Genomic DNA, 129,364 nt, shown 5'->3' with positions numbered 1-129,364 from the left:
TTGCAAGTCTCAGCGACAGTGGGGACTCTGGGTAGAAAACGCCATATTGCGCAAAAACTAAAATGGATGCAGTATGGATAATTCGATGGCAAGCCTTGGCCAAAGGATAATTTCACAAAAAAGGCTGAAGGCACGTGCAGTGCCGAAAGCGACAATTGCAATGAACTTTGTCCAGGTCAATTTGCGTTGCAGTGCAACCCAAAAGCTGGGTTATTATAAGGCATTTAACAAAATCGCCAATACAATATAAATTGCGATTAAATATTGTCATAATCGCAGAAAACGAAACGGCGAATTAGTACAGTGGATTATTTTGAATGGCGTTCGCTGTGGGATGTTTATTTGGTTAAAATTAATACTGAGCGTGATTATTGAATAATATATTGGTTAAAGGAATTCCTCGAACATATTATGGAGTCTGATACAAAGATGATTGGATTGTGGAGATGTAAGAAAAATCGATTATGGCTACCACATAAATAAGTCTCGTTGAAATACTCGTTTTAGACAATTTGGAGCCGATTTACCAAAATGCCCGTCCATTCGTCTATCTGGCTGGTGTGAAGAGAGCACCGGATTTTATGAAAACTTTGCACATTGAATATTTTTTCCAAACTTTAAGCATATTCGAAGATTATACCCATCTTACAGAAGATAACAAATGGTATTATAATAAAAAAAATAGCACATTTAAATATTTACTTAATAATTATGCTAAAATGAACATGTGAAAATATTTGACAAAGTTCACAGCTAACTATTTAGAATGAGGGGGATTTAAGAGGGAAATACGTGACAGAAAATGTTCCAAATATTTTATGGCATCTATAAAACAAAGATATCTTCTAGCAAAGCATATTCAACATGTAAACAGTCTAAATCAACATCCCTTAGACAATTTTATATTGTGCGGATTAAAATTGTAAATTTTTTATATTTATAAAAGAAATAACTACTATACAAATCACACACGTAACGTGTGATTTGTCATTGCAAATCATACATCGTCATACATCCGACACGAGGTGCCCGTCAAAATACCTAAAATCAATTACTACACTTTTTTAATTCCTCTAGTATTTTTATAACGCACCATACTTAGAAAAAATTATGTATGGTTAATTGCAATTGAAATTTAAATATACATATATTTCATTTAATACTCACAGTTTGGAACATTCTGATCTCTCATTGCCGATAAATTTGAAATACATATATGCTTACATATGTATGTATGTGCATTATTGAAATTAGCAAAATAATCTCATTTTGTTTTCATAAATTATTAGGTGTGTCTGGTTACTTTCCCTGCAGGAATTGTCCAGTAACTTCTTTCTGAGAGAGTAAGGTAGTTTTATTCTCTTTTGCAAGAAAAATGCGAAAAGTAAACAGACGGCATCCCTGCAGAAGCTTGCAACTAATCAGCTGATTTGTCAAAACAAACCAAAACAAACCACTGGCTACAGAGACACACTGATCTTCTTCCGTCATTTTTCTAAAAATGCTGGAAATAGTCTTTTATTTTCCTATTACATATTAATACTTACGTTTTTCTCGTTTTGTAAAGTTTTTCTCCAAAAACAATTAGTCTTGCTAATTCCAAAAAAAATTATTTTCAAATTGAAAGCACAAAAATAAATAAACAAACAATAGAAAACATCTGATTGAATGTCGATGTATGAGAAGAAGAAGAGTTGCAAGAGATTGCAAGAAGAAATTTTTCCAGCAAGAATTTGCAAACTCTCACTGAAAGAACTGTCAAAATTTCTCTCTCCAACCGCTCTCTTTTGCAGAACTTTTGGGTTAACAGACGACTTCCAGTAACAATTTGTAACAATTGTTACAAACTTTAGGGTAACCAGACACACCTATTATTGCAATATTATTATCCAGCATAACATTTGCAATGAGGAGATGATTGTCCATCTCAGTTCCGGGATGTATGAACATTTCCTGTACGAATTATTCCAAATTATTCCAGCATTTTCCTTTCAACAATATCAGACAGTTTTTTTAATAAAATCGGCAATATTTTTTGGACAAGGACGAATTTTTAATTAGCAATATCTTTGTGTAGACTTCAGCTATAATGCTCCCCGAATTTATCCGTTAGGTTGCAATATTATGAATTTAATGAAAATATTTCTAATATTTCGGCAAGGAAACCTAATTATGAGAAAAAAAAATATATTTTCCTATGGGTTCTATGTTTTAAATTGTGTTTTTAATCAATATTCTCAAAGTGCTAGGCAATTATTATAATTTATGGGTCGATTACGGATGGTAACCATAGTCAGTGTTGCCAATTTAGCACTTTTAGTGCTAGATTTAGCACTTTTTAAACTCGTTTAGCACCAAAAAAAGTGATCTAGCACCTAGCACTTTTTTAGCATTCTTTTATTTTTCAGTAATTTTTATAATTTTTGTTTCATCCCAACAAATTTTCCCGTTTTTCCATTTCATATTGACGCATTAAAATTCCCCTATGTTTCACGCGATGAATTTGATTTTCCAATGTTAAAAAAGGGACAGTAGATTTGTAAACAGGTACTTCATATGGTAACTATGATATTGTCTGCTAGTAGATTGTTTATTTGAAAAAAAACAAACAAATAAAGCGGTCCATTGGATGAGAGCGATGTTAAAAACATAAACATGAATTATGTTGGAATTTTCTGAAAACAAGTTTTTTATTCACCGGCAATCCCGAATGCCAAGTTATAACCACTTAAGAGTACCGAACAGGACCAAAATAGAAAAATTCCGGCAAACATATATTTTTATACCCTTCAACACACTATGGTACAGGGTATTATGTCATTGTGCATATGGAAACAAGATAGACATACGGTTCCTTTTGAGAATATGCATCGAATAACTTTTTAAGCCGATTTATGCATGTCCGTCCGTCTGTCTATCCATGTTAAATTGTAAACAAAGTACAAGTCGCATTTTTGATTCGAATTGGATTAAATTTGGCACAGCTCATTTATTTGGGGAAATAGATGGTGCACCAAAGTCCCTATTATTCCTTCGATTTGCACGAAATTTGGCATAGCGTACTGAATTGAGTCTAGAATGATGAGTGGTGAGTTTCGAGAAAATCGGTCCAGATTTCGATATATGTAGCTCCCATATATATTTTCGTCCGATTTATGTAAATGGTGCACCAAAGTCCCAATATATCCTACGATTTGCTTGAAATTTGGCATATGGTACTGAATTAAGTCTAGAAAGATCTATGTTAAAGTTCATGAATATCGGTTCAGATTTAGATATAGCCGATTTTAGGTAAATAGGATACTGAATTGAGTCTAGAATGATGAGTGAAATGTTTCGGAAAAATCGGTTCAGATTTTGATATAGCTCCCAAATGTACATATATATTCACCCGATTTTGCATTAATGGTGCGCCGAATTTCTAATATTTATGCGATTAGCACGAAATTTTGTACAGCGTATCAAATTGAGACTAGAATGACGTTATTGCGTTTTGTTGAAATTGGTGCAGATGAAGCCATAGCTTCCATATGTATTTTGAAAGGGTATCTGATTGAAATTGCTTGATAATTGTCTTCGTATGCTAACCTCCAAAATCCAGCAATGTGAAATTACAGTTACTTTGGGGTGCTGCCGTTAACCAGCTACCCCTAAATATGTAATTTAATAATTTCTGATAATGAGATTTTTTACTCAATTTGAAATATGAAATTGAAGCCAATGCGATTGTAAAACGTGTTTATGAGGGCTACCCGTAAAAGTGGACCAATGTTGATAATTTTTAGTAATAAGACTTTCTACCCAGGAGGAATCCGAAATACAAAACCGCATATTAGGTTGAAAAATGTGCCCAAAACCTTAAAAAATCAAATATTAGTTATGGTGTACCCAAAAAAGACCGATATATTTAATTTCCAATACCAAATGTCCTAGGAATACTGCAATATATGGGCAAAATTCCAAAGCTCTGTTTTCAATATTGCGACCTCAATCGGACGAACATGGCTAAATCGGCAAGGAGTAGCCTTTAAGAATAAATGGGGTCTCTGATGAATATTACATTATTACATATAAATAATTTTGTTCATTTAATTTTTTAGCACTTTTTTCTGGCACTTTTTTAAAATTTCTAGCACTTTCTAGCATTTTTTTTTCTCAACAGAGTTTTGGCAACACTGACCACAGTTTAGTGGCGTTGCTAGTTGCCAAATTTGAATTATAGATGACAACTGTTGTCAACTTCAGTTGCTTCAAATAGTTTTTTTTTCGGCAACCATTTATTTCTGGTTGCTGTTTAGTCGTGTTTAGCAATAATAACTGAAATTTTTAGCCTTCTAATAATGGTTAAAATTACTACCAAAGAACAGTTTGAGGTCCTAATTGCGCGGATGGAAGCTCACCCAAATGTAGTACTCGGCGTGCGGGCTTTTGGTCAAACCAAAGCCCGTACCTATGATGTGTGGAAGGCCATGGCGCAAAATAAAAGAAACCATAACATCACCGGTGGTGGACCATCGCAAGAAGTATCGTTATCAGCATTGGAGCAGGCGGCAGCAGACCTGTTTCAAATGGATTTGACATTAAATCCAGAAGGTGACCTATTTGGGGTTATATCAGATACATTGGATGTGGAGGAACTGCTTGAAATCGAGTCAAATACTGACAAGAAAGAGGAAAATACAGTGAAACAAGTTAAGATGGGCAACGAATGCCAGAATTGACGAAAAAGAGTACGAACGGAAGATAAAAAGGTCGATATACTAAAAGAGCAAACGGCAACTCTAAGAGAACTTTCGTGTGTGCCATATATGCATCCGACAACACCCGGGAACTTTGTTTTTGAATAGAAAAATGTTTATGGGCCGATTACGGATGGTAACCATAGATTAGTGGCGTTGCCAAATTTGAATTATGGATGGCAACTGTTGCCAACTTCAGTTGCTTTAAATATAATTTTTCGGCAACCATTTATTTCTGGTTGCTGTTTAGTCGTGTTTAGCAAAAAGAACTGAAATTTGGTTGGAATAATGGTTAAAATTACTACAAAATGGCGAACATCTTCTTTTGGGACCATGATATGTACGTGTATGCCATCTATACATCCGACAATACCCGGAAACTTTGTTTTCGAATAAAAAAATTATTCTTCCCCTTTTGCTCCTCTGTTAATTTGGAAACAACCTTAGTCGGACAACTTCGGTCAAAACCACCGACATTGTGGATTGAGCCAAGGTTGAAGTCATTGCCTCCGCAAAAAACCTCAGAGCTGCACACACTTTTAAGAGTGGAGGAATTGCTTTTGATCGTCGGGCTTTTCGGAAACCAGAGTTTAATGCTTCAACTAAGTACACGACGTCGTCTTTTGGTAGCCGAAAATACGCCTTAAAGCTAAAATGAACATTTGATTGAACATTTCTCTAAACATAAACGTCTACTCACAGTACGGATGGTAGTTCTAATGGATTTGATTTATCTATTAAATTTCTTCTAATAGATGATACGCTGCACATAATTTTCATCATCAAAAAATAGTTTCAATGAATTATCACTTAAAATTATTTTTTTTCTGAAATATTCTATTCAATTTTTTTTGTTGACAATACTTCTAGTTGCAAAAGTGTGAAAACTGTATTATCGACAGTAACTGAGAAAAGTTGATATTCATAATGTTAAGTTTTATTTCAGTGGCGTCGACAGTTGAAATCGCAACTGGAGTTTGGTTGCTATCCATAATCGACCCATTATTCTTCCCTTTTTCCTCCTCTGTTAATTTGGAAGTCATCCAAATTTTGCACAGTCTTTCCTCTATTAGCCGGACAACTTCAGTCAAAACCACCGACATTGTGGTTTGATCCATGCCAAGGTTGGAGGTATTGCAATGGGACTTTTGAAAATTTCCCTCAGCAAAAAACCTCAGAACTGCACACACTTTTAAGAGAGGAGAAATTGCTGTTGACCGTCGTACTTTTCGGTAACCAGGATATAATGCGTCAACTAAGTACACAACGGCATCTTTTGGTAGCCGGAAATACTCCTTAAAGCTAAAATGAGCAGTGGATTGAACATTTCTCTAAACATAAACACCTACTCACAGTAGTGTCAAAACAGTATTATCGACGGCAACTGAGAAAAGTTGATATTCATAATGTTAAGTTTTATTTCAGTGGCGTTGTCAGTTGAAATCGCAACTGGATTTTGGTTGCTTTCCAAAATCGACCCATTAATATTATTTATTTACTCTAAAAATAAAACTAATATGCTATGAGAATCCAAAATATTACATTTAATTTGGTTGAAAATTCCTAAAATACCGAATATTACCACCATATGGTGGAAAGGCATAGGCATAGCTCCCATATAAGGGTATTTTGGGGTTCTGGAACGTGTCATTGACATCTAAATTGTAGTATTTTTGGGATGTTCCACCATACCATGCGTCATCAATATCGGTTCACTTTTTGGGGTTTTTGGAAAAAATTAGCAATCAAAATTGCTGAAATTTGTATTTTGTGAACATTATGGTATACAACAATCGATTGGTACAATTGTCGGTATAGGCATACTCTTTGGTATGTTCCCTATATTTTCATTTCAAGTACCTGTCAGTATACCTGTGGTGGAGATTATCCAAAGTTCGGCCCGCCCGAAAATTCGGTGGAAAAATATTTTGGAGGATTGCCAAATTACAGCCACTACAATGGGCTAAAACCTGGAAAATATGAACAATGTGGTGCTACCCTTATATGAAGGCTATGTCAAAACTTAGACGTATTTAAAAACTTTCTGTATGTATATATTTCAGACTGAAATAGCCCTTTATACAATACAGAAAATTACAGCTAATTTGATTAAAACACAAGCCCAAACTCCCCAAATTACCGAAAATTTGAATTTAGCGTTATATGGAGTGACCCTAAAAATGGATTAATGTAGATGATTTTTAGCAGGAACATTTTCTACCAAGTGCGAACCCAAAATATGAAATAACAGCTTATTTGATTGAAATACGTGCTCAAAAGACCCAACAGATATTGGAGTATTCTGTAGTGTCAGTAGGTGTTGCCGACAAATATATACCCTCATCCTAAGGTTTGCGGAGGAGGTCTTCGGAGTTATACACAGGTTTTATTATTCGTTTTATATAAGGTACATATATCGTCAGCTAAAATGCAAAAAGGCGTAACTAACAAAAAATTGAAAATCGACTTTTTGAATGAATATTGTGAATGTCAATAAGCTACATGTTTTGACAAAGTTTTACACGTCTGCGGCCAAAAAAGGAGATTCTATTAACAAAAAACAAAAAGACGTAACTACAAGTGGGTTTATTTGATAAATGCAAAAAGGCGTAACTAACAACAAATTCAGGTTTTTACTTAATTATTATGACAGCCAATAAACTAAATAACTAAATTTGTTAAAAAAATTATAGTCTATTATTCGTCATATGCAATATCACCTTGCTGGGCATACTTTTTCATTTCACATGACATGTTTATAGTTTTCATTCAAAACAGTTTTTTGCTTCTCCTACACAATTATGCTTTAGTTAGTTACTCCTTTTTGCATTTTAGCTAACGATATGTTTAATTGAGAATGTTTCGGACTTTATGTTGAACAAATATATAATATTGACCCTTTTTGTAGGATGTAGCAGAGGAGAGGGCAGACGGGTCCCACTTTCGGACTTATTTGGTAAAGGTAATATGTTGTGCAAATCGGACATTCACATCGCCTGTACGGGAGGTACCAGAACAAGTAGTCTTCGAACTTGATCTGGGCTTGGTAACGATAATAGGTTGTGTATAATTTGGTTCAAATCGGACATTCCATTCGCCTAATATTGGATTCATAAATATTGTAAATGTTTACCCTTTGTGGGAGAGATACCAGAAGGAGTGGACCAATGGACCCCATCTTCGAACTTGATCCAGACTTGGTAATTGTAATAGGTTGTGCAAAATTTGTTTAAAATCGGACATTTCATCAGCCGGATATTCGATTTATAAATATTGAAAATGTTGGAGATACAAGAAGGAATAGACCAATGGGTTCCTTCTTCATACTTGATCTAGGCTTGGTAAAGAGAATAGGTTGTACAAAGTTTCGTTAAAATCGGATAGTCCGTTTGCATGTTATTATAAAAAAAGTTTAGAAGAAATATAATTATGTGCAAAGTTTGGATGTAATCGATTATTCCCTTCGAAAGTTATCGTGCGCCCCAACCAGACAGACAGACGGACATGTGGAAATCGACTCCAAATTTTCTGAAACGGATTTGGTCCAAAGAAACATGGTGTCTAAAACCAATATTTCGATGAGGCACATTTTCACCGTATCAAAGTGAGGGTATATAATTTTCGAAATTTTTTAATCGGATATTCAGATAAAAAACCCGGTTTCAATTTCTTATATGTATATCAAGCTATTATATTTGTGGTTTTATTATAGGAATATCCGAATCAAATTTAGAAAACGGGTTCTTTTTCTCGAAGTTTGTTTTTTGGACGTATTTGGCATTAAAATTGCAGACGAATCCGATAGGTCTACATAATAGGTCAACCTAAAATCTTATGAGCAACATTTTTGTAGAATATTGCGAGGATGAAAAATTTCATCTTGTGATAATTGGAGTCCGGTTCAATAAATTAATGTCGAAAAGGACACGCAAGGAATCAAGTTAGAAGGTTAAAATATTCTACAAACAAATTCCTCATTGGAATGCAGAAATGTTATCTTCAAAAGTAGATTCAATGGCTACAAATTAAGGTATTGAGTAATCTCTTTATGTATAATAGGGTCGCCAGCAAAAAAAAAGTGATCGCAGCATATCTCCGAGCGTTGGCCTATTTTTCCTTCTGAGGTTTTCAAGGTCACCAATAAAAAATTTCCGCCCCTCGGACCATGACTTTGACTTTGTCTCACGGTGTTTTTAGATTATCATTGGCTAGAAAATATTACTAGAAAAAACTATCCATATTGAATTATGTTTCGGGGTAGGCGCCATCTAAAATTACCCCATTATAAGGTATTCTGAGGATTATGGACATTTTTAGATAGACAATTACTTGTTATTTTAAATTGAAGATTTCACTCACACATCCGTCAGACCCTAATCTGGCTCACACTGGGAAATTATCGAAATAGAATTTCATACGTATTTCTTCATGTTAAATTTCTAAATGGGAAAATCTCGAATAACTCCAACTTCTAAAGTGTATTTCGAACAAAATAAACAATAATCAAAAACATAACAAGCGAAATTATTAGAAATTTTTGGATTATCATCCATTTTATGGCGAACAATAACACATCTAATACTACGCCATTTGAATTTAATCTTATATATTTTTCTTATTTTTTATTTACAATTAGAATTTTTTAATACAATTACAATTATACGCTTAATCTTATCAAATATAAACGTTTTTCTTTTTACAGCCATTAATTTAAGTGCAAAACGACCGAGATTTATTTTTTCTACGTTTTTAATCAAATGACCGACCGTCCGACAGCAGCATTTTAAATTTAAAACGTTAACAGTTTTATTGTTGCCGCAGTCATAAGACTGGATTTTTGTGCTTTTTTCAAATCAAATATTATTTTTATTTAATTTGATTTGTGTGGTTAATTTATATCGGGTACTTGTAGTTTGAAGATTATTTTTTTTGCTGAAAAACGAGGTGGCTGGTCGTGCGTAAAAATTCTAATTTATTTTTATCCAAAGGGGGGCGTTATTGTCTAAGTGAACTTTGTGACTTAGTCATATATAAATAAATAATAGTTAAACTCAACGGTTGCCACATACACAGAAGGTTATTGATTTATACCGTCGACAGTCCATAGACCAGAAAAAATAACGGGAGATTAGATAATGAAATAATTTATTTTGGATTGAAATAAAACTTGCATGCAAAATCACGTTTTTCCATAAGAATATCTCACATGACCGAAAAGCTTGACAAAAGATAAAAATGGCGAATGAGAATGACTGCAGGGAATTATTTTGGGAAATGACAGCGAATATATAAAGTGGCAAAACAAAACGATGGTTTCATATATAAAGACATTTTCACCACCGCACTATTTTGGTAGAGGCTTAATTAATTCGGAAATAAAACGAGAGATGACGATTAGTTTCGGATCAATTGGTTTTTATAAAGGCATGTGGTATTTTTAAGACCTGCGGTCTTAACCAATTATTAAAATCGGAATTGTCAACGAAATGGAACTTAGCTATTGCTACCTCTATTATTAGATTATGCTACTAAACTCTCTAATTTCAATTTCACATAAATCATTTCAGCATATCTTTCCTCATCCAAATCACCTACTCAAATCCTTGATCCAAGTGTTTATTTTTATTCTATCTATTTGTATCGATCATTTCCTTATGTCTTTATTAAATGTGGCGAGTCATTATCTTAATTTTACATTTTTATTCTCTATATTTAACAGCAACTTAAAAAAATTGTTTCGATCGCCGACTTCCGTTCCCTCTTAAATGAAAAAACAAAATAAAGTGGCGCCACTTAATATTGTTCCGACAATACCAATACTCAGGGTTAGAGTAGCAAAACCACTGAAGCAATAGAATATTGATTGTGACAAAAATAATATTTTGTTTCGCTCAATAGATTGCAAAATTACAATTGGTAATAAGTGACATTATGAATGGAAATGAATCTCGAATTGTGAAAAATAATTTAGAATATTTTGATTCGATACTGTGTGAAATATTGTAATTATTAATAAGTGTTTAAATAATTTTATTATTTTGTTATAGTCCAATTTATTGTAGAATGAAAATTGTCCAAATTATTGCAGAAAAAATATTACCTAACTGGCTCTAGGCAGAACGTTTGTTCCATAAACCGAGCTTAAAAAAGTTTTACAGACGCATCGGTCTTGTGCGCAGGGGCAGGCGTAAGTAAATCAGATGATTACGCGGTGTCATGAAACGAGACATGAATTTGGCTCCGTATTTATGGTTAGCAGGAGAATAAAAAACCTCGTCTCAGACTCATTTGCTCCCATGCTGCTCCGACCAAAGATATAATTTACGAGCGCCTAAAGACAGCATATGACTGCTTTCTAGGCCATGACATTAAAATTCTGCTAGGAGATTTTATGCAAAAATCGGAATTTTGAATATTTAGATTCGGTGGTGTGAGATATTGTACTTATTAATAAGTGTATAATAAATTTTCGAATAATTTTAATTTAGTTGTCGAAATTATTGCAGAAAAATTCAGCCTCCATGAAGGTATATCCGACAACGGCGTGCGGCTGATTGACTTCGAGGCAGCAAAAAAGTGGTAGTTAGTAGCAGCAGATTCAAGCATCTCGATATACACAAGGTCACCTAGCTATCTCCCGATCAAACAAGAATAAATCAAATTGATCATGTTCTGACAGACGGAAGACATTCATCCAGTGTTTTGGAAGTTCGATCGATGCGAGGAGCGAATATCGATTCGGACCATTACCTTGTAGCAGCCAAGGTTCGCACTCGTCTAAATGTAGCAACACAAGTTGCGATCTAACACAACACGGAAACTCGACGCTCAAAAGCTCAACATGTCGCAGAAGCCTACTCTGCTCAACTTACCCACCTGATTGACGAAAGCACTCCTTGCCCCAATAATAAAATAGAAGCACAATGGCAAAGAATTACCCACTCCCTACAAACTGCAGCAAAAGCAACTCTTGGGTACCAAAGACCACCATCAAGAAACCCGTAGTACGATCAGGAGTGTCGTAATGCTACTTAGGTGAAAAACGCAGCGTAAAAAGGTAACCTTGCAAACAGCAGCAACACGCAATGTAGAAGAGAAAAGGAGAAAAAAGAACAAGAAAACCGTGAGCAAATCGAGATGTACAGAAGTCAGAATGAAGTCCGAACATTTTACCAACGAGTAAAACACCAAACCGAAGGCTGTGGTGCAGGCACATCCTCCTGTAGAGATGAAGAAGGAAACCTGGTGACAAATACAGACAGCGTGTTGAGGATCTAGAAGGGACATTTTGCAAAGCTCCTTGTATCAAATAGTAGCGGTGAAGAAGAGGCCCCATAACCAGTAAGAAATGATGGTGTATATTGTATACCACTTAGCCAAGAGGAGGTCAGAATAGCAATTAATCCGCTGAAGAATAATAAAGCAGTAGGTGTCAATGCATTACCAGTCGAACTATTTAAGGCCGGTTGTCAGACACTGATCAAGAGCATGCACCAACTGATTGGTACAATTTGGCTAGAGGAGTGCATGCTCAATGATTGGAATCTCAGCGTCCTGTGTCCCATGCACAAAAAAATAAAAGAGACAAGACGATATGTGTCAAAAATAGAGTAATAAGTCTCCTTCCTTCCTATCGCATATAAAGTGCTATCCAACGTACTGAGTGAACGACTGAAGCCAATGGTCATTGACATTATTGGACCATGCCAATGCGGCTTCAGACCTGACAAATCCACCATTGACAAGATTTTCACTCTGTACCAAATCCTGGAAAAGACCCTCGAAAAATATATCGAAACATTCCATCTATTCGTCTAATATAAAGCCGCATTTGACAGTTTAGAGATATATAAGGTCTTGTCTGCGTTCGGCATTCCTGCCAAAGTAAAACGGCTATGCAGGATAACTTTAACTGGCCTCTCGGAGCCATTCTATGCCGAAGTAGAGTTCCGACAAGGTGACAGCCTTTCGTGTGACCTTTTTCACATTCAGCTCATACGAGAGGCATAGTGAACGGCAATGGAACGCTGTACACCAAACAACACTTGTTACTCGCCTACACCGATGACATCGATATAATGGGTCAAACATTGCGAGCTTTAAGAAAACCCTTTGAACAAATTGAGAAGGAGTCTGCCAAAGTGGGACTGACAGTAAATGGCAAAAAGACCAAGCTGATGGTGTCAAAGCGCATTAGACTCGGACCAACTGTGGATCTTGAAAACTACAGCTTCGAGTAAGTCAAAGATTTAAACTAATCAAAAGATTTTATTTTCGAAAGATCTACGGCACAATCAGCGCCGACGATGAATATCGACGTCGAATGAACCATGAGTTACCATCTGTTCTCGGAAATCAAAATAGTCAGACGTATCGAGCTGCAGCTATTACGGTAGCTAGGTCATGTTGTGAGAATGTATGTGGATACCCCAGCTCAAAAGGCATATATAAACGAGCCAGGTGAGGGTTCACACAGAAGGGGAAGTCATTTCAACATTTCGAAACATGGTCTTTTAAATTGGAAAAAATAACAAAATTCTATGTCGAATTAATCCGCCTGTCTGCTGAATTCACTGTAGAGGTCACAACATTTAAGATAGAGCTTTGTCATTTTTAGAAAACTTGGCTATTTCTTCTAGGATGTTTAGTATTGCAAATGGAGTATATCGGTCCACGTATTAGCATAGATTCCATATAAAGGTTCCGTCAAATTTTAGGTTTTTTGAAGGGTTTCGGTCGCATTTTTATAGGAGAATATATTAGTTTTGTTTTTTTTTTCGTTTGTAACACATCGAAATAATCATTTCCGATCCCTTAAAATATATATATTTCTTGATCAGCGTAAAATTCTATGACGATGCAATCACTCTAGCGTCTCAACGAATTGAGATATATAGCCAAAATGTTGCATAGAGTCGTGTTTTGTCTGCAGGCAGGTCAAGTTCGAAGATGATCGATCCATCAATTTTCGATATTTTTCTTGAACGCGCTTTGCAACCAAATTCGCTGAAATTTGGTACAATACGCTCTTATTGGGTACCAAATTTCTCCACTAAAAATTATAAATATATGTCCATTTTTAATGGTAGCCTCCATATAAGGGTACCCCCAATTTTCGGTATTTTGGGGTTTATGAGGGCGTTTTCAACCAAATTCACTGTAATTTAGTATTTTATATATTAAAATAGTTAGCTGATTAGTTTCATGTGTTGGGGTTGTCCCCATAGTATAGGGGATAGTCGTTACTCGAAATAGTCACTTTTACCCTACAAATTATGTAATTCTAAGACGATTTAGCCATCGGGTGTAATCATTCCGCTTTCTAAGGATATTGTAATAAAAAACTCGAATCTGACGATAATGAAATATATCGGCCAGCATTTAGGCATCACCCCATATTGATATCTCCTGAAGGAAAAAATTTAGATACCAAGCTAAAACATTAGGTTCGATATTGACAAATATTCGCTAATTCCTACACATGTAATCAGGCATTTTGGGCAATGTGGCTTACAAATGTCTTTACTTGATAAGTTGTATTTATGTCGACTATTGTTGCGAAATTGCATCTACGAATTAAATTCACCCGTGTCAAGGTTCGGACATTTGGCATCACACCGGAACATTCCTTTTCAGAGCAGATTTTTCTTGTAGTGACGGACTTTTCCATACAGACTACAATATTTTTCTTCAATGCTATGTAACTGCATATTGTGCAACCTTAGGAAGATAAGGAGGTGGCTTTGAACGCTAAGGCGCCGGACACCAACAGATGCCATGGGAACCAAGGTTCAAATCCCAGACGGGATTTGAACAATTTGCTCTAATTATGACCAAAAAATGGGATCACTGACCATAGTGAGTCAGTACTTATATAGAAGGGCCAACTAAATATAGAACCCCGTTTAAGGGTACGATTTTCTTAAGTAGTATCGATTTTCGTCAAATTTCATTTGTTACCAAAAATTAAAGATACAATAAATTTTAAAAAGCAGATGATTTCAAAATTCCAAACTATAATAACCGAAACTGTACAATTTTAGTTGCCACATTGATTTCTAATTCATTTTATATTATTCTTACACTCGTGTGTATTTATATACTACTTACTAGGAAATTCAATTTGGACTAGAGTAAATGTATAGTTATTGCAAAAATATTCCTTAGGTCTTCAATTTTCTATGACATCCTTTATCCTAATTGTCCATTCTTCTTACACACGAACGGAACTAAAATACATTATCGAACAAGGAAATTTTGCTCACGTTTCGGCTTGCCACTTACGAGTATATCAGAACACACGTAAACGACAACGAAATTGTCCACGCAAAAAAAGAGAAAAAAACGGAAATATTTATGTCAATGTTATTGACAAACGATGACTCAGACGTCTTGACATATCGATAATGCACAAAAAAGCACAGAGATACCGAATCACACTCACTCAACAGGAGCAGACGACCCAAATGCGTTCAAAATAAACAAAAGAAAAATTATTTTATTTTTCAGTTTTCATTTTTTTTAACAAAATTCCATTAGTCCGATCAAATGAACGTTGGTGTCAACACTTGTCCATATACAATTTGTCTGCATGATTTTATTTGTTATTTTCAATTATGTCTGAACATGTGTTTGTATATTTTTTTTTGTCTATGTTTTTAATGTCTGCTATACATTGCACTTTTCTTAAATAAATATGTATGTCATATCTTTTGTTTGCACTTCCTACTTTAGAACTGGAAGACAGTCCTGTGGAAATATTCTTTTATTGGGGGTTGAAAGTTCTGTTTAGTATATTTTAAGGGAGGATGTACACAATGATCAAAGGTCGAACATTTATGTCGTAGTTTATAGTTTTTTGTAACATTTTCATTATGACAATAAATTTTTCCATGAATAAAGGAAAATTGATGGAATTTAATGAAATCAACATGAAGATATCCCAAAAAGACAATAGTATAAATAACTGGTTTTCTGAAAAGTATAACAATGTCTTTAAACAACTGGATGTCGCGAAATACCAATCAGAAAATGATAAAAACTCAAAAGATATTTCACAAAAAAGTTATTATAATAAATGTTGGTATGAACCAAACTCAAAACGCGGAACAAATCAGATAACTACTTTAATATAAAAAAGGGGGTTATATGGGGACTACCCAAAAAAGGTGGCGAATATTAAAAAATGTTGGTAGGGAGATTTGTTACCATATACGACTACAAAATACCAAATTTCAGCGAATTTGGTTGAAAAACGCGCTCAAGAACCCGAAAATACTGGTGGTACCCTTATATGGGAGGTATGCCTAAACGTGGACCGATATAGCCCATCTTCGAACTTGACCTGCATGCAGATAAAAGACGACTCTATGTAAAATTTTGGCGTTCTATCTCAATTCGTTTAGACGCAGACGGACATGCTTAGATCGACATAGAATTTTACGCTGATCAAGAATATACATACTTTATAGGGTCGGAAATGATTATTTCGATGCGTTACAAACGGAAAAACAAAACTAATATACCCTCCATACTATGGTGGAGGGTATAAATATGCCTTAAATTCGGCCGGGCCGAACTTTGGATACCGATAGTTACTTGAAATGAAAATAAAATATACCAACAATTGTACCAAACGATTGTTTTTAATCAATATTTTGCTGACACATGGTAAGGTGGAACATGTGTATAAAATCCCACAAGAGTACTGCAATTTATAGGACATAGTTATATGAGGCCATCACCAACGTACACAGGATTTTATTTCGGATGTGGGGTGGAAGCTGCTGGTTCAATATTAAAATTGTCATTGTAAAACAAGAAAAATTCAAATCCAAAACTCGCATTAACATGGTATAAATAACATAGGCCATAAATAACATAGGCCTATGCGTCCACATCCCTCTAACATGAAAGAGCTTAAGTGGTTTTCTAAATCTTGATTACTGATCCTTTCTCATCCCAAACGTCAATTCTTCCCTGTCTTTTACATCCATGGGGATCACAATTTTTGTCTACATTAGTTTCTTTTGAAATTTCTCCATCTATGGGGTAAACATCATAATTCTCATCCACATTCGGGAGATCAATTTCTTGTTCCTGTTTTCCAAGATCCGTTCCGTCATCTTGTTCAGTTTTTGTTTATGTTTTCTCCAATGGTCTTCCTACCACTGAACTGTTACTAACCAGCACCAGTGGACTGTCTCCATCTTTGCTGTTTGTAAAAAAATTCCCCCACAGTGAGGGCTTGCCGGAGGCACCAAATATATAGAACGTTTTCAAAGGCTCCATTTCAATTAGCGCTGAGTTTTTAAGTATGTCAGGCAAATCATGTTTCGCGTCATCACATCGGCTAATCACATAATCGGCTTCATTATAAATGTCCTCCAATGCAAAATCATATATATTGGGGTTCTTGGCGAAGATCGGAAAATATAATTTCAGATAATCCCGCTTGATGCCGTCCACTTTCTTTATAATGGTTTCACACATTCGAGTAACCTGCTTCAGTTCCGAATTTATTTTTCATTCTTAATCTCGGATGCAAATTGTTTCAGCTCTTCCAGAATATTTACCCATTCTTTCAGAAGTCCTACTGATTGGAAGGGCATTTTTTTTGTGCCATATGTACATATGGCGTTTAACTCCTGGGTGTCTCGATTAAATCGCCTGTACTTCATCTTCCTCTTCTTCTCGTCAAGTCTTCTTTTCATAAGACTCTATGAAAAAATCTAACTCTTTCTTCATCTTATTTTGTTAAAAAATAAAAAAAAAGTCGGGTAACAGAAAATCTCTAACAATTCATGAGCTCCTCACTCAAAACTGCTATTGTATTTCTTTCATTCTAAGCCAATTGCTTAAAAATGATTTATCCGCGTATACTACTGAGAAATAAATGAGACACTGTGCTCCCGACAGTGGTTGTAAGGCACTGTTTTCATTGTAAAATATTTATTCATTATCATTTGAACGTAATTCCGAATATTATCTGTTGAAGTATCAGGGTGTGGTCGAGACATGAATATAGTTTTTCGAAGTGCAATTAATTGGTCGGGAGGCAATGATTTCGGTTTTGAACATGAAGGTTCACGCCTTACAATAAAAGGGATAGAGTAGTACCGATGGACCAAAGGAGGAGCTGGTAAAATACTCCACGGTCGGTGTAGGCAAAGGCATGTTGATGTTAGAAGTTAAAGTTTTAAAAGTGTTGGCCTGAATTATTGAACACTAGTTAGCTGAAGACGAGTTTTCAGAAGACTGTGTTATAGTGGGGACTGATGTAGCGGTCGGATTTAAGGTACGACGTTTTTACTTATTTTCTAAACACAATTTTGAAAATATCGAATGGTGCACCAGTCATATCGAGTAAATCAACTTTCTAGAAACTTCCCCAAAAAGTGGTTGTTACCAGAAATCCGTTTTAACTGAAAATTAACTGTGAGTCAAAGGCAAAAAATTCCTTTCGATTTCAGTGCTCCCCCAAAAAATTGGGGTGACTTTTGGCATTTTATCAAATTCAATTTTTTGTTTTGTTTGGCGAAGTAACGTAACATAAATGCAACAGACAACAGGAAAAAGAGGGTTGTTTTTGGGATGGTCCCCATAATGCAAGAATACATATGTAACCATGGAGTTTCCACGACAAAGGGGGGTGAAGATGGGGACTTGAAATGACGAGTCATCTAGTTGCATAGTCACATAGCCATTAATCACTTTTTTACAGATTTCTAGATATTTGCGGTTGTTTTTTTTTTCATTCGAATAAAAATAAACAAAATCTAACCTTATACAGATGCAGATACTTATATGGTCCATGAAAAGCGAGAGAGGGGGTTGGAGGAGCAACATATTCATTGCAGATCATAAATCAAAAAGTTTTCAGAAAGCAAAAACCAAACAAAAAAAAAGACACCACTCGATTATTAAATGCCAAATAATGTTTGCACTCACCTCTAGCATAAATATCCATAGATCAGCCAAGTGATATATAACATAAAAAAATAGAAAAAAAATAAACACCAATCACAATTTATTTAAAGTTTTTTTCTTGAGATTTGGTTTCTTGGAATAAACATTTGTTAATCTAAACGAACTGTGTGTTGAACATTTTGTCAATACCAATTATAGAATCAATTTTTTATTACTCAAAATTCACGGTCGTCAATTTTGTTTTTATTGATTTCTGTTCGGTTCTATTTTGCATTTTTATGAATTTTTAATTATGTCATATTTTATTCGCTTCTAAGTAGGTATTTAGCCAAACGTGTTTTCAAAACAGCCAAAACGACAAATCATTTGCTTTGATTTTATTTTTTTAAGTGTTATATTTGTTAATTTTTTATGGCCACGGCTGCCATTATAAACAAATTAAGAAGTGCCATTAAAAAATGAATTCAACGCGACGACACATTAAAGATATTCAATATTTTGAAACACTTTTGTAATTTGTTTATTTTGTTTTTTTATTTTCTTGCTACTACCTCTTCACAAAACAGCACTCAAACACACACATACGCCCCACTCAATATACAAACATTTTCCTGAAATTCTGCATTTATTTATTAGCTTCTCCAATTTAATGATTTATTTATTTTTTTTTTTTTTGCATTTTAAGAGGGGGTTTTCATTGAATTTTCCTTACAGAGAAACAATTATTTATATTTTTTTTCTTCACGTAACTATGGATTTGTCACTGCTCCGTTGAGTATTTTGTTTCAATTGTCGTGCAACCCAAACAACACCGTGTCTGTGTCTACTGAACTTGGTTTGAAGCAACAGCGTCTGTTTGCCTCAAACATGCAATTTTCCGGAAAAATTGTGTTGCAGCTGCAACATGTTTTAGCCAATTGCCGGAGAAAAAACGCCGGTATTCCAACATGTTTGTTGGCATATGTTGCGTAAGTTCTGAAATTCTTTTTGTATATTAACATGTTGCAGTGTATTATGGCAACATGTTGTGCTGCGGAATATGTTGATAGAACAGTAACCCAGCAAAGAATCTTATACTGAGAAGTAAAAAACTTCGTTATGTTTGGTCGGTTCGATTTTTCATATCCCCCACCATTAGGTGGACATATACGAATGATAACTTAAAATATAAAACAACATACAATCCGTGTCCAAAATCCCTAAAATACTGAATATTTGGGATGTGCCGTAATATAGGGTCTACCATAAAAGTAGGACTAACGTGGATAATATTTGGTAGGCAGATTTTCTATCCAATGAAAATTCCAATATAGCGAACTTTGGGAGGAGGATATGATGCCAACACTAAATTGTACGAATTATAAGTTTGCAGTTTAACATCTATTATACAGTTATTTATTTTATAAACCACTTTAAATGAACGATTCCCAGAAAAGAGCGTATGAACTATGTCATAGTTATTTTACATTGTTCCGGATCTTGTTAATTCCATTGTATATATGGAATTGACCAAGTAGTAAAGTCGGACTGGGCCGACTATATGATACCCTTCACCACTGTGGGTATATTCTACATCGTCGCCTTTTCGAAGGAATATTGATATGAAATTTAACGAACTCAGATATATATGTGATCTTTATCTATAAGTGAGCCGACTAATATCAATCCATACACATCCCTTTCTACAACCTATGATAAATTTAATTTCATTTGGGTAGATTTAGAGTCGTTTGGGTACAATAGGACAAATTTATGTAAATCGATTTATACCAAACTTGATACACGCTATTCGTTTGGCCCTCTGTACAAAATTTAATCGCAATCAGACCCGTTCAAATATGGAAGCTATGTCTGCATCTACACCAATTAAAAAATAACTCAATAACGTCATTCTAGTCTCAATTTGATACGTTGTAAAAATTTCTAAAATCGGACGATTTCAACGAAACTTGGCAGTAATTAGTTTATATTATCTTCAGTACATTATACAAAATTGTGTTCCAGTCGGACAAACTTTGGGTCTTAAATGCACAATTTTTATAAAATTGAAAGAAAATATATACCGGAGCTATATATAAGTCTGAACTGATTTTCACAAAACTTAGCACACATCATTCTGGACTCAATTCAGTACACTATGCCAAATTTCGTGCAAATCGAAGGATATATAAGGGCTTTGGTGCACTATTTACCTAAAATCGGACGAAAATATATATGAGAGCAATTACTATATTTAAACCGATTTCCTCGAAACTAGACTCTATTCAGTACGTTATGCCAAATTTCGTGCAAATCGAAAGATATACAGAGACTATGGTGCACCATTTACATTCAATCGGACGAAAATATATATATATATATATATATATATGGGTGCTATATCTAAATCTTCACATATTGTATATAAGTAAACCTTCCTGAACCTTTATACCAAATTACAGCCCCATCGGTTGGGTAATTCGGCTAAAATCTTCGAAATACCGTACCATGGGACCCAGCCAGCATTTTTTCGCAACTGTTTTATAACATTCGAGTCTTTTTTAATACAGCTGAAAGATTAAAATGCCCGAATATGCGCGTATTTTCTGATCGTAATTGGCACAGTGGTCTGGTGCCAGTCCTCTATACCAATCACATATACCAATCCTCGGCATTAGATTCGAGTCATTGTTAAACTTTTCCTAAGGTATTTTTCGAATCATGTTTTAAATACTTTTTAGAATTTTTTTTAATTAGTGACTCTATTTCGACTATTTTTTAATCCAGAAAGCGTCTTTGAGTCATTAAGTTGCGATTTAGTGTGTTAAAAACTTGTGGCTGATATGTTTTTTGATCAAATATATTTTGTACTACTCCAACAATCGATTTGTAATATAAATATTCCGGCCTTCTTCAATAAGGCCTTTCGGAATCGCATCGTTCTTTTAGGTTAATTCCCATCTTTTAAGTTTTTATTTCAAATATTTATTTATTTTAAGAATTATTTATTGATATCTTCTAATTCTATCAATTTGTGGTACATTCGGACCCTAATTTCCGATATCTTCTCATGGAACATCAAGTTAAAAATTGCATCAGACATATTTTTACACTTTACGCATATGTTCGCTTTTTTTGAACAGCCGTCGTGAGAATTTGAGACCATAGGACGCCACACAACGATTAACGAGAGAAAATTAGTTCTTGGCCATGGAAAATATACTCAACATACTCAACATTACTCAATCTACTGTCCAAAAAATTTTTTGAGGCATAAAACCGAAAATTGAATTTGCAAGAAGCCAAAAAATATTCAATATAAAACCAGTAAGGAAAGTAGTAAAGTCGGACTGGGCCGACTATATGATACCCTTCACGACTTTGGGTATATTGCGCATAGGTATCCTTACATTTACATGTCAATGTTCCCTCGGAGGAACATACGCATGCCTGTCTGCAACCTATGATAAATTTAATTTCATTCGGGCAGATTTAGAGTCGTCTGCGTACCATGGGACAAATTTATGGAAAACGTTTTTTAGCAAAATTTATGCACGTTATTCGGTACTGATAAAAATTTTATTTCAATCATACACCCGTTCAAAATACATATCGAAGCTATGGCTGCATCTGCACCAATTTCAACAAAACGCAATAACATTATTAAAGGAATTATGGATCACATTTATTATTTAAATATTCTAAAATAATTTGAAATATAGTGCTAAAAAATGGGATTGGGGACAGCATTTAAATTTTATTATGATAATGACCCCAAACACAAGTCCCAGATCGTTCGAGAATGAACGCTTTCTAATTGTCCAAAAGTGATTCAAACACCTCCTCAGTCCTCGGATTTAAATCCTATAGAGAACTTATGGAGTATTTGGAGAAAGATATTAGAAGCCATACCATCTCAAGCATACCAAGTCTGAAAAATTCTTTACTAGTAGACATCTTACACGAAAAAAAATCTATGCCGGCGAGGTTGAAAGCTGTAAAAGATATCAAGGGATATCATACTAAGTATTAACCATCCAAAAAATCCTTTTTTAACTTTTATCCTGGATACTTTTCACTGTGAGGTTACAATTGCTTTTGTTTAGCAATCATTATTTTTTTATATTGAATTCAAAAAAGTTTATTTTATTGCAATAACTTTAAGTTAAGATGTTCATTGTCACATATAAGAATATAAAAGAATAAAATTTAATTCACTGATTAACATGCACTTATAAGATTTTTATTATAAAAACCCAAATGGATGCTATTTTAAACTGGACTTGTGGTCAATAAAAGTTAATATGTGGCAAATACCTCAATTGACATCTTCAGGGTTAATACTTTCAACATGTTTGATATGAATTAATATAAAATGACACCACAGCTGATTCAAATCAAACATGTTGCAAACAGCTGTTTAAAGCAACGAAACATATGGTTCGTTAATTTGACAACAAAACATTCAATCGTGCGACGCGAACCGAAAGAATACAATCAACAATTGAAAGAAATTCGGAATCAAAACAAAATGAATGATTACAAAAAAAAGAAAGAAACACATGCTGAGAACTGTTAATGAAAGAGCAAGAGCGTGAGAAACGACGAAACAACCCGCAGAGAAGATTACATTTTATTTGTTTATTTTCGCCATTCAGTCACATTTCTCTTGGGGGGCATGATAAACAAAATGTGTTTTTTTTTTTTTGTTTTTTCACGTCCCTCCCGTCCAACGTCCCCACCATGAACTTCTGCAAATATTCCTAACAGAGTGACGCCATAACCATCATGCCATTGAATGTGTGACGTCGTTGCAATTATACCTCTCCCTTTCCCCACGGACGGTGTTTGGTTACTGTTTAAAGTTTATCAAAATAATATTAAGAAGATAAATGACAAATGAAAAGATAAGTCAATTCAAATCGATTCGTGTCGAATACGATAAAAGGTCGTCTGTTAATAAAAGTCAGGGATTTTGGTGGGGATGACAACTTGTGCTTATGAACTATATAAGCCCCTCACTGCTATTTTTAATCTTTCGCTATCTACAGGATATTTTCCTCTGTTCTGGAGATCTAGCTTCATTATCCCCTTACATAAGTCTGGTAGCAGAAATGTTATTTAGAATAATATTTTAAGCGCCATTCCAAAACTTTTCGAACTTCTAGTATCACGTAGAATAATTCATTTCGTTTCGCCAATAATTTCACCTTGTCAACATGGTTTCATAAAAGGGAGATCGACTTTAACTAATCTGATGGAATTAACATGCCATGCACACCATGGATTTTCTACAAAGCAACAAACAGATGTAATTTACACTGATTTTAGTAAAGCGTTTGATACGATGTTACACAAACTTTTATTATTTAAATTGGACGCCATGGGTTTTCCATTCAAAATTTTGTCCTGGATTTCATCCTACTTGCAAAACCGTACTCAAAGCGTGTCTTATTATGATATTTTCTCTAAAAATATTGATGTTCATTCTGGAGTCCCTCAAGGTAGCCATTTAGGTCCATTATTATTCGTGTTATACCTTAATGATCTTCCATCAGTGATTCAATTTTCTAAAGTGTTGATGTTTGCTGATGATGTAAAACTTTTCAGAAATTTAGACTCACAAAATCAAGCCCTTACTCTACAAAATGATTTGCACTCTCTTAAATCTTAAAAAATTTAAAAAAAATTATGCCTATCTAAATGTCGTTCAATTCCTACCGATTATTTTATAGGATCTTACAAATTAGACAATGTTGACTCCTTTGTTGATCTTGGCGTTATCTTAGATGATAAATTGCGATTTAATGTGCATATTGAGTCATGCGTAAATAAAGCCAAAGCTTTACTAGGATTCGTAAAACGATGGTCTAAAGAGTTTGACGACCCTTATGTGACAAAACGTTTATTTGTTAGTCTAGTTCGGCCTACATTAGAATATGGATGTGTATTGTGGAGTCCGTTTTACAGTTGTTATTCTAAAATAATCGAATCTGTCCAAACACAATTCCTCTTATTTGCTCTTAGAGGTTTGCCTTGGAGTACAGTTGAAGCACTCCCCGCTTATGAAAATCGTTTAAAACTTATTAATCTTCCAACACTAGAACGAAGACGTTTAATGCTAAGATCTATATTTTTAATAAAACTTTTACGCGGTCAAATTGACTCGAAATTTTTAATCGGTGGAATCAAGTTTAATGTACCTGCACGTCTTACTCGTAATTATATACCGCTTTATCTTCCTTTAGTGAGATCTAATTATGAGTTATGTAATACCTTTAGATCACTATGTGAAATATATAACAACCTGTATAATCGCATCTCTTTATCTGATCCAATACATGTAATAAAAAATTCTATTCTACGTTTAGAACTGTAGAGTGCAAGCAGTTGCCAGATGTTTGTTTGTCCTTATTGTTTTGTTGAATTAACTTTAAATTGTATAACCGGCTGATGTTTACTGTAGCCGGGGTTTCCCAACATTACTAACTCTCCATAATCCGGATTATGGGGTGTACGTTCTCCCTACGTTATGGGGAGGAGGCCCTCTCGGTCGGCAGGGGCAGGTAAGAGTGGCGTGGGAACGATCGATAAAAAAATTAGATAATTAAATGAACTTGGAGATTATTATTAAAAATTTAAAATGAAATAATAAGACTACTTCAATTCGAAATTGGGCATACAGGAGTCAAAAGTACCACTTGTTTTTTTTTTTAATAAAAACGCCATAAGTGCATGTTAATCAAACAATTAAATTTTATTTTTATATGTGAACATGAACCTCTTAACCTAATATTAATGCGATTAAATAAAAAAAAATTATGTAGGTATATTCAATATAAAAACAATAATCTTAATAATTATTAAACCAAAGCAATTGCAACCTCACATTAAAAAGTATCCTAGATAAAAGATTTTTAACAAACATATTAGTATAATATCCCTTGTTGTCTTTTACAGCTATCAACCATGCCGGCATAGACTTTGCCAAGTTTTCCCCATTCTCCTTGTAAAGCTTTTTCAGACTTGGTATTTTCTCCAAAATATAGGACTCAAATCCGGGAACTGAGGAGCTGTTTGAATCACTTTTGGACAATTATAAAACATCCATTCTCATACCATCTGGGACTTGTGTTTGGCGTCGTTATCTTAATAAAATTTAAATTTTCTCCCCAATCCTAATTTTTTTCAGCACTACATTGTAAATTATCTTTTATAATGTTTAAATAATAAATCTTATCCATAATACCTTCAATAAAAACAACATTTTCTACTCCTACAGCACTCATACAGCCACATACCATTAGAGAGCCTCCTCCGTCCTTTGCGGTCGGCTTAGGGTTAACGGCTTTATTCGCCCTGCGCCATACCTTCTTCGTCTCTTATATTGTAACACATCTCATAAAAGAAAAATTATTAAAAACACCGAGCCTTTTTACATCTCCTCAGTATAAAAATTGCTTCATATAAAAAAAAACCTTCATATAAAAATGTTTGCAAACACCAAAGCTTACAGAGGTATTTGAAAACGTTTCATATAAGAAAATATTTCAGATTATTGGCCAATTTATTAAAATTGTTTTATTTCATCAACGTTTGGCCATATGGAAGCGACTCATAAATAATCCCCTTCCAGTCCTGGTATGGTCACCTGGTATGGTGACCATTTTTTACATTAAGAGAATACACCTAAGTCTGTTTTTACATGGTAGATTAGTTCCAGAAGAAGCCGTGTAAAAAAAGACATTGATCTTATACATAAAGGGAATTCCCCTAAATTAGTGCTATTCACATTTGATTTGACCAATAAAAATTGTTTGTACGCGATAAAGGGGAATTCACTTAAATCTTTAAACTATCGATGGTTTCAGACTTTTTTCTTTCATAAATACTTTTTTGTGATATGAACATACTTCGCAAAAATTAAATTCGGCAAAAAAAATTAAGTACATAAAATTTCAAATTGTGCTAAATGGAATAATATCGTGTAAAAAAATTAAAAAAACTCAGTGTTTTTTTTTAAAGTTCAATTTTCAAACCGTGTTATATCAAAACCGTGTACAAAAAGACCGTGTAAAAACAGACTTAGGTGTATTTATTTTCCCCAAATGTGTAATATGGTAATCCTCTTAAAGGCAACACTTATCCGAACACGAACTCTAAACTAAATATGCGCCTAAAACTTTCGTTTACCAAAAATTATGGGAGCCTTGTATATACCAAAACGTGGGCCGAAATACTCTGTTTGTAACAACCGTATTTAAATTTCGACTAGCTCGTTTGACGTTATCCACCACAAAAGTAAAACATATGTATTTATATGAAAGTTATCGAAAGTTTTGCAATCAAGAGTAAGAACAAAGTCCGGCCATTTTTCCAATGAGAACAGATTCAAGCCGAAAACTTCGGTGCAGGCAAATCCTCCTGTAGAGATGAAGATGGAAATCTGGTGAGAGATACAGATAGCGTGTTCAGGATCTGGAAGGATCAGTTTGCAAAGATTCTGGTATCAAATAGTGGCGGTGAAGAAGATACCCCAGAACCAATAGAGTGCACAAGCTGATTAGTACAATTACGCTGTTATACAGCGTACTGTGTGAACAACTGTAGCCAATGCTCATTACATTATTGGATCATATACTCTGCGCCAAATCCTGGAAAAGTCCCATGGAAAACACATCGACACATTCCACCTATTCGTCGACTATAAAGCCGCATTCGACAGCCCTGAGGTGTTTAAAGTCATGTCTGCGTTCAGGGTTCCTGCAAAATTAATAGGGCTATGCGGGATAACTTTAACTGGCACAAAGTCAGCAGTTTACGTCGGAAAGGGCCTCTCGGAGCCTTTCAATTCTGACATACGAGACATGACATCAATATAATGGGTCGAACTTTGCGAAAGGTAACAGCCACCTTTGAAACATTTGAGAAGGAGTCTGCCAAAGTGGGCCTGGCAGCGAGAAAACCAGGTTGGTGATATCAACACGCAAGACATCCAGTAGACTCGGACCAACTGTGGAAGATAAAAACTACAGATTCGAGGTAGTCAACGATTTTATATACCACTGTACCGCCATAAGAAAAACTAATAACATCAGTTTTGAAATTCGGAGGAGAATAGTGTTGGCCAATAGATGCTACACAGAAAAAAAAATTGTAACCATTTGATAAAAAAAATTCAAAAATCCAATTAAAATTTGATTGATTTTTCGCCGATAAAAATAATGTTCATATTTACAATCGCCGATAAAAAAAAATTGTAATCCCATTCGAAAATATTTTGATAAAGCAATTCTCATATATACTAAAAATTTTGTTGAATTTTATTTTGTTAATGGATAAAATATTTTTCATATTGACAATCTTGTTTATCAAATTATTATTATTATTTCAAATTAAATTTCTTGTAGTACGATACAAAACCTTTTAAACAGCAATTGCCGATTTTTACCCTTATTATTACAGCTCTCCCACAAAAATACCTCAAAATTTTCAGTATTTTAACGGCTTTAAACTAAATGTGTAGCTCTATACCGAATAAAAACTTATATTTGTTATCCATCTTTTACAATCTATTCAACAAAGTACTTTGTAATAACGTAATAAAAAATAATATGGCATATTACAAAAAAATTATTAAAAATTGTCCAAAAAATTTAATAATTTTTTTGGTCAAACTCGTTTGTTGATGGTTTTTTTGTGAATTGTTGGTGTTTGATAAACATTTCCGACTACGTTTGAAATATGTTATCGACATCTTTTTGTCGAACGCTGATGAAGCTTTTAATCAAAAATTTCGGGGTGGCTTTTTTTTCTGTGTAGGTGGAAAACAACATTTCGGAACATGGTCTTTCAAATTTGAGAAGCTGCGCACAAGGCCGAAACTCCTGGAAATCTTTTTTACAAGCCAGGTAAGTAATAGGTTTTGCAACGTTGGTTGAAATCGGGTACCATTAGTGGGAAAGGTACAAAAAGGAGTGGACCAATGGGTCCCTTCTTCGAACTTGATGTAGGCTTAATAAGATAAAAGGTCAGAAAAAGTTTAATTCGAATCGGATAGCCCATTCGGTATTAAAAAATTAATTTTTTTTTGCAAGTTTAATAAATACATATATTGGTTAGCTCTGACTGCGAATAATGGAATCTTCAGAACACATCCTGCATATACCCAAAGTGGTTTGGAGCAGTATTTCTTAATTTAATTGGATTTTTTGTTTAATTACATCGACTTGAAAGAGTATGAATAACTCACTTAGAATTTTTAGAATTTTTATTTATTTTTCTTGTTTAATTTCTTTATTTTTATACCCTTCACCACACTGTGGTACAGGGTATTATGTCTTTGTGCATATGTTTGTAACAGGCAAAAGGAAACGAGATAGACACATGGTTCCTTTCGAGAATATGCATAGAATCACTTTCTAAGTCGATTTATGCATGTCCGTCCGTCTGTCCGTCTGTCTGTCTGTCCATGTATTTTTGTGAGCAAAGTACAGGTCGCATTTATGATCCGAATTGGATGAAATTTGGCACAGCTCATTTGTTTGGCCCAAGGACGAACCCTATTGAAATTGGGAAAAATCGGTTCAGATTTAGATATAGCTCCCATATATATATTTAACCGATTTAATGTAAACGGTCCCTATATATCTTTCGATTTGCACGAAATTTGGTACAGCATAATGAATTAGGTCTAGAATGATGTCTGCCAAGTTTCGTGAAAATCGGTCAAGATTTAGATATAGCTCCCATATATAGTTTCGTCCGATTTCATGTAAATAGTGCCCCAAAGTCCCTATATATCTTTCGATTTGCACGAAATTTGGCATAACGTACTGAATTAAGCCTCGAGTGGTGTCTGCCAAGTTTCGAGAATATCGGTCCAGATTTAGATATAGCTCCCATATATAGTTTCGTCCGATTTCATGTAAATGGTGCACCAAAGTCGCTATATATCTTTCGATTTGAACGAAATTTGGTACAGTCTAATCATTTAGGTCTAGAATGATGTCTGCCAAGTTTCGTGAAAATCGGTCCAGATTTAGATATAGCTCCCATATATAGTTTCGTCCGATTTCATGTAAATGGTGCACCAAAGTCGCTATATATCTTTCGATTTGCACGAAATTGGGCATAACGTACTGAATTGAGTCTAGAATGAAGTCTACGAAGTTTCGAGAAAATCGGTCCAGATTTATATATAGCTCCCATATATAGTTTCGTTCGATTTCATGTAAATGGTGCACCAAAATCCCTATATATATTTCGATTTGCACGAAATTCGGCATAACGTACTGAGTTGAGCCTAGAGTGATGTCTGCCAAATTTTGAGAAAATCGGTCCAGATTTAAATATAGCTCCCATATATAATTTTGTCCGATTTAATGTAAATGTTGCACCAAAGTCCCTATATATATTTCGATTTGCACGAAATTTGGTATTGCGTAATGAATAAGGTCTAGAATTATGTGTGTTAAGTTTCGTGAAAATCGGTTCAGATTTAGATATAGCTCCTATATATTTTTTCTTCCGAGTGTGTGTAAATTGTGCACTAAAGACCCAAAGTTTGTCTGATTTCCACACAATTGGTACAATGAACTGTAGTTACTATAATACATTTCCTTTACATTGCTTTATATAATTTTGTCCCATTGTAAGAAGCAACCCTATATCTGACCAAATGAAAACTTTAGTGTAGGTTACAGAATGACATGTTTATGGATCCATTTTCATGTTAATGGTCCTTCAAAAATTCGACGTCTGTTATGATTCATCTGTTGAATATACCCAAAGTGGTGAAGGGTATCATATAGTCGGCCCCGTCCGACTTTACTGCTTTCCTTACTGGTTAAATTTAATGAATTAATAATATTAATGTAAACATAAAATGAATTTTTTAGTTGTAATAATTAGTATTTAAATAGTATGCAAAATTACAATTAAGTTAGATGTATAAGAATATAGGAGTAGAAAGAAATCGAAATCCGGGAATATAAAGTGTTGCAGTACGTTTACATTTAACCGGATTTCGTTAACCCAGTGCCATTTCCTTTCCATATATGTCAAATAAATCCTCATAAAGTAGGTTAACCCCGGTAAAAAGTTCTAATGTACAAGGAGTTTTGGTGTTTTTTGTTAAGTTTATACAAAACATCTTTGCTGAGAAACTGCAAGGAAGAAAAAAATATTTATTTTAAACTAAAAGAAAAATTCTTAATAATGTTAAGTAACATATACCTTTCATTTGCATCTACTGAAATTAATTTAGTTCCCATAATACTCAAAAGACCAGAAACAATAACCCATCATTATTGGTTATAAAAATTCCTTATTAATTCTCTATTAATAATCGGTAACATAAATTATGTTCATAAAGCCAAAAGAAAATGACATGAACAATTTTTACAGATGAACAAATTAATGCGAAAATTACAAAGAATTTTTCTTACCGAACTCTCTTCCAACCTCTTGAGCTACATGTGAACTTCTTTGAGACAAGTTCTTATTCGGAAGCACTCAATCTAAAAATAGTTTGGAAAATAGGAAAATCGTTGTTTTCATCTTTTTTGTTCCAACACAAAAACATCACAGTCAACTGGTGTGCCATGTGCCCAAGCATATATGTTGGAAACCCTCACCAGGCAACTGCCATCAACAGACTAACCAAACGATTTAAGAGAAGAGCATTTTGTGTTCAAAACTAGGAAATATTTGTTGTTTTTGCTGGATGGCTAGCTGCTGAATACTGGTTGTGGCCAAATTTCGAAAATCAACTGCTATGGGTAGGAGCTGCTTGCTTTTTGTTCTGTTCTATTTTTCCGTTTTGTTCTTTACCAGTCATTGTTATTTGGCAAGTACACATCGTTCGTGTACGTTCTTCGTCGTCTGTTAGTTCAGATAATTTCTAAACCAATTTTTATCAGTTAAAAAAAAGTGAATGAAGAAAAAAAGATAACACAAAAGTGTGAAATGAAATCAACTCAGCATTGCTGTTCGTATTCTATTTTTTTTCAATACTTCGCCGAGTATTGTTTATTTTTCTGATTAATTGTCGAATACATTTCAATATTTTGTTCATGTGTCAGATTTTTGTTGTTGTTTTTAGGTTAACAGCCAAATTGTTTTTTTTTAATATTTGTTTCGTTTTTTTATCTTCCTACGAAAAAAAAATCCACCCTTAATTTCCTATTGCTAGTTTATTTGGAGATTTTTTTTCTTCATATCGTTTCAAAATCATTCTCATTTTGAAATCATTCATTATAAAAAAATTAACTCTCTTTTGCTCTCTGGAAAATATAATTTTAATGCGCATTATAAAAACTTGACGAAAGTCATTTTTTCGTATTACGTTTTTTTAATTAAAATTTGAAAAGCAAAGTTTTTTGTTCCATTGAATCTTCCATCACCAACCCTAATGGGCCAGATACAAGGATACACAAATGACGTACATATAATAAAAATAGAATAAATGCGTAGATTTCCAAAGGAAATGATAAAATGTTATGGACGTTTTCCACCATGAGCTAAAAATAACTAGAATCGGTCGGGACTATATAATTGTATATAGTCTGTCAGGTGTTTTTTATCCTGAGAAAACGGAATAGAAAATAACAGACAGTCAGGTTGTAAAATGCGGCTAAGGCCTTCAGGATGTCTAATATGGGACTATATTGAAAATGTTCTGCAAAGTTTTTTTACCCAACAATTATCCGACGAAACCGAAATAAAATATGGTCGGACCTTTACAAAAAGTGACATGTAAAAACGTGCCTTCAAAATACCTAATATGGGGCGGTGTGCCATGTAAATACGTGAATCTAAATTTAAATATTTTTATAAATATGTTTATATTCACCCATGGACTCGTGATATGAAACCACAGTCCCTTCGGTTTAAATCTAAACTTACATACATAGCTGGCTTGTGACAGAACGTTTGTTCCATAAGTCGAGCTTAAAAAGATTTCTTGTACGAGGCTCATCCATTTTCAAAGACCATGTTGCAAGATATTGTCTTCCACTTTCCATCAGTTGGCTCGCCTTTATATGCTTTTTGAACTGGGCCCTCATCCATTCGCACAACATGATCTAGCCAGCGTAGTCGCTGCAGCTCGATACATCTGACTATGTCAATGTCCGAGAATCGATGTTACTCATGGTTCATTCGAGGGTGGTATTCAACGTCGACGCAGAGCGGCTCATAGATCTTCGGGAGAATTTTTCTCTCAAACACTCCAAGAGCTGCCCCATCTGCTTGCGCAAATACGCCTGCTTCAGATCCATACAACAGAACGGGTAGTATCAGCGTCTTGTAGAATGTTAGTTTGATCAGGCGAGAGGCGACCGTGTTTCTGAATTGCTTACTTAGACCATAGTAGCATGCATTTGCCAACACTATTCTCCTCCGAATTTCAAAACTGATGTTATTAGTTTTGCTTATGGTGGTACCGAAGTATGTAAAATCATTCACTACCTCGAAGCTGTAGTTTTCAAGTTCCACAGTTGGTCCGAGTCTACTGAACGTCTTGCACGTTGATACCATCAGCTTGGTCTTCCCGCTATTTACTGCCAGCCCCACTTTAGCAGACTCCTTCTAAAATCTACAAAATACCAAAAATGTTGCGATACCATTGTATGGAGGGTTATATCAAACCCTGAACTGATACATACCATTTTCAATACCAAAAATCTTAGGAGTAGTATCAAGGTATGTGTATTCTACGTATTTTCAGTTAGAATACTATATGGACCTGGACTCGCACGATTTGTCTAATACTATAGCCTATATTGCCTAAACGACAAGAAAGCTCTTTGAAGTTTTGAGTATATTTTTTGTAGCGATTTGAGTATATTTTTTCAGTCTGACGACTATACGGACTTGGTCTCGAACAATCCTTCGACGTATCAATTGAGGCAACCACAGTAGTGGCAAATGTATCCAAAGTGTCGGACTAGACTCACGATGTTTATTTGCTGAGATCGGAGCGGTAGATGAAATTTATTCGGACTCAGTTTACATGGGTACAACTATAGACACATATGCCCCAGATGAATATATAGAAGTGTAATCGGAACCAGGTTATAAAGTCCTAAAGGCCGCTATTGACTCACCAGTGCAGCTTTCCCTGTAGTTGGCGACATTACAGTTCGAGGTTGGCACAGATGAATTTCCTTCATAAAGATTTGTAATACTGGCTTTTAGAATATAAATAACGGAGTATGGGTACAACTATGGATCCAAGGCTTCCAGATGACTCTGTAGAAATAGAATCGGGTGCTGGTTATGAAATTTTCACGACCGCAACACCCTCAATATTCAGCTTTCCTGTAACTGATGACATTCTTGTTAAGAATTTCTTCAGGTTGAGATCCTGATGTTGATGTTGTTGTAGAAGGCTCGTTCGTAATCCGGGGAACATAAAAAGGGGAGGAAACGTCGTAACAATTGCATGCGCAATGTTGTTGAAAATATTTTTTGTTCGGCTACGACACCTACTTAGAATAGATGTGCATTTCCCAAACTACTTCGTATCTCCCACATCAATTGTGTTTTTCATGCGAAATTTTTTGATGACCCGGTGAGAAGAGCCAATTTCTACGTTCATAGAGGAACGAAAATCTGAAGATGACATTCTAGGTTACCATAGATGGCAGGCTAAGGCTGTACAATAATCTACATAGCAGGAGTATAACAGTACTACTATATTCATGGGTAAAATGCAAGCGTATTCCCGTGACTTTCTAAAAAACAAAACCTCGACATCAATATAAACACATGAGTATAAAATATATATATATATATATATATAAAATAGATAGGTAGGAAATAGTGCCACCCAGAGGAAAATTACAACACTAAATAAGCAAAGTTCCCAACCACTGAACAAAATTCAAGGATACGTTATTTCTTGGTTACGATAAAGGGCAGTCCCATTTTCTATAGCAGTACTACTACACTCCCTGTTTGCCCTTAGAGGCTTACATGGAATACCATGGAAAACTTATTGATATGCCAACTATTGAGAGAAGACGTTTAATGTTTAGAACCATTTTTATTAATAAACTTGTAAGAGTTTTTAGTTGGTTAAATAAAATTAAATGTGTCTCCACGTAAAATGCGTAATTACTTTGTACTTAGCAAAATTAAATTATAAATTAAATAATGCGTTTCCTTCTATATGTGAGGTTTATATTAAGCTTTATAATTGTATACCATATTACGACTCTGAAGATGCACCCAGTGGAAAATGGCAACACTAAATAAGCAAGGACCCCAACCACTGTACAAATTTCAAGTAGACGTTTTTTCTAGGTTACGTTAGATGGCAGTCCCATCACCTAGGACTGGCTACAACAGATCTACTTAGCTGGAGTAAAAAAAAAACAATGATTAACGAAACTAATGGAACCTATGCCTTGTAGAAACAAAATGGGCATTATATAAAAAGGTGGCCCGATATTTACAATAATTGGTCTGTTCCAATACTGCAAGAATCTACTAGTTTTGACTATTTTTTCGATATCATAAAGGAAAATTTGTTATCGTAGTAAAAAGTGGTAGATTCTTGCAGTACGGGAACAGCCAAAATTTTTCAACAAAGATTTACACCTACACACCCTATAGAAAATTCAATTTCTCATAACATGGAATCACCCATATATTACCTTCATACATATCTATTTTTATCTACAATGATTATTATCTACGTCCGCCCAAGCAAACACTCTTCAAAAGGTTTTCGTTTCAATACTCATCGCCTTTTATATTCGATACTCTGCGCTTTGACGTCGGCATCAAAATGGGCTGACATAAAAACTGAACGAATTCTAGAACAGAAATAAAAAAACAAAAAATATGCATATGAATGATTGACTACTATTTCGCTCTATTTTGAGCACAAGCCCCGGATACAAATTGAAATAGCAATAACAAATAATAATGAAAACCGAGTGTCGGATTTGAAAACAACAAGACGTAATGTGAATTACGAACTCAAATCAAATTGAATACCGTCGACTAGATACACAAATGACAGACTTTCAATAAAATAATCGTAGTCTATTTTCTGCGGCCTATTTGTAATAAACAGAAGAAGAAAAAATACTGGAGGAAGAAGAAGAGCCATAAGTAGTTATAGAAAAAAATTGGGCTTTTCGTAATTTTTTTCCCACAGCCGTTTTGTGTTGAGTTGAGTTTCGTTGTGGTTCTTTTCGCCCGTTTTCATTTTACATTCTTTTCTTGGCTGCACAGAAAAACAAAAATAAAAAAACACAAATTTTTCGTTGAATACGAAATTCCGAATGTTTCGTTGTATGCGTATGGTGTGTGTATTGTGCTATTTGTGCATGTGTATGTATCTGTATTTGGCATCCAAACCGGCAAGTTTTTCTTTTTCAAATCAGTTTTGATTCATAGATACAACCAGGAAGATGTCGGTTTTCTTCTTGCACTTTTCCAACATTTTCATTATTCCGGATAAAATTTCAAAGTCGCCAATAAGGTCAAGTTAATAATAAAATAAACAAACATATAGCCAACAACAGCGAACACTGTGAAATAGGCAGTATTGAATTAAATTCTGTGAATGAAAAATAAGACAAAATAATAGAATAAAAAAAATTTGATTGCAAAAAATTTAAGAATTTTCGGTAAGTTGAACAATTTTTTTTTTGCGTTAGTTCTTTGCCTTTATCCCAAAACCAACATAACAACACTCACCAGAGCTAACTATCGTTGTTGGGGCTGACTTCCCTACCTCACTCTTGTCATCTCCGGCAATCAACAACAATCGCCAAAGTTGGTTGGTTATTTACGTACATTAGTTGTGCAATAATTTTCTGCTCTTTCTCTTTGGTTCTCCAAAGAGATTTTGGCACACTTGCTCCCCGCACTCGATATTTTCTCGTCTTCATCTTTCGATTGTTTGCACCTTTTGTTGTTGGACGTTGTCACTGGAGATACATCTTATAAAGTGTGTAGTAATTGTAGCGATTTTATTTTCTCTCAAAAAATATTTTTTAAAAAATCCACGCCTATAGGTAGACCCTGAAGAAATATTTTTAAAAATCCACGCCTACAGGTTGGCCTTGAAAAAATATTTTTTTAAAAAATCCACGCCTATAGGTAGACCCTGAAAAAATATTTTTTAAAAAATCCATGCCTATAGGTAGACCCTGAAAAAATATTTTTTAAAAAATCCACGCCTATAGGTAGACCCTGAAAAAATATTTTTTAAAAAATCCATGCCTATAGGTAGACCCTGAAAAAATATTTTTTAAAAAATCCACGCCTATAGGTAGACCCTGAAAAAATATTTTTTAAAAAATCCATGCCTATAGGTAGACCCTGAAAAAATATTTTTTAAAAAATCCACGCCTATAGGTAGACCCTGAAAAAATATTTTTTAAAAAATCCACGCCTATAGGTAGACCATGAAAAAATATTTTTTAAAAAATCCACGCCTATAGGTAGACCCTGAAAAAATATTTTTTAAAAAATCCACGCCTATAGGTAGACCCTGAAAAATATTTTTTAAAAAATCCACGCCTATAGGTAGACCCTGAAAAAATATTTTTTAAAAAATCCACGCCTATAGGTAGACCCTGAAAAAATATTTTTTAAAAAATCCACGCCTATAGGTAGACCCTGAAAAAATATTTTTTAAAAAATCCACGCCTATAGGTAGACCCTGAAAAAATATTTTTTAAAAAATCCACGCCTATAGGTAGACCCTGAAAAAATATTTTTTAAAAAATCCACGCCTATAGGTAGACCCTGAAAAAATATTTTTTAAAAAATCCACGCCTATAGGTAGACCCTGAAAAAAATATTTTTTACAATTCAACGCCCTGAAAAAATATTTTTAAAAAATCAACGCCTATAAAAAAATTTTTTTAAAAATTCAACGCCCTGAAAAATATTTTTAAAAATTCAAGGCCATAAAAAATATTTTTAAAAAATCAAGGCCCTGAAAAAATAATTTTTAAAAATCCACGCCTAAAAAATTATTTTCAAAAAATCCACGCCTATAGGTAGACCCCGAAAAAATATTTTTTAAAAAATCCACCCTGGAAAAATATTTGTAAAAAATTCACGCCTATAATCAAATAAAATACATCGATTTATTGTTTTCTTGTGATGAGATGAGAAAAATAGTGTCCATACAAAGATTTAAAATAGTATGAAATTGATAAAGATTTTCAATATAAGTCGATATTCCAAGTTGCTATTGTGTTGATTTTGAAATATTATAATATTTCTTGTCTTTTTATACCCTTCACCACACTGTGGTACAGGGTATTATGTCTTTGTGCATATGTTTGTAACAGGCAAAAGGACTCGAGATAGACCCATGGTTCCTTTTTAGAATCACTTTCTGAGTCGATTTATGCATGTCCGTCCATGTATATTTGTGAGCAAAGTACAAGTCTCATTTATGATCCGATTTGGATGAAATTTGGTACATGTCACTTATTTGGTCCAAGGACGAACCCTTTTAAATTGGGGAAAATAGGTTCATACTTAGATACAGCTCCCATATATAGTTTCGTCCGATTTTAGGTAAATGGTGCACCAAACTCCCAATATTGGTCCGATTGAGTCAAAATGTTGCACAAAGTATTGAATTAGGTCTAGATTGATATATGCCAAGTTTGGTTAAAATCGGTTCAGATTTAAATATAGCTCCCATATATAGTTTCGTCCGATTTTAGGTAAATTGTGCTCCAAACTCCCAATATTAGTTCGATTGAGAAAACATTTTGCACAGGGTATTGAATTAGGTCTACATTGATGTATGCCAAGTTTGGTTGCAATCGGTTCAGATTTAGATGTAGCTCCCATATATATTTTCGTCCGATTTTAGGTAAATGGTGCACCAAACTCCCAAAATTGGTTCGATTTATACAAAATTTTGCACAGAGTACTGAAATAACTGCAGATTGATGTATGCGATGTTTTGTTGGAATCGGTTCAGATTTAGATATAGCTCACATATATAGTTTCGTCCGATTTTATGTAAATGGCGCACCGAAGAGTCTATGCTTGTTCTATATTTACGAAATTTTGCAGCGTGTATTGAATTTAGTCTCGAATGATTTAGTTAACTTTGAAATCGGTTCGGATTTAAATATGGCTCCCATATATACTATAGTCCGATTTTATGCAAATGGAGAAGACTGTGTCTGTTCGCTTTACATGAAATATTGCATAGTTTAAATATAGCATCCATATATATCCGATTTCACCAAATGGTGGATGCCTCGGTTGCTCAAAGACGTCCATTTATATATAGATCTTACACATATTTTATTTTGCTCGATGATTGACATTAATTTTTTCATACATTTCAGACTGTATCTGTATGGGTTGTTTAATTTAGTTCAAATATCTACAACTTCGCGCAGTTAATTTCGTTAGATTCCATTTCAATGGTCCTCCAAAGATGATATGTCTATTCTATCTAAAGGATACAGTACATATGAGTGGTGAAGGGATCATATAGTCGGCCCCGTCCGACTTTGTAACTTTCCTTACTGATTTTAATTCCGTCTTTATTATTTTCGTGATTTTAATTCCGCTATGTTGACATTATTTTAATGACCATATTTTCATTTAATTGAACACCAAATAAAGAGAAACAACCACTTTTTTTGACAAAATGACGTCGTTCAATGAACTTGAGAAATATTGAAGAAAATTTGTATATTATTAAAAACATTTGTGAATTAAATAATATTACAAAAAATATATGTATATTACTCGAGAATATAAAATTACAAAATGCTTTATGAACTTTAGCATTTTATTAAAGGACATTTTAGCAATAGGTATTGCTAAAAATGAACTTTAACCTTACAAATTGTAAACTATTTTTAGATTAATTGGTGCCTTTTTGTTTTGGGACGTAGAAACAAAATTGTTTATTTTGTATTTACATTCTATAATAGATTAATTAAAACTAAAAACATAGGAAGCCACTATGCATATAAAAGCATGTGTAAAAAATTATTTAATTTCTAAAACTAATTTTATAATTATTTTTTTTTTTTTTAACATTGAAGTTGTTTTTTCTGAATGTGGTGTATAGCCTTATTTTAAATCATCCACTCACTCATGGCCTCGTATGTCATCTACGTTTCCACATTCTTTGCATTTGAAAAAAAACGAACTGCAATAATGAATATTTTGATTTATTTTTGTTCGTCCATTTTTTTTTTTTTTTTTTTTTTTAATCTTGTTTTCCTGGATGTTCGTTGTGCGTGCAAGATTCTATTCGAAATTCGAATATTGGTTATATTTATATGGTAATTGAATTTTTCAGAGAATATAGAAGAGAAATGTTGTTTTATTAAGAGAAATTATGTCTTGATTTTTTTTAAGACAACGAGGAGAAGTAAGACAGCTGGTACTTCGTATTGAAGCAGATCTCAAATAAAATAAGTTGAAATTTGTCACCTAAACTTAAGACCCAAAAAAGGAACCAAAAAATATATCCATAAATGAAGGAATAAAAAAGAATTTTAATAGAACTACAAATGTATTAATGTTGATCTGACCACTAGGGATTCTTGGTATTCACCGACAACGCAGATCGGCCCATAGATCTTTCAGATAATTTTTCTCTCAAACACTCTAAAAGCTGACTCTGCTTGCGAAAGTACCCATGCTTGAGATCCATATAACAGCACGGGTAGGGAAGTGGCCTGCTTAGAACATAGTATCCTTCTCCGAACTTCAAAACTGATGTCATTAGTTGTATTTAGGTTCCGAGGTAGAAGAAATCTTTGAACCTCAAAGCTGTAGTTCTCACGATCCACAGTTGGTCTGAGTTTACACGTCTTGCGCCTTGATAGCATCAGCTTGGTCTTCTCGACATTTACTGTCAGGCCCACTTGAGAGACTCCTTCTCAATTTGTTCAAAGGTGGCTGTTACCGTTCTCTAGCCAAATTGGTAATAAGCTGGTGCATGCTCCTGACCAGCATCTGACCACCAGTCTTGAATAGGCTGGTAAACAATCGTGACCTGCTGCTTTATTATTCTTCAGCCGACTAATTGATATTCTGACCTCATCTTGGCTAGGTGGTATACACTCCATACCGTCATATCTTATTGGTTCTTGGATCCTCAGGACGCTGTCTGTATCTGTCACCAGGTTTCCTTCTTCATCTCTACAGGAGGATGTGCATGCACTAAAGCCTTCTGTTTGGTGTTTTACTCGTTGGTGAAATTTTCGAATTTCGTTCTAACTCCTGAACATCTCGATAACCCGTTTTTATATTAAAATGTTAAACTGATTGGTTTCGCGTGTTGAGGTTGACCCTATACTCGTATAACCGTATTCCACCATAGTATGGGGGTTATTCTGAATTTGAAATTGTAAGTTTATACAATTTTCTCTGATGGTATAGCCATTTCCGTCCCGTACATATATTATTATCGCATTACATTCGGAGGGTACCAAGATACAAAACTAAAAGGTCAGGTCAGCTATATTTGCCCACATTTAGTCATAGACCCATATACTTCTTGATTTTCGTCCTATCAGAGGCAATCTATTAGTCAGTCATTTAAGTAAAGCCTCATATAACTCTACATTGGAGTATTTTGATGTATGTTACACCCTACTATGCGTTATCAAGATCGGTCCATGTTTGCGGTTTTTAAATTTTAGAGAAAATCCTTATTATAAGTTTCTGAAATTTGTATTACGTATACATTGTCGCTCAAAACATGGTACAGGGTATTATGTCTTTGTGTATATGTTTGTAACAGGCATAAAGAAACGTTATAGACCCATGGTTCCTTTTGAGAATATGCACTTTCTGAGTCGATTTGTCCGTCCGTCCGTCTGTTAATGTTAAATTGCAAACAAAGTACAGATCGCATTTATAATCCGATTTGGATGAAATTTTGTACGGCTCATTTATTTGGCCCAAGGACAAACCTTATTGAAATTGGAGAAAACAGGTTCAGATATAGCTCCCATATATATTTTCGTCGATTTTCGATTTTAGATAAATGGTGCACCAAAGGCCCTATATATCTTTCGATTTGCACGAAATTTGTATAGTGTACTGAATTAAGTCTAGAATGATGTGTGATAAGTTTCGTGAAAATCGGTTCAGATATAGATATACCTCCCATATATATTTTCGTCCGATTTTATGTAAATGGTGCACCAAAATCCATAAATATCTTTCAATTTGCACGAAATTTGGCTCAGCGTACTGAATTGAGTCTTTAATGATGTGTGCAAAGTTTCGTGAAAAATCGGTTCAGATTTAGATATAGCTCCCATATATATTTTCTTCCGATTTTATTTAAATTGTGCACTAAAAACCCAAATTTTGTACGATTGCCACACAATTTTGTACAATGCACTTATGTTAATATAAATTATAAATAATAAATGTTAATTAATATAAATTAATATAAATAATAAAAAAACACCTAGTTACATATTAATCGCCCCATTGCTGTTTAAACATTTAATTATTTATATCTATTAAATTTCGCCTTTACTATCTTTCGTTTGTTCTCGTCGTCGTCGTTTTTTCACACCAATTTGAAACCATAACCATTTTTAACGAAAGATTTTTTTTCATTACGAACAGTATTGAAATCGGCTCGTTTCTTTCCCATATTTATGTACATATGTTATATTCGTCTTCTCTTGTACCTCTTCGTTGTTGTTGTTATTTAATTAAAAAAAATGTTGGTGTTTTTTCGTTCATACCGTTTATATTTTGAATACGATTTTCGGTGGTGGTTGTTGGTTGGATGGCTGGATGGATGGTTAGTATCGGAGGAGACGAGGTTGTTTTTACTGTTTTTGTTGTTGTAGATTGGTTTCGAAGTTTTCTCAAAATATTTCAGTTGGTGTGCGTTATTCATCGTTGTCGGTAGGTTTTCACAAACACTTAAATTTTGAGATGATTTATTAAAAAAAAATATTTTAATTAGAAAACTGTAAAATTAAAATACGGAATAATAAGAGACAGTGTTTGAAAAGAATAATATATTATTTTATATTTGTGATCAAAATATTTCAACAAATAATTTCCAGCATGAATTTACATATATTTTCACAGCAAATAAATGAAAAAAATAATGGTTATGAATTCCAAGATTTATTTCATTTGCCCTTTTTGAACTCTTTTTTTTGCAATTGCCGTAGTCTCAGGTGTTGTTTTCGGAAGAAAAATCACGTGTAAATGGCTCTCTAGCTGTGAAAGAGAAAAAAGTTGTGCCTGCATGCTGGAAATTTGGCGCACATTAAAGAGATTCGTTTATTAGTTGCTCTTCCCCTGGCACTCTTTCGCTCACATTGAAATTCATTTCCTAATTCAAACAGAGGAAACACACCAATCGAAAGAGAGCGGCGGTTATTCGTTTAACAAGAAATTACAAAAAAATAAAAAAACAACAACGATTCCATTTAGTTGTTGTGTTGTGTATCGAAGCGGCTGGTATTGAATGAAAATTCCATATCAAAAAATAATGTTTTCAATTAATTAAATATTAAAATGTTGGGATTTGTTAATTGAAGTTATCAAAGGGAAATATCCAAATACGCATTATTATGTTGTTGAAATATTTGTAGTGAGTGTTTTTTATTAAGTGTTTGGTGATTTTTAAACTGGATAATTTTATTTTTCAATATTGGTCTTATTTGCTAGGGTTGCCAAATGTGAGTGCGTGTGTATAATTGGAAAATTACCAGAATCACAAATGTATGGAATTGTTCAAAAATGCGCCCATGCCCAAGGACCTGTATATGGGGGCTATGTCAAAACAATGAACAAAATTTAACATTTTCTGCTATAAATTTTTTTGGAACAACTCTAGTTTAGTAAAACCGATCAGATTTTTCTGAAAAATTTTCCAGATGTATGTATTTTTACCCTAATTATTTCTTGGGGGACGTACCCGGTTACCCGGTTATTTGACCCGGTTAATATAATATAGGTATAATTTTAAAGGTTATACAAATATCTTTCCATTGAGTGATAATATGATAGTCAAAAAACTGGGTTTTGGCCCCCGATTTTTTTGAAAAACTCCCTAAAAGTCGAACTTGGGTCCATTATAGTCCCCCTGGCTGTATCTGTTGTGGATCAAAAGATATGGACCTTAGAACCCACATATCGCACCATTTTGGAAAGGGCAAATTGTGGTCTATCATTTGAATCTGGGTTGGAGGGGGACTATAATGGACCCAAGTTCGACTTTTAGGGAGTTTTTCAAAAAAAATGGGGGCCAAATCCCAGTTTTTTGACTATATTTCCAAAATGGTTTGAGATAACCATCATATTACCACTCAATGGAAAGGTATTTTTATAACCTTTAAAATGATATCTATATTATATTAACCGGATCCGTAGAACCGGATATAACCGGGTACCCGTACCCGAACTTCCGGCTCAAATAACCGGGTAACCGGGTACGTCCCCCAAGAAAAAAGATATCCCCATAATTAGGGTAAAAATACATACCTCTGGAAAAAAATTTCAGAAAAATCTGATCGTTTTTACTTAACTAGAGTTAAGCCATTTTTTTAAACTGGAATCTTTAATATGTTCTATTCGATTAGAAAATGCGCCACAGATTACCTAAATACCTATAATTGACCATTATGTGATGTTATGTCGAAACTTAAAACCTACATTACCTTTTTTGGTATGAAATATTCTACACAGCAAAAGCTTGGAATGCCAATTTACAATCACTTCAGTTTAATGAAATTTAGGACCTTTAAAATACCATACATAAGGAGGGACGTATATATAAAGACTATGTCATTAATGTACCTGTTTGAAAAAATATCAAATCGATTTTAAATATGTGGACCAATATTTAGTACTTTTTGTGCAAAATATCAAATAATACCCCATTCGTTTGGGGTTCAAAATTCCGAAAATTTAAGTCTACCGTCCGTCAGTGGGACCAATATCGATTTTTTATACCCTCCACCATAAGATGCAGTGTATATTAAATTTGTCATCCCGTTTGCAATGCCTCGAAATATTCACCGGAGACCTCACAAAGTATATATAAACTTGATCAGAACAAAATTTTATGTCGATTTATGCATGTCCGTGTCTCTGTCCGTCTGTTGAAATCACAATAGAGATCGCAATATTTAAGATAGAGCTCCGACATTGCTAGTACTCCTAGGATGTTTGGTATTGCAAATAGAAAATATCGGTTCACGTTTTGGTGTAGCCCGCACATAACGGTAGCCCCATATAACGATACCTCCCCATATTCGGTATTTTGGACACGTTTTTCAATTAAATTGGCTGTAATTTAGTATTTTGGATTCTCATTGTACAGCACATGCCCGTACCAGAAATTATTAATATTGGCCCAAGTTTCAGAGTAGCCCCCATAAATTTATCGTCATTACCCAAAATGGTACAATTATCAGTCATGTATGGTAGGGTCCGGCATGTCCGAATGTATTCAAGCCTTCTTGTATTTCTGGCTACCTGAAAGCGAACTAAATGATAAAAATTTAAATATTTTGCTCATAGCTATAGGTATGATTTGTGACCGTAAATGTCTCTTTTATAGGCTTTGTATGATTTAGCAGAAAATCGATATTTTAAACCCAGCCCGCCAAATAATTTGTGTATGTCAAACCATTAGTTTTATGTTCGCAAGCATTTCTTTTAACTTCAGGTGCCTACAGCAAGGGTAAAAGTATTCCAACCTGTAAGGTGCATCTGATGATTTTTACTTTTCAGCATTTTCTCAATAAAATTCCTTAGTTGTTGGCTCCCAATATGACGAGGAAAACTGCCAAACCCTTTTTTCAAGCATAGCCTTTTTAAGGAACCCTCAGTATTCCATTCATAATCTCTATTAATAACTTTTTTCTATTCCAGCCAACATTCCCATAAGAACGCTGTGCGTCCTTTCAACTAAAGTCCAATGTTAATACCGCGACAAAAACACACCAATGGCAGTGACATCACCCTAAAGAAGTTTCCAAATTCCAGCATTGAAATAAAACCGATATTTAAGAAAATGCCACAACACAATCATATCAATCAATTGTTGAGCACCGCAGCGGCTGGAAATGGTGTTATAGGTGATGTTGATGCTTTGCTAACACCATTGGCCAATACGGGCAAACACAATGACAACCAAAACAATAGCAGTGGTGGCGCTGGTGGTGGCTCAAACTCCAAAGAACGAACCGAACGTAATCTCTGGCGTAATGATGAAGTCATGGAAATGCTGGTGGTAATGCAGCAAACCAAAGCTTTAGAGAAGCTCAATGACAAGACGGTGAAAAGCGAAAATGTCTTTAAGGATGTGGCGGCAATAATGCATAAAAACGGGTTCATCAAGAAGTCACACGTTCAGATATGGACTAAATGGAAATTTCTGAAAAGTACTTATATGACATCGCGTCGTAACGGTGTAATACCGCGTATGATACCACATGACATCTATGAGACAATACATCAGATGATTACCACTTACAATCAGGGAATGAGTGAATGTGGCACCTCGACCACAGCATCCATGGATGGAGATAATTCCAATGCTGGTCATGTTTCTAGGGCAAGTGTTGATGGTGGGGGACCAGCGGAAAAGTTGGCTGGAAATGACACTAATCAAACGGGAGACAATTTCCATATGGCTCATCCGATTTTTGGTTTTAGTTTGGGTTTGGTTAAAGATGAACCCACTGATACAGGTAAGAGGAAATATTTTTTTGTATTTTACAACAAGAATTTACAAATATATTATTTTTTATAGGTTACAATGCTGTGGAAAACAATAAAACTGAAACGGCCACCGAAAATCAGTTAAATGGTACTATAAGCGAGAAAGTACAAATCCCCGATAAGCCTACAAATACCGTTATTGAAAATCAAACAAAAAAGACATTAGAAATACCACATAGGGGCCGTGGACGTCCACCAAAACAAAAGATCTTACCAGCAGCAACTTCCACACCCATCACAACAGTCACAACAGCTCTACCCAATCTACAGCAGATGCCACCATTAAGAGTAGCTCCATTTGCAAAAGCGCCAAACTCGAGCAATGCTCTGGCAGCAAGTCGTCCACCACCACCACTCACAATGCCACCATCACCACGACAAATACAAATTACCACTATCCCCACTATAAGTGTGACTCCAAAAATTTCCAACAACAATAATCCAGCCAAAGTTGGACAAAGAAAACTTCTACCCAAACTATCAATGCCTCCCAATGAAATTCAAAACGCAGCAGCTTTACGTCTATTAAATGATCTCCAAACTAGTCGGGCTTCCTCCGCCTCCCCATCGAACAATTATCCGAAATTAAAACAAGTACCAATGCGCAAAACGCCATATTCATTACGACCCGAAAGATTAATACCAGATTTAGAGGAATCATTTTCACCGCCTCGTGCTGAAATGCCAGTAAACGGTGAAAGATTCCCACAGCAAATACAACAACAACAAGAAGGAACGGCAATGATCACTGGTCAAGTTACACAAAATGGTGTATCGTATCGTAAACGTAGATTGGATTGGTCCCAGCAACAGCGCAACACTCCAACTAAATTCCGCAAAATCCCCAGTGATGATGAGGATATGCCTGCCCTGCAACAGCCCCAACCACTTCCTAACCAAAAAGAGGAGAGTCGACGTTATGGAAAACATCTACAAAATGTCATCATTGATTTGAGCACCAACATGCGACAAATTCAAACTCAAATGATGCGAGAATTCTTTGATAAACAACACGAATTGTTGCAGAAAGAACATGAATTCCAAATGCAACAGGATCGTATGATAATGGAATCTTTCCAAATGCAGACCTATGAAATTATGAAATCGGTCAAGGAGTTAGTGGGTAGTATAACTACTCGCAGAAATGACATGGAAGAGCAACATTTAAATTCTCAATCCAATCAAGAACTAATTGAACACGAAGAGTTCCACAATTTGGGAGAAAGTCATGAACAAGAATTGGATAATGAGGAGGCAGTGGATTCCCAAGATGGTATGGGTGAACATCCAGAACATGAATTTTCTACCGAAGAAATGGTCCAGCAAGTACAAGAAGATGCTGAAGCGGAAGAGGAGAATAACGAAACTCATGGACATCACGATAATGAACAAGAAACCGTACAAAGTTATCCAGAAAATCCCGACATTGATGAACAGGATGGTGTACAAATACAATTGCAACAACACGATGAACAAATGCAACACCAATCATCACAATCTCAAGATGATAACGAATCGCAGGAAAATGTCAATGGTGATTGTGGTGGTGGTATTGATGGTCTAGTTGGGGACGATGATGATGATGACGAAGACGACGACGACGATGAAGATGATGACGATGATGACAGTGACTCGGATGATGTGTCATCAACAACTACAGATAATGATGGTGATTCACGGCACATGATGAATGGTATTCATTCGGCTAACTTGGATCAAATGCTTTCGACTGAATTGACTGAAGAAGATTAAAAGACATCACAAAGTAGATATTAAGTTAGGAAAGTATTCCATATAAAAACTACAACAAAACATTCCACATATAAGTAAAACAAAAACTGAAATTGCTTTTAAAGCACCATCATGTACTGATTCTAGTACATACGTATATATTTTTGTTTCCTAAAACATAAGACGTTATTTTGTTAAACTTCGTATTTATATTTATTTTGTTTTAACATAGTTAAATCTGTATACTTACATTCCAAAAAAAAAAACATACAAGTATTATCATTTTTATTTTGTTCTTCATGTACATATATTACGATGAAAATATATGTATATATTTTGAAGATGTTTATCGACACTATATCAACACATTCCTTATAATATATTCTAGACTAACAAAAAGTATTAATATTTATTACAAAAAAATTATAAGTCTAAATCTGGTATAATCACTTAAGAATTTAAAATGTAAATTATTTATTTCCTTGAAAAAAACAAGAAAAGAAAAATAAACTAAATAACCACAGATTACTAATTTAAATCGTTTATGCAGTGAAAATTAAATCATAAGGATATCTTATTTTCAAGTTGTAGAAAATAATGATAGAGTGGGCAGGACATAGAACTAAATTAGTACTAATCTAACTAAATAGTGAATAGTGTTGTCATGATTGGCATTCGAATGTATGCCCAGAGACTTAATTGCCTTATGGGTTGACAGGTTATCGAACGGGTGTCATCCACCATATAAACATCATCTGCAAATATTTCATTTATCACCAGAAGCAACATCAAGGGTGAATGTATTCGAATCTGTGAGGTGCCTTTGATGACAATCCCATTCCTGTGCCATTGAATACAGATTACAAATACTTAATTTCAATGAAAATATCGCGACAAAAATACCAATGGCAGTAATATATATCCCTGCAGTTATATATTACATTCCAGCATGTTTAATAAATCCATTTTGAAAACAATAAATCAATATAAAATGCTGGACACTCCAATGTAGACCCTCAAGTCATTTATACACGAATCTCTCTTAGGGAGGGTTACATTTATAATTCGGGGTACGATGGTGTATAGGGGGTACGGGGTACGATGGCGTATAGATGAAATTCATTGGGTAGGAGCAAATTAAATAAGCAGTCTTGGACAGAGAGTTTTTTGTGTAGAGTCTCGGATGAAATGACCCGGTCCCCATGATCCCAAGATCGACAAGCCGAAATTAGTACCCGTAAATAAACAATCTGTAGGACCCTAGTTGTTTTTTAGTTTGTTATCAGGGTTCGCACGGTATTCGAACGAATATTTGTTTACCCTGAGTGCCGCAACAAGTTGTTAAGGCTTAACTGCCAAGTCCTTGCCATTGTAAGAGGCTTACACACTTGTCGGCCAATAAAAAAAAGTCCTACGTCGCGGGCAAGGGATAGCCAAAGCTCGACTGGAAAAATTTTGTCAGAAATCTCTAATCAATCAGGACCTTCAGGAGTACCTGAATGGTGAGAAATCCTTGCCAAAAGAAATATATGGAAGTTTGTAAGTCGGATTAAAAGAGAGTCCATAAAAAGGCTTCCAGAAAGTTACGCAACCTCCTCCGCAACAAAATCAAGGCGTTTCCACTGTAGAGGTATTTACAATCCCATTGTGAAAAGCAGCAGAGCTGCTAGAACAAACTACAAAATAAAATCGACAAGTTGCCTAACCCCAGAACCATGGTTATGAAAAATTCTGGTAAGCACCCAATTTGACGAACGTGATGCAGGAAGCAGCGTACCAAACCACCAACACAAACGCTTGGTGTGCAAAATGCGATCCCCCGGTAAGCAGCAACAAGCGGCACACACTCGTTTGAAGCACAGCAATCTGCTACGTATGATTCGGTTATATTGACTAAGACCCCCACTAAGAGTGGTAAGGAGAAATAATCGAAAACCAAACCCCACGTCTAGAAATAAAGATCCCAGAGAGCGTTGCTTTTATACCCTTCACCACACTGTGTGTAACAGGCAAAAGAAAACAAGATAGAAGGTTCCTTTTGAGAATATGCATAGAATCACTTTCTGAGTCGATTTATGCATGCCCGTCCGTCCATCCATGTGTTAAATTGTAAACAAAGTACCGGTCAGATTTATGATCCGAATTGGATGAAATTAGGCACAGCTCATATATTTGACCCAAAGACGAACCCTATTTAAATTGTGAAAAATCGGTTCAGATTTAGGCATAGCTCCTATATATATTTTCATTCGATTTAATGTAAATGGTGCACCAAAGTCCCTATATATCTTTCGATTTGCACAAAATTTGGTATAGCGTACTGAATTGAGTTTAAGATAATGTGTGCTAAGTTTCGTAAAATTCGGTTAAGATTTAGATATAGCTCTATAAATATTTTTGCCCGATTTTGTGTAAATTTTGTACCAAGGCCGCTATATTTGTTTGATTTGCACGAAATTTGGCATATCGTACTATATTGAGTATAGAATGATGTGTGTTAAGTTTCGTAAAAATCGGTTTAGATATAGCTCCCATACATATTTCTATCGCTATATTGTTCGATTTGTACGAAATTTGGCATAGCGTACGTGAAAATCGGCATATGTATGGATTGATGTAAGCCGGTTCACTTATAGATAAACATCACATATTTAAGTTCGTTCAATTTTATGTCAATTTTCCATCGAAAAGGCGACGTCTTTTAGGTTACATATGTAGAATATACCCAAAGTCGTGAAGGGTATGATATAGTCGGCCCAGTCCGATTTTTTTGATTTTTTCATGTTCTGTACAGTTGGGGCCTTCATGATTAAACAGAGAGTCTAAAATACACTTCTTAGGTAAATGAAATCCAAAAATATCTTTCGCCAAGTCATCTTTTACAACACCTAAAAAATAAATAAAACACATTGATGTTAGTTTTTCTTTCGCAAATTTACAATTAAATCTCAGGTTCACTTTATTATCGTTATTTAAAATTACATTTGTTGTTTGTGGCATATTTTCGTAAAAGATGCGTTTTCAAAAAAAGGAAAAGAAAACAACTTTCTTTTGTATATTTCTTTAAAATGATCTTAGTTGTTGTTGTTTTTTCTGTTTATTAATTAATACGTTTTACATTTTTAACACAAGTTATCTACGGTATTGGAATTTGTGACTGATTTTCAGTTTTGTTTTTATTTTTTTTTTCATTTTTATAATTCTAATTTGTTGTTCGCATTTGTGTGTGTCTGTTTTCAACGCAATTTAATTACAAACAATACAATTATTTTCTTTATTTCTTTATTATTTTCTAATTTAAATAAAGTGTGTGTAATTTTGTTCCATTACTTGCATTTATTTTTGCCATTCGCATTCGCTCGTCAGCAGAGTGAACGGATTATTAAATTACTCATTGATTATGAAGTTAATTTAATTGTCTTCAATACATACATATATATTTTTTTATTAATCACAATGTGTTGGTTGTTGTTATTATTTTATTTTTTATATACAAATTGTGTTTAAAAAACCATTTACAAATTTTTCAATTAACTAATTGATATGATAGGAATTTGCAACAAAAACCAAATAAATTAAATGAAAATTCATTTGATATGATATCGGGTAGTAATTAAATTTTAAAAAGTATGCAGTATAAATCTGGAATCCCCTGCGAGAAAGGACATGGCGATAAGCAATAAATTATTATAAACACGGTATGCTGGCAGCCATCAATATGGGAAACTAAAATACAATCTCCCATATGGAAATTCGGGTAAAATATTAATCCCACCATTTTCCGTCAATAGTACAGTTGGAAAAGTCTAAGTACGCTACGACTCCAAATGGAGTTTTAAAAGTGTATAATCTAGCCTTTATGCAAATAGTTTCAGATTGATTTTTGTTTAAGAATTTTTAAAATTTTTATTTCTCCTTTCATAGTCAAAAAATTGTAAACCATGAAACGTCACCTTACGAAGTAGGAATACCTGTCGATCACTGGATTTCCACTGTTACAGTACAAATATGTTTGCAAATTTGTTTGAAGGATGTGACTGGTGACCAGGACATGACATGACATTTAAAATAGCTTTAAAAAGGGTAATAAGAAAATAATAGCAATCTACGTATTAAAAAACCAAAAAAATAAAATAAACACAATACACAATTTATTTATCAGTAATACATTTGTTTCTTGTTTATTGATTTTTATTTATATTTTACAATTTTGCGGTTCTCATGTAATAATTATATTCTATTTATTTACAATTATAGAAATGAAGAAAATGTATTTAACTTAAATAAAACATATGGAGAAGAAAATAAATGGATGAAAAAAATAATGAGTGTATAATAACGACAGTTGTATTTCAATTCCAATCTAAAAGTTGTTTTTTAACCCTTTCAGTGTTTTTGTCGAATATATTCGACATTTAAAAGTACTCTCTTTCTTTGCGATTTTCGGTTATCCAATGTACCGTTGCTATTGATGTTTTTGTTTTTGCTGAAAGATAGACGAAATTGGTCGAGGGTTAAAATAATAATTGCTAATTTTTCTAAACTATGTCCCTTTATATGATTTTAAATACAAAATTTTAGAATTTTATTCCAACAAAATTTTTTTTTGACACTGAAAGGGTTAAAGGGTTAAGAATGCAATTATCTATACTAATCTACAATATATCTTCTAAAAAAGGGAAATAAAAAATCTAAATTAAAAAATGTTAGTAAAACTAATAAATTTAGCGAATGTGCTTCTCGAACAAGTACTCCGTTATCCAAAATTTAATTCCAATGTATTGCGTATAATTTTTTTGAAAAATAATATGAGTTTCTATATCAACATTTACTCAGGTCAGTGTAACAAAACATGGGGTGCAGCAGCGATTTTTTGGGCAATGATTACTAGAATTGAAATGAAAGTGATGTGAACACCTTTTGCCTTTCTCTTTTACATTTGCTCACAGAATATATCGAAAAGTATTCGGCAACACAAGCTATATTGTCACCTAAGCTTGCTTTTATTCTAGGACCATACCCTCAGTTATGTCAATGTTCCACACTGGTCTCTATAGGCCATCGAATAAGATGACATCCGTTGTCCTACGCTGTGATAGAAAAAAATTCAAAAAATCACGTCGTAATAATTTGATCATTGCGTCTCAAAATTTCCTTCAAATTTTGAAGTATTCAAGATTGTTATATAACAATCGAGTGTTAACGATCCCTTGAAGGCGGAAATTGAATTTCCTTAAATAAACTAACTATAATGGGTTCAGGTCAACTATGTAAATATAAAAAAGCAATTCCAGCAACTTCCGTCAGAAGGTGAAAGTAGCCAATTTCTAAAAGCCCTCTTAGGGCAAAACAACATACAAAGCCATTGGTCACATTCCGTCTTTATTTATACGGCCCAATCTGGAATTTTTTTCCATAATGACACATAGTTGAGATCCTTGCAAACTACTCAAAATTTCAGAAAAGAACTTTCACCAAAAGTGTATCTATTGCAACAACTACCATGATGATCTGAAGAGAGAACCTCTAGATCAAAAGGCCTATCGAACCTGATTGAATTGTATTCACACTGCAATACAGGGTGGATACAATCCTAGCAGTGGAAGCTGTCATCTCAATTCGCAATAAGCGCGAATTGATGATGTGGGGCAGAATATCGTTCCATATGTGTTAATGTTCCATATAACAACTCAATTGCCTAGCCAAGTCCATTCTCCTGACACCATCATGACTAGAGACAAATCGCAGCCTTTTTGAACATGGAGTTGGAAGCAAAACCAAATTAAATAGAGAAAAATTAACATAAGATCGGTGATTTCATATGTTGATAGACAAACGATCCTAAAGCTAACCAAGTCGCAGACTATAAATTTAAAGGCAGTTCACGAATGCAGATCATTTGTTCACGATATATGACATATTCTTAGAATAGCTGAATGAAATAGCTGACGAGCTTGCTCGAGGTGGAGCACAGTCGATCAATATCCTTGTTGATGCTCCTGTTAAACGATCTATTATCTACTGCATAGGCAGAATTGTTATTTCTAGACGCAGATATATATATCGTTGATTCCCTCGAAAGAGTACCATATGAAACAACTTTTGGGATATTAACAGGTCACTGTTGAATTAGATCTTTCACTTCCAATTGGAAAATCAATAAAGGTGGAAACGATCGACCATTTACAGTGAAGATATTCAGCAGAAGACAACGAATGTTTTGTCTACTTCTGCACAGATCCCATCATCATTTCTAGCTTTACTAAAAAATTGTCTTGGCTAAGTTATTAAACCTCACCTTAACCCGTTCCTCTTTTCAAGCTATATCATATATCATTTTTCTTTTTTATGATGAATACAATGGACAAATGGAATCCAAATGAAGCGACTGCTAATGTGGCTGCAGCGCATGTTTAACTTAACCTCTTTTATTGTTTTGTCTGTAAAAAAATCCAGGCTTATCCAAACCATGAGCTTTAATTATACATTGACTAACAACAAGTAATCATTTCAATATCTATATTTTCAAGTGGCTCTCCGTGTACTAAATATTTTTTAGGGAGATGCATTACCTCGAGCTCATGACTTCAGACTGTTTAATATTCCTATGAGTTTACATGGATATTTTTAAATAAAATAGAGATAATAGTAAGGTAATGACTTTTGAGATCCACTATTCATTTTTCTGGAAACACCCCTTTTTTGCACTTATTTTTTATACAATTTGCCAACATGCCAAATAACGAATAAAATCATTAATTAGGTTTTTCTCGTTAAAAAACAAAAACCAAATATATATTTTGTTTTCAATTTAAAAAATACACAAACAAATTCATTATCTTCATCTTTTTCTTTCTTATCTTCTTGGGGGGGTTTTCATCACAATACAATTTCACAATCTATGCATTTATATATTTATGTATAATATTCTATAGTACAATCTTTAATCTTCACGTTTCTTATTATTATTATTATTTCGATTTACAGAATAACAATAAAACATTGTATTTCTGCAGGGATTCTTATCCATATGTATAGCTCTTAATTTTCTAGTACTTGTTCTTATTACTCAGTTCGCTCTTATACTCTTATCTATCATTCGCAGAAAAAGATTTATCATTTTTTTTACATTATGCCAATTACAAAGATAAGTTTTTATATGGACATTTCTCTTCTCAGCATTTTATTTTCTGTTGTTCTTTTATTTTAGTTTAGTTAAATATATTTTCATTTTTGTTTGTTGTTATTATATTATTATTATCATTATTATTTTATGTACATACATATGCGCATTAGTATTTCTAGTGGTGTATAAAAATAAATAAAAACAAAAAATAAAGAAATCTACAATAAAAACACAAACTTACTTAACCAAACGGCCCACCGATCGACGCACTTCCGCCATCAACTATTTTAGTCCGGCCGATAAATTGGTGTTTTCGGTATAAATTCAATTGAAATAACATATTCCATCATTGAATTTGAATCACATTGTTGTTTGTGCAATCGCCAATGAAGACCGAGTTTATGATATAAATGACTATTCTCCCACTCGAGTAATTTATCCAATGTTATTTGGGTCTGAAAATGAAGAGGAGAGCAAAGCGCACAATTGTGAACAAATCAATTAAGGTGTCAAAAGGAAGAGTCAAATGTGATTCTATGTATGTACTTACTCGTTTACTGAGACATATCACCGGCCACAGTGAACAGCCTAGTGTACAACAACAACAAACACATCCACAAAATAACCACTTAACATTGACAGGTAAGGTTTTCTTTAGAATACTATTTATTCGACCAATTGTGGCTTTGAATTCTTCAGGTGCTACTCGTGACACCAGGCCAGAGGGAAATTCCGTATTAAATCGATTGCTCAAACCGAATCTGTAAATAAGAATTAGGAAAAAAAAAAACAGACGTTGAATATATAGAGAAACTGTAGTATAATTTTTTTACAGAAAAATATTAAAAAATCGTAGCTCTGAGAAAAAAGAAATTTGCAATCGGAGCGTGTATTTTTATTGTCGCTGGTGACGGGTTTCACCTCATTTTTGTGGAGATACGGTTCCTGGATGAGCGCGATGTCGGTATTTGAGGAAGGGAAGCAGTTCAGCAGCTGCTGCTCTACAGTGATGCAGATTTATCTGCACCACCTTTTAACGCTTTCTGCCGTCTGTATCTTGTTTTACTGGCGGGAGTCGGAATTGAAGTTTCCCCTTCCCATAAAAGCACTGTTCTCCAGGACAGCCGGTAGCGAACTTTGCTACAAGACCTTTCTTTTCGCAAAGACCATCGCGTTCTGCTTTTCCACCAACTTCCAGTCCCATAAAAGGTGGTGGTGGGAACGCTACGGCTGCCAGTGTACTACTTTCCCAAAAGGGTCACAGATGTTAATTGTCTTCTTTGTACGACAGTTAACAACTTTGACCCAAAGGAGATCTTTCAAATAGCTGTCGAATCCTCCGCAAATCCTCCGGTACCTCTGGTAGAACAGCGGTTTCTGGGCTTCCTGTTCGAGACGGTGGGTTCGTCTTTCACCACACCCTTACCACTCTTTTCAGGATTCTCCATCGACACTACCGGCGCGAACGAAACAGTATTTTGTGAATCCAACGACTGCGTGTGACTCTTAGCAGAGACTCTTCACAGCCGTGGGCTTCGTTCGAGATTTGGCTCCCGGAGTGGCAACTGCCGCAGAGGTTGACCCAGCTGACGATTGTTCGCTACCGCAGAGGTTGACCCAGCTGACGATTCGTGTTCGCTACCATTGGTTTATCCACCAACAACTGCCCTATTGTCATAACCTTGTATTTCGGTTTTGACATTTCGGCAGAACGTGGATTGCAGAGGGAGTTTGTGCCTTAAGTTTTCCTGGAGGCCTTCTTACCGACTCTCCTTCGGGCTGACTTCGACAGCCCCTTGCCCTCAGTTTAAGTGGAAGATGGTGTCAGGGATTTCTCAGCACTCAGTTTTCCCTTGGGGGGTAATAAAGCCTCAGACGTCCCAGCCACCAACGTCCTAGTGGTGCTCGGGCCACTCACAGTATTCTCCTCTTTTGGAGGCGCTACCGTTGTGGACTTCGCACGTGGTGTAGGAATCCTATAAATTAAGAAGGAATCCAGTATCATTCGAATAGTTCCTCGAGAACTTCCGAATGAATTTGAGGTTCCTCTTAATTAGAAGGTTTTCCTTATCGGCTATCGAGCCTCTGTCCCGTCCGATAAACCGGTTGCAGTAGTTAACCGGTTGCAGTAGTTAACAGTAGTTAACAGCTGACGATTGTTCGCTACCGCAGAGGTTGACCCAGCTGACGATTCGTGTTCGCTACCATTGGTTTATCCACCAACAACTGCCCTATTGTCATAACCTTGTATTTCGGTTTCGACATTTCGGCAGAACGTGGATTGCAGAGGGAGTTTGTGCCTTAAGCTTTCCTGGAGGCCTTTTTACAGACTCTCCTTCGGGCTGACTTTGACAGCCCTTGCCCTCAGTTTAAGTGGAAGATGGTGTCAGGGATTTCTCAGTACTCAGTTTTCCCTTGGGGGGTGCTAAAGGCTCAGACGTCCCAGCCACCAACGTCCTAGTGGTGCTCGGGCCACTCACAGTATTCTCCTCTTTTGGAGGCGTTACCGTTGTGGACTTCGCACGTGGTGTAGGAATCCTATAAATTAAGAAGGAATCCTGTATCATTCGAATAGTTCCTCGAGAACTTCCGAATTAATTTGAGGTTCCTCTTAATTAGAAGGTATTCCTTATCAGCTATCGAGCCTCTGTCCCGTCCGATAAACCGGTTGCAGTAGTTAACCGATCGGTAATTCTTGTTCCCGGTACGATGGGAAGCTCATCAGGCCGTCTCCACTTCGAAAGCCAGCTGCCTAAGTAGTCTCGAGACCGTGACCGTAATTCCGGCCGTGGAGATGGAATTAGGATCCTTTTTTTCGCAAGGGTTCTGAGAGGAATAACCTTGATTCGGAGTAGTCAGCAGGATAGGTACTGTATTTGTCACTATAGTGCTAATCGCAGTAATTTCCATTACGTCTTCCTCGTCTGTCAAGGGTGAGTCGTCCCAGAGTTGATTCGGGATGCTCGCATGACTAAGGCGGAAGGAGACGGTTCCCTCTATAAGATTGAGGAAACGATCCGTCAGCCTCTCCAGGTTTTCGTCGTCGATAGTGACGGGGGTTTAAGTAAAAGAGTGGTCCAGTAGAATAGCCTGAGTCGTCAACATTTGTAAGGGTTGATTAAAATATTACCTTGTAGAGGTCGAGTTCGAAATCGCATACATTGTTTTTAACAATTTTGGAAAAAAAAATTGAAGAAAATTCGGCTCCATAGAAAAAGATTTTTGTGAGGATTTGAGGTCGGCCATGGCATAGCCTCTTATCATGGTAAGGACTCGGCAGCTAAGCCTGAAGAAGCTTGTTGAGGCGCTCCAGTAACAACAAGACTCCATTCGAATCCAGTCGGGACCCTGACAGCAAACCGTAGAATACTGGTGGACACGAAGTCGCTTGACACCCCAGCGTTAGGGAGGTCACTTTGGAAGGTAATGACCTAAGACCTTTAAGATGGATATTATTTATTCGAAATCTCTGAATATGACTTCACATGTATCTCTTTAATCATACACCATCACTGCCCTAGATCTTCCCATTTAATTTCTCTTGATCAAAGTTTGTTTTTTTTTATACCGATCAAAACAATTTTAAAATATGACATTCTTTGTGGGTATTTGTAGCTTAGTTGCGCAGCAGTGACAACAATCCCAATTAAATGCACAAAATTTAATGAGGCTCATCATATATTTTGTTCTGTTTTGTTTCCCGTTTACAGATTAAATTGAACTGTAAAGTAAAGAAATATCATGGTTGACGTCATGGGAATACGCATTTTACGAAAGTTATGTTTGCGTTACAAGTTATGTTTGCTATATACAAATATATTTAGTTGGGATGGGCAAAATATTATATGCATACGATATGTATTATAATTAATCTACAAAATATAGGTACATTAACCTTCTGAAACACTCAATTAAATGATGTATAATTTAAATCAATATAAAATCATGCAAATGCTGCATCTAAACGATTTCGAAATTTGGTCATTTAAAATGTATTGGTGCCACTATCAAGTTCCATCCAGAATAATACTATTGTTGTTGTAAATTCCACAAAGACTGAATTACTTTTCAACAACAATTATAAAAATCACTTAACTTGGTTTGAATGGAGATTCATTTCAACTCTCCAAGTAGAAACTGGGAATGTGGAACCTTAAAGTCCATCAGGTCGGATTTTCCACGACGTAGATTTATCTTATTGTTATCGAGGAAAAAGAAATGGCTTAAAATTACTATAAAGACCTTAAAAGATCATTACTTCCATCTGGGATGTCTATGAAGAGAATTATTGCCGTCTACTTGAGAATGAGATAGAGTGGAAACGATCATATATCTACTCTGAATATGTCAAAGTCACCAATTGTGGCGAATATTCGACAATGATAATCTGGCATTCCTTTCTGGGAGAGATCCCAAAGTAATTCATAGCTTTGCAAAAGACTTTCGAGACTAAGTAATGAAGACGAACAAAATGTACTAAATACTTCCGAGTGAAAAAACTACATAACCGGATGTTCTTCCTATAACCTAACATATCTTGGCAGTATACATGATCAAGGATTGTAAAGGAAAGTGCAACGGGAAATTATATAGGAAAGTGCAACGGGAAATTATCGTCACTTTATTCGGGTCAATAACACATTATATTGCTGGTTTCCCTATGGAGTTGATCGACGCTCGAAATTTGGACGCATCCCGTTGCAATTCGAAGTGAATTTAGTTGTGATGTTTGCAAGGATTTCCAGTGCGTGCCGCTAAGGACGGAGACCAGACTGGGGTTGCATAATTATGGATGAAACGACCGATAGCCTTGTATGTCGTTTCCAACGTTACCTTATTTTGCCCCAGAATGTGCCTGCCAGAACCTTTATAATTTTGATCGTAGCTTTCACCTTCTGGTCGAGTGTAATGACTCTCAGAGAACTAGGGATATGGGGGACTCACACTTTAGAAATGTCTTAGGGATGACTATAAATTCGAGAAAAAAAACAAAATAAATGAAATAGATCTGAGAGCTGAAATAGATGTGTGACATTTCAATTAAGGCTACTACATCTTCAGAAATCATAAAACCTGATACGAAAAGACGAACTACTTTGCAGGTTATCAATGATCCATGGGTCTTGGAAAAGCTTATAATTTTCCGTTTTTGGCGGATCCCTTCACCAAACCTACTAAAGTCACATACTCAAGCAGAGATACTAACTACAAGGGAAGCTTAATGGAAGCGTCGATCACCTCAATGAGGAGACCAGGATTCTGTCAGTTAAGAAACATAATACGTTGTTGACTAGAAAAGCTCCTGCTGGCATGCTATCTGCCGTGTCATCCTAACCATAACACAGGCAGATCCACCTCCACGACACATCCGCCAGGACTTCAGACGCACAATTTCTCCGGCTACCCTCTTCAAATTTCTTAATAATTAATTAATATATTTTCCATTTCCTTATTAAGTTTTATTTTTTCTATCAATATTTTCAGGAAAGGACTTTCATCAACAGCCAAACTGTTACAACAACAAAGGAAGCTCCTATAGCTACAAAGAAATAATCTGTAGGAATTAGGGGGTTTTGACAGAATGCATTTGTAGTTCTACAACCCTGCGGACCAGAAAGGCGAAAAGTCAATCATGAACTGTTGATGTGGTTTTACAAAACAGTCATGGGTTTAAAATACCCATGGTTGAACTTAACGTTAGTTGTTTTTAGCTTTAACCTCTCGACAATATATGATATATATTACCACAGTTCGTCAGGATAAATTTATACAAAAAAAGTCCAACTAGTTGCATTAAGCACTTGGGCATTCCGTTTGATTTACTGCGTTGTGACCCAATAATTAAAACTTAACCCCCTAGGCATCGAGAAAAACAAATTGTGAAATAAAATTACCCAAACAACACAATTTCAAAAAATAAAATACTTACACTGTCATATTACCAGCACCCCGTATAATAATAGGATCTGGTACTGGTGCCACTGTTTGATCTTCATAGTGCTCCTCTAATTGATCCTCCTCATATATTGCATCAAAGTCCGCCATTGACATTGGAATATTCTTTGTTGTTTTGTTTTCTTGCTATAGTGGAGAAAGGATATCTGCCCCGCTCACTCACTGCCAAAGTGAACGAAACGAAACGATAATGTTGATAATAGTCACGATGGCGATGATGATTACGATGATGGATGTATGGTTGGTTGGCCGTGTTGTTGAAACAACACTACTGGTGGTGATGATGACGAGAACGACGACAGCAGTACGTCAAACGTCAGCACAAAGGAAATAAAGGTAATATGATAGCCAGCAACAACAATAGCAATGCAGGTTCTTTTTTTACAAATTTTCACTGAATGAAGGACGAAGTTATGGAAGTAGCAGCAGTAGTATTGGTTGGTAATGTGGTAAGGCTAACTACTGTGATGTGCTGTCAACGGCGTTGCTGCTGCCACCGCTGCTATTGTTGCTCTGCACACTGGCTGGCTGGATAGCTGGCTGGATAGCTGGCTGGTTGTTCTTGTTGCTCTCAGCTGAACAAGTGGAATTAGTTGGTGTGCCAACAAAACGGATATTACAATAATAGTGCAGTGCACACACACTCAGAAACACTCAACTTATACAGTTATTGTAAAATAGATTCATTCATTCGTTCACTTATTTATTATCACACTTGAAGCTGAATTTAGTTGTTATTGTAATTGTTTGTTTAGGAAATCCTATATGAAAAAAATTAAACAAAATAAGGAATACTGGTGGTGGCAAGGGAAGGCTATATTTTGTAATACGTTTTGAGTTACACGATGACGTTTGGTTCAGTTTAGTCCAGCTGGATGTTGTTATTGTTGTTTTGTGCTAATAAGTTAAGGCAATACTTGATTATGCATTTTCCATCATTACAAAATGTAATGAAGAAACTGCATGGTTTTCGTTCGTTTGCTCGTTTATTTTTTGTTGCTGTTACTGCTGATGATGGTGTTGTTGTTGCTGTGTAGTTGTTGTTTCTATTGTCGTTATTAAACTTTTATAAAAATGGCTGTGGGTAACAACAACAGCAACGACGACGACATTGCAGTGCTACTATATGCACACAAACACGTACTTTAGACATAGGGGCGCATAAATGAACAATTTTCTTTATTTAGAAAAGATGAACGAGGTCGATACGTCGTCGTTTGTGGTTGACTGACAGACTAGCAGCCTGTCCGCCGTCTGCTTGCCTGCCTGTTTGACTGTTGCTGACTACTGCTGAGGTTTAACAAATTCAATAATACACGAGGAGCAGCAGGAGAAATGGACTTCCAATTGCACACTTGCTTGGTGATGATGTCGTAGTTTTTTCTATTTTTCTGCTGTTGTATTCTTTCCAAAGTGTTTTCCTTATTTTATTTTATATTAGTTTTTATTAGCACCTTTTTCTATTTTTTGTTTACCGAAACCAAAAACACCAACAAAAGTACATAATCAATTTTTCATATGTGATTTATTTGTGTTTATATTTTAGAGAAGTTGTTGGGGCTTGAGATAATTTGCTTTGCTGCTGCTGTTGTGTTTTTCTACTGGGGGGAACAGAAAAAAAACATATCAAATAAATTTGACATATAACAGCTGTTCCACAATTGTGGTAGACTGAGAGAGGGTGCTAGTGTGTGTGTGTGTGTGTGAAAAATGAAAGTGCAAGAGGATGAGAAAGAGAGAGGAAATTAATGCGAAACAAGTGTTATACACTATTGTGAATGGTCATATCAGCATGTTGCAATTCACAGCAAACATCTAAGATACTTAAATTAATTCTATCGGCGTCAGAAATATGATATTTCACATTATTTCTCAATAAAATTTCTATTGGAATAAACTCAATAGAATTTTAAATGCTTGGTTAGGGATGTGGAAGGACATAAAGTCAGAAATTCATTTTGAGACTTATGGCCGATGGGCCAGTTTGTTCTTTCCGAACAGAACTAGTTCAACGGAACTATTCTGCAAAAAGACCAATCGGTACTAGGTCCGATTCTTTCGTTCATCTAGTTCCTTTTGATACAAACGTTCAGAGAAATCTTCTGGTTTTTTGGCAGTATTAACTAATGGGACTGCTGTGAAGCGAATCGCTTGAGGCTACCAGGCTAAATTGTCATTAGGAATGCAAAGTAAATGTGTTTTATGCATAACTTAATGTGCATAAGGCTCAATCCAATTTATTAACATTATAGATGGGTTTCAATCATCTAAATACCCTTAGGTAAAAGAGCATACGAATACTATAGTGACTGACATTTGGAAGGTTAGAAGGCCTAATACTTACAAATTTTTGGACCGAGTCTGGATGTCTAGTAATGGACAGAAGAAAATTTTGACTATTTGAATTTTTTACCAAAGGTAGCCCTTCTGATGCTGATTACAACAACATACATTTTTTCGGGGGAAATCAGTACTTACCTAGATATGGGGCTCCAAAGTTCCAAAATTACCCCCACATTTTATTAAATAGCTCTAAGAATACTACTCCGAAATGTTTGAAATTTTTACTGCAGATAATCCATTAGGTGCTGATCGCAATCACATAATCATAATTTCGGAAATATGGGGTATCATAGCTGTTTTTCACACGATTTTTTATTAAATATCTGGTAAAAATATTTTGTTATTATTGTATATTTTTAATGAATATTTAATTGTATTTCTTAATGTGCCAATCTGATACAGTTACGGAGTTATTCATATATTTCCGGAAGTTCGAAGTTTTTCCCAATCAAATTAAAAAGTTTGTCATCGGTATCAAAAGGACAATCTGTAGTCAGAATTTCAAACGTTTCGGATTGGTATTCTTAAAGGTATTTAATTAAAATTGAGATATTCTTGGACCTTGGAACGCCATATCTCGGGAAGTACTAATTTCCGCCCGAGAAAATGTGTGTTGTTGTAATCAGCAGATGGGCTACGCATGATATAAATTTCAAAATAATCTGAGAGGTGTCCGTAAAGTGCATTTAAGACGAATCCGCAATTATAACGATATATTTTTTCTGGATGTCCATACTTCTTGTAATATTGGCCTCCTAATTTGTTGGGTCTAATTTATCAATAAAAATTGAAATACATATTGTCTTAAAAATACAAGCGTCCCAGCGATTTTTTTTATTAATTTATACCAGCCGAACTACGTATGTTACGTATGTTGAAAATTTTAAAACGATTCATCACCGTGCCCTAATCTATACATGTTCCGTACATGTCCTTATGGGCACATCTCTGAAAATGGTTAGCCCATTGAGGCAAAAAAATAAATAAAATATAATTATTGTTCCAATAAAGATTTTATGAACGGATTTCGACAGCCAAATAATCAAATAGCTATAATATTTGGACTACGAACAGATTTCACTTGTAAACAGAGCAACTCGACGTTATAGCACTTCAACGGCGGCGTGAATTACTTTTCAAAACAATCGACTTAGTTATCTCCACCTCTCTCTTTTCTCTCCCTCTCTCTTTCAATTGGTAACACTTCTTTCTTATTTCCACTCTCTCTCATTATTTTTTATCTACTTTGCCCTTTTTGTTATTTTCTTGTAACTTTTGTTTTGAGGTCTCACACAAATATCCACCGCACACACACACTGCAATTGTTTGTAGTTGTGTCAAAAATTGGTTACATGTGTTGCGTAAATATAAATCTCGTCGTTTTCTTTCAGATTGTTGTTTAGCTACTTTTACATTTTCTTCTTTCAATCAAATTTACTTCTAAACGACATCATTTTTCACTTTTTTAACAAATTCAATTGATTTTCGAGAACCTCACTTGTATTTTTTAACAACTATATCGCCCGTTTGACAACAATTATTTTTGTGTAAATCGACAAAGACAAACAATCGGTAAGACTTGACAAGACTCATTTTCCAATATTAGTGTCAAATTTGTGCTATAGAGGGCTACAAATTTGACTGGAAATGCACTTCTCTCTCACGAGAAAATACTTAACAGCAATGTTAATTATTTTGAAAAATATGGTTACCAAAGTGAAGTTTGAGATTGTATGAAATTATTAATATTATTTTTTGTTTTGCTTGCTTTAAATGAGAAAAAGTGGATTTAAGTGGAACGAATGCGCGAAGTGGACAAACGGAACTACTTCGAGGTGGTTCATTTATCAAGATCCTTTAGTTGACAAATTGAACATAGCGAAATATGGATATTTCATTTTGAACAAGGGAGATTTAATAAAGTAACAGCATCAGCCCAACTTTTGGTACATGGTACAATATTTGAGTCAAGTTCGATATGAATTTTTTGATTTATGTAGAACGTCCCAGTGGAAAAATTTTGTACACATTATATTTGAAATAAGAGATACGATAATACAATTTGAGATTTACAATATTTAGTGAACCAGGAAAAATGAAATGTTTGACATTTAATTTTTCTATATTGCTAAATTTGCAGACGATGGCGGAACTACTCTATTTTAAGTAGATAGGTAGGTATTTTTACCCTAATTATGGGGATATCTTTTTTTCTTGAGGGACGTACTTGGTTATATGACCCGGAAAATCGGGTACGGGTGCCCGGTTCTATGGATCCGGTTAATATAAAATGGGTATCGTTTCAAAGGTTATAAAAACATTGTTTTTTAGGGTCCTAAGGCCCACATTGTTTTTTAGGGTCCTAAGGTCCATATGTTTTGATCCACAACAGATACTGCCACATATCGCACCATTTTGGAAAGGGCAAATTGTGGTCTATAAATTGAGTCAGATTTGGAGAAGGACTATAATGGACCCAAGTTCGACTTTTAGGGGTTTTTTCAATAAAATCGGCGTCCAAAACTAGTTTTTTGACTGTATCTTAAACGGATTGAGATAACCCCATTTCACCACTCCCAGCACACGTGGGAGGACAATATCCAAGGTGTACAACTTTCTAAGTGCAAAGTAAAACGGCATGTACATTAGAAGTTTTTTACTGGGTTTAACAACTTTATGAAGATTTATTTCACATATGTGCAATGTAATTGACAACCTAAACCCACTGGATTAATTACTATATATTAATATAAACCCAAACAATTCAACTTAAACTTAAACTTAAAACTTACAGCCTGTTTTTGTAATTTGTTCCCGCAGTCACACGTATCGTTCGTATTAAAACGTATACGTCGAAAATTTGGTTTTTGTAATAATTGTAAAAGCTTTCGTCTAGAAACGATTGAGCTTTTTCATTCGTTTTTAACCATTAGTGCCAAAGTGTTTCTTTTGGTATCATGTTGCAAATTTTCCAATAGAATTATTGCAAAATGAGGGTAACTCTGTTTATTGTTTACAAACAGTTTTTTTTACATAAAAAGTGTCGAAATAGAAAATTCAAAATGTTTGGTACGATTGCAATTAATTGTAATTAAAAAGAAAAGCAAAATATTCCCCAAAGGAGAATACCTATGGCATTTAATGATACTGCTACATTATTCCACTTGTTATCCACTTCAAATTTATTGGATCCGAAAACAGGACGGCCAGTTGCTAGTTGTGGGTAAAGTTCCATGAGATCAACCAATTTTTGGAATTGGGCAATCGTTGTCCTTTTGTTGCTAGGGGTTCAAACAATTCAATATAATTTTTTACATTTCATAGGGATATATAATTTTTTACAAACCATTTCTTATATATTTCATCAGAATTTTCCATATTTGTTACGTTCTTTTCACTAACAACACACAAATTGTAATGAACAAATAGTTTTCTTTATTATTTTTTTTTAAACGAATGGTATTTTCTCTTCGTTTGTTTTTGACATTTTTGTTCGTAAATAACGCACCGTTTTGTATAACAAAAACCAAAAAATACGAATACCAAAAGCTCTTTCCTATTTCTCACTCACTACAACCGGTAATTTGTTTGCGAAAACCAAAATGAGTAATCGTTCGTTTTTTCGACGAACGAATGGACATTTTACATTTACAAAAACAGGCTGTTAGAACTTTTTACCGGGTTAACCTGCTTTATGAGGATTTATTTGACATATGTGCAAAGGAATTGGCAATTGAAACCCACTGGGTTAACGAAATCCGGTTAAATGTAAACGTACTATTACTTAGAACATCTAGAATATTATTATGGATGGAAATAGAAATTGAATCATTGGGCATATTTCCGAAATATATTGCTTTAGTTTTGGTCGAATTAATACTTAAGCAATTAACAAACATCCAATCTACCAACATACTAAAGGGCTAAGCAGAATGTTCGCGTTGAGCGTTTTTTATTATCCCGTTAACACACGCAAAAATTTAAAATATATTTAAAGGGCTTATATACAACAACCACAAGGAAACGATTACACAAACGCATATCGTTTCCTTGTGGTTGTTGTATTTTGGATAACATATAACGCGACGGATGGCTCAACGCGAGCATTCTGCTTAGCCCTTAACTCCGAAGCGCAGCGCACATCAACTTCGAGCGTTTGTGTTATCATTTCCTTGTGGTTGTTGTATTTCCGATAACATATAACGCGACGGATGGCTCAACGCGAGCATTCTGCTTAGCCCTTAACAGTAAAGTTTATAGTATTCTGCATAACATCAAAAAACACTAAATCACCCATAAACAGAAGTTGTACATCATCAGGAAACGCAAAAGCTAAGGAATTACTACAACGAAACAGGTCATTAATATATATTATGAATAACAAGGGACCAAGGACTGAAACTTGTGCCATCCCACTACTCACAGACAAAACACTAGACCTACGACCTTTACTACTAAAATATAACTGAATACTGTCAAATGCAAATTTATAGCTGTGTTCCCAAACCTGCAATATAGTACTATATTGTACTAGTTTTGCAATTGTTGCTAGAAAAGCGCTTCCTTACGCCGAAAAGTAGGAAAAGTTGAAGTTAAATTTAAGAGAGTTAAATTATGAATTTGACATTTGATTGCCAGAGATATACAGTCCGAAATAAAGCATATGAAAGTCAGGGCTTCAACAAAAGGGACACACGCACAGACGCACACACATTTGCTTTAAAAAAAAAAAAAAACAAATAAGAAATTTAAAAATGGACAAACAGTTTTTTTATTGTCTTTTGAATGAAGATGAATGGCTGGCAGAAGATTCAGATGAAGATACTATAGAATGAAGACTTTTGTTGGTCAATCGTACCAAAATATCCAAAATATCTTGGGCTTAAGACAAGTTTAGGGGCTCCACTTGGATCGCTTTCACGTTTTTACAGTAAGTAGTCCTCGGTGAACTGATTACAGTGATATGGGGAGAAATGCATACTTTGTTGTATGTTGTTTTAATTAGCCGTATCATTTTAAAGGTTATGGTTTGTGTTATATAACTAGATGAAGAATATATTGCGTAGCCATGTATAAGCCTGTTCATATGTGAATGTCTTATTCTTAAGTTCTCTAAAAAATACCCGGTATAACCTTTTAATGATACTCATATTGCCTTGGTGGCATTAGAAAAAGGTTTGTTTTAAACAAAATATGTTCCGAAATTTCAAGGCCAATATCTCGGGAAGTATATATTTTCCCATATGAAATGTATGTGACTGTAATCCGCACAAGGATTACTTGACTTGTTCCATATCTTGTTGTTCTAGTTCGCAAAATATCTACCAATTTCAATAGCATTAACATTATGGGAGCGTCCAGCCATGTAAGCCTTTCCGGGCTCGGAGTCGTCGGAAACTCCACTTCTAAATATTCGATAAGGCTTTCCTCTAAATTATACAAATAAAAAAATAAACAAAAAACATTTATATTATAAAAATCACTCAATGGACGCCGTTTAACTTTTTGTTTTTTGTGCATTAGGTTTCTGTAGTCTTTTTTTGTCCTTAATAAATGAAATTTTTGATTTTGACGTTTCTTCATGTTTTAACTATTTTTCGTTCCTTTACTTTTTGCGCAAATCTTGTATGTGAGATTAATTTTTGATAGTTCGCTCTTTTATTAGCTTTATTATCAAAAAGTACGGGAACGAACCTTATGAAAGACATGACTGCACGAGGATACCTTGTATCAAAACAAAACCCTTTGTTTTCGTTTCGACCATCTGCCAAATTTTTCCTTACAATATTTCACATGGTTGGCAACATTGCACATCGAATTCAAGTAGAAATTACCCACTTCTTTTGGATTATCGAGGCATCAGCTGCGCTAAATGGACTACCTATTCATTGTGCCATGATACATATGTTCATCAATTTTGACGCCGCCCGGATATGGTGGTCATTTAAGTATATTACGCTTCCAATAGGAACATTCATAACGTCGGCAAGACACAATGACCAACGACGTCTCTGATAATAGGTCATAGTGCAGTCTCTAACATACACCGAGTTAAACTGATTTGCCCTTTGAAATGTAACAGCGATGGTTAATGTCAATAGGATGTAGTCCAATGCCACAAAATTCTGCTATATTTGAAATAGTTTATTTGCTATCTTCGAATAGTTTAATCCTATTGAGACGCCTCCTTAAAATATCATTTTCAATTTCCGCTGCTTGCAGTTCCATTTCAATTCTCTTCACATCGACATTGCAAACTTGAAGTACATCTTTCATCTGTTGAACGCTATTATCTACATCTGCACTATTGTTTTAATCAATGCAAATAACGACTTGAGACCCAATCTCTTCACTGTTCGCATCATCAACATCTCCAGTATTGCTACTACTATTAGCAATTTACAATTCTTATTGATACAAGGAGGATATTTACAAAAATACATCATGATCCTTCTGTTTTTATACAGAACCAAATATACATAAATATTAACAAATAACAATTATTTATTGTTATTTTTAAAATTTCCCGGGAGCGAAATTTATTTTCAATACTTTGTATTAGGGTTCTATAGGTCAACGTTTTTTATCTGTGTATAGATCATTTATTTGGCTCAAATTTTATTCTTGATAAACGCAGTATAAAATCTAATAGGAACATTTGAATTTTGACTTCTTTTGGATTGTCGGTCACGTAAAATCCGGCTACACCAGCCTTGTGAAGCGTCAACTGTTGATCTTTAACTTTTTGATCTAGTAAGGCAATCAGCTTCATATCGGTCTCCTTCATTTTTTTCGTGTGTTTTATTTTCATCAATTGGAGAATGTGTTGGAGTTCCTCTTGGTCAGTGATTTTTGATATCCATTCCTGAACTTCGATTTCGTATTCATTTTGAACTTGTTCTCGTAATTGGTACAAATGTTTCTCAGTCACGTGTTGTATCTCCATTAATCCTTTTACGATTTCAAATATAGTATCGTTTAGCAGGGAGTTGGCCAATTCCGTGAGTAATTCATATGAAATCCTCGATTGGTATATTTCTGGCAATTGGTTCTGCATTGTCTTCAATTTGTCTACGAGGAAATATAATTTTCTTTGTAAAAATTCTGGCGAGAGTTCACCAGGAATCGTTTCCTCACCACACGATGAAGATATGCTGTCCATTTCGCTGTTTTCCTAGTCCATAATTTTGTGTACAAGCTGTTTGCCTTGTTTGCTAGTTCAATTCGATTCACCGACTGAACTGTATTGGATCACACCATGGCACAATGAATAGGTAGTCCATTTAGCGCAGCTGATGTCTTGATTAACTGTCAAAGTGGGTTATTACTACATGATGCAATAATAAGGTGATGTATCACAACAAAAACCTTTGTTTTTGTCTGGCAACACGGCACATCGAATTCAAGTAGAAATTACCCACTTTGACAGTTAATCAAGACATCAGCTGCGCTAAATGGACTACCTATTCATTGTGCCATGAATTACTACTTGAATTCGATGTGCAGTGTTGCCAACCATTTTAAATATTGTATGGAAAATTTTGACAGATTTGCATCATGGATCACACTATCCACTGTAAAATGATTACTATTCATTGTAAATACAGAGCATTCCCTCTACGAAAAATAAACGTAACGCATTTTGCGAAGCGAAAACAAACCGCATACGGACCGCCATTTCACTAACAGATGCATACTTTTTCATATAAAAATAAGACGAAATTAATTCAGTGTAAAAGGCTTCGCAAATATGCAGTTTTTACGGTACAGAAGCGAAGTGATTTTGCGTAATGGAATTGAACTAATTTTAGTTTAAAGTAAAAAACATGCATGTGCCGAGAAATTGAAGAGCTTAAGGCTATTTGCACCAGTAACGGTGCAAACACTAGGTCTAATTTTTCCTTAAAATTCCACGATCTACCGCAGTCTTTTCTAGCATTGGAGGAACAAGTCAAGACAGAAGACTGTAAAAATGCTTTGGTATGAAATAGGGAATTGCCTTTCCTTGGTTTGGGTACTACACCTGTCCATGCGCTAACAATAATGAATATAATAAAAGGAAGGCATTTCTAAATTTGACATGGAATTGCTGATCATCACGTCACATTAATTTTTTAACCTTTTGAGCCCCGAATTTTCTTCCGCAATATTAGAACAAATTCCTGTTCACAAATTTAATACAACTATCCTAAATAGGATATGCACAAAATTTGACAACGCTACATCTTCGCATTCGGGAGATACAGTACAATCTTTCGGAAAAATCTAAGCCCAATATCAGGAAAACCAAATACAAAATCGACAGAAAAATCATTTTAACCCTTTGAGCCCCGAATTTTTTTCCGTAGTCATAGAACAATTTTCTGTTCACAGATTTAATGCATCTATCCTAGATAGGATATGGACAAAATTTGAGATCGCTACATCCTTGCATTCGGTAGATACAGTACATTCTTTCTGAAAAATGAAAGCCCAATATCAAGAAAACCAAATAAAAAATCGACGAAAAAATCATTTTAAATTATTCTCTATATTCATATTTACAAGAATCAAAAATAATTTTGATGACAGAATTTGTACATTTCGAATGCGAAGCGATTTAAATAATTTGGACTGTATACACAAATTAGTACTGTACACATTTTTGCTCTCTTCTCTACATTGAAAAGCTCATAACTTTACCAAAAATTTGAATTTTTTTGATTTTTCTTTTGATTCGTGTCGTCGATAATCAGTTCTTGACGTATGAAATACAAAGAATATATATATACTAGCTACATATGAAATATTAGCTCTAAAACATTTTGTTGCCTGTGGGCAACATTGGGCCACAAAGGGTTAAATTATTCTCTATATTCATTTTTACAAGAATCAAAAATAATACTAATTGTACGAGTTAAATTTGTATACGAAGCGATTTATATAATTTGGACGGTATACACGAATTAGTACTGTACACAAATTTACCCTCTTCTCTATATTAAAAAGCTCATAACTATACCAAAATTTTGAATTTTTTGATTTTTCTTTTGATTTGTGTCGACCATAATCAGGTCTTGACATATAAAATCTAAATAATATATATTTACTAGCTACATATTAAATATAAGCTATAAAACATTTTCTTGCCTGTGAGCACCATTGGGCCACAAAGGGTTAATAAAGAATGTACCATGGCCAAATTTTCAAACGCGAGGATAACCGATTTGTTTTTTTTTTTGCTGTCGTCAAAAATTGGTCCAGTGCACTGGCAGCGGAAAATGGCTTGGTTTCCCTGCCTTGGGAATGTAAATAACCTTTACCTCGTTCCATAGATCCGGAACATACGAGAGAGTCAAACACGCAGTATAGATCCTGCCAAGGAGCAGATATATACTTCGCGAGGCATATTGAAGCATCGCCGGTAGAGTTCCATCTGGTCCTGGCGATTTATACGGTTTGAATGTGTTGACCGCCCATCGTATCTTATTTCTGTTAACCACCTTGTCAATGAGATCCAGATCAGGAGTGGTAAAAGGCTGAGTGTCATCTCGTTCACCATCTATGGTACCCATGTCTTTGCAACCTGGGAAATGAGTCTCAGCTAGGAGATTTAGAGTCTCAGAACCTGAGACCGTCCACGCTCCATCCTGCTTCTTGATACTACCGATGGACTTTGGGTCCTTGGATAGTAGTTTTCGAAACCTAGCAGTGTCGCTGACTCCTTCTATCGACTCACAGAAATTTACCTATGACATTTTCTTCGCGCGTTTTATCTCACTCTTGTATTTGTTGAAACAAGCTCTTTAGGAGTTCCAATCAGTGCCGAGTTTAGACTTATGCGCCCTGTTATACAGTCGTCTGGCCGCTTTCCTGAGCCCACCAAGTTCCTTGTTCCACCACACTGGCTGAGATTTCTTCCCAGGGTATGTGAGCGGACAGGATTCCTTATGGCATCTAAGGAGAACGTCCGTTAGATTTTTCACGGCCCCATTGAGTTCCACAGCTGTTCCTAAGTTTGTATAAAGAGTCAGCTGGGAGTTCGTTAGCTCAGTGAATTTCCCCCAGTTTGTTCTCCTTGGATTCCGATAAGGCTGTTGTTTACCTCCGTCAAAAGAGAACATTCATCAGATACCTTCCAATTTCTGATGTCAAAGTTGGGATTCCTTAGTCCAAAAACAGGTGAGGGTTGCGGACCTTCTGAAGAGCGGATGCGCTTCACAGATTTATTCTGTGGGGCGACATATGTTCCCCCAGGAAGCGATGGTTCCTTGACTGACTTCCCCTTCTTCCTTTTACCTCACCTCTGTCGTTAGGCGCAGAATCGTGCTTTGAGACGAAGCCCTCCACATGCTGATCACCCTTATGGGTGACATTTTGCTTTGGGATACTCTCATTTGCCTTTTCCTGTGCATTCTTACTCGGGTTCGGCTTAGAGCTGGGTTTCAGGTCATAAGTCGGCTTAGAGCCTTTGTCAGAAAAAGTGGGCTTTGCCGATTCTACTACTTATGTGCGAGAAGTGAGATTCGGGAGGGAGATCCTGTCCATCTCGAGTTCCCGATGGAGAGCGTGAGGATATATTCTCTCGAATTTCCTCACATATCTCATCTTTGATGAGGTGTACCTCCCTCTCCGAGATCAAATTCGCGTCTCGCCCCACGAATTTGCGGAGATACGAAACGGCACGTTTGTAATGCTTCGCATCAGCCACTTCTCGGGCCTTCGGACATCACCTCTGTTGCAGATTGCCTCTGAAGTTTGTCGGCGGGTGCCGACACAGGACCTGTTGAAGTTACACTGGAGGTCGGTCGGACAATAGGGTCCACACTTCATTCGTTACTACTATGGCAAACCCCCTGTGTAGATTTGGCTGGGATCACCGTGGTGTCCAGCTCATCATCAGTTAGGGCAAGATTTAATAGCAGCTTCTCCGGAAGCGTGTCCCCACATTGCTCTTTCGGTACCAGTCTGTCTAACTGGTCGAAGAGTTCCTTGTTTTGTTCCTCTAGACTATCGCGGTTAGCGCGTAGAGTCTCATGTAGGTCGTCCCCTCCCCGAACTACAGTCCTGTCAGCATAAGACTGATTTTCATCGGTCTTGACATGCTCATTTGCCAAAGGAATAGTCGGTTCGTCAACGTTTTGGTTTAGAATCGGTGCACTTGTAACAGGTACAGCTGTAGGTGCCAAGGCATCCACACCTAGAACAGCCGGATCACAATCGCTTGATCTCGACGACACGTGGCTTATGACCTCACCAACGATTGCCGCCGATACTGGGTTATTAACTCCTTGCACCGTAACTTTATTCTTTTTACTTCTTTTTCCCATCGTAGTTGATTTATTTAAGGGCACTACCCCGATCCATTTTGGTCCACGGGGGATCCGAAGATTCCCAAGGTTTCTACGAAGTGCAGAGAAAAGTTGATCTAGGAGACCTAGATCAGTTTCTCTCTGCACATCATGGGGAACGCCTTCCCATCCGCCACCCGGGAAGGCGCACCTAGTAGGTGATTGGCAACTCCCCGATCCGTACTAAATGTGATTCAGGGACGGCGTCAATTGAACTGAAAGTTACAGCATCGGCTTTATGATTGACATTATATGGCGTTGAGTTTATATAAAAGAACGGTTTTTTTATGAAAATAGTGTATATATTGGTAATTCATGTTAGAAAAATGAGACACTCTATGAGAATCGGAAAAACAAATTAGAGCCAAATCAGTTTAAAAACATGTCCTAACCCTTAAAATTGCAAATAATTATTTATTGAAAATGTTGAAAGTGATCTAATAAATCAAAAATAGGATATTGTCTTAAGACTTCATATATTAATACTACAATATATTTTTGACAAACGTATTTAGTCATTTTCATCGTTATAACTGCAAATAAACATTGAACATTTGTCAAAATCGGTCATCTATAGAAGTACAGATGATTGATTCATTGCTCTCTCTCTCTCTCTCTCTCTGCCTCTCTCTCGTCAAGTGATGTTTTGACAACTCAGGCGTAATTCCATCACAGATATCATGTGTTTTTGTAAATAACTTTCTCCTTGACTTAACTAAGTAGATAGTATAATAACATGTATTATTTATTTCTTCTTTTCGTATATTTTGACTGTGTTAGCATGAAATCTGTATGGGCTGAATACTGTACACAACTAACAACGAAATCACTGGCAAAAATATTGGGTCAGGCATTCAATCCGCGTTACATGAGTATTGATCCACCATTTCTCAATCAAGACAGTGATGCTAAACGATCCTCATATGAGATTCCATTTTATGCCGATAATGATGTGGTGTCCGTGGGAGATTTTCCTGCCTGGGAAACCGATCATATCAATTACTATGAAGAAAAGAAGGCCATTAACGATAAGAAAGTGATAAGAGTACGAAATATTTTCACACAGAAAAGTACAAAAGATCCACAGGCATCAAAAACCCGACCATGGGAATGTGCCTCCAAGTTAACATGGCTGGATTTGGGTATTAACTATTTTCCACGATACATACGTTCGGTGGAATGTATTTCGAATTCTTGCTGGTATGGTCATTACAATTGTAAACCAAAATCGTTTACAATAAAAGTGTTGCGACGCAAACATGGTTCCTGTATACGAGTCAATGAAAAATTACTACTCTTAACATCGGAACAATTTCCAACCGACTACACCGAATTATGGGTGTGGGAAGAGATATCAGTTAATTTTTGTTGTGACTGTGTTACGGCACCGGATGGATGAAAGATCGTTAAGCATTGTATATTAATACAAAATATGTGTAAATATTATGTATATTATTAAATAAAGTTATTTGCCCTTTAAGAATATATTAATGGTTTAGATTTTGATTTCTATGAATGATTTTTTGGGGGATTAAAAAAAAACTGCGATCAAAATCATAATAGTTACGATTACCACAAAAAATGATTTTAAGAAAACACGTAAAAGGAATTAGAATATGTCTGCTTTCAATTTTCTTCCCATCGTTCTTGAATGTAGTGGCATTGGAAGTACTTTGGTGGCCAAATACCTCGTACAATGTTTGACGTAGAAAATTGTCTCGATCAGAAAGGGTTTCGGTCCCCTACCATAAATGCGAAGCTATCAGATGTGCCAACATAACGGGGAATTATCAACTTCGTACCAATAAAGAGACGCGATCAATGTCATAATTGCAATCAAGTGTTGGCTGTTCGATTTTAAATACTAAAAACCTAACTTCCATATACATACATACGTACTTCTATCCGAAATTATAATTTCAACTTTTGTTTTTCAAAATTGAGAAACGCCGTGAATAAAATTTCAATATAGCTATAAAAGGTTTCATGTTATATATTCCAATTACGGGTTAATTTCTGTGTCCCAGTCACATTTTTCAACAGATGATTTTCCGATTCGCAATTCACAGGAAAGTATTTTCTTTGCCCCTTGCCTTAGTACATTTTTCTTTGCAAAAATTATCCATTGTTGTTATTGTAGCAGTTTTTACTGCTGTACAATATTTCTCTTTTTAATCTGCTTATAATTTTAATCCAGGATCAGTTGAGGCCACCCAGATCTGTAATGTGACAAAAAACTACTTTGGTTTATAACGGTAGCTGATGTTATTCTCCGAGGATTAATTCACCCTATATTCTCAAATTGTTTCCTCAACAGCAGTGTGAATACCATTCAATCCTGCTCAATCCCTGGTATTTTTAACTAGACACGCTTTTTTACCTCTGAACCTCTCTCCAGATCATAAAGATTCTTCCTGGAATATCAGGGCGGTCGGTGATAAAAACACCATTAGGTGATGATTCGAATGACTGATTTTGTAAGACCCAAGCAAATATTGCAACGACAACATTTTGTTGTGTTGACGCACAGGACGAATCATCGTTTCCTTTGGAGTCATAATTCGATTGCCTGGCACTTAGCGGACTACACTGAAGCCACCTAGTTTAACACAGGCCGCTCATCGCTGTATAGGTTCTTTATCAGCTCCCCATGTACTGCCGGCTAGTGTCTACAAATTTGTTCCTGCATCTGACCTTGTCGCAAATAGCTTTGACATGCGCTGACGACTCATGTGACCCCTAGAATCTTGAGATATTCAGTGGTAAGAATTATGGATCACTCGGTCTGCACATTCAAAGATAACCACATCTATCTATGTGGACCGTGCTATCGCTGTATAGGTTGTCCACAAGGTTTCATTGACAGCTCCCAAGTATTGGCTTGAAAACATTTTTCCTGCTCCGGATTCTAACGCAAATAGCCGTTTCCACGACAGAGGGGTCTACGATGTGAATCTACCCGAGTCATTCTCGGCCAACGTCTGTCATCTCAGTCCATTGTGTAAGAGCAATAGGGCTGATACAACAACAGCAAATAGCTTTGGCATGCGCGGACAACTTATGTTAACCCTATAACATAGCCGTTCTAGGGGAATTTTTTCTCGTATGGAAACAAACTGCTATATCCGCGAGTTAGTTATTCAACCTATCACAAATGTCATTAATTTGTACATGTGTAAAAAATATAGGTACATTTTTCTAAAAACGGAGCCTACTCCGCAGTTATATTCATAGCAAGTGGCACTATCAGTCTCTTCTACTACATTACCTATTTACTGACGTTCGACGATCGAAATGAAGTACATTTCGGGTAGAAAGTCACGTGCAGAAGAATTCAAGAAATACCCTTTGCCGTTATATTGTTTATGTTCGACTCCAAGGTCAATAATCACTTTTTGCATCTGTTCTTGAGCTCAGTCCACGTCTTACCAGTTATCATACTCCAAATTCGTAACATAACTGGACAAAGTTTTGTATTTTATTGAACTCTTGTCTCAAAAAACATCAATTGTATCTGAAAATCTTTCTAAATAAAACATTTTTAAAGTTAAGGTTCATTTTTATATAGAACAATCGAGACAATCCTCATCCCTATTATTGCAACATATATTATTTTGAAATTACCTATTAAAAAAATGAATTTCAACATTTTTGCTTTGTTTTTGTTTCTTTTATTTTTTTGTTTTTATTTATTTAACTGAGAGTACATTGAAATGTTACATTTGTTTTTACTTTGTTTTTGTTTTTTTTTTATAATAGGTAGTTATATTATTATGTACTTATTATAAATATTGTTATAATTTATTTTTTGGTATTTTTTGTTTGTTTGTTTTTTCATATAAAGTACAATCAAATCTATGTCTGTTTGTTTGTTGTTGCGTTTTTTGTTTTAATATTTTGTTTTCACGTTTCACTAGAATAGTTGATTTTTAGTTGTTTTTGTTGTTGTTGTTGTTCATTTGTTGAATATAATTTTTATTGCGATTAAATTTTGTTGTTCTTCTTTTTGTTGTTGTTACTTAATAATCCTTTTTTTGGTATCTTTGTGCCTTTATGTTTTAATTTGTTGTTGTTTGTTTGTTTTTGTTATGTATGAAATGCTTTCATTATTTTATTTGTTTCATTAAATACAAATTTGTTTGTTTGTTTCTTGAAATATATTTTAATTTAGTTAATTTTAATATCTTTGTTATTTTTTTTCTTTAATACTTTTTTCATGTGAGAAGTTTTTATTCATTTCATCATCTTTGTTGTTTCTCATATATATGTATTTACTATTTGTTTTGTTGTTATTGTTGTTAAACTAGTTTTGTAATTTATTTAGTTTGTTAATTTTTTGCTAAAAACTTGTTTGCTTATTCATTTTTGTTTTGTTTTTTCAAATATATATTTTTTTGTTACTTTTTGGTGGGTTTGAGTTTAACAATAATAATAATAATAAATTAAAATTAAATTTACTATATAAATAAAAATGATTTATTTGTTTGTTTTAGTTTGTAATGCATGAAAATAAAAACACATAAATTCTAAGTGTAGATGACAAAAATTAACAATGAGAACGAACAAGAATAGAGCAACACATTTTGATTGGTTAATAAAAAAATTGTAGGCGAGATTCAATTAGAAATTAAATAGATTTTACTAAGTAAATTTGTGTGTTATATGTTGGTTGTATGTGTGTGTGCGTGCGCTGTTTAAAAAATACTACTACTAACTGACATTGTTTTGTGCTATTTAGTTGATAAGTTCTATAAAGAAGTGTAGAATACTTTCTACATTAAAGCAAATCAGAATATTAAAAAAAACATTTTGAACAAAAATATCTGAAATCGTATAGGGACACATATAAATAAAATAACCTATGTGTATATTCATATTTTATTCAGCCCCAAAAGTGCGATTTTTATTTACATTGGTTAGAAGTCAATTTTTAATATATAATATCGTCTGGTAACCAAGAAATGGTCTGTATGTGCGGAGGGAGACCAATACATGGCGGCCAAATCTTTCCGAATGGGAACAAATAAATGCAATTGGCTTTGGTCTTAGTTGACGCCTATCATAATAATCCTTGTAGGAAATTGCACGAAGTATTATGAGGAGATGGCATGGTTCAGAGAGTAACATTTATTTCAGAAAGGAACGTGGGAGAAACGAATCTAAAGTCATCGTCATAGCAATTAAAATATATAAGAATTATATCACTAGTGATAACATTCGCTATATTCTTCGTGACTACTTCCTATTCAGTGTTGCCGTTTTGGTGATTTTTTACAAAATTTAGTTCAAAAAAAAAAAAAAAAAAAAAACTTTTTTCCGAAGGTGGTCCATTTTCATTCTATTAATTTAAAAAGTTTAAATGGCAATTTTTAATACTTCGAATGGTATTCAAAGCGATAAAGTGAAATAATGTTGCACATGCAGATTCTTGTGTGGTACAATATAAACAGCAATATTTCAAATTTGTGGCTCTTATTTTCTACTAAACCAAATAATATTAGGATACGCAACTGGACTTTATTACTACATGTCCCATTTCATAGAAAATTACAAATTACGAAATACAAAATAATAATTAATTGAATTGTTTGTATTCAGTTAACATTGAAAATTAATATCTAAAAACAATAACAGCAATTAAATTATTATTTGTGCATAGTTTGCAAACACACATACACACGCATACATTTATATTTTGTTTTTGTGTAAATAACATTTATTGCATAAAATATACTTCAATAAAAAAAGGTTCTGGAGACATTTCTTGCATAAAATATAATTTAACAAAAATAGTTTTGGAGACAGAAAAAAATAATATGTTTAACATTAATAAATATGCATTGTATTTCAAAATATACTATATATATTTAAATCTTAAAAACTACAAACAAAAATAAATATATGTTTCAATAAGAATTAAATTCTTATAGACAAAAAAATCTCTGTATAACTGGTTGTTATATTGGGGGGGTTGTTGTTGTTTTGTGTAAATGATTTTTTTGTTTTGGGTGTTTTAATAAAAAAAAATGCAATTGCAAAGCAATTTAAAAAAATGTACAATTCATTTATCTAAGACGAAAAAACACACACAAAATAATGAAAAATAATAATAATTAATAATAATAAAAAAGGAGCATTTGACTAGAACGAATAATATTAATGGCAATACAAAAATAAACACAATCATTTTGATACATATTTTTGTTTCTTTTCATATTTTTAAATAAATAGGATACAATTTACAATAACACACAATTGTTATTGTAATAGTTTCAATAATAATCATAATATTTATAATAATAATATTATTGTTGTTGTTGTTTCTTTGTTTGTTGTATTAATAATAAAAAAATAATACTTTATGAGCTATAAATTAAAGACACATACACACGCAGCATATAAATATTATTAGTTTTTGTTCTTGTTGATGATGATAATGCCTAATAAAGCAAAATTGTTTGTTTTTGACATTGTTGTTGTTAATAAATAACTAATAAATATAACTATAAGTATAAATAATTTGAGCTTCTTACAGAGATTGATTTGTTTAATAAACAGAATATTGAATGCGTAATTGCAACGAAAATTAAAGGACAAACAATAAATTAGTTAGACTGGGTTTTATAACAAAATGAGACAGATTTGTTGAATGAAATAAATTCACTGGGCTGCTTAAAAAAGTAATATTTCAAAGCTTTAAAATTTAAAAAAGTTTCAGTTGCATGTAAAGTTAAAAATAATAATGTAAATAATCATTAATATCCGCCTCAAAGAATTTTATTCTCTAGGAATATAATTTTCTAGAAAATGAAACCTACGATCATACATATGCCACCAATGAACCCTTTTTGCATAATTTTTTGTACTTTGCAACCAAAAATCTATTGCAAGCAATTTTTTTTTTGCATATTTTTCGACATAGAAAAAATTGTTTATTTTACACCTTTTTTGTCAAAATTTGTTAAAAATAAACAGTTTTTGTTTAGTAAGTTTTGTAGTTTAATAGAATTTTTCACCATGAGAATTGATTTACATTGCCCATTATAAATAGAAAGGGAAATATGTATGATTGGGTTAAATAAAATAGAAGTTTGATCTATGTTTTCGTTTTCAAATCATAACAATTCGATTGAAGCACATTTCTGAAATAAACATCTATGTCCGCAACGAATTTTTAGTCCATTTATAATTTATAATTTTTCAAAAAAAAAAAAAAAAAAAAATCCCAGTCAACTAAAAAATAGAGATTCAAAATTATGTTTAAATTAAAAACTGTAGAGAAAAAATTCGCAATCAACTCATTCAATTGCAATTAATGATGTTCTGTTGTGTTTTGTATTTATAATAGCCTGTTTATGTAGAATTCGAAAAGAAAAAATTCCGTTAAAAAATATTCCATTAATTTTTTTATAAAATGTTTTCCCTTTTTTCAGAAAAGAACACTTTAGTAGGCTTATAAAACGAATCGATATATAGTTTGGAATCTTTGAAAATTGATATAGGTCAAAGAAAAATTTTAGCTAATGACATTGGTACACATTGATAAGCTATTGGTAAAATGAAAATGTGTGCATGTGCAACAAATCTCAATATTTTTTGAAATTAATAAGTAAGTTTTTAAACGATGTTTTCAAAAAAAAGTTGTTCTTCATCAAGTTAAGGTATATTGCGAAATACTAATAATTTGAAAATTAAAAAAAAAAAAATCATAAGAAATTTTTTGATAAGAAAAAAATTATGCAAAGAGAGATTGTAATGTGTTGGTTAAGTTTTCTTTGTTTCTTATTTATTACTATTGGGTAATTTCGAAAAAAAATCGACACAATCCTTACTAGAAAATGTGAAATAACACCTTAAAAAAAAAGAAGTGGGTGTTTAATTTTTTTTGTAGATTATTATACCCATGATCCAATTAACAGGTCGTGTTAGAGGCGAAATGATTTCACGCGAACTGTCAAAATTTGACTTAATCGTGTGAAAATGTAAACAAAAAACTTGACAGTTTGAGAGATTTTCTACCAAAATGGTAATATTTGCCTCTTACACGACCTTTTAGTTGGATCATGATTATACCCGATATAAGTAACCAAAAATAGAGAAATTTATCATTGATCAAAACTTTTGTGGCTGATAGTGCCTGAAGAAATGTTTTTAAAACTCTGTTTACAGTTATGACACGACGCCATAAAATACAACTTTATCCTACTGCGAATTCACCCAATTAACCCTATTACTCAGGGCGGTATTTCATTGCAAAAAAGGAGTTTTTTCTCATCACAGATTTTGCTACATAATTTTTAGCATTGGCCTTTTAATCAATAATTTAAAAAAAATGAACTAGAAATACATTTATTAGATAATATTAAAAAATGGGTAACATATCAGGGTAGTCATATTCGACTTCAATATAAATAATGGCAATCAAGAGCAAACGTTCTTTATTTTTACATTAAATTAAAAAATCAAATGGAAACAGAAAAATATTGATTACCTTATTATCATATTTTATGTTCCCATATTCTATTGAATTGAATTCCCTGTTTTATATGTGATTGTGTCGATTTTTTTTTTCAATTTCCCCACTACAAACACAGCAGCGATTTGTTTTAAGTTTTTTTTTTTGAGTTTCTTGTTTTTATGGTTGATTATTTGTTGTTCTTTTTTTGTTTTTGCTTCTTCTTGGATTTTGTTATCTAAATATATATATATATCTTTTCTTTTGTTTTGTTATGTAATAATGTATTTTTTTTCATTTGTTGTTGTTCTTGTTTCTTTGCTAAAAACTTAATTCATTTAAATAATGTAATTTTCATTTTTGTTGCTTTGTTCTGTTATTTTTAGTTGTTCTATAAAGTTTATTTCTATTCATTTGTTTTTGTTGCTTTTGTTTGTTTGTTATGTGTTAATTCAACAACATTCTTCTTTGGAACATATTTTTAAAGTTTTGTTATTTGTTTGTTTGTTTTAGTTAATCATCATCATCACTATCATCCTGATTTTCTTCTTCTTCTTCATTATCATCATCATAGGCAATTGTAACTTAAATAGTTATTTGTATTTGTTTCTGTTATTTTTTCTTTGTTTGTTTTTAGTTATAATTTTCTTTTTTGTTTGTTTCTCATTTATAGATTCTAATTAAATCCCTAACATTCTATATCTAGAATAGTTGTTGTTGTTTTGTTATTTTAAAACATAAGAAAATAATTTCAATTTCATTCAGTTTTTTCTTTTAAGATTCAATTGAGAGTAAAAGAAACAACAAAAAATAGTAGACGACATTATCAATACATTTTTTGTTATATAAATAATATAGTTTTATGTTTTGTTTTTGTTGTTTTGTTGATGGGGTTAAAAGTTATTAAAAATATCTCAATGTGTTGAAGATTTGTTAATTTCCTTTTTGTTTGTTTGGATTTTTTTAGTTTTTGTTTGTTTAGCTTAATGCAGAAAACATACACTACATCATACATATATAATTAATTTTATATATATTTTTTGTAGTACTGTAGCACAAGTTACCACAGATTTTAAATCAAAGTATATGAAAAAAAGAAAACTAATAATAATAAAAATAAACCTTTATGAAAAGGAGAAAACGAGTCGAACAGCGTTTTAGAAAAAAAAAAACGAGATGATGATCGCATTAAAGTCACCAAAAATGAAAATTATTCTCTACTTTTGAGTTTTTGCCAAACGTTTAAAATCAATTGTTGTTTTGTTTTTGGTTTAATTTTTTTGTAGTTTTTTGTTCATAGTTTTGAAAGTTTTTTTCTTCATTTGTTGCAATAAAATCTATTATCTGCGCATAGTAAACTTTTGTTTGGTTTCTCTTAGTTACCGTCCATGCGGTTTTCTGTGTAATTTTGTTGTTGTTTTCAAATTGTAATTAGCCAAGAATTATGCCTTTCTCTTTTGTTGTAGCTGTTGTTTGTTCTGTTTCTTTTTTTTCTGTTTTAATATACTTTACGTTCTGGTCCAAATTTAGGATTAACAAATGAAAAACCAGCAAACTCATCTTGATTTATGCAGCGTACAACATCATTTGGTATGGGCGTTAGAACTGGTTCCTCTTTAGTAAATTCTGTATCAAAATTATTGGCGTCACGTGGATTTTTCTGGGAAAGAGACAAATAAAAAATAAACATTTTAAGAAGAGATTATTAAAACAATTAATTGCCGATAGAAATGTATGGAATCGTACGAAATTAAATATGTGATCTACATAGACTTTGAAGCAATTTAAATCAACATAGGGACTTTGGTGCACCATTTACATTAAATCGGACGAAAATATATATGAGAGCTATATCTAAATTTCGTGCATATCGAAAGATATATAGGGACTTTGGGGCACCATTATCCTTAAATCGGAAGAAAATGTAATTTAAAATGGAATGACAGACATGCATAAATCGACTCGGAAAGTGATTCTATGCATATTCTCAAAAGCAACCATGTGTCTATCTCGTTTCCTTTTGTCTGTTACGAACATATGCACAAAGACATAATACCATGTACCACAGTATGTCAAAATGTGGATCTATATTGAATATCTCTTCTACGTTTTCTATGCCTTGAGAAACCACTTCTGTTATAAACAGATTTATTCCCCATGTTTTTGTTATTAAATATTCAAATATTTTGTTATCGTAAAACGTTTTATCCATCACAAAATGGTTTTGAGAATACTTACCATTTTCGGCCGGAATGGTGGCTTTATGTTACGTTTCTCCAATTCATCCCAATCTAATCGACTGAAGAATGGATGGCGACGTATTTCATTTTCATCGCCCGAACAGCCTAAACGTTGTTCTGGATTTTTTGTTAGAAAACCTAAAAACATAATTAATAACACATATATGTGAAATACTGAATAAAATTTATAAAAATCACAAAAAATAGGATTTACCTTTTAAAATGGACACAGCTTCTCGTGATAACCAAACAGGATATAATACATCATCGTGCATAATCGAATCGAATAGTTCATCTTCGTTATCGGCTTCAAATGGTGGCTGACCGGCCATCATTTCATACATGAGAACACCAAGAGCCCACCAATCAACCGAGGCGCCATATTCTTGCTCTTTGAGTATTTCGGGTGCAATGTAATCGGGAGTGCCGCAAAAAGTGGTTGTCAAAACACCATTCATGATGCCCTCCTGTAAAATAAAATAAAGGAAATGTAACCAATTTAAATTATATCGTTTTTATCTTATGTCTGATACGATACACACCTTGCACATGCCAAAATCAGCCAACTTGCAGTGACCTTCTTGGTCTAGTAAAATATTATCTAATTTTAAATCGCGATAAATAACACCATGAGAATGTAGAAATTGTAAGGCCAATGTAACCTCGGCAGCATAGAAGGCAGCTCGTGCTGCCTCAAAACGACGTGCTTTTTGTATTTGAAACATTAAATCTCCACCGTTAACGTACTCCATAACAAAAAATAAACGATCCTAAAATGAAAAAAAAACAAGCAATATTATAATATGCTGATGTAATACAGACCGAAACCCTTCCCAACGGACTTCAGTCTACAGTAGAAGACTTTTTAAGGACTTAAGGTCTTATATAGGCAGAAGAAGGTTCGTGTTGCCATATTATAATATGCTGATGTAATACAGACCGAAACCCTTCCCAACGGACTTCAGTCTACAGTAGAAGACCTTTTAAGGACTTAAGGTCTTATATAGGCAGAAGAAGGTTCGTGTTGCCATATTATAATAATTCTATAGATGGAATACATAATGGAGATCTTTTAGAAGACATAAGATATGTCTTCTGTTGATAAATACCCGTTTATAGATAATAACATTCTTCTCACACCTATCAACAAAATAATAAAATCAAATTCAATTTGAATTTCATACCGGAGTCTGAAAACAGGAATGTAGAGCTGTTAAAAATGGATGATTTGCCGCCAGTGCTAATATACGTTTCTCCGTCATGGTGCAATCAACATCATCATCCTGTATGATGGCATCTTTTTTCAATACCTTGATGGCATAGATTTCATCGGTGCCCTTCTTTTCGGCCAGCATTACTTTGCCAAATGAACCTTTGCCCAGTACTTTGATGAAATTGAAATCTTGCAAACATGTTTTGCCTGGACGTGAGTCGTAGCAGCGATTCGAACTGGTCATGCCCATTTCACCAGAACTACTGCCGCTACTGACATTTGTGGCACCCGAACTGCTAGACGATGTGGTCTGATGTGACATTGTCGAACTACGCGTGGTAGTTGAGGTACAATCGCTGTCACCATGAATGCTGGCACCTAAATTATCCTCGCCACCAGGTTGATTTATATACTGAAATTTAAAGAAATTGATTAAAAATTAAATGTTCTTCAAAAAATTGGGAAAAATTACCCTTGATCGTCTTGGCTGTCCCTGCTTATCGGGTGATATACCCAGTGAGCTTAGGATTTCGGCCATTTGTTTTGTATTAATACCACATGTATTTGCAACATTCTTTTGGCAACGTTTATGCACATTCATGTTGCACACTTGACACTGTAGTCCCTGTTTGATCAGACCATACAACAGTGAACCACAATGATCACAAAATGTAAAACGTTTGTAATTGTGTACGACAAACAGATGGGGTACATTCACATTGAAACGTTGTCCAGCTGGTCCGGGTTCCAAATTGTTTTGCTAAATAAATACAAAAAAAAAAAAAAAAGAGAAATGAAAGAATGAAAATGGAATTGAAGCTATATATTGAAAAATATATATTTTATCATTACCTCTTCTCGCATACCGGGACATTTTGTAACAACGGAACGATGGCATCTCTTATGTACAACACAAGTGCAGACTAAAACCGAAGAGACATTTTTTAATTATTTTTTTTTCTTTTCCAAAATAAAAAAAGAATATATTAAATATAATAACAAATTTTAAAATTAAAAACGTGTGCCAATATGTGAGTGTATTTAAATATGCCAAAATAGGTTTTCTTTTCGTTTTGGAAAATTAGTAAGCAATGCAGAAAATATTTTAGAATAGTAATAGAACATACATAGAATCAATTTCATGTCGGTATTATTACATCGATTACACAATTCAATTCCAATTCAATACAATTAAAAACAAATGGATGCTTTCTGAGATTCTACAGAATATATTATTACATTATATCACAATTACCAAATCCTAATTTAATATACATTCGACAAGAAAGTAATAAGAACGATTTTTTAAGAACATAAAATTTAATAAAAATATTTATTTTTGAAGTTTAGAAAGTTTTCAGATGGATGCTGTTAGTAGGTATGCAGATCTTATATGTGATATATAGAATCTACGACAGACAATACCAGTGAACGAAATAAAATATACAACTAGTGAATATACTAAATTATAATTATTTTGATTGGAAATTCGTCCTTAGAAATTTCCAAAAAGCCTTCAAGTATTTTTATATATAGCCTAATACTATGGACTATATGTGGTTCTAAACTGATAAATGTTTGCCGGATCCCATCTTATCAATCTGAAGATTTAATAACTTGTGATACATAAATGCAATGGACCTTATCTGCCGTGGCATATATGAGCCGTTTATTTTGAAAGTGGTTTAAGTCCATTTTACTTATATATGAGATATTTAAAGGTTTGGGTTTGATTTGTTCCAAAAATATAAATAAGTGGTATTAATCTTGTCCCCTTAAATATTATGGAATATAAAACGTAATATGTTCGTAAACTTTTCCAAAAAACCAAGACGAAGCGAATCTTGAAATCGGCTGAAGCGAATCTTGAAATTTTAGGTGAGGGTCATTCTTGGTCCAAAGATGTCAGATAAGGCTAGGGTTTTGAAACGAAAAGTACTAAAAAGTAGGATAGGTGTACCAAAGGGTTTTTGGACATTCCAACTACAAGTATCCGAAAAGTACTAAAATGTACTAAATTTCTTAAAATTAGGATTGCGCGAAAAGTACTAAATCGTAGTACAATTGGTACAATTTGGATTTGGGTGAATCGATCACTGTTGGATTGGGATTTGTAGAATGTTTAGGAAATTCGTACTAACGTGTACTAAATTTGGTACAATTTAAATTTTAAGTGAACCAATAGAGCTAGAAACCTGAAATTTGGAGATAGAGTCACTATGGGGGTGTAGGATTGGAGTATGTAGAAAGTTTTAGAAATTATTACTAATGTGTACAAAATAGTATCAATTTGGGTGGATTTGGGTGAACCGATATAGCTGGAACACTGAAATTTTGAAAAAGGGTTACTGTTGGAGTGTAGGATTGTGGTATGGATGTTTGTTAGTTTGGGAAATTCATACTTATGGGTACTAAATTGTTCTACATTTTTTACAATTTAAATTTTGGGTGAACTGATGGAGCAGTGATTCTGAAATTTGGAGTTAAGATCATTGTTGGATTGGGCTATGTATAACTTTTTGAACATTTGTACTAATGTGTACTAAATGGTACCAAATTTTGGTTTGGGTGAACCGATAGATCTGGAATATTGAAATTTAAAGTTAGGATCACTGTGGGTGTGTTGGATTGGGGTATGTAGGAAGTTATGGAAATGTGCACTAAATTGCGAATTTTCTTCGTAATAAATGATACCAAATTTAGTATGGAGCTATATTATTTTCGATCAGAATTGGTGTATAGAGTTGAGATATAGAGTTACCTTTAGAAATACGTACTATAAGAGAACATACTAAAATTTTAATTATGGTAAATATTGGTTTTTAAATAATTCCTACATGAAATCCAAATAGACCAATTTAAATCAAACAAGTGAAAACGGCGTTAAGTTCAGACGGGCCGAACTTTGGACACCCTCTACCATAAGTATACTGATAGTTACTTGAAATGAAAACATGGGGAACATACCAACAAATATACCTATACCAACCATTGTTGTTGTACCATAATGCATACCAAACACAAATTTCGGCAATTTTTAATGAAGATTTGTCCTAAAACTTTGGGCACCATTTACATGAAATCGAACGAAACTATATATGGGAGCTATATCTAAATCTGGACCGAGTTTCTCGAAACTTGGCAGACATCACACCAGGCTTTATTCAATACGTTATGCCAAATTTCGTGCAAATAGAAAGATATATAAAGACTTTGGGGCACCATTTACATGAAATCGGACGAAACTATATATGGGAGCTATATCTAAATCTTGACCGATTTTCACGAAATTTGCAGACATCATTCTAGACCTAAATGATTAGGCTGTACCAAATTTCGTGCAAATCGAAAGATATATAGGGACCGTTTGCATCAAATCGGTTAAATATATATATATATATATATATATATATATCGGAGCTATATCTAAATCTGAACCGATTTTCCCAATTTCAATAGGGTTCGTCCTTGGGCCGAATAAGTGACCTATACCAAATTTCATCCAATTCATAAATGCGACCTGTACTTTGTTTACAATTTAACATGGACAGACAGACGGACGGACGGGCATGCATAAATCGATTTAGAAAGTGATTCTATGCATATTCTCAAAAGGAACCATGTGTCTATCTCGATTATTTTTGCCTGTTACAAACATATGCACAAAGACATAATACCCTGTACCACAGTGTGGTGAAGGGTATAAAAAGGTGGCGAATACTAATAATTTTTGGTAGGGAGATTTGTTACCATATACGACTACAAAATAACAAATTACAGCGAATTCGGTTGAAAAACGCGCTCAAGAACACCAAAATACCGAAAATTGGGGCTATACGAAAAATTGACCTGTATTCATAATTTTTTGTGAAGAAATTTGGTACGCATTTAGGAACTCAAAATACTAAATTACAGCCAATTCGGTGAAAAAATACGATCAAACCCCGAAAAATATTGAAAATTAGGTCGTACCGTTATATGGGGGCTAACAGAAAAAGTGGACATATAGTTATCATTTTTTGTGGAGAAATTAAGTACCCAATAAGAACATAATGTACCAAATTTTAGCGAATTCGGTTGAAAAACGCTCTTAACAACCCATAATGCCGAAAACTGGGGGTACCCTTAGCTATGGCTAAACAGGGACCGATATATCCCATCTTCGAACTTGATCTACTGCAGACAAAAGACAACCTTATGCAAAATTTCAGCACCCTATCTCAATTCCTTCAGAAGATAGAGTGATTAAACAGACGGACGGACATAGCTAGATCGTCTTAGAATTGAACCGCATGATAGTCCCATTTTTAAATGAGTTATAGCGCTATATTTGGATGGGTACAAACGTACCAAGGTTATTGATCTACGTAGGCAATAACACTAACAAAAATTAGATATGGAAAATATTAATAATTTTTTCTTCAATTAATTACGTTAAGGCAAAAATAACACAAGAATGATTTCTCACGTTGGCGAAGATTTTAGAAGTAAAAACTCCGACTCATTTTTTGTACGGCAAAATAGTATTTTTATAACAAACATTGCAACCTGGAATACACTTCAAATTAATTAAAACGTGAAATTTCCCCCTTGACCAAATTGGAAATCAGAAGGTGAACATGGTATATAATTTGTTTTTCTCAGTGTAGATTCTGCACTACACCAAACGCGCCAACAAACTTTCCGACTATTAAAGTTCATAATGAATAACGAACAATGTGTATTAAAAAAAAAAACGCAGACAATTGGACAATTCATGTTATGAAGTAAATAATAGTATTAAATCGCAAAAATATATTTATTTGTGTTTATTAATAAAAATATGACTACTGCAAAATAAAACATTCCTCATTTTATCTTGACAAAAAATAAACATTGCGAACGAACGAGTAGCAGATTGTTAGATATCTACTAATTGTGTGCCTATGATAAGGAGAAAGAAATCGTGCCGCAAAAACATGAATTACGTTAAGGCAAAATACTTGGATGCTCTAAAATAAAATCTCTCGGACAAGATTTGAATCATCGGAGATAAGCAAAGAAAAAAAAAACTAAAATATAGTAACATTATACACAGTGATTGAATTACAATAATAGAAAACGCCGAATTAATTTTTGTTTTAGTGACAGGTTTCAGCCCAGGAATGCTTACTGCCTTAAAAAAAATGAAAATTTGTGTCATGAATACATTAAGATAAAGAAAATACTGGGCGAAATCTATAGTATTTTTATGTGGGACTAATAAATTCGATTTGATTCTGAATTACAGTAAACCACATTTAGTACTCTTCAAGTACAAGTATCTAAACATTCTATAATCCTTCAAAAAAACACTGCCAAAATCTTAATTCGTATTGAGTACTATGGCACCTTAATGAAAATGTTCCACATATCTGTTAAATACACTGATGGCCAAAACTAAAGCAACTAAAAAATATATCGTGTTGTTTTTTTAGTTTTTAATCGGCTACTCTATTCATTTCAAAAAAAAAAAAAAAATAGCACTAATGCAAGGCCATTATGAAATAAATAAAAATTTATGGATAATGGAATTGTCTCAATTTTTGCTTGAACAAAACTAAAGCAACTCTACAGTACAAACAGATGAGCTCTAAAATGTAAGGTTTTTTTACCATTATAATTAGTATGTTTTGGTTTCTACACATATTTTGATTCTTATAGATCATTTTTATTACAATAACATGTGTATGTTTTTCAATTTTGACTTACTGCCAAAAAAAAAATAAAAATCGCTAGAAACAAATACAGTACTCCTATAAAACAGCAAATTACCAGTGATTTTGAAAATAATTTATCACAGAAAATGATTTGGGAGAAATATTGCAAAAGAACAACATTTCGTACTGATCAACAAATTATCATAGCAGTATAAAATACCCATCTAAGAGTTCAACGGAATTTGTGAGAATTTTTAAGGTTATCGTTGGATATAACCTCAAGAACAGAGCGTGGACGAACTATGGTATGGTAGGCCTACATGCCCGGAAACTATCAACAAAGTTATTTTATTTCTGAAGAGAATTGAAAAGCCAGATTGCCTTTCACAAAAGCTCATATTATTTTTGATGTCGGGCATGATAACCTCTCACTGGAACTTCGGAATCCAAAAATTCCAACGGTGTTAGAAAGAGTACATGTCTGGCTCTCGAATGAACTAGGATTATTGACTTCGCACAACAATTAACAAAATGGCGGAACTTAGATTTTTTTTTTTTTTTTGGAAAATCGCCTATTTTTGACCACAAACTAAGTTAAAAAATAAGGAAGATCTTCACCGATTGGCTTTATCCTAGTTCATACGAGAGCTATACACTCCCAGAGAAACGTGTCAAAATTTGGAACCGATTGGATTATTAGTTTTTGAGTTATCGTGTCCGTGCCCATTCTCGGTGTCAATTTTTTTTGTTTTTTGATTTAACTCGAATCTACTCTAATTCTAAAATGTCCCTACAAAATTTCTAGTGATAATCTCAAGAACTGGGTGGTTTACGTGGTTTACGAATCACTGTTTCGAGAAAAATGCGTTTAAAGTTTGAGAATCACTCTTGCCGTCACTTGATGCTGACACAATAAATCGGCTATATCTTCAACAGTTCTTGAGATTATCACTAGAAATTTTGTAGGGACATTTTAGAATTAGAGTAGATTCGAATTAAATCAAAAAAAAAAAAAAAAATATTGACACCGAGAATGGGAATCCACTTTTTTGGTGTTTCAGCTTGACAATAACCTCCAAACATACACCAAAACGTCTCAAAGAGTGGATGCGTGATTAAAAAATCAGGTTTTTATAATAACCAACACAATCATCGGATCTTCACCCTATAGAAAAATATTTGAAACATCATAGCAAAATCATAATGGATTCACTAACCAACAAACATAACCTCTTTAGAAATATTCAGGATGCAAAGAATGGTACATCCAAGGATCAAATTGAACGTTTTATGGATTCAATGTCTCGTAGGTGTGCTGCCGTAATCAAAAATAATGATTTTGCTGTCTATTACTAGCAAAATTTGCTTATTTATAAGAAAAAGTTGCCTTATTTTGACCAAGCAAAAATTGGGCCAATTTAGTTTTCAATAGAATATTTGTTATTTCAAAATAATTTTTTTTTCGTTTATATTTTTCTTGTTTTTCAAAAATGAACAAATTACCTATTTATTTCTGAAAAGAACTTCCACTTTAACTTTTTTCAAAAATGTTACAGGTCATATATTCAGGTTGCAATTTCAGTTGATTTAGTTTTGGCCATCAGTGTATGTAACATGCCATTTTTCGGTTTATTAGGGCATTAAACGTGCCGCAGATAATTTAATAAGTATAATTGTACTATTTGGGGTTCTGAGAATCCTCAAGAGAATGGCAAAATCCGTGTGTTTTACAACGAGGTAGTTGGCAACAGATGGTTGAGAGAACCTTGTTGCAAAATCTCAAAAGCTATCTGGCCAAAATTCTCTCGCCGAAGAACTTCTTCACTGTTGTCACATAATAAGAGACAGATCAAAATCATTGTGGAGATCATAACAGGTCACTGCAAGATTCTATCCCTCATTTCGAAATGGGACTCCAACGGAGAGGACGAAGAGGAGCTAGAAACAATTGAACATATCCTCTGTAGATGTCGCTGAGTGGCAGGCAGAAGACACAAACAATTTGAAAATTATGAAATTGATAATCTAGCTTTTTCTCCAAAATAGACCCCAATCAATCAAAAATAATCTCAAAAGAATCAATGCTTGCAACAGTTCACGTGGGAGTCATTTAAATGATGTAGTTTTCCATACATAATAATGAAAAATTATATATCAGGACAAAATATGTTGTGTTTCATTTACGTTTACTTTTGAAGCCACCAAATGGATAACCCTGTAGTAGGTTAAATTTTAAAATTTAAATATTGGTTATTTTTACACTCATTAAACTCTTTCTTTAGAATATATGTACACTGGTGGATAAAACTAAAGCAACTGATATTGATATATAAGCCTTGATTTTTGACTCCGACTACCAACATGTTTTGGTGTATGGTTGGAGGTTATTGTCAAGCTGTCTGAGGCTTTACATTTACTTAAATTCTTCCGAGAACATAATATTTCTCCACTGAGTCGGATTCCAATTAATATGAGCTTTTGAGAAAGCCAATCTGGAATTCCGATATTTTCAGAAATAAAATAACTTTCTTGATAGTTTCCGGGCATATAAGCCTGGCCGGAAACCACTGATTTATTCATGGAATGTTTCTCCGAAATCATATTCTCTTATTATAATAAAATCCTTTTAAAAATTATCTTTAAAATCGAAATAGGCGTAGAAAGCAAAACATAGTAATTATAACAATAAAAATAACTACAATCAGGGTTTAAAATGCAGCATCAAAAAATATTAGCATTAGTCTTACAGAGCTACTGCTAAAAAATATTGACATTATGACTAAATCAGCAAACGGCTAGCTTTTTTAGTTCGTAGCATCCGTGCTAAGCACGAATTGCACATGCGAGCTTTGTTTGTTATGACTTTCGGCAGTTTTCATATTTCGCTGCCGACGAATAATCACGAGGGTTGTTTTTATTTTTGTGTTGCCATGCAGAAATTAGAAAAAAGGCATTTATTTTGTGCGTTTTTATTTAATTTAAACTTGTTAAATCATAATCAAAAACGGTCAATAATAGTACTAAAAACTAAATAATATATTAAATTAAACTCTTTAGCAAGTAATACTTTTGTCTTTGTTCGAAAAAATGAAATTATCACAATCGCGATTTTTAATTCTCTCATATAATTTATAAAATTTCAATAACTTTCATGAAAAATGCTCGGGTTTTGTTTGCATATAAATCTGCTGCAGCCATAGTCAAGAAAGTCTTTATTGTAAGCTTTGGTTGTTATCACTGACAATTATATTCATTGCTATTTTGTCTGCTGACAAAATCATATTTTGCTGTTAAAATTATAATAAAATACTTTTAAAAATTATCTTTAAAATTTTGAAATAGGCGTAGCAAGCAAAACATAGTTTTTATATCTTGGCGTAAAAATAACTAAAATTTTAGAGTTGCTTCAGTTTTGTTCAAGCACTAATTGAGACAATTCCCTTATCTATAAATTATTATTTATTTTATAATGAATTTTGTATTAATGCTTTTGTTTTTTAAGAGTGAATGAAGTATTCGATTTAAATCTGAAAAAACAACCGCGATATATTTATTAAAAAATATATATATATATATATATATATATGCGATCTTTATTAACTCTGCCATTTTAGTTGCTTTAGTTTTGGCCATCAGTGTATATACAATTAATATGACACACTTTAACTAATTACAGATTGCGGCTGGAAGAAAAGACTAGCAACAATAGAACAACACTCAATAGTTTATAATTAAAACATTTATTTTTACAATTGACAAACATATTGCAAAAATTTACAACGATACAAACAAAAAAATGACAACATTTCAAAGCGAGGTAACAAACGGACAAAAAGCAATGGTAAACACATTAAAAGCAAAAAAGCCTTATAACTAGAATTTTACTAAACATTTATTAAGAAAGAGTTCCGATACAAAAGGGAGGGTCCAAAGTATAATTTCTAATACTCATAAGAATATATAAATAAAAATGTTAATAGAATCATGAACAAAAAAAAAAAAAATAATCTATATTTAACCTATTTAATGTAATCCGAATTACTACAACACATCCACTTCGGTTGGAAGCATTTAAAATACAAATTGTTTTATAAGCTATAGTCATTTAAAGTATTAGGTCATTTCCCTCTAAGACGATCTCGTACCCATCAGTCTTTTATCGATTTACAGTCGACTGTATTTGTACGAAGTCTTGTTGAAAACTGCGCGATCAACAAGTTTTTTAGAATAGAACAGAGAGAATATCCCTACCTCACCTTTCACGGATGAGTATGACGTGAATAGGAATTGCGTGTTTTCTTGAATAATGATAGCCACGTTAGTGGAATTTTGAAGACCATTTATTGGTCTTCAAAATTGGCAGCAAATGGTTTGAGTATAGAAATTTAAAATCCTTTGGGCCGGAATTTTAACGTCGTAGCAAGATATCCGTTGCTGTCACTAGGGATCACAGTGGGGATCGTAACAGTCTTAGCAAAAGGCACACAAATGTGTGATAGATACGGAAATGATATATATCCGTCATGGTTAGATATAATACTTAAAATTCATCCTCTACTCTGTCCTTCTTCCTCTCTCATTTATTCTCTTTTCAGATACTCAGAATCATTTCCAAATAAGTTACTGCAATTTTTTTTATTTCGGTCACTGCGCTTTTTATTCGGTTTCTCAATTCTGGATCCATATGGTGCCCAACGTGTTTAGGTATTTTGAAGACCCTAGCATCATGTTCTTACCGAAATGATTGTCACTTGGAATATCACACCATATCCTTCCAGAAATAAGTTCCTTATAAACATATCCCTAAAATAGTAGTCCTTGCTGAATTAGTTGTTCGCTTCTTCTCGACTAAAGCGTGATTAACGTGATGCCCTTATTTCTTTTGAGTTACATCAGCAAGTATCGCTAATACTCTAAAACTATCAATACCATTGTAGGCACAGGGTTTAGGTGTAGGGGATTCCAAATTAATTTGGTTTAAAAAATTGTTATATACTCCATGAGGAGTATATAAATAAATGAGGAGGCGAGTGCATTACTCACAACTTTAAAGGCATTTGTCCAAAACGATGTTTTTATCACTGGTGCGCACCCATATACTAATAATTAAATCCGTTTAAATAATCCAATAATAGGCCAGACTTGGCTTGTCTACCAGCAATCAAAACTTCCCAATCAATATATATTTAGAGGGCTTGCGTTGCTTGGGTTATGATCAGAATCATTTAAGTCGTACCTTATAATTACATGGGTATGAACATACGAGTATATTCACAAAGATATATCCTTCGAACTCTTTCTTAATAAAAGACATGTTTAATCATAATAAGCATATCTAGTTGGGAACAAAGTATTACATCCAATATAGTATAAGGGTTGTGTTCATGTGTGTGTGTGTGTGCAATGAAATGAAAATTTATTTAAAATAACAGCAAAAACAAAGTAAAAGGAACACACATTGAAAATTATAATTTGGCGATATAATTAAGTTTTAGTTCTTTCTTAGGGATTCTAATGATTTTTTTCTTTTTAATTTTTTCTTTATAACAAACAAAACACATACCTTGACACTGATATCCTTGTTTACCAATTCCCCTGTAAAGGCAAAAAATTTCCGTAGCTTGTATATTTTATGTGTGTGGGAAATATACTCAATAAAAAGTTATATATAGTGGCGATTATTCAGAGATAGGGGTTAGAGATGGTGGCATGGATGGGTGTTGGGTGGGTGGGGTGTTTGGGAGAGTAATGGGTAATATTGGAATTGATAGAGATGTATGAACTAAACTAAATGTAATACGTTTAAATATAAAAAAAAATAAATATAAAAAAGAAAGAACTTCAATCTGTGAGCACCATGAAATTAAAAAAAAATGAAACGATTTCATCAATGTTGTATAAAAGCATAACCAAAGAAAAAAAATAAAAAACTAAACAGAAATGGGATAAAGCATAAAGAAGAATGTAACGAACGAATGAAAAATACAAAAAATAATGATGAACCCCAAATTATGAAATGAAGGAATTAAGTCTAGCATCTAAAAAGTAATAAAAAATCCCAAAAGAAGCAATACTCCACAAAACCAAAACTTTGTTAATTACCAAAAACTAAAATAAAGGAAATTATCCAAATAAATAAATAATTGTGATATGGATTTTTGGAAATATACTAGATTATATAGAATTGATTGAAAGAAAGTTATCATTTTAGACGATACATCATCTTCATGCATATGCATACCAAATAAATTCCCGGCAATGTGAACAGAATGTTGGTTGACGCAAAAACGTTGCCATAAATTTGTGACCATTAACCTGAAAGATAAAAAAGAAGAAATTATTAAAATGCATATATAAGCATATTATAAATAAATAGAAAAGTGTGTATGTTCCTTTTTAAGATTTAGAAAATTTTTTGTATTCTTAACGATATGATGAAATTTATTTTAACACAAATATAATCTATTGAGACATGAAACAATGCCTATCACCTTTGCTTTAAACTTAATTGTCTCCTAAATATTTTCGTAACTTTATTTTAGTCTATCTATAAGCCAGTGGTATTTAACACAGATAACGCCAGAGATTAATTCTTCAACATCTTAAATATTTTATTAAAAAATCATTAATTTTATAATAAAATTTAGTTTCCACATGGGAAATAAAATAATTTGTAGAATTTCACTGAAATAATGGTTGCATTCTAGATGTGGTACTTGGTGTTCTTTCAACATACAACAATCTAGGCCTACTTCAATACTCTGTGCAAAATTTTGTCTCAATCGGACCAATATTTGGAGTTTCGTGAATCATTTACCTAAAATCGGACGAAACTTTCTATGGGAGATATATCTAAATCTGAACGGATTTCAACCAAACTTGGCACACACCAATCTATATTCTGTGAAAAATTTAGGTTCAATCGGAACAATATTGGGATTTTGGTGCACCATTTACCTAAAATCGGACAAAACTATATATGGGAGATATATCTAAATCTGAACCGATTTTCTCCAATTTCAATAGGGTTTGTTATTGGGCCAAATAATTGAGCTATACCAAATTTCATTTAAATCGGATCATAAATGCGATCTGTAATTTGTTCACAAGAATACATGGACAGATGGGCGGACGGACAGACGCAAATGCATAAAACGACTCAGAAAGTGATTCTATGCATATTCTCAAAAGGAACCATGGGTCTATATCGATTCCATTTGCCTGTTACAAACATATGCACAAAGACATAATAGCCTGTACCATAGTGTGGGAAGGGTTTATATAAACATACCTGATGTACACGACGTCGCATAGCACCACGACGACGATTAAACCCAGCTCGTTCTTTGAATTCTTTGTTGGCGCCAGCGCCACATACGGCATGTTCAACAACCGCAACATCTTTGGTTTGATCTGCAAAAGAATAGAAAAAATAAAATTAAATATATATTTTTTAATTTTGGAATGGTTTAAATTAAAATTATTGTTATACGTATATCACAAATACCATTTCACGCACTGTTATAGCTTGCGAAATATGATGGTTTGTTTAGTCAAGAACATTTTTTCCGATTTTTTTGCAATTTTTATTAAATAATTTTACGCTAAATAATTTTTAAGGGGACCAATGAGACCAAAAACCCTTATTTTTGTGTAGTCACTCTAGAAGCCACAAAAGTTTACATAGGAAAGAATGTGCAAGCGTGTTTTGATAAAGATCGATCAATATGTGATTCACTCTCTGACTGACTTAACGATTCATCAACGCCCAGAGGAAACAACTGAAGCAAGAATCTTGAAATTTGGGCTACGGATCACTCTTAGTGCGAAGGTGTCAGATAAGGCTGGGTTCATGGATTCATACGGCACGAAAAGTATTAAAAATGGTACAATTTGTATTTGCGAAATTTGGATTGATGGTCATCGATGGAGTGTAGGATAGATGTATGAAAGGGTTTTTGGAAGTTCGAACTATAAGTATCCGAAACGGATGGAGCTGGAATCCTGAGATTTGCAATTAATATTACCGCCGGAGTGTAGGATTGCTATATGTAGGTATTTTCTGATATTTGTATTTATGAGCACGAAAGGTACTAAATGGTACTATATTTGGTACAATTTGGATTTGGGTGAGCCGATAGAAATAAGATTACAACTGCATTGTAGAAGTTGTAGTTTTGGAAATTTCTATTTATGAGTACAAAAAGTACTAAATTTGGTAACATTTGATTTTTGAGTGAACCGGTTGATCTAGAATCCCGTCATTTGGAGTTAGGATCGGGGTGTGTTGGCACTAAATTTCATATAATATGATTTTAGGTGATCGGATCGAGCTGGAATTCTGAAAATTGGAATTGAGATTACTGTGGGTGTATAGGGTTGAGGTATGAAGTTTTTGAAACTCGTACATATGTATACTAAGAGGTACTAAATTTGGGCGATCTGGAATCCTGAAATTTGGAAATATGATTTTTATTGGATTGTAGTGTAGGTAGTTATGGAAATTTATATTAATTTTATTTGGCTTTGGTTAACCTAAAGAGCTCGAATCATGAAATGTTGAATTGGTTTTGAAATAAATTCTACAAGAGTAAATGAGGCTATAAATGATATCAAATTTAGTATAGACTTAGATTTCTGTTGCGGCTAGAATTGGTGTGTAGAGTTGAGATATGGAAACTTTGATGCAATTTATTTGAAAAAAATATTTTAAAAACAGGTTCAATTTGTCGCCATTCACAGATAAAAACCAGTAAGGAAAGCAGTAAAGTCGGACGGGGCCGACTATATGATAACCTTCACCACTTTGGGTATATTCAACAGATGAATCTTAACTGACGTCGCATTTTTAAAGGCCCAGTAAAATGAAATTGAATCCATAAACATGTCATTCTGCAACCGATACTATATTTTTCATTTGGTCATGTATAGAAGCTATATCTAATTTTCGATTTTAGGAAACTTAACACACATTTACCTTAAATCATACGAAAATATATACGGGAGCAATATCCAAATCTGAACCGATTTTCAGGAAACCTAACACACATCATTCTAGACCTAATTTATTACGCTGTGCTAAATTTTGTGCAAATCGAGAAATATATAGGGACTTTGGTCCACCATTTACATTAAATCGGACGAAAATATATTTGGGTGCTATATCTAAATCGTAACCGATTTTCAGGAAACTTAACACACATCATTCTAGACCTAATTCAGTACGCTGTGCCAAATTTTGTGCAAATCGAAACATATTAAGAGACTTTGGTGCACCAGTTACATTAAATCGGACGAAAATATATTTGGGAGCTATATCTAAATGTAAACTGATTTTCACGAAACTTAACACACATCATTCTAGACGTAATTCATTACGCTGTGCTAAATTTTGTGCAAATCGAGAAATATATAGGGACTTTGGTGCACCATTTACATTAAATCGGACGAAAATACTTTTGGGAGCTATATCTAAATCTGAACCGAGTTTCAGGAAACAACACACATCATTCTAGACGTAATTCATTACGCTGTGCCAAATTTCGTTGAAATCGAAAGATATTAAGAGACTTTGGTGCACCATTTACTTTAAATCGGACGAAAATATATATGGAAATATATATACCACATCATTCTAGACGTAATTCATTACGCTGTGCCAAATTTCGTGCAAATCGAGAATTATATAGGGACTTTGGTGCACCATTTACTTTAAATCGGACGAAAATATATTTGGGAGCTATATCTAAATCTGAACCGATTTTCAGGAAACTTAAAAAACATCATTCTAGACCTAATTCATTACGCTGTGCCAAATTTCGTGCAAATCGAGAGATATATAGGGACTTTGGTGCACCATTTACATTAAATCGGACGAAAATATATATGGGAGCTATATCTAAATCTGAACCGATTTGTCCCAATTTCAAAAGGGTTCTTCCTTGGGCCAAATAAGTGACCTATGCCAAATTTCATCCAAATCAGATCATAAATGTGACCTGTACTTTGTTCACAAAAATACATGGACGGACAGACTGACATGTGTAAATCGACGCAGAAAGTGATTCTATGCATATTCTCAAAAGGAACCATGTGTCTATCTCGTTTCCTTTTACCTGTTACAAACATATGCACAAAGACATAATACCCTGTACCACTGTGTGGTGAAGGGTATAATTAAAAAATACGTGTTTTGAAATAACAAATGTTTAAAAATACTTCGAGTAGTCCAATATCCCTCCCTGTTACATTTAAGCCTCTTTATACTGATGGAATTTATATTTTATTAAAAATTTTATTATATTATTTAAAATATTTTAGTACAACTCTGTCCTAACACATTAAGAGCATTTCTTTCATACACTGGATTGTGTCTTCCCATAGTTAACATAACCGATAATTTTTGGGTCCATTTCATCCCATAAATATTAACCGATCATAACCGAAGAATTTGGTAAGGACCGGACCCAGATGCAGGTCCAGGTCTGCAGAGCAAATTAATTAGGACACGACTGCAAAATTATCGACTCGGATTCATCATATCGGAAGTTAAGGTTTAGACGGAGGAGGCTAAGTCAAAACCTCCGTCCAATGATTTGAATGGACATCCATTTTTTCGACATTTTAAACACATAGAATTGCGCAAAACCAAATCATGGTCATGATAACGCACTAGCACCCAGTGGAAACTGTGGACTTTGGACTAGTAATATACGAGGTTTAAAAAACTTTCATAGATGTAATATCTGGGCGGTTTACTTTTAGAGGGTAAAAATAGTTAATAATGAACGTCTATTATTTTCTTTTTTATCAAACATCGTATAAATAGTGATATAAGTAGTATTATTCTGGCCGATTATTATGCAATTCTAAATCTCTCGTAATCTCTCTAAAATACCAATGAAACTGTGAGTCCGATAGGTGCCCCGCCACCTTATTTTAAAGTATGTAGACATGGCTCAAAATTGTATTTTAATATATTTAATGTGTACATACTGATAAATATTATTAATATCATGCTAATAAAGATAAAGACACGAGTCTACCGGTAACTCATTCAAAATATTTATCAAAATCGTATCTATTGTAAAATTGGGATATATCGCGGATTATTAAACTAAATCTTGGAATATGATATTTAACTGTGATGACAATACTTATTTTGTGTTTGAAATTAATAATGTTCAAACTGTTTCGGTGACATTTTGCTTTAAAATTAAAAAAATAATTCATTTTACAGATCTCAAAATCATAATTTTATTACAACACCAATCACGTGTATGATCTCATAATTGCAATTATTTCACTTACCATTTTTATTTTTAAGTTCTATAATAACATGAATTTTTCCTTGAGGTTCTAAATTCACCCATAGATCCGGTACACTGCTTTCATGTTGCATAATATCCTCCAGAGGTATTATACAATTTGCCACAAAATCGTCCGGTGGGAGCGCTGCATCGTGAAATACTGTTAAATTTATATTTTTTGCATTCGTTACATCGTGCACGAATTGTTCATTCCAAACGGGATCAAATGTTTTTGGACGTGTTGTTGAGCGATCTGTAAGATAAAAAGATAAACATAGTTTCAATTGAATTTGTTAAAAATATACGACAACATGGTAAATCGTTTTATTCTTCTTTTTTGCTAAAAAGAACTCAAATAAATACATAAAATATCAAGTTCTACCAATATATTATAGCTATGTTGAACTGAATTATATATATATATATATATATATATATATGGCTAGAAACAAATATAGTACCCCGAGAAAATAGCTAATTGTGATTGTAATTTAAATTTCGAAGTAATATTCCATAAATAAATCAGTGATTTCTCGAATTATAAGTTGATTTTATGCCACTGTATCAGTGGTGATAGTTCAGCACGGAAAATGCTTCTAGGCCAAATTTTTCCCGAAGCTCTGTGGCTTTTGTTAGACCCACAGTGGTCAGATTTAAATTCCATATAAGGGGAAAATGCATACCACAATGTAATAGACCCCGCCGTTTCCCCACAGTGGGACCTAACCTATTTTCCCCTTATATAGTGGGGCCAAACCCTCTTATCCCTTGCATTCAAATTTAAATTTAACTCGTTGGAAAATACAGTGTTGGAAAACGTAAAAATAAATATTGTGAAATAAATTTAAATTTATTTTCACGGACATGTCAATAATGGCATTGGACTGATTTTCTTTTTACGATGTTCGGTATATTTACGACATATATGGAGTAATGGATCTGATTGTTTAAAGAAATGTGTTGAGAAGTGCTATGGTTCACTTCGCTGAAGAATATATACCGCTTATTTGAGTTTTTCAGCTGGACAATAAACTCCAAACATACACCAAAACATGTCATACATTGGTTGCGGGTGTCAAAAATCAAGGTTTTATAATGGCCAACACAATCATCAGATTTTTACCATATAGAAAAATCTTTGGAGTATTATAGATAGCAAAATCAACAAAGTTTTACAAACAGAGATTCAGGATGCAAAGAATAGTATACCCTAGGATCAAATTGAGCTTTTTATCGATTCAATGACTCGTAGGTGTGCTGCCGTAATAAAAAATAATGGAAAACTTGCTTATTTATAAGAAAAAGTAAAAAAGTTTCCTTAGTTTTGACCTAGCAAAAATTGGGTTAATTTAGTTTTCCATAGAATTTTTTGTATTTTAAAATAAAATATGCGTTTATTTATTTATTTATTTTTAATGGATGAATCAGTACCGATTAAAGCGAATTTCAATATAGTTTTTTCTATATGTTGCTGATCGCAGAAAGCCAAATAAAATGCCCCTAAATAATCAATCCATAGGTCGCCTCATTCCTAAACTGACCTCCCTCGAAGTGGCTTATTAGGCAACATTGTGTCCATCAGTGTTTAGAATCGTGGAGCTGACGGTATTCGAACGGAGGCTTGTTAATACCTCAAAAAGTTTTTAAGGCTTAGTTACAGTGTTCTTAACACGTCATGGTCGAAACTCCATGGATGTGGCTGCCTTGACACGCGCAGAATTGTAGAAACGCAATTTATACGACCCTTTCTGCCAACTTTTTAACGGACCTTTCCTTTGACTCTCCGAATGTTGCACTCGATGTTGACGACAGACTGAAGAGGCATTCGTCTTCTCCGGCCATTCCGCCATGAATTATCCCGACCCAATGAATCAATGGTGATTTGAGGGAACGTAAATTTTGGCGAATATGGAATACCGAATTTCATGGCGACAAGTGGGATGCCGATGCTACCAAGACAAAACGCCATTGAGGTATATCTCGGTGCCGCTTCAGCACAATCAACTACTTAATATCTAGGATCCGAAACGACTTGAGTCTTACTCGGCCAACGTCTGTCACTTCAGCCCATTGTGCAAAAGCAATAGTGTTATTACAACAACTAAATGACTCATATTCACTCCTGCTATAGCCTTTTGTACAGACTTCACCTACCCAGGCACGTCAGGAGAGATCTTCGTCTTCATCTAGATAGAGAGGTCAAAATGTACACGCGTGAATCCCTAAATCAACATGCCTATCAAGAAGGTTTGAATGACATTCATACAGACGCATTTGTTCAGGCAATAGAATAATATCGTGTGAATATAATAATCGGAGACTATCCATCATCCATTGCAGCAGAGGAGAAGCAGCGGCAAGTCTTAGCTCGACTAAGGTCTGGATGGTGTAACTGCCTCGATTTCTATTGGGCACGAATTGACCTAAACCTTTTTAAAAATCGTCAAATCATCATCATTTTTTAATTTGGAGATAGGCAACCATAACCAGAAATTTTATAACCAGGGGGGTATAAATTATGACAGTCGATATCGACCTTTTTCGATCGATGTCTTTCAATTTGGTATGACCGCATTTAATATCGACCACATTTCTTTGAAATGTCCAATAAAAACTATGGAGGGTTTGCTCGTAGCTGAAATAGATATCAAACCAGTGAGCGGAGCAGTATAGTCGGACGGCGCCGACCATATAATACCCTACACAACTTCCACGAAAATCTAACTTTGCGTTATTTGCACCCTCTGGAAACCTGACTAAAGGCCAACATATATTACTAATATTCAGTAGACGAGGGCTGTATTTGTCCAGATTCTCTTTACCGTGGGTTATGTTGCGATGTTGGGCTTTCAATTGTGGCCTATAGATCCACTCAAAAAAAAAAACAAAATGTTTAATTTTCGGTCTTCTTCATTCCAAAATTATTATCTGATCATCACCGAGAGTTATAGGCGTTGTCCTTGACCATAACTGGAATCTCATGGAAATTTTCAAAGCGATATTTCCGCCCTCTAGTATGGTTTTGGGTTACTAAATAATGTCTGAATACGTAAGCACCTGTAACTATTTAAGTGTAGCTCCCACATCTGAGAACATACGACCATATAATTGGTATCACTCCAATTGGTATCACTATCACTCCAACCACTCCTCTTGAACATACTATTTGGATCTAGGTCCTTCAGGGGCAAATATATACGCCATAGAATACAAGTTTTGTCATTTTTCACACAAAATTCAGGGTCCATTTGACCCGCTAAATATTGACTGATCTTTATCAAAACTGGCATGTTCATTCTTAGTCCCGATCCCCTTCTCCATGCAAAAATTCGCCATGTTTGGGCCATAATTGCGGCCTCTAGAGCGACCAGAAAATCAGACAAAAATTTAGTTTTTGGTCCATTTCATCCCCTAAATATTAACCGATCTTTTCCAAAAACAATAGGGGTCTTCATTGGCCAGAACCCATCCTACTTGCAAAATTTCGTGAAGATTAGTCCATAACTGTGGCCTGTATCGTGTTTACAAAGATAATGGACAGGTCGAGATATGACTATCGGTATACATAAAGGTGGGTCTAGGACCAATATTTCGCGGCGTTACAAACTCTTGGGGCTGCACAAAGCTATAATACCCTGACAACATAGTTGTGTAGGGTATAAATAGACGAAAAAAAAAAACAAAAAGATTGCCACTGAAGGGGATTAAAGTCGGAATGGGCTGAATATATAACACACTAAACCAACTTTGTTGCGTTCAAATATCCCATAATTAATACTCTTACAATTTCAATGCCTTGGGTCAAAAGAGTTAACTTTGGCATGATTTCCAAAGTTTAAAAAATGCGGCAATAATTATTTCTTTACATTTGCTAGGAACTATCCGAATAATAATGAAATTGTCTAGTTTTTTTGATTAATATGACGTATAATTAATATGCGTAAATACTTAGTAACGTTAAGGATATGACTAAATTGGTGGCATAAACTAAAGCAACTGAAACTACAAAGATAATAAATGATCTGTAATTTTTTGAAAATAAAGATATAGGAAAGGTTTTTTTAGAAAAAATAGGTAATTTATTCATTCTTAAAAAAACATTGACGCAAAATTTGTTTTTGAAATAAAAATATTCGATTGAAAACTAAATTGGCCTGATTTTTGCTTGGTCAAAATTAAAGCAACTTATAAATATGCAAAATTTTGCTAGCAAAACCATCATTTTTCATTTCGGCAGCACACCTTGAGCCATTAAAATAATGCTCAATTTGATCCTATTCATTGCATCCTAAACTTTTGGGATGAGGTTATGTCTGTTTGTGAAACTCTTCTGATTTCGCTGTGATACTTCAAAAATTTTTCTATAGAGTAAAGATCTGATAATTGTGTTTGTCATTATAAAACAGATTTTTGACTCCCCCAACCAATATTTGGCATATTTTGTTATTGTCAATCTGAAACAACCAAACAAGCGTTTTATTTTCTTCAGCGAAATGAACTATGGCATTTTTCAATACATTTGTATTGAAAAATCCGATCTATTAATTCATAAAGCTCGCAAATAAATTGAACACCATAAAAAGTAAAATCGCCCAATGTCATTATTGACCCTCCATGCTTCCCTGTACCCTTGCAATACTGTTGCAGGAGTCTTTATGTCTGAGTCTTTAATATTTCCGTTGACATCATAAATGGATATTTTTTACTGCTATGACAATTTTTTGATCAGTAGGAACTGATGTACTTTTGCAGCCTGTCTGTCAGTACTGATATAGTTGCATAAAATCAAGTTATAATTCGAGAAATCACTGATATCTCATGGAATATTTCTCCGAAATCATTTTCTGCGATATATTATTTTCGGAATCATTTGCTGTTTTATAGGTGTACTGTATTTGTTTCTAGGCATTTTTATTGGCAGTAAGTAAAAATTGAAGACAGTTCCCTTAAAACGTATACAGCTTGATATCATAATTTCATCGTACAGTCCGAAGAAATATAAATTTTGTCTCTTCGAAAGAAAAAAAGTTTTTCGGGTTTCAAATTAAAAATCTATGAAACCACGTTTTCTCTACATTTACCGTTATAAAACTAATTTTCGAAGTGACCCAGAAAAACCAAAAAACCCAGACCCAGGGACTCCAACTAAACAGAATTGGAACATTAGAACCCCTGAATAAAATTCGTGTCGCACAGTGTTATTACTTATTTTATAAAGAATTTTGAATTAATGCTTTTGTGTTATTTTAAAAGAGAATAAAGTACCCGATTTAAAAATGAAAAAAGGAACACGATATCTTTATTTTGGGAAAAAAAAGTTATGCTGCATTTATTAATGTTGCTATTTTTTCGCTTCAGTCGAGCTCTCGATTTTTAGACTTTTTGATTTTTTCTTTTACTAAATAGTAGATTTTACGATCTTTCGATTTTGTCAAGCCTGTCTAAAAAACGATTTTCGACTTCTACCGACCAATTTTGTTTCTTTTTATTATATAAACTTTGCCACAGATAAAATCATGTTCTGGAATGTGTAATTTTTTTGGGAAATTTGCGCTTTTTGATAATAAACCAAGAATTTATGAAGAAAATCGAATGTCGATTTTGCAATTTCCTCAAAGATCACAAGTCGACTTCGACTTTTAATAAGTTCACTTTTCAAAACAGCTGTTTTTTCTCAGAGTAGATGTCAAAAATTTCGACTTTGTTTTCGTTTTCATAATGGAAGTCAATTCACAATAATGCATTTTGACAGCAAACTTGAGAGGTATCGATAATCAGCTGGTCTCCCTTGGTGACCTTATTTATAGGCCATGTCGACTTCGACTTTTAGACTTTTCAAAACAAAGAGAAGATTAATCGATTAGTCGAAAGCCGAATTACTTATTCCTACACCAGTTTATGTTTATATCGGACTTCGTTTGAATCTTCCTTCAGAGATTCTATTTCTATCTTTTAGGTATAAAATATTAGGTTAGGGGGAAAATCCATTATATTTATATAAACTTTAGGACTTTATTTAACATGCTTCTGAATGTCCAAATATGCACCGTTTTGTTGTATGATTTGTTGCAATTTTAAAGATAACTTCGATTAGTCGATTTTCTCAATCTTCACTAGATACCAATTTCTGGCGAGTCACTGTAGATGTGTGTGGTCTAGCGTTTTCCTGTTGGCCAATTCTGCCCGTTTCTGGTAATTGCAAATGGTTTAAAACAGTTTTATGGTCGACTGCTAAAATGCCGGTCAACTGCGATCATTTCTCCGATTTTATCGACCTTTTCGAAGACCGGCGTACCTGTGCGAGGTACACCTTTAACATCAAAAATTCCTGAACGGAATCTACGAAACGAAAAATTGCACATAATTCGCTATTATAGTACATAGACAATTTTAGTCCCTAGGCTTTGTTCACTTACATTTTTAACATCCTGTAACTCACAATTAAATGCACCCAAGAAAAAAAAACAGCAAAATAATTTTTTTTATTGCGAAATGTCACTTTTCCAACGAGCATAAATCTGAAATTGTTTGATCGATACTTTACGAGAAACCTATCAGTACAGCCATCAACCGAAGCAATAATGGATTTAATTTCCCCCAACCTAATATATTTTATTGGTTATCTATTTTTGGAAGATCTTTGGACGGCATTCGTTTAGTAGATAATAATCAATGGGGAGATAGTTGGGAGTTTTATATCTATAAGACTTATTGAAGGTCTCTAGTTAATTTCAGTCTCGAAGTTTTCTCACAAATAACAGTTTTATAAATAAAAACAATTCTATGAAATGGCTGTAAAGATTTTTAGATCTACAAATTTTAAATAATAATTATCTGATCACTGTTACTTACCAAAATGCGAATCATCGACGTCGATCGAAACATAAGGATCAATTAATTGTTCATCGGCTAATTTGCCGAAGGTTAAATTGTGTCGTTTTTGAAAATCTGTTGGGCGTAAACCGCTCGCCTCGCAGACTTTTATTTGTAGTTTACCCGTAAACATCGTCGTGTGTGGAAGCTGTTTTTCTTTTTTTTTTTGTTGTTGCTCTTTTGTATTGTTATTGTTGTGAACTATAGTTTTGTGTGTTTCCTTGTTGTTTTCTAAATTAAATTGTTGTTGTTTTTTTTTTAATTTTAATTTTTTATATATTTTGTTTTTATTTTGTCGTCGTTGAGTGTTGGTGTTTTTTTTTTGTTTTTGCTTTTGTCGTTTTATTTTCGTTCGTTTTGTTTACTTTTGTTTTTGGAATTTTCTTTTCTTTTTTTCTTTGTTTCTTTTTGCTTTTGTTATTACGTTTGTGTTGTTGTTGATTGCACGTAGAAAAATGTTAAGAGGTTGCCCAAACGGAAACACGATAAAAGAAATGAAAACGGATACGGATACAAGGTGAAAATGTATGCGCGTGAATTCTTAATAAAAAATAGAACAAAAAGAAGAACAAGAAGAAAAGGATGTAGTAGTTGGTAGTAGTAGTAGTATTCTGTTGCAGCAACGACGGCGTAGGCGACGACAGCGACCACTACACTGTAACTTTCGAGGACGATTACGAGGACAACGTTACACCGAATCGAGGAGAATCAAACACTAAACACCCCAAGTTGTATTCACGATGTTGTGGTTTGTTATTCACTTCGCAGCCCCTGTGTTTGTAAAGACACTGACACAGTTTAGTGGCTGGCTGGATGCCGAGTGATGCTGCTGCTGCTTTTGTTATTGTTGTTATTTTTTGTGGTTATAATTGTTGTGCTGTAAGCTTTCTACAATGACGCCGCTGTCTGTGTCACCGACGACGCCGATACAAATGTTTTGACACTTGTGTGTTTACTACATACGAGGGTCGTCGAGTCCGTTATGCGAGACTCGAGATGTTTGAATCGAGAATGGATGGAGTTCTGTTGTTTTTCTGTTTACACTTCAAATTGTATCCGCTGCTTTTGTTTGACAATGTTTTTTTATTGTTTATAATGTTAACTAATTTTTCTTTTATTCAGTTTTACTTTTCTGTTCTCTGTGAGAATAAAAATTAAGATAAGTAAAAAGCAGGGTGCGAAGAATGATTAAAATACACCCTTCTCTCGAATGCTCACGGGCGAGAATTCGAATCTTTTCAATTTATCGCGGATGATAAAGTTTAAATGAATGCACAAGCATTTGCATTATCTCGCGAATTTTCGCATTATACGAAAAATTCACGAACGATAAAATTTCGCTGCAGGCGTCGTCGATTCATTCTTTCGCGAGAATCCTTTGCTGAATATTCTTTTGAAAAACTCAAAAAACAAATGTTCGTGTGTGAGAGTAACTCTTGCTCTCTCGAAAAACTTCGTCTGCAATAATACATTCAAATTCATGAAAACAAACGATAACACAACGCCTTCATCAACAGCTGAAACGAGACTGATCGGTGGTTGTTTTCTTTCACGAACGTTTGTTTTTAATGTTGTTGCCTTTTTGATCATTCTCGAGAATTCGGGAATGTTTGTTTTCATTCGTGAGAGAATGTCAGAATGAATTTCAACCACCAAACGGAATGTGTGTGCGAACATTCTTTTGGCGAATGCTCGTTTGGTAAAAAAATTTATCGCCATAAATTCATTCTTAAAATGAGCAAAAAACGAAAAGAATGTATTTTGAATCATTCGCGAGCGAATTTTTGCGCACCCTGGTAAAAAGGCGAGTAAGTTCGGCGGGCCGAAATTTTTACACCCTCCACCATGAAGGGGACATTTAAAATACCTGTTATCGTTCAGGGCCGACGATGTCATGTTAAGGTAGATTTGACATGCAATGAGAAAGCCAATGCGGTTTAAAAACTATATCCTTAAAATTGCGTCAATATTGACAATTTTTGGGTATGAAGTTTCGCTACCTAATGACAATCCAAAATATGTACTAAATTATAGCGAATTTTGTTGCACATCGTACTAAAACGTCCCAAAATACAAATTTATAGTCAACATGGCTGGAAAACGTACCAAAAATACCTAATAATTGGGGTACCTTTATATGGTGGCTATCCTTAAAAGTGGACCTACACTGATGGTCAAAAACAAAGCAACTAATATTTCAAGGTTAATAGATAATTTTCTCAATTTTTGTCTGGACAAAACTAAAGCAACTCTACAGTACCAACAGATGTGCTCTAAAATTTTAGTTATTTTCAGAGATTTCTCGAATTATTAGTTGATTTTTTACAACTGTATTATCAGTAGTGACAGTTCAGCACGGAGGGAGGCTGCATAGGAACATCAGTTCGTACAGATCAACAAATTGTCATAGCTGTAAAAAATACCCATTTAAGAGTTCAACGGATCTTTGGATATAACCTTAAGAACAGAGCGTTGGCGAGCTACGGTAGCAGTTCTACATGCCCGGAAACTATCAAGAAAGCCTTTTTATTTCTGAAAAGAATCGCAAAGCCAGATTGGGTTTCCCAAAAGAATACATATAATGTTCTCTGACGAATTAAAATTAAATATTAACCAGTGAGCGGAGCAGTACAGTCGGACGGTGCCGACCACGAAAATCTAACTTTCTGTGGTTCTATATTCTGAGCTTGTGCAAATTCACACAAAAAATTAAGTTTTCCGTCCACTTCATCCCAGTATTATTATCTGATCATCACCGAAAATTATACGCGTTGTCCTTGACCATACCTGGATCCTCATGGAAAATTTCCAAACTATCAGCGCTATATTTCAGCCCTCTAGTGTGACAATGGGTTACTAAATAATATATAAATACGTAGGCACTGCAAATATTTAAGTGTAACTCCCACATCCAAGTACATATGACAATATAATTTAAAGGTCTCTGGTCTATATCCTTCAGGGGTAAATATATACGCTATAGAATACAAATTTTGAAATTTTTCACACAAAAGCCCCCTAAATATTGACCGATCTTTATCAAAATAGGCACGCCTATTCTTTGGCCTTATCCCCTTCTCCATTGATCGAGGGGGTTCACAGGCGTTCAACCTTCCGATTGAGAGATTTGTGCAACCACCCATTGGCTATTTCATTGGCAAAATCCGCTTGTTCTTCGACGAGGTAGTCGGCAAACAGATGGTCGAGAGAACCTGGTTGCAGAATCTCAAAGCTATCTGGTCAGAATTATCTCGTCGAAGAACTTCTTCGCTGTTGTCACATAATAAGAGAGAGATCAAAATCATTGTGTGTATCATAACAGGTCACTGCAAGATTAGATCCCTCACTTCGAAATGGGACTCCAACGGAGAGGATTACTGTCGTCTAAGTGATGACGAAGAGGAGCTAGAAACAATTGATCATAATATCCTCTGTAGATGTCCATCGCTGAGTGACAGTATGAAATTGATAATCTAGCTTTCTTCTCCAAAATATACCCCAATTAGATTCTAGGCTTTGTCAAAAATCTGGCATGGCTAAAATAATCATCTTCTGGGCTCTCCAACTCCAACTATTTCCTCCTCTCTTCTATTCTCTCTTATTTTCGCCATTCTTTTCAGGTATCAAGGTGGACAGTTGTTTCCGAGTGAACGGTTGTTATTAAAACCCGTATATCCCTAACCTATCATAGATAGACAAATAAAAAAGAGTCTCTCCAAACAAACAGGCATAACCTCTTTCCAAAGGTTCAGGATGCGGGGAATATTATATCCAATGATCAAATTGAGCATTTTATTGATGCAATGCTATGCTATACTACCAAAATTTGCTGCTTTATAAAAAATCAAAAATTTGCTTTATTTTTAACCAGATAAAAATTGAGCCAATTTAGTTTTCCATATATTTTTTATTCCAAAATAAATTTTGCGTTTATATATATATATATATATATATATACATATATTTTTACCTATTTAATTCTGAAAAAACGTTTACTCTAAATGTATTCAAAAAGTTACAGGTCATTTATGAAGTTTGTAATTTCAGTTGCTTTAGTTTTGACCACCAGTGTATATTGCCAATTTTCGAAGAAGATTTGATTTATACAATGAATATTGGGGTTACCATTATATGGAAGCTATAACACACCGATATATCCAATTTTCCAATATAAAACATTCTAGGAATAAAAACAATTTATCGACAAAATTTCGAAGCTCTATTTGAAAGTTGCATGATTTCAACAGACGGACTGCATACATTCTAAATAATACATTTTATTCTAATCCAGAATAAATATATTTTCTAGGGTCTCCGTTGAATATTTAGAGGTGTTGCGAACGAAACGACAAATTTAATACACACTGTCTATGGTGGAGGATATACAAATGTATAGGTAATGATGCAACTGATGTAATTTGCAAGAAGAGAACCAACAAACAAAACAATGTCATGTTCCAACATTACTGGTTTAATGGCATCGAACATGTAGAGAAGGCGGCAAAGAACGAGCAAGAAGATGCACAAAAGAACCACACAACACTGTAGCACACAACACACCTCACCACAACTTTGTAAATCTTTGGCTGGTGTAATGCCACCACACTTCCTCTTGCTGCGGCTGCTGCTGTTCGTGAAGGCTACTCCACACTATATGATTGCTCAATGTTGTTTTTTATCTCGAATATTTTTCTTTTTTTGTTTTAGTTCTACTCAGCAGCGTTTTGCCCTACTTCGCTAATGGTTGGCTGCTGACTGCCAACCTGCCTGCTACTGTTGCTTACTCTTGTCGCCGTCGTCTTCGTTCGTTGGTTCTTTGGATGGTTGTTGTCGTCGAATGTAAGTTCTTGTGAAGGCAATGCACATTCGTTGTAACCTTTAACCGATATGGGTCAATTTAGACTGTCTGTCTGTCTGTCTTTATTCCTTCATTTGTTGTTTCCATTTTGTTAGATTTACCCCATGAACAAGAAGTAGGACGACATACAAACATGGACGACATATATAAAACAATCGATGTTGAAATTATCTTACAAAATAATATACAGTGGGTGTCGATTGAATGTAGACGAAAAATAAGCTTTGCATAAAAATATGGGTTCCAGAAAGACAAAAATTGTACATTTTCAACATTGGTTATGCTTTGGATGATATGAGATCGAAAAATAACCGTTATGTTCAAATTTCTGTCTTCGAATACGGGAAGCAGAACTGAATGCTACCGTACGCGTCTACAGGTGGTTACAGATTGTGAAAAGCCCAATAACATTCATTGTGTGTAGCTGCCTTAGGTCACTTTCTTCCTAACGCTGGAGTGCTAGGCGTGTCCATTTCACAATGGCTATGTTGATATCTGGGCGTCACAACAAGAGGCTGTGCCATTACCGACTCAAATCCTCTCTTAATGAATACCGCCATGAATAATACTGACGAAACCCCCTTTTAAATAAAAATAATCAAGACTCCCTTTCGACTTATGTTGGTATTGCTACCTTGGCACCCTCAAAGTAATAACCTTAATCATGCTCACAAATCCAGTGGATTATATTTGACGTATACGCAATGGAATTAACATTTGAGATCAGGTGGATTTCGTAAATCTAAACATGCTTTCTGTTTTGAACTTTACTAGGGATAAGTAAATCGACTTTCGACTAATCGACTTTTTGTGTTGAAATTCGAAGTCGACTTTTGATATTTGAGGAAATCCCAAAGTCTACTTTTCAAGATCGATTTTCTTCATTAACACTTGGTCATAAAGCCCAAATTTCCCAAAAATTACATATTCCAAAACTTTTTTCGTCTGTTGACAACAATTTATATAAGATAAAATTTTTAGTCGATTTTGCATCGGTGAGTAAAAGTCGAAAATCGATTTTGATCAGGTTTGGCAAAATCGAAAAGTCGACTTTTTAGTCAGAGGCAAAAATAGAAAAGCCTAAAAGTCGACTTTACAAGCACTGCTTCAACTGCCAATTCTACACCGCCCATGTGATGACCACTGTGGTCAGCACAGCAGTGAATCAGGTGATTTCATAAATCAAGGAGTTCGAATGGAAAATTCAACTCGGCAAGTTACAAGCCGAGCAAATGAAGGTTAAATACCATTATGTTGTTGTTGTAGCAGACCTATTGCTTTTACACAATGGGCTGAGGTGACGGACATTGGCCGAGTAACTTGGGTCGTTTCAGAACGTAGACCCCTCTGTCGTGGAAACGCAAAATACAATATGGTGCCGGAAATAGACCCATCGTAACAAAGCATGATTCATCAGCGCAATGAACCACCAAATGTTTTGATTTCGCTGTCGTTTCGACAAAGGGGTAGTCTACGACCTGAAACGAACCAAGACTTACTCGGCTAACGTCTGTGACCTCAACACATTGTGGAAAAGCAGTTGGGCAGCTACAACAACAACAATCAAATGTTCGGGTCCCATTATCGATGACATCTGTGAAAGGTTAAATGTCTACATAGCTGATTTAGTACATTTCTTCCATCTGAGGAATATGAAGATATCCTGTTAATATGGACGGCTGAAATGAATCTCCCTCTTAACGTTAAGATCGATGGTGCACCAGTTCCGACCACAAACTATCCCAAAATTGTGGGTGTAACGTTCAATAGTTTATTTAAGTCGTCCGCGCAAGTCACCTCTATTTGCGATAAGATGAGAAGCAGTAACAAGTTCCTCAAGTCGCTTGCCGGCAGCTCTTGGGGTGCTGATAAAGACACATTGTTGATCTCCTACAAACAATAGGTCGGTCCGTGTAAAGCTATGCGGCGCCAGTGTGGTTCACGAATGTAAGCGATACGCAGTGGAAGAACATTCAAAACTGTCAGAATGCCGCCCTGAGAACTGTGACAGGGTGCCTCTTATGACGCCAGTGGACCATTGGTCTTACCCGTACATCGTCACAAAAGGTTGTTGTCGATGCAGTACCTGCTTGGATGTTATCACAGGAATCATCCATGCTATCATCTTATGGATAGGATTCCCCCACCCGGGCATGTAAGGAGCTCTCTCTCTAGATCATGTAGGTCCCGATCTAGAGAGAGAGCTCCAACGGCATAAAAGAGAACCCCTAAATCAACAGGCTTATCGAGCAGGAATTACCGGCATTCACACGGAAACAGTGACCCGGGCAATGGACCAATACCATATGAATGCAGTACTTGGAGTCCACCCACCACCTATAGCAGCAGAAGAACGACAGCTGCTTAGACAAACGTGAGTGGTTTTAGCCCAATAAAGATCAGGATGGTGCAGCCGCCGCAATTCGTTTTGGTTCCGAATTGACAGCACGGTCCAAACACATGCCCTGCGTATGGACTTGGACCACACGATACGCTTCATCTATTTAAGTACCCTGCTAAACCTACTCATCTGTTCACGGAATCTCTTTTGACGCAGCTGATATAGATTGCAACCTTCCTGAACCTGGAAACAGAGGAGTCTGAACCGGAATTATAGAAAATACAACAAACATGTAGACAATTGCTACAACAACAACAATCAAATGTGTAAATGCCAAGCATCCGACAATAAGCTATGAAAAGGGTGAAGTCTTCTCATGTGTAACCAGCCGTGAAGAAATCCACTTAGCGTGGTTTTATATTTGTCGGGATCGGGATCGGTGTTGAGAGTTTCTCTCTCTTGAGAGAGTAATTAGAGTTGCGCTATTTTTAATTTTGTAACAAGCGTACTTTGTGTTCAGAAAGGGTACGAATTGACATAAACGTACCAAAACAAAAATTTGATTTTTTTATTATTCGTGAATACATTTACGCTTAAATTATAACATATATTATTTATGCAAATAACTGGTATAAATATTGGCCAATATTTCTCGATAATTATGATTTATTATCATTTGAAGTAGAATTTTAGGTACCTTTTCGTACTTTTTTGTTCCTACCTGTGGTAATGTTTTCCAACACAATTCACAATTTACCACTGAGAGAGAGAGAGAAACTCTCAACACCGATCCCGATCCCGACAAATATAAAACCACGCTTAGTAGTTCCGCCTCGAAGCAAGGGTTTCAGAGATCGAAACAGAACTCTACCGATAATCGACGAGGAGGAAATCAGGATTCTACGGATTTCCTTAAAAGTTAATGTCATTGATCCCCTTTGGGAAGGTTGTATTCTGGCTGCATTATTCAAAATGAGCTGATCAGGAAAATAACGTCACTCTCTCCCTCCGGGCACTGCCAGTTTAGATCTCTAACATCTAATCCATACTGTCGTCTTGTTGAAGTCATGCAAAGTAGTAAATCGAGTGACTATGCAAACTAGGGATAAGTCGAAAGTCGATTTTGAACAGGTTTGACAAAATCGAAAAGTCGTATTTTTAGTCAAAGACAAAAGTCGAAAGTCTAATAATCGACTTTTTGGTCAGAGGCAAAAATCGAAAAGTCGATTTTTGCACTCGACTATGTATCCGTCATTCAAACACATCTAAAATAAATCATCTCTTTTATTTTTACGTTCTAGTGGGCTGGCTGTTGAATTTATTCTGGATGACCACCCATATCATGTGGATCGAGAGTAATTCTCTACAATTTCCAAACAAGCTTTACACCTATTTACGATTCTTACTATATAATACAGCAAACACAGACACAGTTTCAACAAAAAGAAAAAATGTGACTGAATGACATTGGTCTTACTACTGTTAGCTAAAGGTTCTTTTGCGGGAAGCTGGCTGGTTGGTTGGTGGCTGCTGCGGCCTCCATAAACGTTTTAAATGAAATTACGTATAAACAAAGAGGAAAGAATGGCAACAGCAGCAGACGGCTGACTGTGCGATAACAATGGGTGGATGGATGGATGATTGCAACAACTACTAAAATGATGAGTATGTATAGATGGATGGATGGAATGGAATCGCCAAACATGTAATGCAACATACAATAACAACGATGACGACGACGGAGAAGACAAAAAACTAAAGATGCATATGAAAAGCAACAACAACATGATGATGATACAAAGGACCCAATAATGGAGAGAATATGTAGCAACCATATGATAAATGAATATGTTTATGCAATGGCCCACAACTCTTAATCTTGTTAACAAACATTATAGAATGTTGTTGTTGTTTTAGTTTTCCCCTATAGTGCATCTGTTATGTGGAGACTTATAGTATGGGCATAATCTTTGTCGTCTAAAGCTAATGTTCCACTAATTTAAATAAAAAAAATATATCATCACTGAATGACCTTAAGCGAAATTTGTGCACTATATAGGAAAACAAGAAACAAACATGGTTATGGGGGTCATACCTCAGCAAAATAGTTGATGAAAGGAAAGTACGATTAATTGAAAACACTACTATAAATAAAACTGGGTAATATTCTATAGCTACGTTACTAGATAAACAAAACGAAAAAAAAATTATAAACATGAATTGACTAAATGAATGGTCATTTGAAATCAATGTAGTACTCGTTAAAACTGATTTAACATAAACTGAAAAAAAAATAAAACAAAAAATCCGCAAGAAAAATAAATCCTCAATCTAGCGTTTTCTTTTAGCAAAAAACACTTAAAAACTGATTTCATTCAAATACACTTTGATGAAAACGAACAAAATCAATACATTCTGTTTTAAAAGACACTGTTAGGAGTGGAAAAATATGTAAAAATTGTTAAAATTAAATTTTTGACATTTTAATAAGACAGAATGAACAAACTAGACCGAGTGGTGTGAATGCTGAAATAAATTCTTATATTGAATAGAAAACCAGTATGGAAAGTTCAAAACTATAAGATGTTAATATCTACAATATTATGTAGATAGAAAAGAAATAACATCTTTGAAGAACCGTTGAGATGGAATCGGGCGAAAATAAATGTGCTATCTAGATAAATATTTAAAACAATTGAAAATACCCCATACACATACCCAATAAAATACTCAATAAAAAATTTCACGTCAAACGGTCAGACTCGGATTTTTTGATGTACGTATGCAATCGAGTAAAGTTATATATCTGAGCTATATATAAACACATGGACCTAATTGAGCAACCGTTGCATACACCATTTGTTTTTTGTTGTCACTCTATATATTCTACTTCATATCCTCTGCGAATTTCATGTAAATCGAAAAAACATAGCCATTCGGTGAGACCTATATCAAAATCTGAACCGATTTCAACAAACCTTATCACACATCATTTTTTCCTCAATTGCATTCGCTATGCAAAATTTTGCTCAATAGGACAAATATTGGGAGTTTGGTGTATCATTCACAAAAATCGGACGAAACTATATATGGGAGCTATATCTAAATCTGAAACGATTTTCTTAAATTTCAATAAGGCCAAATCGGATCAAAATGTGATTATATGCAAAAGGAACCCTGGGTCTATCTCGATTCCTTTTGCCAGTGCGGTAAAAGGGTATACAAATTAACAAAAACTTAAAAAATGACGGGATTTGGCCAAAAAAATATTTTTAGAAAAAATGTTGATGAAAACGTTTTAACCTTTAAAAAAAACGTATAAAAATTTAGGCGCCCAAAGATTTTACGACCGGTCAAGGCCAGGATGAAAAAAGATGTATCACATATGAAAAATAAAATGTTAATGAACAAAATAGTAGTAGTCATAATCCAATTAATCAAATTTTTTAATCATAATCTATAATAATCAAAAACTTTTTTTTTTGTAATTTAATCGGTATAATATTCTTTAGTAGTTCAATATCCCTCCCTTTTACATTTAAGCCGCTTAATACGATAAATTTTATATTTAATTGTGAAATGTAGCTTACAGCCTTAAGGTCGAAAAACTGGGCACTATGAAATATATAAATAAATAAAAAAAAATAAAAAAAATAAAATAGCCCGAGTGGAGTGGATGCTTTTCACGACACAGATTCGTATTTTGAACGATGTTTTTGGTGATTTGTATAGATACAATAGACACGTTGTTCTCCATGGCACTTCAACATAGATGCAAATGGGATTACTGATGAAAGGACGGCTTAAAGACCTCGAAGCAAATGGTCATAATCCTGAAGAGACTCTCGACTTAAAGACCTCGAAGCAAATGGTCATAATCCTGAAGAGACTCTCGACTTCAGACACTTATCTGAAGTCTTCTAGGAGTTCACTTGTCGCCTTAGAAACATAGTAAAAGTAGTCAGAAACCAGGTAATTAATTGCAAGATTATGACATATGTGTGGAAGCATACGAATCTACATAGCGGTCCATTCTACAGCCACGTATTTTCATATTTTAGATTACATAGGATGCACAACTGCAACCGGATACCTTTGGTTCAATGAGACAAAATTTGATGTTATAGCTTAGCCAGGAAAGATGTTGGTTGCTGGATGCTGGTTGTTGGGAAATTTGTAATGACCATTTCAGATATTATTGAGGGCACCCTTTCAACTCTGTCCAACTGGCCACTAGGAAACGTAAGATTCCTAGTTTCGCCTTGCCATCTTTTGGAGATGTGCCTTATCCCTTTCTGAAGAAGCAAAATACCTTGGTACAATATTTGACCGCAAATTAACAATGAATTGGAATGTTGAGGAACGCTCTAAGAAAGGACTGATAGCACTCTACTCTTACAAGAACTCCATAAGAAAGAGCTGGGGACTAAGACCAGAGATCATACACTAGCTGTACGTTCTCCCCATTCTTACATATGGTTGCCTTGTATGGTGGCAGGGGGTCATCACAAAGATACTGCTGAAAAAATTAAATTCAGTACAGCGATCGGCTTCGATCCTGACTACCGGAGCACTAAGATTGCACACCGCAAGCAGCCTTGAATGCGATCTTGAATTTCCAACCACTGGACATTCTGATTAAATTCTGGAGTCGTGTACTATAAACTCAAAAGCAGTTATTGATTGCAAGTCCGCTCTACATGTCCGCATACGACGGATAGTTAATTTATGTTGGGTTCCAGTACATAGTAATATACGAACCGGGGTTCACAGTCGTCTAATCTTCCGATTAAGAGATATGTGTAAACACCCATTGGCTTTTTCAATGGCAAAATTCGCATGTTCTACGGCGAAGTAGTCAGTAAAAGATGGTCGAGAGAACCTGCTTGCCGAATCTCAAAATCTATCTGGACTGAATTCTTTCGACAAAGAACTACTTCGCTGTTGTCACATAATAAAAGAGATCAAAATCATTGTGGAGGTCACTACAAGATTAGATCTCTCACTTCGACCCATTGGTAATCGGTGAGTGGCTTTCTTCTTTCTTCTCTAAAATAGACCTCAATCAGATCCTAGGCTTTGTCAAATAATAATGGCATGGCTAAAATAACCATCTCCAGGCTCTCCCTCTCCTACTATTGTCTCCCATTTTCCACTCTCTCTCTCTCTCTTATTTTCCCTTTTCTTTTCAGGTATCAAAGATGATCACAATGGACAATAGTCTCCCACTGAACGGTTGTTACTACCAACCGTACATCTCTAACCTAAGCTTAAGCTCCTTCTTCATAGTGAAAAAATTAGCTAGTGAACAATAACGTTCTGCATAAGCAGATCTTACGGCAATTTAATAACCTATAATCAATATTGTAATCGGGGCTTTTAGGACTACGTAGGCTAAACAAAAAACGATTCATTTTTTACAGTATATACAGATTTGCAGGTTAAACAATACCCCATATAGAGGTAGTTAATTTTTTTTCTTCCACCTGCTTTGGTTAACTCGGAAAATGTTATTTGCGAAAACAAAATCTTCCCTTATCTGTTCACGTCCTCTACGTAGAAATACAACGAACTTTATCCAAATATTGTTTTTTTCAGTTGATAACAATGAAGACGAATTATAGTTGTTAGCGAAATAAAAATAAACAAATTCTACAGATAACAAAAAAAAACTAAATTAAAATTTTAAGAACATCCTACTATATGCGATGTTGCTGCTGCGGTTCGGTCACCAGAGAATAATCATCTGAAAAAGCACACATCAGCACTGAGGTGCCACTACTGAATGCGACGATGGCAGGCAATGCTAAAAATGACTGACTGACTCCTCATACAAAAAAGGAAATTATGGAAGGCCAATTTTTCAGAGAAACTCTTTTTGGAAAATCTAAACGAATCACAATTGGTTGCAATACTTTTCTCGAGGAATTGAAATGATTTCTCGTGTAACCACCGGATTCATTCATAAAATCTAATTTTTGAGCAAAAAAGTATCTTTTTTGTCGAGGCCAAGATAAGCAAAAACATTGGGCAACATTTTCTTTTTTTCTTTTCCTTTTCTTCTCAAAATCGATGAAAAAGTATTTTCCGTTTTGGCCACTATTGTTTAGAGTTGCCATCTTTTGGTATTATTATGGAGATTCCTTAGAACAGCAGCATCCATCAATTCTAGTGGGGATGTGTATTTGACTACGAGTTGCTACTGCATTGTTTTTTTTTTCTTTCTTTTCTTTTTGTCATTCAATGTCATTTTTGTTTATCAATGCTGGCTGGTTGTGTGCTATTTCGAAATATTGGTAACCAAACTATTACAACAACAACAACTAAAAAAACTGAATTTAGAGTTTTTTGTTTTGCAAGGTCATTTGTACACATTTTCGCTATTGTCCTTGTAACATGTTGTAACCCAATTTAGAATGATTACTTAAAAAACCACCACAAGCTACCATCGATTATTTTGGGGGCAAGATAACACCATTTTACATATTTTGCAACATTGGATAATTGAAAAAAAAAATGAATAAAAGCAACACTTCTAATTGTCCATTCAATTTCACATATTTTCCATTAACCACTGTTGCTTTTCTTCAACAAACCAAACGGAAATTCTTATTCATCTCCGTTGATCTTCTAGGAAAAAAGATGGATTTTGGCAACACTGCTATATATGTGTGTGTACTTCTTTTCTCTATGGCAGGCTGGCTGGTTGGTTGTCTACATAGCTGTGTGTGCGTGTGTGTATGTTCTTTGCTTACTGCTGCTGCTGCCACTCTTCTCCCTCTTCTTCTTCTGTTTTACAAATGGATTTTTCACTACTACAGAATTTTTTTCTTCTCTTCTTCGTTTCAATGCCAATATTTAATATTCTTCTTCTATATATTTTTTCCACTTCATAATACACAAATTGCTGCTCACTTTTAATTCTTTGTTATTTGGTTGTTTGAGATTTCGCATTAGAATTATGTTTGTTTTTGTTTTTAATTGGCTGCTATTTTGTCGATTTATTGTTATTCTTCTTTTTTGTTCTAATTTTATACTCTTATTTTTTTTTTTTGTTATATATTGGAGTAAACTTTTCTTTCTAGCGAGGAAAAATTCATCCGAAAAATTTTCTTTTACACACACACACTCGAAAAAGAAAAACACAGTTGGAAAGCTGAGGAATATTTTCTTGCAATTTTTCTTTTCTATCTAATTAGAATTTAGGGATACCGACGACGATATTTGACTAATCGTTTTATCGATGTTAATAGCACACAACTCACCGAAAAATGATAACATGAATTTTGGATGGTATTGCCCGATGTACAGCTGTCGTGTAAAATGACGGCCACAGTTACAAAAAGAAAGAAAAAACTATTAAAATAAAAAGCAATAATACAGTTTACTGTCAATAAATATCATAAATAATTTGTATTAACAGCAATAATTCAAATTAACTTGTACATTATCCCCATTTTTATGAAAATAAAAATATATAATATCAGATTCTTTTCAATTTTTAACTGTTTTTCCAAACAGATTATCTGTTATTCTAGCTTTTTATCGTATACCGAATTTATACAGATGTAATTAAAAAAATCGAATATTTTTCCGAATTTGTCATTCTAAATGCAGAAACTGTCGTCTGTCAGGGTAAAAAGTTAATTCAAATTAATGCTCTCGTCTGTTCACGGTATAAGGTAATAATAATTTTCCAAAAACTCCGGCCTTAGGCCGTGGATTTAAGACTTTCTCCAATGGAAATGTGGAAAATTTGGCTACGCGATTATAATTTCCTTTTATATCTTTTTTTTTGTATGTAGCCGGCCTTCGGTCCGGGCACTATGGGCCAGAGATCGCATTTTTTGTCCATATTTAGATCAGTGGGTTTATGAAATAAATATCAGATATAAAGGATTCGAGGACGCTAATTACTTAGGGTGAACCGAAAACGGTGGTCAAATTTTTTTAAAAGTTGAAATTATCAAATTATTTTTGAACACGTTATGTACAGCTATTATTTCCACTGATTCCAAAATTGAAATCATATTTTGAAAATCAAATAAAATGAATCCAAAATGGCGGACAAACGGAAGAAAAATTAAATATTTAATTTCATGGGATAACTATACAAGGTAGTCTCATTTAAGTAATTCATAATGGCAATCCTTTATAATTTGTAACCCATCTATCAATTTCAAATAATATGAAAAATATGGCAATTTTTTAACGAATTAAAAATTCATATTTTCTAAGGCTTTTTAGTATTTTATGAAGTTCAATTCTTTATATAATTGTATATAAATATACATGTTATGTACAGACATACTTATTTTTTAATCAGGACTTGTCGTTAATAAAATGAAATGTAATAAATATCTGTATTTTTGTATATTGGGCCGGTTCGTACGAAAAAACATAAATTATTAATAATAAAATTGTGTCTCCCTTTGAATGAAGCCACATAAATATACTTTTTCAACCACATGTTTGAAAATATTAGTAACGGTTTACCTCGTTATTTATTCATAATTACACAAAGATTGTGCCAAATTTTAATTTATTTCGTCTATAATTCAACGAGAAGTAGATGGCGCGCATGTCTAATATACATCTTCAATTTTATGGACACCATGCTTTTTTTAGTTATTTTTTACTATGGACTAATTAATCTATAGGCACCAAAATCTTTCATTTCATCTTCCTAGCAGGTGTCGCCCTCATGAATGTATGGCACTAAGCTTTCACTCCAGTGCTACTGAAGCTACTCAATTTTGAACTGTAAATCACTCATTCGAATATGGGGAGAATTAGCTATAAAATTGATTTTGAAGCAGCATAGACTAATGAAGATATAGACCGCGAAATACTTAAAAAATGCGCGGCCAAGTGAATCAAAATAAAATATTCAAAAATTTTAAAAGAATTTTTTTGGGGAAAATGTCCTAGTTTTCTTTAGTGTTTTTATCTGAGGATATAGTTTTTGCTTAAAACTAACTATATTTAGTGGCATCATAGACTAATGAAGATATAGACGACGAAATACTCAAAAAATGCGCGGTCAATTGACACAAAATAAAAAACTCAAAAATTTTTAAAGACGTTTTTTGGGGAAAATGGCCTAGTTTTTCTTAATGTTTTTATCTGAAGCTATAGTTTCTGCTTAAAAATAACTATATTTAGTGGCATTCTAAATTAAAAGGTTCAATCATTTAAGTAAATCAGCATTTAAAATTGAGTAGCGCATTCAGCAGACTCAATTCAGAGAACACTGGTGAGAGCATTTCGTCGTCTATACATTCATTAGTCTATGGTGGCATTCCAAATTAAAAGGTTCAAACATTTAAGTAAATCAGCATTTAAAATTGAGTAGCGCATTCAGCAATTCAGAGAGGACTGGTGAGAGCATTTCATCTATACTTTCATTAGTCTATGCTAACAGGTATTTTCCTTTTTTAATCGAATTTATAAACTTTTTAAGGTCAAAGACAATAAATATAGTTAGATGCTTGAAAAATCTATTGTATAGCATAAATATTTTATATAAAATCTTTATATTTTGCTACATATTGGCTTTGGGTTTTTGCTTTGAGTCTCTTCACTATCATTTTTTTGAGCACTATTGTGTCTATACATTCATTTCTTTATGATAACATATTATTAAAAAAAGAAAAATCAAAGAATTTTAAATATTTTGTATTTACCAAACTAAGTAGTATAAATAATACACATGTTGCTTTTGCTGCTTGTATTTCCTCTTTTGTTATTATTAAATATACATACATTTTACATTTTTTTGAGAACTGGGGTGCGAGAAGTGCAATCCCTCCAGAGCAACGCATCGCAGTCTCCACGAAGTTTCAATATTGTAGATGATTTAGTGGCCTCCACTAGGAAAAAACAGGGCCCAACAATTGTGAAGCTACACGCCATTTTCTTTATTCTGTAAGCTCATCGGGGTTTTTTGAGTGCTCGTCTCTGCCATTTTTGAAAATTTAATATCCAAGATGGGACCCCCGGTATCTATAAAAACTTGTAAATTTCATGTGAAGTTCAATTTCAAAGAAATTAGTGCTAGCTACCGTTCCACTGACGGACGGAGAATTTTGTAAACCTGAAATGTGGTATGTAGCATTACTCAAGGTGTAAGTGACAATCATATGGTTTCAAACTTTTTTCTTCTTTGTTTGTAAAGTAAATTGTCAAAAACATTTTCAATATTACATTTCAATTTCAAAAATGGTCTTGAAATTTACACTTTTTTAATAATAAAAATTCAAGAACACTACATTCATAGAGGCGGACGGAAAGGAACCTAAGCTTAGTTACAACCCGTTCGCCGATTGGTCCACATATTTTATGTTATGTGTGGAAATCTGTCCACAAAACCCAGCTACTCATAAAATCGAGGAGATTATGTTAGCCTATATTGGAATCGGCCCCTTGATGCTTGTCACAATTCTCGGCAGAGGTTAAATACGCCTATGGAAAGATTTTATACGGTCAACACAATTTCCATGATTTAGTCTTTGGCCGGGGATTTATTTCCTTCAATTTTCTTTAAGAAGGCAAGATTTGAAGCCACAATATAAACAACATCACAAGGAGCCATGGACTGCATGTGGGAAACTTTAAATTAATCGCGACCAGGTCTTAAACTTTATTTTGCACTGACCTAAAACCGCCAATAACACATGAATACACAAATTCATTAATTATTCCTCAAAGAATAGTTCTTGACAAAAATAAATGAATAATTGTTTTTGTTTATTTTTGTCAAAAACTTATTGTCAGCATGACAATTTAATTTCTATAACAACAATGTTGTTTTTGTAAAATATTTGTTGTTGTATCTGATGCATATACTTATTAAATACACCTTGGCATTACTTATGATGAATAAATCTGAAAGACGTTTAAAAAATATAAATGAACATCGTAGGAACCTAATGAAATGGTATATAAAAACTTATTGAAAATGGTGCGTTCAAGAAACTATTTAAGGAACACAATACAAAATGTGTGAACTCCTTCAATATGGGGATAATTGATAGCATTAAAAAAATCTGAATCCATATTACCTTTCATTATCAAATATTGAAAATGAAATCTTATATTTTGGTTGAAATTTTGTTTTAATGTATTAAAAGGGAAACTACAAATTGTAGTGCACAATAATAAATTTATTTCTATTTGACATTTTAATTCTTTTAAAAGAATATAAACAGGGAAAAAAAGGAATCTCAATTCATAGAATATTCTTGCAGTTTCTATAACAGATCATATATAAATCCATTGTGGCACTTCCATGTCACAACCAAATAGTGTAAAATTCATTATTGGTATCCATATGCTTTTAAATTTTGGCATCATGCACTCACTAAAATAGTGAGGAGAGCCGCGGATACTGTAAAATACAAAAGTATTAATATGACAATAATAATATCATTGTACTTACATACTTTTTCAAGACAAAATTTGGATATAAAACGGCATATACATTAGAACTTTTTACCGGGTTAACCTACTTTATGAGAAT

At 34.1% G+C, this 129,364-nt stretch overlaps 5 protein-coding genes across 6 annotated transcripts; 2 read left to right on the top strand and 3 right to left on the bottom strand.

The window, feature by feature from the left end:
* The first annotated feature begins 45,585 nt into the window (after window positions 1-45,585).
* LOC133324737 (protein split ends-like) lies at window positions 45,586-48,143 on the top strand. Its single transcript, XM_061533576.1, has 3 exons — window positions 45,586-46,360; window positions 46,423-47,949; window positions 48,052-48,143. Exons 1-3 carry the CDS (start codon window positions 45,586-45,588, stop codon window positions 48,141-48,143), a joined length of 2,394 nt encoding a protein of 797 aa, XP_061389560.1.
* Window positions 48,144-55,535: 7,392 nt separating this feature from the next.
* Window positions 55,536-61,311, bottom strand: LOC133324740 (cysteine-rich hydrophobic domain-containing protein 2). Its single transcript, XM_061533580.1, has 3 exons — window positions 61,178-61,311; window positions 55,799-56,009; window positions 55,536-55,703 (listed from the first exon to the last, which is right to left on the bottom strand). Exons 1-3 carry the CDS (start codon window positions 61,297-61,299, stop codon window positions 55,536-55,538), a joined length of 501 nt encoding a protein of 166 aa, XP_061389564.1. The 5' UTR covers window positions 61,300-61,311.
* Window positions 61,312-70,144: 8,833 nt separating this feature from the next.
* On the bottom strand, window positions 70,145-70,708 carry LOC133324736 (gonadal protein gdl-like). The gene has a single exon (XM_061533574.1). It carries the CDS (start codon window positions 70,706-70,708, stop codon window positions 70,145-70,147), a length of 564 nt encoding a protein of 187 aa, XP_061389558.1.
* A 4,935-nt stretch (window positions 70,709-75,643) lies between these two features.
* LOC133324746 (protein trunk) lies at window positions 75,644-76,275 on the top strand. The gene has a single exon (XM_061533585.1). The coding sequence runs from the start codon at window positions 75,658-75,660 to the stop codon at window positions 76,273-76,275; it is 618 nt and encodes a 205-aa protein (XP_061389569.1). The 5' UTR covers window positions 75,644-75,657.
* Window positions 76,276-84,819: 8,544 nt separating this feature from the next.
* On the bottom strand, window positions 84,820-110,836 carry LOC133324739 (protein kinase C). Of its 2 annotated transcripts, XM_061533578.1 has the most exons (12): window positions 110,624-110,836; window positions 103,773-104,024; window positions 99,754-99,875; window positions 98,704-98,777; window positions 98,026-98,057; window positions 87,637-87,707; window positions 87,257-87,544; window positions 86,756-87,196; window positions 86,114-86,341; window positions 85,786-86,038; window positions 85,570-85,709; window positions 84,820-84,991 (listed from the first exon to the last, which is right to left on the bottom strand). In XM_061533578.1, exons 1-12 carry the CDS (start codon window positions 110,775-110,777, stop codon window positions 84,830-84,832), a joined length of 2,217 nt encoding a protein of 738 aa, XP_061389562.1. In that variant the 5' UTR covers window positions 110,778-110,836; the 3' UTR covers window positions 84,820-84,829. The 2 variants fall into 2 exon arrangements, with proteins under 2 accessions (XP_061389562.1, XP_061389563.1); XM_061533579.1 differs by lacking the exons at window positions 98,026-98,057; window positions 110,624-110,836 and having other exon boundaries at window positions 103,773-103,911.
* Window positions 110,837-129,364: the final 18,528 nt, after the last annotated feature.

This window comes from Musca vetustissima, unplaced genomic scaffold (assembly GCF_032173495.1).
Source record: "Musca vetustissima isolate MV318-11 ecotype Yass unplaced genomic scaffold, APGP_CSIRO_Mvet_v1 utg597, whole genome shotgun sequence".
NCBI lineage: Eukaryota > Metazoa > Arthropoda > Insecta > Diptera > Muscidae > Musca > Musca vetustissima.
This window is presented reverse-complemented; position numbering and strand designations above follow the sequence as displayed.

Excerpts from the sequence above, each read along its gene's own strand:
- LOC133324737 (XM_061533576.1), top strand. The coding sequence starts at position 45,586 with ATGTTAATACCGCGACAAAAACACACCAATGGCAGTGACATCACCCTA. Across the intron at positions 46,361-46,422 it reads AGATGAACCCACTGATACAG|GTTACAATGCTGTGGAAAAC; the intron begins GTAAGAGGAAAT and ends TATTTTTTATAG. Across the intron at positions 47,950-48,051 it reads TTGTGGTGGTGGTATTGATG|ATAATGATGGTGATTCACGG; the intron begins GTCTAGTTGGGG and ends CAACAACTACAG.
- LOC133324740 (XM_061533580.1), bottom strand. The coding sequence starts at position 61,299 with ATGTCAATGGCGGACTTTGATGCAATATATGAGGAGGATCAATTAGAG. Across the intron at positions 56,010-61,177 it reads GGTGCTGGTAATATGACAGT|ATTCGGTTTGAGCAATCGAT; the intron begins GTAAGTATTTTA and ends TCTTATTTACAG. Across the intron at positions 55,704-55,798 it reads TGATATGTCTCAGTAAACGA|ACCCAAATAACATTGGATAA; the intron begins GTAAGTACATAC and ends CTTCATTTTCAG.
- LOC133324736 (XM_061533574.1), bottom strand. The coding sequence starts at position 70,708 with ATGGACAGCATATCTTCATCGTGTGGTGAGGAAACGATTCCTGGTGAA.
- LOC133324746 (XM_061533585.1), top strand. The coding sequence starts at position 75,658 with ATGAAATCTGTATGGGCTGAATACTGTACACAACTAACAACGAAATCA.
- LOC133324739 (XM_061533578.1), bottom strand. The coding sequence starts at position 110,777 with ATGTTTACGGGTAAACTACAAATAAAAGTCTGCGAGGCGAGCGGTTTA. Across the intron at positions 85,710-85,785 it reads AGCTGTGTCCATTTTAAAAG|GTTTTCTAACAAAAAATCCA; the intron begins GTAAATCCTATT and ends TTATGTTTTTAG. Across the intron at positions 84,992-85,569 it reads CACCATTCCGGCCGAAAATG|AAAAATCCACGTGACGCCAA; the intron begins GTAAGTATTCTC and ends TCTCTTTCCCAG.